Raw genomic sequence first — 144,179 nt, forward strand, 5'->3', positions numbered from 1 at the left:
GACTTACAAAAGCCTTAAATCTGTGGTAGGAAGTATTTCCTTCACCTCTGGAATAGGTGGATTGATTTAGTGGAATTAACTATAAATATATTTGAGCCTCAAGGCTCTCAGTAATTTCCCGGAAAACGTTACGGTGGGTGCCAGGCAGGTGAACGCTTCCCAAAAGCCCCTGACCATATCCTCGGTTGAACCAGCAGCGACTCTTCCTCCGTATGGGCGCATCTTAAATTTTACTGACCTGACCGGCAGCGTATAAAGCAACCAACACAACCAGCCATTTTCCCGAGTGCTCTCCCTGCTAGAGGTAAAACGGCGTAAGTTGACTGCCACTCTACCGGCTTGACTGCCCCCGGGTGAGGGGGTTTCCTCGCCGTGCTTTCCCAAACCCGGCCGCCCCCCTCGGCCGCCGGCGCCCGGGGCTGGGCCGCACCCTTGGCCGGCAGGCCGCCACGGGGCAGCGGCCGCCCAGCAGGTGGCGCCGCAGTGCCGCGGCGCGGGCCGTGCGCGCGGCGGGGGTGGGCGGGGCAGGGCTTGCGCGCGGTGCCTGACGGGGCCGGCGAGGCGCGGCGGGGCCGCCCGTGGGGCCGCTCCGCCGCCCTCCCCCCCCCCACCCCCCTTTCCCCAGTCCCCCCCGTGGGGCCGCCGTGGCCGCGGGGAGGGCTGCGGTGCTGCGGCGGCAGCCCCCTCTCGCGGGTGGGTGCGGGGGTGCCGCCGCTGGCCGCGGGGCGGGGCTGGGCCGGGCCGGGCTGGGCCGGGCCGGGCCTGTTGTCCGTTCGGAACCGCGCGTGGGAAGGGAAACCGGGCAGGTCGTGGTGTGAGCCTGGCGGGGAGTTGCTGCGTGGGAAGCGAAGGGCAGCCTGGCCTGCCGCCCCTGCGCGGCCGTGGCTGCGAGGGAGCCGAGCGCGGCAGTGGAGCGTGCGTTCCAAATGGGCTATAATTACAAAAAAAAAAAAAATATTAAAGCTAGGTATAATTAAGAACGCCTATTCTACAGCCCTCAGCGTGACCCTGTAGGAGACCGTGTGGATTTCTGAAGGCTGCGGAGAGCTCAACAGGAGTTGGCAGGGAAGAAACTGCAAGTTGTCTTTTCAGAAATCTTCCCAGTCCCAGCAACAAAAACAGATAAACAGGAACAGAATAAAACAAAATCCAAACCCAACAACAAAATAAATCCACAGCACCCCTCCCTCCACGGACCCCCAAAATTTAGCTGGTTTGTGGTTACTGCGAAGCCCAAAGTTTCACCCAAACGAGACTGGAGGTGAACCTGGACGGAACCCGGTCCGAGGTGGGGACGTGGCCTGGACAGCGTCCACGGTCTCAGGGAAGGAAATCAAATGCTTGGTGAGGGCGGTGGGACCTGGAGCGGCCCATGCTTTGCCTCCTGTCAGATAAACACCGCCGGGGTAAGGCATCCCTCCGGCTGGGCACCGCTGCAGCCAGGCCTGGGAGAAAGCGGAGTTGCCAGGGTTAGCTCATTTGTATCACTGTGGGAAGGCTGGGGTCAGGGACGCTTTTATTCCCTGCAGAAAGAGAAGCAGGCTTTTGACCTGCTGGTGAAGGAATTTGAATGAAAACTTGACCGTAAGAAATTACAAGGAAAATGGACCTTCTGGCATCAGGGTGGTCAACAGAGATGACAGAGCACCGTTCCGGCCAGACTATAATCTTTTGGATATCTAAGCTATAGGAAGAAAAGTCACAAAAATGTAGATGGAGATTGTTGTTCCGGGTTAAGCTTTAATCGGATGGTTATTGACCTATAATTACCCTTTTTTTTTTTTTTAATTATTCAGAAGATTGAAGATGTCAGATTTGTGAGGCAGTAGTCTGGTAACACCGTATACTCTTACGCTATGATGCCATTAGAATACTGCCTCGGGGAGATACAAATGTAGAAAGCTAGCTTGTGTAAATTCTTCACCTTAGTGTATTTAGCTGGATTAGTTCCTTTAAACAAATCTCCTCAGGCTCAAGTTTTAAATTAAGATACTGAGCAGTTCTGCTGAAGTGGGGGAAATTGAAAATTTGGTATGGAAGTTAACTCTGTTGAATCAGGACCAGTGCACATGTTCAACCTCTCTGGAGCATTTGCTCTTTTGAGTGTGGGTGGAAAACACCTCTACCTATTTTACCTTCTTTGGGTTTTCCCAGTGTGCCCATAACTGCAGGGTGACTGGTCAGCCTGCCAAAATGCATGAAGAAAATAGTAAAACTGCTACCGTGAGATGCAGTTCTCCTTCAGCTTGAACTTAGACATCTGTTGGCTTTAGCAAAGTTTTGCTCTAGAGGCCTGAAAGGGTCAGAAATATTAATAATTTATTATTAATCTGTTATTGATTGCAAGGAAAGAAAGCTCTCTAAAAATGAAGGGAAGCCATAGTGCTTGTCTCAAGGATTTTACTACTCAAGCTGAGATAGCAACAAAGCACTTTGAAGGTTAATTATGGACCATATGATGACAGCAACAGGTGAAATGTGGTAATCATGCAATCACCATAGATCCTTTATAGACTTACATTTTCTAAGGTATATATTTAAAAGATGAAGGGAGATACTGCAAAACTTATAAAGTGGCGAGAGAGAAAGCATGAAGAAAAGCTCACCTAATGAGCAGTTAAAGTGACTCTTGAGTCAAGTCAGTGAAATACTGTTCTGCTTGGTCTAGCATGGGACACTTCGTTTTAGCATCCAAAGGAATTCAGGTGTCAGAACCAATTTATGAAATACTGATTAAACAACTAAACCAAAGCATTCACATTTTCTGTTGTTAAGGAGAATATATGCTGATTTTTAGTGACAATTAAAAATTATCATATGATTTTGATGGCTTATATATGATTCTAGCCCCTTATTGCTGACCACAAATGTGAATTCAGAAGATAATTTTAAAGTCGGTTTTCCTATGATGAGGGAAGTCTTGTCAGATGTTAGATGGAGCCTGACTAATTAAGGAAGTGCTTTCAGGCTCTGCTAGAAGATCAGAGACTATTTTTGATTTGCATCTTAATAAGAAATCATTGATGGTGCAAAGAGTTCCTTTGATTGTTAAAATATGACATGAATATTGAAACCTTTTACAGGTAAGGACATGTTGATATGAAAGTGGCACAGAGAGGAAAAAGTCATTACACTTTTCTTAGTGTTTCCATTTCGTACCGTCTCAGCAAATCAAATTAAGGGACTCCAGCATTCTTATTAAATTCACTGGTCAGGAGCTGAGAAACATGATTAAGTGCTTGCATTTGCTGCTTAAAATATGGCAAGAAGCAAAGATGTGTAAGACACCAGTGAAGAGCCATTTTAGGCCTGGTACTTTCAAGCTCACCTTTTAATATACTGTTACATGTAATTCCTAGTCCCTCTTCATGTTCTTAGTGTCACCTGCAGAAGAGAAGGAGACACATACAGCACAGGCAGAGTGGAATAAATAATAAAAGGAATGAAACTCAAATGTAGGGGGAGGCAGAGTAATAATGAGATTTTATAGAATGTTCTTTATCTTGAGTACTTCTTAAAGCTGAAGTTAATGGTAACTGTAAACTAGCTGCTATTTCCTTCACTAGCTTAGAAATCACTAAACTGTAGCACTATTAGTTGTCAGCCATAGTATGGCATTAAAAAAAAAAAAATCTGTCACTGAGGCCCTATGCATGTATTATGTACTACGGGTAATGTTAGTAAGAGGTTAGTCATACCATACTCTCACATGATGTAATTAATACAGAGTAAATGACTCTGAAATTTAACACCAGCCAGAGTGTAGTAATTGTGGAATTGTCCCAAATCTCAAAGAATGTGTGAGTGGATGGTGTTAATAGCCTGATTATGTAGCAGCAAGGGTTTAAATATAGATTTTGAGGCATATAATTTGATTACTCAAGGGGCAACTAATTTGACAGCAACCACCTTTTAGTGGAAGCTGACTTTTTGGACGAGCTGTGGAGCTGGCCAGGTTTTATTTCGGGTAGCATGAGACCTGTTGGATACTGCAAGTATTCCCGTCTGATCTGCAGTACTCCAAGAGCATTTCCAGGCATCCTGATTCACCAGAATGTCTCTACTCCTGCTCTTGCTTTATTTTAGGGTTTTGTGTTTTAGGAACAAGTTCTAATTTGTTTATACCACTACCGTGTCTACAGCCTGTAGCAAGATTTGTATCAGATGTCACAGACTCACTCTTTTGAAATCTCACATATCAGAAGTTTATGTTTCTGAGGAATGGCAGGTGCTCAGCACTTGCAAAAATCATATCCAGAAACTTCATTGACCTTGTGTGACGTATGTTAAATGACCTGTATTAGAATAGTAAGCAGTAGTGTGCTCAGTTTTAACTGCACAAGAAAAACTGCAATCATACTGGTACACAGAAGGAATCTCAGAAGATGATTCTAAAAAGTTTTATGTTTCTTAAAATTTTCTTTTCCAGTTATTGATAATGTCTGATTTGGAAGGCTGTCATTTTTTATAATATAATTTGTGTTCAATAGCACTGTCTCAATTCTTGCCAGAGATTCTTAGAGCGCAGTTGTGCTTAATGCTATAGAAACACAACAATGTGACAATTATTCTTTCAGAGAAAGCTCAGATTTAGTTGGGCTGGACAGCTGGAAAAAAATTTTAGCTAACCCATGACTTGCAAATGATTCTGAGTTCTCTTAGATTTTTAAAAAAAGTATCATCTGATAGCTATACAATAAACTGAATTGTTCTAACACCAGGAATCAATCAGAAATAATTAAAAAAATATAAGGAGGCTGTATATATGCAAATATCACACAAGAAATTTCATAACAATCTCTTCAAAAAATGTAATTCACAACTTGAAAGACTGAATAATCTGATTTTCTTAGAAGTGTATTTCAAATGCTTCTTGATTTGCAGCAATTGATACCTCCTAATTTGAGGGACCTTTTCAAGTCTGGACTAATCCCCATTTTCTTTTTAAAATGAGAGAGAACATGTAGGAGTTTTTGCTGTGAAAATGCATTACCATCTCAAAACCTGTTGTTAAAAAATTATTTAGAAATAATAAATGGGAGTTATCAGTACTTGAAGTAGCTTTAATTTAGCCATTGAGGTATCAGAAGTGGCAATACAAGAGTTTGATATGGAGTAGTTGACTCTCAGCAGGTAAACTGGTTAACACTCAGTTCCTTGCTGCCATGGACAGCCTTCTAATATAAACTTCTAATACTTGACCAGCCAGCTTAAAATTAATTTGGCTATCTCTTTACAGTGCTGCACTAGCTATGTTGTATTTGTGTGACAGCTTCTGTGACTTGCTGGCCTAAAATGGTTTCTGAATCCTCTTTTTTTCTTGCTCCCTCATTCAAAATAATAGTAATACACATTCATATAGCAAGACATATTTTTCTTTTAGGAGGGTAGAATTTAATTTCTGTAGTCCAAGTCCGTCTTGTATAAAAGTTCAATTCCCGTAAGTTAAACCCCTGCCTTCCTTTCAGCTGACTGGAAGAGAGATTCAGATAGCTCATCCTTGACATCACCACCCTGAGCCTCAACATTGAAGATATCTAAAAGAAGAAGATGGATTTCTTACTGTACCAGATGAAGTAAAGTGAGTTAAATGTGGTGCCAAGGTAGATAACCTGTTTTAAGACATTCCTCTGATGTCAAATGACCCTTAACATTATACTCAAGTAGTAGTCATTCCTCAGTTATCACTGTTGAGAGTGTTACCATACTGTAGTATGTAGTTGTTCGTATTCCATATGCTTAGAAAATAGTTCCAAAGACAGACATTCACATGAAAAATGTCCAGACTTTTATTGCTGTGCTGTCTGTGCTGAATAGTTCTGTAGTTTCTGGCTTACACTGACAACATCGTGAAAACTGATGATGAGGAGGGGGGAAATAATAACAGTTTCACTCAGAAATTATTCCTGCAATAGCTGAAATCTATAGATTTATCAGGTAATATGTATTTAAACATTTGGCTTAAGGAAAGTTAACATTTTGATCAATGGTATGTATGGGAGGGCAGGCTACAGATCTGTCCGAGAAGTGAATGGACCAATCTTAACTGTACTATTCAGGTAGTATGATACCTATCATATTCTCTCAGTGCTTGTCCCTGCTGGTTTTAAGTTCTTCATACATCATTTTCCTTTTCTTTTCTGTAGGAGTGAGGAAAAAACTGCATGTACGTACATTGCGTGTGTGTCTAGAACAGCTTAGTAGAAATCTTTATCAAAGAACAGAGATTCTAATGAGAGATTTCTACTGTCTTTTGAATGTGATGAGATTTATAGTCATCTGATCTTGCAGAAGAAGCTTCCAAAGTATGAATCCAGTTCTTGAAAAAGTTCTGTTTCCTGTCATGATCCTTCCTCTAGGAAGGATGCCATAATATCTTTGTAGCTTTCTCTGAATTCAGAAAACCATTTACAGGTACAGAATTGCAGTTATTTATAAAGACCTAAAATAATTTTGTATGGGTTTGGGAAGGGAAGACTAGATCTTAAATAGTTTTGTATATACAATGATTACTTTTAGTTTCAGCAACATGGAGATAAGGAGTTGCGTAATCCTTAATTATACCTATTAATTATTTTTCTCAAAATAAGTAACAAAATTTAATTGCTGTTTGAGAAATTCTTGTGGCAATTTGAAATGTCTGCTGTACTCTCTGCAGTATTTTTTCTATAGGTGCGTTACAGTAGTGGAGAAATTACCTTTAAAAAATCAAATTTACTGGGAAATTCATATTTTATTCCTTCAATGTGTTTATTGAAGTACATAGGTCTGTATTCTGTTTGTTGAAGATGTTGGTTTAGGTCTCTGACCTGCTCCCCAGTCTTTGACCTGGTCCTGCAGGTGCTCCCTGTGCTAACTATAACCCCACAGTCGTGATCCTGGCAAGCGGCACCCATCAGCACAAGTCCTTGGAAATTGCTGCTCAGTGTCTTCCTAGAGCTGCGTGCCAGGTGGGCTCTAACAGGAGCCACCTGGGTGTCACCTGCAAGTACAGGATGTGTAGATGCTTATGGGATCAGTGCTGTGTAACTGAGGGTAGTATGTAGCCCAGCGCACGGAGAAGAGATTCTCACAGAGAGGCTACCTTTTGTTGTTTAACAACCTGGATAGTAATCTTGGTTGTGGGTCTTCTGCATTCAGAAGTAGGAATTTGGATTTCTAGGTTGTTACTGGTAATGCTAGTTATACAAGAAGATACTTAGCAGTTAGAATGCTAGGTTTCAGTTATTTTGATTTTTTTTCCCCCCATAAATACTGAATGGCTATGACGTTACGTTGCTGAAAAAACTCAAGAGCATTTGGGCCATAAATTACTAGTCTATTCACTGCATTAAAGATGAACCTGAACTGTCTGGGGATGAATTGCCCAGACTGAATTGTGTGAAGCCAGAACCTGGAATATCTCTTTTTATCCTCAAGGCAGGTACTAACTCCAGACAGTTCCAGGCACCTGCTTTCAGTGCTGCAAACTAGACAGCTAATCTCATCAGTTCCTAATAAAGAGCTTGGTGCTCTGGACTAAAAAGACTAGTGCTCCTGCGGAAGTCTCTCTCTTGTGACTCCGTAGCAATCTCTAGCTGGCTAGATACCATTTCTGGAGCACAAGTGATGTACACCCTTCTTGAGAAACCTTGACATAACTCCACAATTTAAAAACCAAAGGGAATGCATTTATAAAAAATTTGAAAACTCTTGCATTTGCTGTATTATTCTCCACTAAGCTGTATCTTTAAACAAAAAGATTACAAAGGTAAATACCATCTTTCTCAATTTTAACGCCATGGTTACAGAGGAACCTGTCAACTGATGTTCTCTGCCTTCTCTCCCTTTCTAATTTTGCAAATGCATTCATTCTGGGAGAGGGAGGGGACAGAAGAGAAAATGACAATAGAGAAATGTATCTGCAGTGTTTGACTGCTGGGTAACAAATATATTCCATTCATTTCTCTGTATGCCATATTTCAGCAAGAAAGTCATGTTTTTCAGGTGACTACTTTTTTGCTGTGTAAAGTGTTAATTAAAAAAGTTGTTGTTTATATAGGCAGTGAAGGGCCTTGCCATTGCCCTTCGCTCATGGGGGAGTTTATACAGATGGCAGGATTAGACGTGGCTGATCTCAAATCTTGCCCTGTGGTGGCTCTGAGTCATAACATCACCACCGACCTAGAGAACAACCTGTAGGACTACTGAGTGTCAATGGCTGACTTTGCCCATGAGAAAGCTGAGGACATGCAGATATTATCAGCGACCAGTTCCGTTCTTCCTTGTTTCATTTGTGTGGGCTTTCTCCACAGTCTTCTGTTATAACCTTGAATCTTGCCATAGCATTTCAGAAAGCTGTAACATATACTCTATGTTTCACATGAAAATTTTCTAGCTTCTCATTACAATAGCCCCTTGTTCTGCTGCCAGGAAAATAGCATCATCAGCTACTTGGATTATACAGAATATTACAGAATAAAGACAACAACAGAAATACACTGTTATTTTTCCTTCCTTATATTCTGCCTTATGACAGGAATCCCTCCCCCTGCTATGGTCATTGGTTAACAATAAACAAAGCGGCTTTCAGCAACAGTCTCACTATAGCCTCTGTGGAGTGTAATACAGTAGAGCCATGATCGTATTAAAAAACTGGCTTACCAGGGTAGTTTTGATTTTTTAGTAAACTTTATTTGACTCATAACCTCTCCTAAACCAGAGATGATACTCTTTTCTTGTATCCGCATAGACTGGGGCATCCAAAATCCCAATAATAAAGAATAGCATAAATAATTTTCTTTAAGTAAGTGTTTTATTAACATCGGCAGAGAAAAATGTTTACTACAAGAGATACAGTGTCACCACAAAGAATCCAGAAGTGACCAGAAGTTGTAGTTTACTCAGCCCGGGGATTCTGGGTTGCTTCTATCTTTCATTCCTATTAACAGAAGTTTTTGTCGCTCAGCATTTTTGGAAATTATGTAAAGGTATTTGGCTGAATCTCAAACACTGATTGATCAGAAAACATTTTTTAAAACCTTAAAAATTTGTCTATTTTGCCCAAGGGAAATGCCTTGAGGAAAGGATAAGGACTTCACATTCCCTAGCTTTAGGTGACTAATTTTGGTCAATAAAACTAAGACTTTAATTTCCAAGGACTCCCTCTGTAGTCAACCGAGAGAAAGAGGATCTTCCAGGGGATTCCTGACCAGAAGTCTGACTTGCATATTCTGTACTACCCTTCAGAGGAGGCTTCTGAGAGAGATGAGAAAACTGTCTTAGATACCCTTGGCAGTATGTGAGGGGTTGACTTGCATTGGTGGTCCCAATGTTACAGTGCTGGAGGCTGGCTGCCAAGTCTGGGGCTCTCCTGACAGGGTGCCATGCACAGATGCAGAGGGAGGTACCAGTTTTCACCCACCATCATGCCCTGTCTCCTCCAGAACTCCTGCTGAAAAGGTGGTGAGTTAGGACCATCTTGTGTGCCCAGTACCTGACCTGAGGGCCACCAGATCAGCCACCTATTCTTAGGAATATCAGTCTGTCCTTTCTCTTCCCTTACAGGTTCTCTGTCATACCTGGCTTTTGTTTTTCAAGAATATTGTAGATGATGTATCTGACATTCTGGGGCAAGGTCTTCTTGCTCGTGCTTATGCCAGGCAAATTATATGACATCAAGTTCTGACTAATGCTTTGTTCTACTTGTGGTTGTCAGCTGTGGGTGATAACACCCGTATTCAGGAAGCACTGACCATGCCTTTGCACTTGAAGAGTGGTCTCAGGAACAGGCGCAAGTACCGCAGGCCCTCTGACCCGCCTCATGTTGTCCCCACAGCTGTCTCACAGGCTGACCTTGAGGAGCCTGTTCTCTTGTATCTATGAGACTGGAGTTGCTCAGGCATTTGAAATTGTGGGTGCACCTTCACCCGTATCTGGGATTGTCTTTCCAACTTCAGTTTTGGATCTACCCAAAACTGGACTTCAGAGAGGTCGCCAACAGACTTCAAAGATAATGTATGCACTGACTGATTTACTTTAGACAAATCTCTAGGTGGCCATGGACCTCCTGCATCTTTGTGCTGGACAGTCTCTGTGAAGAAGTCCTGTAACTTGTTGTCCTCTTGTGCACTGCGCTGCTATATCATCTTACCTAGTTAGTGTTAAACTTTTACTCAAACAGAATTCTTTAAGTACCTGGATCTTGAGATTTGTTGCCAGATTCTTTCATATTCATCCTTCTCATCCGATAAAATTGCTCAGCTCTCCTACAGTGATTAAGACATAAAAAACTTCCCTGACTCTGAAACTTTGGTGGGTACAAAAGTCTGAAGGCTACTGGCTCTTCTGAGTATAATGGCTATGCTATTTTGTTTGCTGTTACCAGTGTTTCTTTTTATTAACAGATACTATGTTTTTTTCTCATTTAGCCTGGCAGCCTAACTTTTAAAGTAGGTGAGAATCTGATTTTACTTACAGAACATTTAATTTATTTAAGGCTTTTTGAAATTACTTGTTTAATGAATGTATCGCAACTTAGTCAATGACCTCATCCTCTTTCTGTGCAATTACAGTTCTGCATAACAAAGAGAAGGCCATATGTATCCAGGGGAAACTGAATCACTTAAGCAGAAAATAAAGTCTGTCAAAACGCTACATAAATGCTGTACATGCAGCTTTTTTAACTGAGCCTGGTAAATTGAGAGATTTCCAGTGTATTCTAAAAGTTTAGTCCCTGGACCAAGTCAAAAAATGATCCGCCACTCCTCAATGTAAAATACAAGTCACAAGTCAAACAACTAGTCCTTTTAAGGGACAGTGAATATGTGTAAATTGGTGAGCATTTTAGAGCTCCTTGATTCAACTCATCTCATGAATTTCGTTTATCAATGAAGAAATTTGCTGCATCAAGAACTTCACTGCCACCCTCCTCACAGAGGTGGAACCTAATGCGCTGAAGTACAGGCTGACATAAAAAGGGTTTGGAGTTTACAGTGCTAATCAGAGGTGTGCCTGTATCCAAGAGTAGTTCTTACAGTACATTTGGCTTAGCACATGCAAAAGACCTTCAATATTTCTATTTTGTAATGAGAGCTTTAAAAGCCTCCTCTCATAGGGAAAAGACTTGAAGGGAGGGGAAGAGGCTTCTTCACTTAGTGATTCCTTTCAGTGGTTCACTGCTCTGCAGTGACTCTCTAAACTGCTATGGTTTTTAACATTTACCCGAGCACAGCTGGGCATTTTTTTTCCTGGCATTTTTCATTCAGATATAAATAAGTACTAGAGCACTATTACCAAGAATATTTTTAAAGAAATAACCACTGAAGCCATAAAAAACGTCTTGAACTAAGGGCTTCCAGAATGACTGCCATCATTTTTATGCTCTTCTTCTGGGTGAACATGAGGCTGTCCAGGAACTGTAAACTTAGGGAAAGAAATAGAACGGTGTATGCCAAATACAGTAGATGGGATCTTTAGTGTAGCTTGTTCAGAGATTCTTTTTGTTAATGCAAATTATTTCTGTCAAAAAATGAAATGCTTTAAAAAATATGCTAACTTGATGTAGATCAGAGGAAAAGGAAAACTGATAAAGTGCTAAAAGAAAAAAAGTCCAGGAAAGAACACTCTGACCATTTTTAGAAAATTTTAAAGTGTAAATTGTTTTATTTGAATCAATTAAAAGAAATTTGAACTTTGTATGAAATGTATTGCAACTACAGAAAAATAGAATTTTTTAGGTTGAAATGGGAAAAAAATTGGCAGCATGAAGTTTCCTGTGAAACTGAAAATCTAGTTCCTGGCTAGGTCTGGTTAGTGGCAGTTTCCTAAATCTGGAAATACTTTTGATTGATGGTTTTAAAGAGAGTGAAAATTCTTCAATGTCAACTCACAAATGCAAGTGGATTAAAATCTCGCAAGCCACCTGCTTACTGTAGTGGGGATGGCTTGAACATAATGTGGAAACCCTGTTCCACATGTTCCTCAGAAAGGTGCCTCAGTACTGAAGCTAGTCGTGCCTTTCTGTGGAAGCTGGCTGAAGATATTTTCCCAAGCTGTAGATATTAGTGGTCTCAGACTAATTATACTTTTGCAAGGCCTAAGACTCTCAATTACCTGAAGCGTGGGTTGCTGTTCATTTGCTGGCTGCTGACAACTTGTGAGTTCATGTTGACCTCTGTATATTTTAAATTGGGTATTACCTTTGAAACAAAAAGAACATGTCAGATGAGCTGTTACCACATCTCTCAGGTCACCACAGAGTGCCATGCCATAGGTCTCACTGGGATCTGGACAGTGACGGCGGAAGAAAGCTGGGAAATTGTATTATTTTAAAGAACATCTTTGTAAGTGGAAAAAGTGTTGGTAGTGACAAAGTGCCAAGGAAGCACAGCCCATTCGTTAGCTCTTCTTTCTATGTGGGAAATTGAAACATGAAATAAAAAAGGACTAGTTGCACTGTGCAACTAGTTGCTGTGCAATGAGCATTGCACCGCACTTTGAATGTAACAACCACCGAATATAACAACCATCTAGTGGCCAGATTTCTTTTTTCTCCAGGGATTTTGATCTATTTCCTGTAGAAGCAAATTTTTTGTGTCACATCCATGCATTTGCCATCACTTTGTAAGCTGAAGAAGAAATCCAGTCTGCCAAATTAATTAGCTAGAATTCTCCTACGCAGGAGACCACGTAGGAGTGTGTAGATCTTAGAGGAGTGTTTGTCACCAAATGAACGTGGCTGTGCTAGTTCAAAATGCCCTTCAAGCTATGTCTGAAATATTTCTCTGTTCAAATGGGTTACTCCTTCTCGTGGGTGGAATGAAGAATCTTGTCCTTCATCTTAATTTGTATACACTAGATTCATGACAGCGTAACTTAGTCATATAAAAGAATGCAGATATCACCTCCCTTCTACACTATGCAAAGCTGTTGTGAGCCAAGGAGTTGTACAGCTAACAGACTAGTAAAACCAGGCCTGTGATGTCTACCAAAACAATCAGGTTGCAAACTCTGCATAGTCAAGTTAAAAATCTAATTTGGCTATTTGTATGGGTTCTTAATCATACATGTGCAAGTTCACATTAAAGTTGGACTTAATTACATCTCTCAGCTCATTCATCTAAATGAACAATGCTTTGCTGAATGTAGCTTTGTTTTTTATAAATATCCTCCCATTATATAGCAACTGAATATTCCTATTTTACCTTGGCTTTTGTGTGTGGGAGAGGCACTCTGAAAACTAAATATATCCATTATTAATTAAACTATATATCTAGGAAGGACAGCAGGACAATTCTACTTTATAGTTTTATAATGAGATTTGTCTGTACATGCAAAAAAAGCCATTCAACACTTTTACTTCAATTTTAGATCTATCTTTACATCTGTGAGAGTGACCAACTATTTGCTCCTATATTTTACAACCTGATACGTGTGAAAAATGAGCTTCTGTGAAATTGAGTTTTAGAAATACTCAGAAAATGGGAAGAAACAATGCACAGGGGAAAAGGAAATGGGGAACAAAACATGGAGAGAATTAGAAAGATTTTTGGCATCTAACGAAAAGGGAGAGAGAAATGCCTACAAAATATAAATCTGAACATGAAAGTCTTGCTGAATGCTAAAAATGACGTGCAGTATGTTAGATCGTAATTTTCTGTCTCCCTTATGTCTCTTGCCCTATTAATCTCCCTACATCTACCACATTTGATGTGTTCTCTTTGTGCTTATCTTCCTTCCTAATATTCCATATGAGCTAGCAAACTTACCATGGCTTCCCTTGAAGCCCATGAGGCTAGCCGTGAGGTATCTATGTTTCGTGCCATGAGCAATTCGCAGAGAGTTATCATCGGTCTAGCTAGCATAGTGTGGAATGGCCCTCTCTTGGCATGCACAGTAGCCAGCGCACGTATCGGCACCGTGCAGTCCTGAGGCCGTGGTGCTGCCTGCAGTTCCCGGGCCTCTCTGCAGTGCGTAGACATGCCCACCATCTTTAATGATCTCGGCTGGTGGCTCTGATGCAGAACCACAAAACTCAGAGGCCTTCTTTTGCTCTCGGCTGTCTGCAGTACCCATGGAAAGGGCTTACCTCTACCTTGGATTCAGCAGAAGGCCACCAAACCTGAAGGTGTTGTGAACTAAATGCTCTGAACTCAATGAACCAGAATTTTCCCACTGACGTCTTCTGCTTGGAAATGGCAGAATTCACAGGTTTACTTCATCCATCATGCAGGTACCCTGTTATGCGTAACACTTGCGTTTATTCCTTGAACAAAGCAGTTTACCAACCCTTTCAGTCCAGGGATGAGGACAGAGACTGCCTGGCAAATTGCACTGAGGTTGTTCAAGGCACGACCCCTCCAGCTGTCTGTCCTGTCCCTGCCACAACTGGCCTGGCAGGCTGGAGCACATGCACGTGTCTCGGCGCAAAGTCTGCTGTCTTAGCACAAACCAGCTTTTGTCAGCACTTTAAAGAAAATTGCTGGACTTTGCATCTGAGGCATGTACGCACAGCCCCAGCCAGCTGCTTTTCTGTGGGGATGTTTTCCCCTGGCAAACAAGCAGTAACGAATTGTGGAGGGCCTAGAAGCAGAAGAAGGAAATAGTGTCTTAAACCACCAGTCATTTCTGTCATGAGTATCCAAAGACTTTTTTCCAGGTATTGCAGAAATCAATCCTTAGCCCCATTTAAATAACTACAACAGAATGCTATTACAAACATTCTAAACTGAAAGAAAAAATATGTGGTATGCAAGCACTGAAGATTGCAAATAAATATTTTGCAAAACTCCCTGTAATTATGCAAAGTAAATTTTATGCAAGGAGTGGCGCCATCTAAATGGCAACATTCAGAAAAGAGTCTTTTCAAACAAACTGTTGCCACCATCCTGGAATAGCTTGAGTCTTCAGTTACAAGTTAATCTATCCCAGTAAAAAGAACTCTTTGATGTTGGGAGTAGTTATCTCATTTTTTACTAGTAACTGTATTCTTTCTACTATTCAGGGTCGAAACAATAAAGTGGTATTATAGGAGAAGGTAGAGTTACTGCCAGTACGAACACCATATGTGGCAACATGACAGCAGTTCTGCTGCAGCTTTCCTCGTGGCAAGGTAAGAAATCCAAAGTTAGATGGCTCAGATGTTACCAAAGCTGTTTTATAGCTAGAGTTTGTTACTTTCTCACTTGAAACTCAGACCTGAGCAGTAAGTTTTTTACTAGCAGCAATTCCGATACTTATAGTTTTCTCCCAATTACCCTGTTTTTCTATGTTTCCTGATTTGTAGAGCTGGTCTTGTGGCACTTTGCTGCAGACCCAGAGGAAATGGGGCACTTCCAGCCACAGCGGTTTGTATCTGCTGTCTGCTACTGGGCCGTGACGCATGTTCTTCACGCAGCCTCTCTGGGGAGCTCGATTGAAGTTACAACACTGTGGTTGAGAGTGCAGCTGCCTTGTAGAAGGGGAAGAGGATACGAGTTTACAGGTTGCAAACTCAAAGGTCCCTTACCTAGTTGGTGCAGTGAGACAGCTTCCAACTGCCTGCATTTTGAAAGTTTCCAGAAAGTCCATGAAAGGGGTATCTGATGTGTTGATGCTGCTGCAGTAATAGCTGTGCCAGAACCAGAAGGAGCTGCAACTTCCTAAGCAGTAATAATAGATGGGTTGATACCATCTACTTCCTTAGTTTGTGTTTTCCTGCTTTGTCATAAGGGTGTCTGTCTGGTAGGGCTAGGAAAGGGAAGACACTTAAGTTTTGAAAGATTTGCAATTGTAAGCAGCTGGGAAGGAAATGAGTACTAACCCTTGTGAGAGGCAGACTACTACCCTGCAGGCTCTGCTGTGCCATGGAGCAGGCTGAGTGACGAGCTGTGGGTCCAAGCTCCACTACAGAGAAGGGGGAGTAGCGAGTTAGTAAGCTAAGGGTCCCAGTTGGCTTTTAGTAATTCTCCTGGTCATCTGTGAAAGTCTTAGGCATGTGCCTGTCAATAGACTCATATCATTCATGAATCTAAGTTCAGATCACTCTAAAAAGCATAGCAGGCTTTAAGAAGAAAATCTGAATGGATCAGAAGCAACATTGATTCTGAGGAAATAGATGCCTTCATCTAGAACCTTTCCAGACGAGTCCTCAAATCCATGGCCACTTGTGCCAAAAATGTCCAGACAACCTGGTCTTTAAGTATGAAGCCTAGAGCCAAAGTTTTCGTTCCACTGAATTCCCCTAGTGAAGATCCAAACTCTTGTCATTGCGTGATTAATAGGTACACCCTTTGAATCACAGAACCTTACACAAAGATGTTTAATTTGTGTATTGCATTGATCCACATGTCTTCTCTGTGGAGACTGGAGTCCCCTAGAATAGAAAACAGTTTGAATTCTCTTTTATCATATATAGGAAAGAAAGCAAGCAAGCAAACAAAAAAATGCACACTGTATAAGATGTTTACCTAATTTCTCATCTTACTACAGATGTACATTTGGAATTCTGTGTCTCTTACCCTGTTTGTCTTGCTCTGTCACCACATGCATGGAACTCATATTGCCAGTACAGCACTGTGACTTCTCTTTGACATACCATGAATGTGTGTGTTTGCAAAGGCTCAGAGAGCAGTGGAGACACCGTGACGTGGCCACCTCCCAGACTGCATGCTGCAGAACTTCCATGCCAGTCACCTAGCCTGGTGCAGAGGGCTGATTGCCCCATACTGTGGGTTTTTTTTCCCCAGAGTCCCTCCTTGCTATTGAGTTATTATTCTACAGTTAACGTTTTGCCATCCCTTAATGCTGTTTAGCTGTACCATCTCCCAGCCTTGGTTAACAAAAACAGCAAGCCCTCAGAATAAACAACTCTGCCCCCATTTTCTAATGGACCTCTAAACTAAATGTGTGAGACTTCACCTACCTGTAATGCTGACAAGTTACTGTTAAAAACCCTTCTTTTCTGTCTGTGCCTTCATGCTTAAATAATCAGTCCCCATCCTGTTCATGTGATGAATTATTTTATTGTCTTCATTTTGTCTGTTTTTGTAATAAATACTTCCCTTAGGTTTTTGCCTTTGGAGTTTTTCTTGCTTCATTGATTCTCTGGAATATTCTGTTGAGCTTGTTTTAAATTGCAAAGCATAACGTGTGTAGTGTGCCTCAATAAAGCGTACATGAACTGCTGTTCAGAGTGGCTCTCGTTGTCAATTGGTACACGATGGTTCTGATGAGATGGCTGCGCCCAGGTTCCCCAAAAGCATTGTCTAAAGTCACCACCTCAGTCCTGTCTCCATTTTAAGTCATGGACTCTCCCTCCACTCCCCCAAGTTAACCACTGCTTTAACTGTGCAGTAGGGAGCCCTAGCTACTGCGCAGTTTCCCCTTTCTGCACAGATGTTGAGTTTCATGCCAGCAAAGCTTGCCCCGAGAATGGTTTTCCTTGGTAACGTGTACCAAATGTGCAATAGTGTAACAAGTTGAATAAAGTCTTACCAATGCAACACTAAATATCATCAACAAAAGTCCCCATGAGAAGCAAGTGCCACTGGAGATCATTTGTCAAACAGTGTGACTAACGCAATTTATGACCCCATCTCGTCTCATCTCATCAGCCTCCCGTTTATCTAATGTGTCACCCTTTAAGTCTTATGTTTCACCCCAGCTGTCCATGTTTTAACATTTAAAGGCTTTGCGTCCGCTGTGCCTGATACTGTAGCAGTGAAGGTCACTAAGCTGACTTTACTATTAGGTGGGTTTCATTTTTATGTACCAAACGTGATGAGGAAGAGTCATAGTGAAGTCTGTTGACAAGATCAGCTTTAAATGGTGCACGTATTAAATGACTTTGCTTTCAATTGGTCGTCTCAGCACAAGTGGGACTGGAAATCTCATTAGAATATATAAAGTGACAGATTTTGCGGTGCCAGCTGTACTCTTGGAGGCCAATGTTGTCGTCCTTCATGTGACTACACAGAGAATATAGTCACATATTTATTTGGAGGTTGTCCTACAGCTGTGTCTGGAGCGCCCACTGGCAACAGCCACACACTACCTGCAACACTTCTCTGAGTGGGTTAATAGCAATAAGGAGATTTTTAAAGTGACATTTTATATTGATTGAAAACTTTATTTTTCTTTCTTTCTGGTAGGTAACCTCCCCAGTATTAATTATTAAAATGTTAGCTTTTTAATCACCCAGGTGAACACTGGGCTTAGATAAAAGAAGTCAGATATGGCAGAGGTGTGAAATGGTCTGCAACTGTTGGCGTTCTTCTGTAAAAGTTAAAGTGAAGCAGGCTTGTTGGTTAAAACCATTACAAGAAAAGAAAACAAATACTTTTTTGTTTTCTCAGATGCCTTCTGACTTACTGCTATTGTTGCAGTCAGTAAATGTGGTCAAATGCCATTTGTCATTGAAATAACATGGAGAACACATTATTTTCTGCAAAAAATATGTTAGAAGGAATTATTTTCTACATATGGGTAAAAAACTACAAGATGGCATGAGTCTGACCATGCACATATGTCAGTGGTGTTTCACATCTACTTGAATTTTTACATATAATTTCTTATGGTCAGTAATAAGATACAAACCAAACTGACACTTATTCAAGAAAATGAAGGACACGTGGTCCCATAACTGGGTATAAGAGAGAGCAAACCTCTCAGACAATATAAAATAAGGAAGCATGCAGTTCATTCTGAAGAAATGATTACACCTGCTACTCAAGAGTTTTGTGTGGTCCAGACTGAGAAGTATTAATTTAAAAAAACCTCTGGGCTGAGGTCATGAAAACTTTATGCTATAAAAATCCTACAAGATCCTATTAAAATCTGAAAGGTCTGTTTTGTGGTCTTTTTTTTTTTTTTTTCTTCTTCGGGAAAAAAAACTGCAACCAGGTCCTGCCATGGAGGCCACGGTCATTTGTGAGAGACTGTCCGATCTTTCCTTAGTGTTTCTAAGGGCTGAATACAATGAACCTTGTGCTAATGCCCACCATGTTCTATAGCAAGCTACCTGTCTACAGCTGGGTTGACTGGAAATACAGATCTAAAAGAAAAAAAAAAAAACCAAAAACGAAAACACAAAGTCCCACCTAAATTTTTAGGCAAACAAATTCTCGCCAGTAAAGTTTCTGAAGTGCTGGGGAAGCTGTCTTTCTGTATGTGCGCTTCCACCCTGCCAGGGCAGAGTGCCTAGAAATGTTCCCTAAAAGGGAAGCAGTGGTATTCCCCAGTTCATCTTCCCTGAGACCACTTGATAGCTATGCTTTGAGCACGCTGACGGGAATGAATCAACATGACACACAGCAGCCTTTGGTGCTTACATTTAAAAATACAGCCAGCGAGGGAGGTGGTAATGATGTTTGTTCCTTATTTAATCTCCTTGTGTTTAGAGTACTCTCCCAGGAGGTGGAAGATTTGGGTGCTGTGTCCTCCTACACCGTCAGGGGTTTGGTGTCAACATTCCCCTCATTCCAGAGGAGCGGCCAGACAATGAGGCTGTAGACCATGCTGCGATAAGGAAGTGGCGTGGTTGGACATGAGCAAGAATCATTAAGCTTCAGCTGGGAAACACGAATCCTTATCTAAAGCAGCTTCCCACCTGTTCAAAGGTAGTCCATAGTAGGTGTAAGATATTAAGCATGTGCCTCTTTCAGCAGTTTAGCAAGTTGGAGGTTGCTGGATGTTGTAGATCCCAGCTTGCAGCATCCAAGTCCCTTCCATACCTAGGGCAGGGAGCTTAAACTAGCTGAGGTGTTTTGATATTACCCTAAGAATTGAATACCTGAAACCTACGTGAAATAAGGCACTTCAGTGGTCCGGGTCCTTTCATTTCTCTCCGAGTAGCAGGTTATGGGTGACTAGACAGGCATCAAAAAATGACAGAAGTAAAAGATGTGAATTTTGTACTAGTCCCATCAGCTTTGCCTTCTAGTTTTATCTGTGGATTACAGGATCCTGATGGAGAGCAACCTTGTTTTTCCACATAGACCGTCAGATGTAAGGTCATTGGCTAACGAAGCAATTGTCTGTCATTATTTAATTAAGCAAGAGTGCACGTGTGTACATGACTGCATGTATGGGAAACTTATCCAGGAGGTATGATAGGCTGTCATCATGGTCAATGACCATTAGCTTGAACAGAAAGCAAGAAATGACTGAGATGAGGGGAAGACAAGAACATGACTTTTTACTTTGTAGGAAGCTCTGCCATTTGAAAAAATATATTCAAAGTAAAAATGAAAAAAAAAAAATTGAATTTTCTGCAGAACATGCTTAATTACTTTGTAATCCAAAATAAGATGTTTCGACCTTGAATATCTGAGTGTTACACACTTGTGATGCTAAAATTTTTAAATATTTCAAAATAAGCATTGGAAAGAATCATTAGGTGAAGTTTAAAATGTGTGCGTGTGTGTGTGTGTTAATTATTATTTTCCCTAAAAGGAAATTCACTGGAGATAGTAAGTTGTTGTGAAACACGGTTCTTTAAATGAGTTACTTTTTCAATGACAGGTATTTTGGGGAAAAGTTCTGAAACTTTCCACTGCTTGATAAATGGTGGATAATGCCTATTGGAAGGACTAGTATTCATTGCTGAGCTCTAAATTACCTTCAGCCACGTAGGAAAAAACCTTATTGCCTCTCAGGAAAGCCATGTGAAATATATGATCAATGCGCAAGTGTGGTCAAGAAAGTAAATAAAATGTGAAGATGGCTAAGGTTAAATGTAAGGCACTTGAACCAGGTTCTTGAAGAATCCATAATTTCTGTGGAATTCAGCTGCAGTTACATGGACTCAGTACTTTAAATCTCAGATTTTTTATTTTGAATGTGGCATCTGACTTTTAGAAGGTATATGAACAGGCATCTACTGTCAGGACGCAACTGGAAGGTGAGGGACCTTTAATTGAAGATATATAAACCATGGGATATGTAGCTGTGTTTTGTGCAGTAACAAAAACTAAATTCACATCATTTCAGTTTTACTTTTAGATTTTCAAAGGGCTTTCAGATAATGATCGCCCTCTTTGCTGAGTTACAACTTTGGTTAGTTTTTGGTTTGGTTCCCTTGGGGAATAACCAACATCAGATTTTGCAAGCACAGGAGCACTGTTTGAGTGGTTACCAGTGACGCAGAGAGCAATTGTCAAATTATGATTTAAAAGGTGTCGTGCTTAAAAAGCTTCTTGAGTGGCGGCGTTTTTGTTTCAGGTGGCTGAACTATTTACTGCAAAGCAGAAAGGCCCAAGTGGAAGTGCTCCAAAATGGGTTTTATAAATGTGAATCCAGAGAAACGCTTCTCTAGTGTTAATTACAGAAGCTGTGCGTTTGTAAGGTTTACAGCACTTTTTAAAGCAGTGCTTTCTCATGGCCGATATAGCAGGTTACGCATTTGGGAAAAGAAAACCAAGAAGTCCTGACTTGTACTTCCCCAGCTGTAACCAATGCAGCCACAATATAATTAAAGCCCTAAATAAGCGATGCACTTAATTAAAGACAAAAACAAGCCTATTGAAAATGGAGGGAAATAATGAGCTATTTCTTGTTGTACATGATCTTTGTATACAATGAAACATGTGCTAAAGTGTTTTGTGGTTGGCTGGCGTTTTGTTTGCTCTTTACAAAAATGGGAAGACGAGGAGCCTAGTGAGCAGGAACATGGTTTGCATCCCGGAGGCGGTCTGCAAATCAGAAAGGCGTGATCACTTACCGATTTAAGAAATAGGTGAAACGAAGCCCAACGGGTATCATCGCTGAGCTTGTGTCACCCTCTGTTTTGGGCCAGCACAGCTGTTCATACAGCCAGTCAGTGAACCATTTTGGGGAACTGATCTAGCAGAAAAAAACAGCTGGTTTAGGGGGGAGGGGAGGCTGTGGTTGTATTTCAGGTGGATCTCTTCTCCAGCACTGCTGGCGGGGAGGGCATGCAAACAGGGGTAGCCTTGCGGAGGGGACCAAGCAGCTGGAGGCAGAGGTTGTGCAACACGCTGCCAAATGTTTAACAATGCAACCCTGTAATATTGTTAAGAGGTGAGGAGCGACTAAGTGGAAGTATGATAAACTTCCGGGAAAATACTTATAGCCACGCCTTCTACTATTTAAGATATTAAAGGTACATTAAGGTACATTGCCCAACTTGTAACCAACGATATAAGCAACAGGAAGGGATAAAAAAAGAGAAATAAATTTCAGCTCTTGAGACCCATAAGCAAATGTGATCACCTCTCTTTCTGTGCACTAGCATCATCAATAATAGGAGCAAGAAAATGCTTGCAGCTCTGGGAGTGTGACAGCTAAATGATCACCGCAGACTAGCAACAGGAGCTCAGAAATTTAAGACTGTGGGCTCTTTGTTCAGGTAGCATGTCTCAGAAACAATACTTTACAGGCAGGAGATTAGATGATATTATGTAAGTGAAAAAAGCAACTCTCCTATATGGTTCTTTTTTGTGCGGTACCAGCGCAGCTTTTGGACCTGGAGTTATCATGCCGAATTCTCTGCTAGAGTCACACAAAATTCATCTGGGCTCCAGTCAATGGGTTTTGAAGGCCGAAAAGGAAGGAGGAATGAAACCAAGCAATCTGGTTTTTTATTTTCTTCTGAAACGATAGTTCCTTAACATATTATAGACACGAAGGAATACTAATATCATCAAGTCAAGAGCTCTTTCTAAACTGGGCCCCTGACAAAATCGTTAGTGTTTTCGGATGAGGTATGAATTCCAGTCTTGTGCTCAGTGTAGTTCATATAGAGCTTGTGCTACAGATGGAACACGAAACCCCGTTCTGTCTGGTTTCCAGCAACACCATATGTATGACAGAATCCTAATTTGCATGGCTACGGCTCAGATTATGTCAGTATTTCAATGATAAATCCCTGTCTTGAGAGTGGATTGCTCAGCCTTTTTTTTTATTTTAAAGAAAGTGAGGCAGGGGAGGAGCCCTTAAAAGTGATAGTTTTGTTGGGAAGAGGGGGGGAAGAAGGGAAGGAATTTAATGGAGGATGATACTTTGTCATCCTATCCAGATTTGAGGCGAATTGGACAAAAAGTAAAACTTCTTTCCAACACTGTATTTTTTGATGCATTCTATCTGTCAGGGAAGCTCTTCCGTTGAGTTAAATGAAACAGAGAAAATATTTGAAAAAATTATTGCGAGACAAATGTATTTTTTAAAAAAATGCTGCACCAAAGCAAATATTTTCCAATATAAGCAATGAACAGCTTTGATGAAAATTATCTGAACACAAATAGTGCAGCTTTTGTCAAAAACACGGGGTGTAGAAGAAGCTGTAGAACTGCATGAAAAGAAGCATGACTATGTATTGGAAGAGAAGGACAGAGAAATTGGTCTAGCACTCCGGCACAGCAGTGCAACAGGCAACCTTTCTTAAAAAAAAAAAAAAAAAAAAATTATACTATTTTATTTCTTACGTGTAGCCATCAGTCTAAGCAGAGATTATTTCTGCTCTTATCCCCGGAAAAGTAATTTGCAAGCCGTTTCTGATCTCATGATATTATCTGCATAGTTTCTTGTCTTTTGCACAACAAATTCTTTGGGAACATTAATTTTAAAAATCGCCTTGTATATTGCAGCATAAAAGGCAAAACCATTAAAACTTGTATAATCCATGAGCAACAAACCTTAGAAGAGCAAATATTGATCAAATTGCAACATCTCCTGCACAGAAGCTACAATGAAGTAAGGCAGCGTTTGCAGGTTGTCACGACCTGTGCAAAAATTTATGTTTTACTTGAAGTCCAAAATCGTGCAGTGATGTTATTACCTGATAATCTCAGCTTTAAACAGATTGGTACTCTGCTCTGGGGAGAGGGGGGAACTGTATCAGAGAGTCGTAAATGCTAGGGCTCTTGTGTGACAGGCGAGCAGTAGCCACAAGTCATTTCGCTGCGTTCGGCTCCCGGCTCATGATTTTTAGGTACTTGGGGCTATCAGAACCGCGCTGCTCTCCCTCGGCTTTTCCTACAGACCAAGCTTCACCAGCTTGAGAAACCTAACCAGGATGCCGCTACCATTTACCGTGCAGGCATCCAAAATGCGGGGTGGGGTCCTCTGCTGCCCTTCACCAGCTTCCGTTCCAATGCGTTTTGGACGGCCCCGTGCCCCCCCGGGCCTTTCCAAGGCTGGCTTCGCCCCGCTTGTGCTGATGCCCCAGAGCCGCGTCCTTTCCCTCCCTTTCCTTGACCCCACAGAGCGGAGCGACAGAGGGACACTCTCTGTCCTAACACCGTCTATCTGCGGTGCCAAAATTCACCGTGGGTTGCCGGGACCTGACACCCTGCCCGTGCTTTAATCAGCAGTGAAATAGTTAAAGACGCTCCCGTTCAATTTCAATGCTGAATACGATCACCTCACAGCTCACCCTAAGTACGGGGTGGGGGGGGGGGGGGAATCGCAACTTTAAGCGCCGTTTGGCGCTCAGCTTTGGTGTCGATACGAGCGGCCAGCGCTGGAATCGGCCAGAAATTTCCTGCAAAACCCCGGGAAAGCGCCGCGTTCTTGAGGCCGGAGCCGGCTGCTGGCTGCCGGGCCGGCCCTGGCTCCCCGGCCCCGGGAGAGGCCCGCAGCCACCCCGCGCAACCGGGCCGGGCAGAGCCGCTCCCCGGCGGCACCCGGGCGCTCTAGGTTTCGCCGCCGCCAGACCGCGGCTCCCCCCCCGCCCCGGGCGGCCGCTGCGGAGCGGGGGGAGCTCGGCTTTCCCTCGGGAGGCAGCGCGGCGGGGCTGCCCCTGCGAGGGGCGGAGGGAAGCCCGCAGCCGGCGGCGGCCGCGGGGTCCCTCCCGGCAGAGCGGCCCAGGGGCTCGGCGGGGCCGGGCGGCTCCCCTGGGGCCCCCCCCGGGCGGGGGCGCCGCCGCCAAGATGGAGGCGGGCGGTGCGAATACCGCGGGGAAGGGGCAGGGCGGCGGCGAGCGAGGGGCCGGGGGCAGCCGCGGCGGGGGGCTGCGCCCGGGGCAGGTGCGCGGGGCGGCGCCGCCGAGGAGCCGCTGCCGGGCCGGGCCGGGCCGGGCCGGGCCGAGGGCGGGGCCGGCGGCGCGCTCGGCGCTCCGGGCAGGCTGGGCGGCGGCGGGGGTGGCCGCGCTGGGAGTGACAGCGGGGCCTGAGCGGATCCGCGCTGCCCCATGGCGGCCGCCCGCCTCGGCGGCCCGCCCGCCTGGCGGTGACTCGGGCTCCCCCTCCCGCCCCTCCTCCGCCGCCGCCGCCGCCGCCTCCTGCTCCGCTCGCCCAGCCCGGGCCCGGCCCAGCCGTTGCCGCACGGCGCCGCCGCCGCCCGCCGAGCCCGGGGCGCAGCCGGGAGCCGTGCGGGGGCCATGACGGTGGAGCAGAACGTGCTGCAGCCCGGCGGCGCCGCCAAGGTGAGACACGGGCACGGCACGGCCCGGCACGGCGCCCCGCGGGGGCCGCCCGCTGCGCCAGGGCCCGGCCTCCGAGCCGGCTGCGCGCTCCTCGCCGCCTCCTGCCCGCCGGCCTCCTCCGGGCCTGGCCCCCACCCCCTCCCGCCGCCGCTCCTTCCCAGCGGCTGCCTCCGCGCCCGGCCCCCGCCCCGCCGGCAACTTTTCCCCCCGCAACGGGGGGCGCAGCCTCCCCGGCCCCCGCCGCCTCCGGGGCCCGCGGGAAGCTTCCCCCGGCCGGGGGCGGCGGCTTTCCCCGGGCCGCGGCCTCTCGCTGCCCGCGCCGCCGCTTCAGCCCCGGGCTGGGGCCGGGGCGGCCGCGAAGCCGCCGGCGGGGCCGGGCGCTGGGCTTGGGGCGCGGCCGGGCAGCCCCCCGCACACCCCGTCCCCTCCGGGCCGGGTCCTCCCCGCGGCTCGGGGCAGAGCCGGCGGGCAGCCCGGGGCTGGGAGGGCGCCGGGGCCGCGGGCGGGCCTGTTGCATTTGGGGAGCCGCAGGACGGGGAGCGGCGCGGCGGGGTCCTGCCCCAGCCCCCGCTGCGAGCCGTGGGCCCGGAGGGGGATGCGGCACACGGGCGGCCTGACCCCGCCGCGCCGGCAGCCGTGCCTGCGAAAGGTGAACGCTATTTCCAGCCGGTGACACACGGCTCGCCGTGACGCGCTCTTGCTGGAGTGAAAAAGTGCCGGGTTTAGAGACTCGCGTTAACCCGCATCCTGAAATGGGCTTGGGCGGCTGGCAGCGCTTGTGAATCTTTTGCTGCGCACCAGGAGTTGCCTGAAAATGTCTCTGTGTCAAAAAAAAAAAAAAAAATTGCACACCTTCTGAAGCTCTTCTTTGCTTGAAGTGAACTGAACTGGAACCTAAAATTAAATCGCTGTGCTTTTTTTTTTTAATTTTTTTTTAAATTTTTTTAAAGGTAACTTGCTGGTTAATGCAGCTGTTGTGGTTAGTGGTGTGACTGCCTCGTCTTCCCCGCTTTTTTTTTTTTTTTTTAATGGCACATGATGCTTCTATAAGAGGCTAAAGGTATATTTGCTTCAGTATAGGCAGTGTGGAAGTGTAATGGCTCCGGTCGTAAGAGTGGACAGTGAGAATGAGGTGAGTAAGGTATAATTGGTTAAAGTGGTACAACTTAACGTCCAAGAAGCTCGTTTGGAGGGAGAGGCATGCCTCGCCAAAGACTGCTATCATAGTTGGAAGCAGTTAGCAGTGATTTTGGCTGCTTCAGCAGGAAGGCAAGGCCTGAACGGACTAATTTTGTCTCTTCGTTCCTCAGTCGGCAGCGTTTTAAACTGAGGTGTGCTAGCAGGCTAATATAGCAGAGTTTTGCTGCCAGGTCCCATGCTGTGTGTGTGTCTCGTCTTTGTGTAACAACTTCATTTGTTAATGCTGTGCACCTGACAACTTTCGTGAGCGAGATTACCTTTTACAGAACCCGTTGTTGATGGTTTACTTATACATCCCTTAACTGTTGTATCGGATACTCTGTTACATAATACCTGGTAGACACTGGTCAGAGCTGCCGGTTTGCGCTTTCCACCAGTAATGCTGAAGAAGAAGAGTTACAGTTTTCAGCTGAACTACTGCTTGCAGGACAGTAGTTCAGGATTACTTCAGTTTCAGATCGAGGATAAGCTTAAAGGGTGGTTAGAGATTGATAGTGGTGGATCACCGTGGTAATCCATACTGCAGTAAAAATGAAATTAGCAATAATTCTAAAGTTCTGATAAGCATCTATGGATGATGATTATTACTGGTCTAAGTGTCTAGAGAAACTGTGTGAAAGAACAGGCTCTTTTTGTGGCAGGGTTTTTCTTTTTTATTTCTGTCGAATCATCTGATTATTGTATTAACTGAAACTCTTTGTTACCTGCTTTATCCCTAATTGCATGCTGGGGCAGGAGGAAGGCCAAACTTGAGAATATTTTGCGAAAAATACTGTTTGACTCCCAAGTGAGTATCCCATTGCTTAGTGAGACTAATGAATAGCTAGTTGGATGACAAACTTTAACATTGTTTAGCTTATTTACATGTAAGAAGAAAAATTGTGAAGGTACAGTGGGCGGATGCATGGTTGAAAGGTGCAGAGGTTACCATACCACTAACTCATCGTCTTCCCTCAAAGGAAGAAAATCCCATGCTCCATGGATAACGAGAGTTTGTTCTGGAGACCTCAGAGTTTGTCATGATTGTTTTCTGTTAGTGTGAAGAAACCACATACAAGCAGAAATCTATTGGATTTCCAAGAGATGCCTGAGTCATCAGCATACCTTATTCAGAACTGTGGTTCCCAACATTGTTCATCAGATGTTTTCTTACTGTCATACAGGAAGTATGTGTCAAACTTCAGCAGTACTTGGAGATGTAGGTTTGTATTAATAAATGCTCTAACTACAAACAGCCCATTTCCCACTGAAGCTATCTTTAGTTTATTGTGTAGTTAAAGCATCTGGATCGCATCAAAAGAAATTTTTTTCTTTCATGTTTACTGGTCATCTCGACGCCTAGTTAAAACTTGTAACTTATCTCCTGAAGCAAATAATTAATCGTGTTACTCTTGTTGCTCGCAGCTCTTGTGTGCTTCTCTAACATCGTTAGGTGTCTGTTGGTCATCTGTAATGCTCGCGTTAAGACTAAAGCACGTGAATAAAGGTAAATGGCCTGGGAAGTTTAAAAAAAAGTAGCTTCTGGTTTTGTCCTGTCGGTATCTCTGTCCAGTAAAATACTTTTTGTCAGGCATTTTGCTGCTGAAGAGCTAAGGCGTGTGTATTGCAGGATTGCCCGTACTCCAGGCAGTCCTGCACCGCTGCCGTGGGGACCGCTTACGCTGGTGCATGTGTACGTTGATTTCCACCCCCCCATGGAGGAAGACCATCCCAGGCTGCCCCTCGTGCTGCTCAGACCCTTCCCTCGGCCAGCGTCCTTTACACAGGAGGTTCAGCGATGGGGGCGGGCGAATGGTGATTTTTCTAGTAATTGGAGAAAATGATGTGGAGAGGTCATAGATGTTTCACCAGTGCGTCAGCTGTAACTAATAATTATTGTGATGGTCATCTCAGAACAACAGATTGAAGAAACTGGGTATTAAAGGGTGATATTTAGCTGGCCTCTCAGCAATGTGTATTATCAAGTTCTACTGCTTCTGGAGAGAGACCGAGTGTTGGTTTTAAACATGGATTTAAAGTCTGTTTTACCTGTCCTTTGGCTTCCCACACCCACTGTTATTTCAGACCTGTGATTCAGCAGCATATTGGCAGTGTAATCACAGGAATAGCAGAAGAAAGTTAGGCGTGTCAGCCCAGCCCGTTTTTCTTAAAAGAAGCACAAACCTCTAAGGATATTTACCACTTGAAATAATGCATGATGTTAAGCGAGGTGTAATACTACTTACTCCTTCTCCTCTGCTCTTTTTTGAGGTAGCAAGGAGAAAATTGTCCTAGTGTGTGTGTGCTTCTGCTCTGCTCATCCCATGCATCTGATGTACATATTATTGGAAGATTTTAGCTAATAATATGGTACTGACTGCTTTTCTTTCTGGAAAGCAATAGCCGCTAACTTCTTAAAACTACAGTGGTTCATACAGAAGATGATAGTCGTATGTCTCCAGCAATCGATGCAGTCCTGCATGGCAGGAGGTGATTGCATGGAATATCCACGCAGGGCTTGGTACCCAAGGGAAGTATTTTCCGAGTTGTGCTCACTTTTTTTTCACCTCGATAGGTGGCAACCTTCCAAGGATACAACCTTTAGAGTCTTTGTGTCTGCATCAGTTGAGTCAAGGGTTATCTGACCCACCATTTGCCCGGTGGATCCGAGAGGCTGCAGGCTCCTGTTCTCATCACACGGCCAGAGCCACTCTTGCCTGCGGCCAGCACGCAGGTGTCCTCCCTCATCTCAGACATGCACCCTGGGTCACGTAATGGGGATGGGTTACATATCTCCTTACAAATGGGCTGCATGTATTTGGACTGTGTGGCAGGTGGGCTGCTCATGTGATGGGCTTGAATATGGGGGGTTATACCTGATGCTGCTGGTATTTAGAGCTTTATTACCTCTTTTGGAGAGGAAGAACAGAATAACCGGACTGTTTTACTGAAAGCGTTCGCACCAACTCCTAAGTAATTGGCAACAATTATTTGAAGTGCGATAGAGTCATGCTTTTAGATACACACATCTTGTTTTTTTTAAGAAAAAAAAAGTTTATTAAAAATGTTCATATTACATGCAGTTACACCTTCTGCGTAGACTCCCATTTGTATTTTCTGAAAGCTGGAGCAAGGTGCAAAGGTCAGCTATTCAAAGTAATATTGAAAGCTCTTGTCAAACTGATGTGCTGAATGCCTTCTGGTTTTGTGAATGTTCTGATGGGCTTTGGTGGGAGGAGGGGGTGTGTGTGGTTAGGTGTGGCGTTTTTTTGGTAGCTATGCAGTCCTGCTGAATCTTGGAATTTTTTTATTGGTATAATATGCTATGAATCTGCACCTTTCTGAAACCTTTAATAGCAGTTAAAAGCCTGTTGCATTCTAGAAAACCTTTCACAAAGGTTCAGTAATGATTTTCATTGCAGTAGCAGGAGTTTACAACCATAGTACTGTCATTAGCATCTGTCCTAAATAATGTCTTTAAATATCTTTTGGTCCGCACACACCTTGAAAGAAAAATACTGCTTCAGAATATGAAAATGTAAGGTTTATACATTTTTGTGTTAACCTTTTGTAATATTATTTTAAAATATCTTTAGTACTTCCTAAAAATATATATCTATTTTTAGGATAACCCTTTATCTACAACTACTAGGAGCAGCAGCTTCAAAAGATGACAAAACCCATCAGCTTCTATGAAAAGGTCAAAAAGCAAATTACCCATGTCTCGAAAAATATTTCACATTTTTAAAAGTGCTTTGTAAAGATAAGTGGGAGGGTAATTGAACAGTTGCTTTTCTTGTACTCTTAAGCCTGAAAAGTTATGTTAGGGCAGGAAGTAGCATCTCTTTAATCCTGTGAATTCCGCTGGTGTTCATGGACTTCTCTAACTAAAGATGAATGAAAGATATAATTTCCGTTCTGGTTTTGGCTAAATCTTTGTTTATTCGTGGCTGAAGAACCCACCCACGTGTCAACAGTCATTCAGCCCTCAAGAAGCTGGCTCCATAACTTCTCTGATGTGAACGGTTGGGTTGAGGGACACCCTAGATGCTGGGGACCAGTGCAGTGGCCGAGTTGTTACGTCGACCTGCTCCCCCAGCTGACCTGGAGGCTGCCTTTTTAGGCTCGGCCCAAATCTTTGCAGAACGAGCTGGGAGGTGTTTGCCCCTGAGACGTCACCCGTGCCAGGAATTGTTTGGGGTGCGGCATCAGTCACCCCCTTACAGCTGTTGCTGGCAGTGCCAGTGATAGGGGGATTATCCGGGCAACCTTTATGTTTTATTGATCTTTGCTTTCTGTAGTGAAGATGCTGATTTGCAATTCCTAGCTGGTCATCTGGCAAAAGCGAAGAGCCAAACGTGACATTCCTGATATTCCTTAGCATAAAAAGTAAACAAAAAGCTTAAGAGTAGCGTCTTCACTTACGTGTTTTCATGTAGGAGTGAATTCTTTTAAAAGCCTGACTTTTTGGTTTCATTTGTTTGGGTGTGTTGTTTTGTGGTTGGGTTCTTTGTGGTGTGGGTTTTTCTTTTTTTTTTTTGTTATTGACTTCTTGTACTTATGGAACAGAGCTCTTAAATTTTGGGGTGGGGTGTTGCCAGGAGCTGGACTGAGACAGGAAAGTCTTTTCTACTTTCACTGAGTAGGAAAGGTGCACGGGTGGAAGCAGCTTCTCTGGGAAACGAAAGTGTCCTGAGCGCTTTCACTTTCTAGTTCTCTGTGATAATCAGTGTGCTTACGTAAGGGCAGGGAAGGTTGCCTTGAGTCACAGCGAAGGGGGATGTGTGTGTGTATTGGGGTTTTTGTGTGTTTGGTTTTGTTTTGGGTAGGTTTTTTTTTTTTTTTTAGGTGGAAGTGTTAAACTTTCCCATCAAAACCCAGTGACTGAGTTACCAATGTGATGGTCTTTAATCAGCAGATGGACACCTATAATTTGAGAGGATTCAGCTTCTCACCAGGGGGCTGTTGACTCGTGCCTGGGGTAGCAGCGTAGCATCACAATGCAAAGAGCAAGCCAGAGTATTAGGTGAGCAAGGTAGGAGAGGCTGTTGTGACAACATATTTCAAAATGATTTTATGAATTCACGGTAGGCTTCAGTCTTTTTTCCCCCATTAGGAAATAAAGACCGCTTCTCTTAGCTGATGATTACACTTCATCAGTTGGGGTGCTGTTGAAGAAGTCAGCATCTGCCGAGAGTAGAAAATACTTGGCTGGAGTGAATATTAGTTTAATCAAGTTCAGTGAAACTAATATAACTTGCGTGTGACTTCTGCCAGAGAGCTAAGTGTGTGGTAGATGGGGTGGTAATGCCTTCCATTCACTTTGGCACTGTGATATGTGCAAAGTTCTGGTTAATGGGTGGTCAAGTATAATTAATTGGGAAAAGATAGTACTGTGAATCACAATAGTTAGTTGCATGTAAAACTATGTAAAGTTGAAACTTTTCTGACATTCTTCATCTTTTTTATTATTTAAATAAAAAGAATATTTTAAAATTTTTATCTAATTTTTTTATTGTTTAAAAACAGAGAAAATGTGGTGACAAAGTAATCTAAAGCTGTGAGGCTGAAGTAGAGATGAGGTGGTGAGGTGCTTTACTGCTGAACAGGGTAGCGGGGGCATGCCTTGCGTAATGGTACAAACTAGGGCTTTATGCCAAGTAAAAGGAAATACGTTTTCCCCTTTCTTGTGTCAGGTTGGCAAATGGCAACTCTTGCTGTTTTTTGTGAGCGCTTACAACTTTTAATTTGGCAACAATGCATTCTGAACAGCGCATGTCAAATTTTTAATGTTACCTGACGTTAATGCTGTGCTGAATATGAACGTTTTCATAGGCTGTATTGTGCCAACACACCTCAGCCAAACTTGCACGTAGAAGGGAGAGCAGCTGTAGTGTGTGCCATGGTTGAGTACAATCACCGTCTGAAATGTTGCTTTCACCGTCTGAAATGATGTTTTTCATTAAAATTCCCCCTCTCTTGTTGTGTTGCAGGCTTTAGATCTCTTTATCGCTAGATTTCTTTAGCACTTCAAAACTTGCAATACACTAACTAAGGCTTCTGCAGACCATTAATGGAAAATTTTCATGAGACTTCTCTTTGAGTAATCCTGTCCGTACCACCCTTCTCTCTGTGTTACCATCCCAGTTTTCAGAAGTGAATAAAGGGAATATAAGTCTGTCTCTTTGCTGCAGCGGGTTACACCTCCCTGCCTGGATACTGGGTGTGAGTACACTGGTCTGTGATCTGGAGTGGCAGAGGTGTTGCCCTGCCTTTTGCTGATAGCTGCAGGGCTACAACTGGTAGAGGGGTGGTTTTTACGTACAGAACTATGTAGTAGTTTTCCTGGTGAATGTGATGCAGAATCTGTGGTTTTAGGCTTTGACGGGAATGAGATGTTAAGCAACATTTTGAGTCGATACTGAGATTCCTGTGAAGTGCTATGAAGGAAGAATTGGGTCCTAAGATGTTGTAAAGGACAGATTGACACAAAACTTTGCGAGTAGGACACTGATAAACAGTCGTTTGCGGCAGGCTTTGAGTTCTTGACTGTTTAACTATGGACTGGTTTTCTATGTATTTTTCATCATTAATTCCAAGCATTTGAAAATCACAGTGAAAATACTTAATCTATTCAGACATAGATTCTTGCAATTTAAGCAGGCACTGATGATTTTTTTTCAGTTAGGTTTCGTAGTTTTCATTCTTTTGAAAAGGTCATTAGCTACATACTTCTGCTTTTCTTTGCCGTAATGTATGAAATTCTGGAGCATGTTGAAAGCTTATCAGCATAAGAGTTTTCCTGAAACCTAGTGTTCCCTGATGATGGGACTTTAACAGCAACAGCACTGTGTCCACAGTTTTAATGTAGCTCTCCAAAGTCAGGATGTTGGGGAGGTGGAATCCAAAGAACGTGCAATGTGGAATAGCTTGAAGGCTGCAGTGCAACTAGGTTAACTTTAGAAACGTCGCCTGACACAGATTTGTTTATGTAAACCACTTTTTTTTTGGCAGCAGAAATATCGGTATGCAAATTCTAATAGTTTTTATTCTGAGATGGACACCTTTGACTTGATGCTTTTGTTTATAGTAGGTTCCTGAATTATTTTAACTGGTGGATTCTTGCTGAAAAAATTATACCCTCCACAACATTTCTTTTAAAATGTTTCTGTTATCAGCTAATTGGCAGCAGTCAAGCTTATCAAAGTTCAGGTATCAAGCAAATGCAGATTGTGCTTATATTGTCCTTGACTTGTCCTTTTTTTAGCCATCAGGTGAAAGCATTTTTAAGCTTTGCAGTAAGCACATGTAGACATAATAATGTATTTAATAAAAGCTTTTCAGAGAGCCATTAGTGTTTTCAAGGCATAGCTATTTAAATTTATTTGACCCTTGTATCTTCCCTTGGTCCAGACAGAATTCATGGAAATTAATGCACGTGGTAAAATGGCATTATATGCCTCGGTGGCTCCTTCCTACCAATTGGCATACCATCATTTCACTCGTGTTGTATCCCATAATCCAGAGGGCTCCCTTTAATAAAAACAGGATGTTCCTTTGATGTTAGGGTCTGAAACTGACATGTAAAAGTTTTGGATTGTGAATTGTGTAGCTATATTTAATGCCATCCATTACTTTTGGTGAACAGTAAATGCTAGGCTTGAGTTTGTGCATGGTTTCTGTGATAACTGTTCTTCTCACAGCTATATGACTTCAAGAAAAGTCAGATACCTGTGCTGAAAGTTTCTATTCTTATTCTCAAACCAAAAATAACTCCTTCTGAATTTCAATAAAATTTCAATTGAAAAAAAATCATTTTGAGAAGTTGAATTTAGCGGTGTTTTTACTGGGATTAAGCCAGGAAAAGAAAAGTGCTATGTGGAAGTTGAAAATAGTATTCGTTTACATTCAGGTGTGTGCTTTAAGCAGCTGGAAAAGGCTGGGTATGCACAGGCACGTGGCATTCTTCATCCTTTTCAGAAGAGGAGGAGATAGCATAACAGACTCCTACTCCACTTTCTGTTTGTGTTCAGTTTCATTTTATTCCTCTGAAAGTTAGCTGCTTTGAAAAAGAAGTTTCTCCTGGGACCATAGGTGTTGGCTATGTACTCTTTTTAACACTTTCCAAAGTGCATAGTTATAAATGGCCTGGTTAGAGGACTGAATACTGTGTGTTTCATCGTATCCTAGAAATCTGATGTTATGACTGAGAAAGCATTTTTATATTTTGCGGAGTTTAACTGTTGCTTTGTTTTGGTACAGAATTATGGGAAAATATATAAGAGAAAGTTTTTAAGCTTGTAAATGTTTTTGTGGTTTTTGTTTTTTTAAAGAAAAAAGCTAAATAGCTTTTGGACAGCTTGTTGCAGAGTTGCATTTCCCGTCTTGGTATTGCCTACTGTTGCATTTGTCAGCTTCTTTTCTTCAAATTCTGCTTGTGTCTCATGTAATTTCTCACCTGTTTGAGGACCGTGCTCTTTTCATTTAGACTTTCCCACTACCGTTTTCTTTTCTTACATTACAACCTTTTAATTATTTGGTGGTAGTAATTGGCAAGCTTTTTTGATTCAGGTACCTAAGTTTATAACTTTTTTTTTTTAATCAAGTCTTCTCTTTCTCTATGTATTCCTTTACTTGTTTGGAAATTAAGAAATAACCAACACCTTACTGGCAACTTTTAAGTTCCCTCTAGTTTTGCATGTGTTTTATGGGAATTGGTGCTGAAAGCCACAGAACATCTCTTGTGACAGCCCTGGCTGGAGCATAGTTGTCCCCTCGCCTGAAGCTGACTGGGCTGCTTTTTTGGGTACGGTCTGCTGGGCTACCGGGTAACCTCTGGATTTATTGGTGGTAAAGGTGGACAGATTTCCCCATCATCACCAGTTCCAGCTCTTGCTAACTTGGCATGTTGCCCTGAAGCTTTTTCCGGGGCTGATTTGAAGACGACTGGTAAATGTGCCACCTACTTGCTGGTGCTGAGCGCGGGGGTGTGTGCGGTGTACAGGCTCTGCTGCCTTGTTACAGACCAGGGAAGGAGTTCGCAGCTGCCTGCTGTCCCCAGCAAAGATGCCCAGGACTCTGTTGCTTTGGGACCTGACTGAGAAGAAAAGGCTTGAAGATTTTGCTGCTGCAGTTTATTATCTCTCGTTTGATGGGGAACGTGTTGGCGTAATGCTGCTGCTAGGAAGGCAGCACAGAATTGAAATTTTTTTATGTTCCAAATTATTTTTTCAAAAGTGTGAACTCTTTAGAGGCGCCTTTCGTACTCCTTTTACTCAAGTCATCCTGTGAAGTTTCAGCTAGGTATGCAGTGATGAAGGATGGCAGAAAGTCCCTCTTGATGGTGTTGCCACAGCACCCACTGAGCAGGGGAGACTGATAGGGCTAAATTATAACAAATACCAGTTATAAGCCAAAGTCGTCATAAGTTTCTTGAGACCATGTCCTCACATATTGGGATATAACACATTCAGCTTTCTCTGGGAGCTGAGGCAGATGTGCATTTCAAAATCAGGTAATTCAAAATCCATTTAAAAAAAAAAAAACAAAAAACCACCAAAACCAACAAACAAAACAGAAAAAACCCACCCCAAACCCCAAAGATTCTCAAGATTACCTTTTTTCTTTCTCCTTGAAAGAAAATGGCCTAGAAAATTTCGGTTGCCCTCTGTGGCGTGCACTGCTGAATTTACTGTCTCTTTAATTGCGAGGTAGTAAATTCATATGCTGATCCTCGGTACAAATCTCAACATATCTTTAAACACTGTAGTGTCTCCGTTTGTGTTTTAGGCTCATTTTAATTCTAATGTCATCTGCATCCGCTGAGGCTGTTACCTAACGAAAAACGAAAGCTGCTCGCTGACCTTGACGGGCTGACAGCGCGTGGTGTCGCAGCGGCCTTTCCGCAGGGACGCAGCACGTGCCTGCGGCTTCCTGGTGCTTGACCTGGGAAAGCCTGTCTCGCTGGGAAGGCTGGAACTGCTGTCAGAAACCCGTCACCTTGCAGGCAACCTGTTAAATACTGCCCGGATTTTAGGTGACTTAGTGTTACCTGTAGTCTTGTTCTTCTGCAGAGTTTGTTTATTTTCCCCTCAAGCCAACAATGTGTGCGTCTTCTCTTTTTAAATGATTAGCAGGGGGCAGGATAAGCTATTAAATCATTTTACTGAGTGCTGCAAGTAACGGCGCCTGACTTTTCTGATGGAATTTCAACTTGCAATGCACCTTGGATTAAAAGTCGGGGTGGGGATCGGCTGAGGCTGCAGGATGAATTCACCTCTGGAAGACCTCACTGCCGCGAGGTGGAGGTGCTTCCCTCCGCTCTTCTTTCCCAGCCCCCCGTGTCATCTCACCCAATTTCTTGTGGCCCGGGAGCTGCGTGCTGGCTGGCCGAGCTGCCGGGTGCGGCTCTGGGGCTCCCCGGGGCCAGGGGTGCTGCCGCGGGTGCCGGGGAGCCCCGGGCTCGGGCCGAGCTGCTGGAGGTGGCCTCGGGCTGCTGGGGCTGTTGCTCTCGAGAGACAGGAGGGCAGGCATGCCTGGCTACGTGCAGACTCTCTGATCACAAGGCCTGTTTCTTCAGGAAATCAGGTTAGTAATTTTTTTTAATCAGACTAAATGGAAAAGCTTTTACTGAAAGGCTTTCTGTTAAGCTTTTTTCTTTCTGTTCAAACCAGGCAGCTGAGCTCCTTTGCCCAAATGTGTCCCTGCTGTTGAATACTGTGGACTCTTTGCAATAGAGAGCTGTCTTAAAAAGTGCAGTTTAACTTCTGTTTAGGATTTCCATGCTGTACTGTTCTGAATTTTGTGTGGAAGAATTGTTTGTGAAATCTGCCCTGGTGTCGCTTACCTACGGCCCACAGCGGAGTTGTTTGAGGTGAGGTGGGATCTTTGATACTTGTGCCGTTACCAGTTGCAGTAAATGAGAGCTTCCTGGGTGTGAACGCCTAAACCAGGGAGCGGAGAGCAGCGTACACGGTTTCAGCCTATGCAGGGGTGGACCTGCATGTGTGCATTCACTCGTGTGGCGTGCAGCTTTGACCACCAAGGCTCACCAGGAGCATCAGATTCCTGCAAGTGCGCTGTTGGTCTATGAATTCTATATTCACCTGTTGTTGGAGTAAATTTTCTGCAATAGTGCCTAAGTAGGGCGAGGACTGCAGGAGGCTTCCCCCCCCTCCTCAGTTTCTCTCACTGGATAAAAATAGGATTAAAAAAAAGGCAGAGAAACAGTTCGTTCTCATAAGGCTGCTGCTCCACAACAGTTTAATCCAGTGGAAATAGGCGCAGCCTTGGACTTGTCCTCTCCCTTGTCCCACCCATGGCTCTCGCTAAGTCAGCAGGGAATTAATTAAAAGCAAGGAGCAGCTTTCTGATGGTTTATTGAGAGCCCGGGCTGGCTTGCCGGAGGTTCAGGCAAGTGGCAGTGCTGGCGCAAAGGGAGGAGTGGCTCATGGCTGAAGCGGGTGGCATCTGGCAACACCAGCCTAGGCTGGCTGATGTGGGCAGAAGCTAAAACCAGGGAAGGACAGCTGACTCCTCAGAAGCAGCTTGTGCTCTGACAGGCCCTTTAAACTTTATTCTTTGCAAGTGTTGCAGAGACTGGGATCCCACCGATGTGAGGACGCTTGCAGCTTCCAGATTTGTTTGTTCCTAGAGTTGTTGTTCTTGTTATCGTAACAGCAGAGCGAGGAGAACAAAGGGGCGAGCTTGACATTCTTTTCTTGGGAGCTCTTCTGTATTGTGCAGAGCAGGGTGAGGTTATCATGATGGCTACTCGGAAAAAAACATAAAAAAGCTAAACACTTGAATGGGCTAGCGGGACTGCCCTCTCGAGTTAAGAGGTAGGTCTTGGCCTTTCAGTGACAGATAATAAATGGGTGATGAAAGGACTGTGAAGAGCCTCAAACGTGAGCCAGAACAGCTTGTGTTTGGCGTGATGGGTTAAACTGTGATTGGGATGCAAAGGAAAATATCTCAAAGCGGGAAGTTAAAATGTGGATCTTTGCAGCATGGTTTTAGACCTCAGAAAGACAAGACTTCTTGAATTTTTTAAAAGATATTCAAAAGGACATTTTTAATAGCTGCTACAGTAAAGTTATGATACCCTGGGCAACAGTCTTTCCTGTGAGGAGAAAACCTATGTCTTGGTGATACTACCTGGGCAGATGCTGTAAAATTTAATGTTTAGGCATTATGGTAAATGTCTATGAACAGAAGAAAAAAATTTAAGGAGGAAACTTTTACAACAGAAAGTCGCCAGGAGTGATTGGAAAATATGTGTGTGTGTGTGTGGTTATTTTTACGTACACACGCAGTTAGCTGTCTTACTGTCATCTTCTAGCCTCCTCCTTTCTATCTGTATAATGTCACCTATCACTGAGCCCACTGGCTTTAATTTGCTGTGGCTTGTGCATGCTTTTGGCAGCTCTCTTGATGCTGGGGTCTGAACGCGTTGAGGTGAGACTGGGACGTGAACTGAGGCTGAGCGTGCCACTGGGACGTGGCACTGCCCAGCTGTTGTCCACGGGCGGGCTCTCGGAGGAATCCTTCTGAATTTTATACATAGTTTACAGATAACATGTGCTGGTGCTTTGAAAGACACCCTGCTGCCACCAGTAACTCTTACCACCCATCAGATTTGGATCAGAGTAGAGATATTTTTGCCGATTGCTGTCACAGTTAGTGGAGTGGGTAAGAAACAAAAGTGATTTTTTGTGAAGCAAACTTTCCTGTGGCCATTCCAGTAAATACAACCTGAAGTTTAACTTGCATCTAGTTAAAGGAGACTAAAGATCTCACTGGTTTTTACATTACATTAATTAATTTTTAGAGCTGTTGTCATTATGATGACAACAGCAGAGTAACAAGAGGTAAAGACCTGGCTTGACATTGGTTTATTGGGAAGCTCTCTCTGTTGTGCTGAGCAGGGTGTGAGAAATCGTGATGGTAGTTTAAAACACACAGACCTCAAAACTCTCAGTAATTCTACATTTCTGATACCTTTTATGTTTTTACTAAGTACTAAGGCTGCTATCCTTTCTTGATTGTAAGTCTGTCACTGAAGCTCATTCAGGAATTCTTACCAATAGGGCCTAGAAATGTGGAACTAAGCAGTTCTTCACATGCTGCTTTGTTCAAGCAACAACATTCATAAATCAGTTCATAGACTCATTTTAAGACAGAACTTCAGTTACATTTCGGTTGTTTGTTCCTCATTTGGGTTGGAGGATTAGTTTTAAACCATGTTGCTTTGATGGAAGTGACAAGATTTTTGAGCCAGTTCACACTTCTGTTGTGAGATCACATGATTTATTATCGTGTTCTTGTAAGTTAGTTCAAATGGCTTTGCTTCCTTCCTAGTGTTTACTCTGCTTTGTCTTCATAATGACTACGCATATTGCCTTCAGCTACTGTTTTCTTTATTGTTGTTGGTTTTGTTTTGTTTCTTTTTCACTGAGGAAAACTGAATCTCATGATAGTGTAAACTGAGTATGATTAGTTGTAATCCAGGCAATAGACCTGCAGGATATCAAGTTGGAGTCCAGGGCTGAGTTTCAGTACTTCTGTGCCCTGAGGGGAAAATGAGACAAAATCCACTAAACATGTTCAAGGCAGTGTGTTTCTGTTGCTTTCTGAATGCTCTTCATGTTACTGTATGCATGTGCTCAGAGGTGCCTCTTCCAGATGCATTATTACTCCAATTCTTTAACACCCCAAAATTTGCCTAGGAAGACACATACAGTAATAAGGCAATGCTTCACCCTTGCTTTTCACTTCTACCCCCTGAGCTGTGTAAGAAATCTGGCTTTAGGGTCTCATTCCTTCCCTGTGCTGTCCTTGTGAATGTGGAAGAACGGGTGTGAAGCCACTTCTCCTGCCTATGGGTGGAATAGTTTGGATAGGACGAGAGGAAATGGGCTTAAGCTGTGCCAGGGCAGGTTTAGGTTGGAAATTAGGAAAAATTTCTTTACAGAAAGGGTGGTCAAGAATTGGAACAGGCTGCCCAGAGAGGTGGTGGAGTCCCCATCCCTGGAAGTGTTCAAAAAACGGGTAGATGTGGCACTTTGGGACATGGTTTAGTCTAGTCTACCCTTGATTGGCTTAGAGTAGACTTGGTAGTGGAGGTTAATGGTTGGACTGGATGATCTTAAAGGTCTTTTCCAACCTAAGCGATTCTATGATTTTTCCCTTGTGAACTCACAGGGTTTCCTGCTCATTGCAAGAGTATTCCCCACGTAGGTGATGATTTGGCTCACATTTAACTTCAGTTTTTTTGTAAATGTGTTATAACCATCTGAGGTGGGTTTGCCTTACATTTAGTGTCAGTAAATACAAACCAAACTCCTGAAGCACCTCTTTAAAATTCCATTTCAAAAAGTTTAAATATTAGCTTGATTTAAAATAAATTTAAGTGTTATGTTGAGAGTAAATGAGACTTTTTTGGGGGGACACATATATGAGGCTCAGAATAGTGAATGTTTACATGAATGTATGCTGTCGTGTTGTGCAGAATCCTTAGTATCAAACCTTCATTGAAAAGTTACTTGTTAAAGCATTTTCAGTTGGAAGTAGTACAGCTTTTTTTATTGTTCATAGAAACCACAGAAATCTGGTGAGAGTGTTCTGACTGTTGTCTTATGATGAATATAGGTTATACAACACTATGATTAAGTAGGATCCTTCCTTTAATTTTTCAGGGAGGACTGTATGCACATGAGTAATGCAGTCAAGCCTCTTCCCCATTAAACTTTTATTTGGTCCATGCTGTGGCTGGCTGAAATGAATGCCATAGAGTGTGTCCTTTTGCTTCCTTGAAGTAAGTTTGCTCTCAGTCCAGTTGCAAGTGGGTAGTTATCCACTTTGCACAAACTGCTGCTGTGATTGCCAGGTTTTGCCAGTCTGCACAGAGCAGTCCTGGACTGAAAATCTGCAGTCCCTGTGCATGTCCTTTCCTCTCCACGGGTGATTTTGTCTAACCCAAAGCTGAGATGCATTTTACGTTTGTGTGTATACTAATATATCTTTACCAACATTCTTAGAGGATACGATGTCATGTAAGGTTTCTCTCTTCATGACTGAACAAAAGGAAGCCCAGTGAGCAGATACCTGGCAAGGGAACTGTCGTGGTTTAACCCCAGCTGGCAACCCAGCACCACCCAGCCGCTTGCTCACTCCCCCCTGGTGGGATGGGGGAGAGAATCAGAAGAGTGAAAATGAGAAAACTTGTGGGTTGAGATAAAGGCAGTTTAATAGGCAAAGCAAAAGCACCACATGCAAGCAAGGCAAAACAAGGAATTCACACGCTCCTTCCCATGGGCAGGCAGGTGTTCAGGCATCTCCAGGAAAGCAGGGCTCCATCACGCGTAATGGTTACTTGGGAAGACAGGCACCATCACTCTGAACGTCCCCCGATTCCTTCTTCTTCTTCCCCCAGCTTTATATGCTGAGCACGACATCATATGGTATGGTATGTGCCTTTGGTCAGCTGGGGTCAGCTGTCCCAGCTGTGTCCCCTCCCAGCTTCTTGTGCGCCCCCAGCCTGCTCACTGGTGGGGTGGTGTGAGGAGCAGAAGAGGCCTTGATGCTATGTAAGCACTGCTCAGCAATAACGAAAACACCCCTGTGTTATCAACACTGTTTCCAGCACAAATCCAAAACATAGCCCCATGCTACCCACTATGAAGAAAATTAACTCCACCCCAGCCAAAGCCAGCACAGGAACCTAATTCCGCCGTGCTTTAGGAGGTACTGTAAGAATGAACACCTTAAAGCCAGTGCAGTGATTTAACTTGGTCTTTGCACTAGCAAAATATTGCTTATAAAAATATATGTATACATATCCCCACTTTTTAATCTACATATTTAGATATGTATGTTTATTCTGCACACACATGCAGAAAAATCTTGAAGACAGAGGTGGTAAGAACAGACATGCAACAAAGCATTCTGGAGTTGACTCAGTTTTCGCTGTGTTTCAACTTAGTATCTTTGTGGAAGGAATTAGTTTTTATTTGCCTGTTTGGAACTTGACCAACAGCTTATTTAGAAGATGGTCAATGTATCTATGTTGCTGGAAGCCATAATGCTCAGTGGTGTATGTGGGCCTTTTAACTGTTCCTGGGAGATATGATTAATGTGGCAGAAAATGACATTGATGGTAGCAATTGAGGGTCTTTAGTACGCTCGTCCTTTGTACGTTAACTATTTTTTGCTTATTTGTTTGTAGCAGAAACTTAGAGCCTTTTTATTGACTATTACATTCCTCTAATCTCTCAGTGTTCTCATTACAGCAACATCATATGAGGAAACTAGCTTGTTAGCTACTTGTCTGCAAACGTACTATTAGCTGGTCCACTGCAGCTCATGTTACATTAGAATTGTCTTAAATATTAAATACTTTGTGCAATGTCATTCGGGTTTTCCACCAACAAATAGCTCTTATAAATTGGTGTTGCACTGGAAAGTAAAGTACACAGGTTTTGTGTGGAGGGACTGAGTCAAGATGCTGTTCCTGGCATTTGCATTTTCTCCCCTCTTTCATTTTGTCTTTAGCCTTGAAGGAGGGGATTCCAATAGCTCATTTTCATTATGTAGTATTTAAATGAACTGCATAGTGTATTTAAATGAACCGTGTAGTGAGGCAGTAGGCCCTGTTTTCTGCTGGTAATGATTGGACCGTCTCATTTATTACTACACATACAACTTTTTCTGTGCTTGGAAACTGAAGAGGGTTGTTTTATCTTCTAAGTTTGAAAGTGCTTGTGTTGCAAATACAAATATTTGGATGTTGCCATGAATAAAGCCAAAGCTTACATGTACTTCTTCAGAAGCTACGGAGATGAGAAAATAAACAGATCAAAAGGTGGCTCATTTTTTCCCCCTAAATTTATGTGCAGTGTAATTCACAATTTGTCAATTTATAAGATTTACCTTGTCCAAAAAAGCATTTTTGTCATTTAGCTTTTTGCTCTGATTTTGGTAAGTTATCAGAGTTTACAGTACTGTCGTGGAACTAATTTGGGCACAGTATCTCCCTAAGAGGATAATAGTGTAGATCCTTTTCTGCTTCACTAGCGCTGGCACAGCTACTGAATATGCTATTGTGTGAGGTTATAAACCAGATAATCTTAATTGGGCATTTCCTGAGAGGAAGGGAGGGATGGCTGAAAAAGGAAAGAATTGAAAACAAGGGCATGCATTCCTAATCTACAAATTTGGCTTCCATCCAGGAAAATGGGGGAATTTCCTGTTAGCTAAAATCTTCCAAAAGCTGAAAGCCTGGAGATACATACCGCATACCTCGGGGAGCCAGAGGAAGGGGGAAGGCTGGGAATAGCTCATGCATGAAAGCCCTGGGGAACCGACTGTGGTATGATGTGGTGGGACTGAGGGGCGTGAGCAGCTGGATCTTAGGGCAGCTATAGCATCAGTGAACCATCCCCGTCGCCTCACCAGGGATTTGGGTTGCCCTGCAGCACTTGTGTCAGCAGAGCCTGGTGTTGTAGACCAAGTCCTGGAGCCTTTTTAGAGTTGAGTCAAATGCAATTCAAGCCACATGGATTATGTGTGTGTATGTATTATATATATGCGTGCATGTATAACGTAACACGTTTGGTGGTGCATGTGCACGGCAGACATACGTGGAGTATTGACTCACTAAACTGGAGGGTCTGTGCTATAGGTAAACTATGGAATCTGTCATGTAAATTTGAGGAAAGGATGGTAAACAGAGGTGGGTACAGGCAAATAAGCTCTAAAGGAACTGAAGTGGGTTTCTTTGCACCACTGGTTGCACCTGGTTCTGTTGGAATAATCTGTTTGGATCTACATTTGAAGAGAGAGGTTGTTTATTAAATAGAATTAAAGTGCAGTGAGTTACAATTCAGAATCTGAACCTCTGCTAACGCAAAGTTGGAAAAAATAGGGAATCGGGGAAGAGCTGTGTTGAAAAAGGAAACATTTTGTTTGTGTTAGGACTGCTAGTTGTGTTCTGAATCTCCCTTGCTGACCTGATTTAATTAGCATGTATTAGTGTAGATGCTTCAGACATATGTAAATGCTTGTAGGCCACCTTCTTCATATTTTAGCTTTGCTTTAGCGTAGTGTGAGCGGTTTTGAGTATTTTTTGTAAGCCTTTGAGTGAATTTATCATAATTGTTTAGAATAGCTACATTAGTGTTCGTGGACATTTGAGGGTCTGTGCTGCCGTCACTTCAACTCAAGATAGCCCAAGCTGCAGGAAGAGTAAAGCTTCTAGGGTAGATGTAATTGGGCGGAGCATTAATAGGAGTAAGAAGGGTGGCTCGCTTTGTGTGTAGAAGTCTGTCCTGAGTATTCTATTAAATATCAGTTGCAGTACAGAAGAGACTTAATTATTTAGCAGTTGCATTAGAAATTTATCTCCAAACTTCAATCATGGGTAATAGTAAAATAAAATCTTTTTATAAAATCATCCTGTATGCTACAATAACACGTACTAAAGGAAGATAATTCAAAACAAATAAGCTTCACCCGTTTTGACTTTGGCAGTCTAGTGCAGATGCACAAAATGAAAGTTACATCAAGAATGAAGTAATCTCAGCTCTCTGAATATGAGTCCAATTGTGTGTCTTAAATTTCTTAAGTGAGAAGAAAAAACAAAAAGAAAATTTGGTCTCGCCTTCTGATAAATGAATGAGGAAAGGGTTTGGTAGTAGCTGCCTGCACTGTCATTTGTAATGAAAAGAAATAGAACTACCTGTATTCATACAGTTTCATGGGTGATAACATATTGTCAATTTAATAATAGAATAACGGCAAAGTTAAACGTGCAGTCGCAAGAAAGTTTTATACACAGTAAAGATTGTGCGGTTCAGTCAGATATGAGAGGACGAGGGGAGAACGGTGAATGCATGGAAGAGGTGGCCACCAGTGTAATGCTGCATTGAGTTTTTAGCTGTTGTAATGCAGTTTCAGAATTGTTTCTGAAGAACTGTTAGTCTATTAGTAGGTATTAAGAGAACATGTTGATCAGGTGGAAACAACTTAAATTATACTTCTTTTTTGTTGCTTTGTTTTTACCATTTTCCTCCTCCTTCTAGGAAGGGAAGTGTATCGTCATTCTTTAACTTCTGTGTGATTTGAAATAACTCAGTTGGAGATTAATGGCAGCTCGTCCACACTTACCTAATTGGGTGTTTGTGGCCCCAAAGCAGTTTAGCTCCATTTGAGGTGTTCAGGATAACTGTTAATTTTCCTCTTAATTTCTGTCACTTGTAACTAGGATTCTTACGGATTGTCTGTGTTGTTCACTTAATTACTAGTTGCAACCTTTGGACCTGAGTGCCTTAAACTCTTGGCCTTAAAAAAATAAAAAGTATATGTAGGTACTTAAATATCTTGATGAGAAAGGAGGATCTCTGGGTCTGGTTCTGATCTGTTAAATGCGTATGCCCTTGGGAAGGGGGCCTTGAACCACAGCTTTACACTGGAATACTGAAATCTGGATATAAACTACAGATGTCTAGGTTTATAAGTCGCAGCTGTGCTCATAAATTAACAGCCAATATTTTGAACTGCTGAGAGATTGTTTATTGGTAAACTATGTCTTTTCTGTCTCTTCCCAATCTCTGTGAAGAATGAATATCCTCCAGTCAGCCTTTCCAAGTGTTGTATGTATTGTGGAAGATACAGACATCTGTTATAACTTGTTATAATAATTTATAGTGAAATTATTTTCCATTTTATTAACCATCACGTTGGTAGCAAATAGAAAAAGAAATCCTTTTTGCTGCCACGCATTGCCCTTGAATTGCTCCTGCCATTTTAATGCTCTTGTAATTACTTTTCCCAAATACTCGATTTCTTTTCTTTGCTTCTTGCCAGACCCAGGGGCAGGAAAACAACTTTACAGGAGAAACAAGTCCAGCTTTTGTACAGTGCTATGAAGTGCACAGAGTAAACAAATGAGGGGGTGAGGGATGAGGATAGAGTGGGAGTTTGTTTTCCTGCATCACTTCACTTTTCTTGTGCCAATAGCAGGGTTTTTAAAAAGAAAACGGCAAAAAAAAAAGGGGGGGTGGGGGAGGCAAATTGGCTTGTTAGCAGTGTCCCTTAGGTTCATAAATGAAGGGAAGATTGTGTATGTAATTCATAAACATCGTGAACTATATGCCTTCCATTTCAACTTATCAGGGCATGAAGTAGTGCCTGCCAGGTTAATCTCACACTGGTGAATTCAGCATTCATGCAGCTCTTAATTTTCTTTTCTATACAAAGCTGTGATAAGGAGAGAATAAGGGTATACGAATATTTGATTCCAAATAATTAGCTTTGAAGAAAAGTATTTTAGAAGTAACTGCAAGACAATTATAGGGTTTTTTTTCTTTTTTAATTGAATTTGGAGAGGAAAATGAGAAAGTTTATTTGTCACTGATAGGAAATACACTTTTTCTCTAGCAAACAAAACCCTGTACTTCACAAAATCTTGTCTTTTATAGACAAAATTATTGTTTTGAGTTCAGGATGTGGTAGGCAAACAATAAAAAAAGAAAAACCACTTGCAAATACCCCCAAGCTTTTCTCTTTTTCCCATCTGCCAAAGGAAGAATGGAATTTTTTAGTACAGAACAGTGCTCAGTCCTCTGTGTTTTCATGGTTTTAATGGTTAAGATAGTTTTAATGGTTAACTGTAGTTCAAGGATTGTTCCAGCCTAGCGCCTGCTTTTTGCTTCTGTGATGTGATATCTGAGCATGAGTGGAGGGAGTCATCTGTTGGCTCTAAACAGGAGTGAGACCAGATTTTTTTTGGGGGGGGGGGGAGGGGGAAAGGAGGAAAAAAAAAAAAAAGCTTGAAAATTTGTATGAATTGAATATTTGAGACCTGGAACCTCTTATTCTTTTCTAACTCAAAGTGTTACTTGAAACTCAGTCATAGATGCTGACTGATGTTGTGATTTGGGAGAGTTGGATTCAACTGGTCTAGGAAGGCAGTTAAGATGGATTTCTAAGATTTTGCTTTAGTCTTGAGAAACTCTGTTTTGTGTGGATAATTTTATAGTGCTTCTCTTGAAACACCTAAATGATCAGTAAGGATTAATTTCTTAGTTTTGAGGTTGGAATGGCTGGGAATTGTGTATATTAAGGAAATTGTGGGATTGAGAATAATTGGGAGTTGAAGAAACTGGTTTTGGTGGGAGTTCAGTCAACTGTTTCCCTTGCTGCCTTTGAAGACCTGAAGCTATGGAGTTTTATTTGTTTAGGAAAGCCAATTGTGGCTTTATATAGGCTTCTTAAACCCATGTTGTATAAGCTCATGCATCTTTTTTCTAAAAAAACCCCACCAAAACCAACTAGAAAAAAACATTAAATTTGGGAATCCACCAAAACCAACTAAAAAAACTCATTAAATTTGGGAATGAAAAGTGCCCAAGTTGCAGAACCCAAGACAAACTTGAATAACAAAGACTCTCTACCCCTTTGTGGTGCATAAAGCCTATATGGAGATACTTTTAATGTTTGTAGAGAAGCATAGTCTTGCAAGTAATTGGTTTTGCTGTTATTTGGCTATTACCTAATTTTGATGATCTGTTTTTGTTTTTAGCACCAGCAAACATTTTTAAATCAGCTGAGGGAGATCACTGGTATCAATGACATCCAGGTACTACAACAGGCACTGAAGGTAAGATGGATGTGTCTGACTTGTAGCTGAACGTGTACATCTTAACTGCCTGTGAAAGCCACAAACCCCACCCTTTCTTACTCTCGTCTTCCCTTACTTCCCTTCCATTCCCAGCTTGAATACTTTTTAGATTTATTTCAAGGGAAGAAAGCTAATAATGATGGCTTGTTCACTTTAGAAGGAATGTTGATCTGTTTTGATATTGACATAAAAATTAATCTGGTGTTCAAAAATGAAAAGACAGGAATGGTATGTTTTGCCTTTAACCTTTGGCTAAAGTGTTTTGAGGCACCTTGGTGCTACTACAGCTGGTCAACTCCTGATGAGCTAAGTGTTGTTTTCTTGTCAAGATGTAGTCAAGTTTTCTATCATGGACAAGTCCTGCTCGGTATGTAGAATGAAGAACTCTCCTTGAACTTGCCACCTGTTGCTAATTTGCTGTTGTTTTACTGTTTTTTCAGCCATTGTAAATTCTTTAGCACAGAAGAGCTCTTTGTTGCAAGTAAAGAATGGCAGGTCTCTCCATGTTCCGTTTCCCAAATATATATATGTATACAAAAAAAAAAAAAAAAGCCTTGTCTCCCTCAAGCAGAGCTTTTTAGCCATTCATACATGGTAAATGAGGATTTAGTGAATTGAAGTTATATCTAGATACATATAGTTGTTGCTTCAGATTCAGCATAAATCGTGTACACAGCTAGCCCCCTCAAAAGCCAGTATTTCTGACTTGAAAAATGAAATGGTAATTTTTCAGAAGAACTCAGCTGACTGCTGTTGAAATCTGTGAGAGTGTGATGATTATGCTTGTTTAGGGGTTGACCTACACTACAAGATCTTTAATTTTTTTCTGAAATAAGTGGAATTCTACCAAAGTAAATTTTTATAAGATATTTTATCTTTATTATGGATAAAAATAGTGAAGTATGCAGAATATGTCAAGTTTGGAAACTTTATTTTCTAGTCAGTATTTCACCTGAATATACAATATGTCATTGATCTTGTAAGTTGCTTGTAATTTTGTCCTTTGCTGTTAAGAAAACAAAAAAGGATGAAGGGACTCTCACTTCTTGTTTTGTTGATGCTTAAAGGACAGCAATGGTAATCTGGAGTTGGCTGTGGCTTTCCTCACTGCGAAGAATGCCAAGGTTCCTCAGCTAGAGGAGGCAACTTACTATCAAACAGCCCTTCCTGGAAATGACAGATATATCAGCGTGGGCAGCCAGGCAGACACCAGTAGGTATTTTTTCTTTTCGTAAGTTTTAGTTTAAAGACAAGGAAACTAAAAACTTGCCTGTGAGATGACTGTTAATCTGCTGATAATTTTAACTTAAAAAAATTTAGATTATTACATACTCTTTCTTTCCTTATTTCAGTGGGTTTTTTTTATTTGAACTATCCTTAAGCATTACCTTTACATGTATGTATAGTACTGATCAGAGGATTAATAACTGGGTTTTCAATCCCCCACCCCTTATTATAGGATTTATTTTGGGGTCATATGGTAAATAATTAAAGGCAAAAGCTGGGTACTCTTCCATCAAAACAAAACAAAATTGGAGAAGAGTCTGTGAATGTCTGTCTTAAGCATATGAAGCTTTAGCATATTAAGAGTAGCTTTTCCCTGACGTGGATGAATTTCCTGAAGGGAGAAGCCAGAGGGTTAGGTGTGCATTTTGTAGTAAAAGAGTAGGTATTTTTATATGTGAAATTAACATTAAATATACTTAATTTTAAACAATTTTATTTAGTTGATGCAGGAGGTCCCACCCACAACCTGTATTTCTCTGAGCCTTGCAGGCTCTATTCCTTTGCTCAAGTGCATAGTTATTTTTATGGGGGGGGGATGTGTTAAATGTGTTCTGCAAATAAATATGGGAAATAATGTGAAAGAAAAAGTTAAAGGAAGTCTTGTGGTGGGATTAATGTCTGTAAAATCTGAGTTTCTTGATAGTGTATTTACATTCCAACATTCTAAACACAGATGTACAATATTTTAATTAAATATTGATCCTTTGACCATATATGTAGTACATCGATGTAGTTTTTATTAAATGAGTAGAATTATATAGCTGCACCCATAGCAGGCTTTTTTACTCTTCGTTTCACTAATACTGGGGTGGCTGTGGTGGCACCATTGTAAAGAAGTTTAGTTAGATCTCCTTGTCAGTTGTACAATTGTCTTTTTGTCTCTGCCACCTTGACATAAACATCTTTTTTTTTAAATTAGAAATGAGTTTATTCTCAACACCTCAGATCTGAAAACTGCATTTTAATCCTCGGTATTACTAGCAATGCTGTATAAAATGCCCTGAGTGCATTATAGTAGTTGTATTATCTCCCCACTAAGTTGTGAGGGGTGGTTTGGCTTTTTTGTGTTGGGTGTCTGTTCCACCCGCCCCCGGAAAGAAAACACACATAAAACTCCACATGTATTCAATTTTTAATATCAGAAAATTGACATTGAGGAAATGGAGACTATTTTCAACAAACTTATCACTGTTGTCATGGTCTCCAGTACTGAAGATGTACTATGGCAGTGGAATAGTAAGCTGGATTCTCTTGCAGTCTGTATTTAATTAGATTTATTAGCAATCCCATTAATAGACGTGTTTAGTTTTGCTGTTACTTACTGTGCTATGCAACCTTATTGAAGATATGAGGTGACAAGGGATATGAGAGGGAAGAGTCAAGCCTGCAGAGTCTACATTACCCATGACTGATGGTCAATCTGAAAAGAGTAAGTCTTGAGGCACACACTCCAAGCTTAATTTCAGGATTCTCTTCTCTTTTCTGGGGCGCTGAAGGCAGACCCAGATTCCTTACAGTTAAATAGCACTACAAGTCAGTAATCAAGAAGCACCAACTGCTGTGGAAAAAGCAGGCAGACCTTTTTTTCTTCTTACATCTTTAGTGTCTGGTCTGGTCCTCACTGGCAGCAAAAATGAGACCCCTTTGCCAGCCTTTGTTGTTTTACTTAAACTGAAAGCATGTTATGAAATAAAGGCATCTTGGCCAACTTTTCTTCATGTTGGAGTGCTCATGGGGCAAGTACTAAACCCACACAGCAGAACAAAAGTCTAAACCAGTCTCTGATCATAGAGCACCCCCCCAACTGTAGAGGTCTAGTGAAAGCTTCTTGCAGAACCCTACAGTTCTTTTTGTTGGGATCTACTTGTCTGTAATTATTTTGATTATGAATTTTTAAAATGCACTGCACTTAAAATGGACAAGGTTCAGGGCCCTGCATTGGTAAGTACTGTCATGTAAGGGAGTATGGTGAAAGACATCGGATGACCTGGAAGAAGAGAATGTAAGGGTGGGCATAGATGGAAAACATATTCAGCAATGATAGCTCCAACCATCAACATTCCCTTCTGCAAAGAATGCTATTAGCACTTCTCAGTAACTATGCTGAGTTGCTGACAGTATCTTGCCTTTCAAATTTGACTCCCTTTTAGTATCCCACGTAGGTATAATTACATGAAGATAATTATAACTCACCCTTACTGTTCCTTACTGCTTAACTACCTCTGCGCATTTGGAACATAGGATGTTATGAGTCACTGAGCTTTGCGGTCCCACCAAGTTAAGTCATCCAAACTGGGGATGAGAGAGAGTTACAGATAAATATCAGAACTGTCTTTTATGCTGCAGAAAACCTCCAGTGACTTACAAAGGCTTTTGAATGTATGCCTTGCATAAAGATACATCAAATGTATTCTGCGAGCTTGACTGACTACATTTCTTTGAAATGGTTACTTAGTTAAGGGTAAAATAAAAATATATGTAATAGGAAGTCATACCTTAACAATCAGTGGTTAGCCTGGATTGTGCACTGGCTCTTTGAAAAGTGACAGTGGTCCTTTAGCTGTTTGAGAGTTGGATCCTGTATGTTAGGAGGTATAAGGAAACCTCATTTCTCTTACTAGCAAGTGCAACATTTCATCAGCTGCAAAAATATTAATGAGTTTGCATAAAATTTACTCCGTCTTTAAAAGCAAAGGCTGACTTGCACAGAGTTATTCATGATTCTTGCCTTTTTGCCTGTTCAAAATGGTATGTGCAAGCACCTGCAAGTGTAGCTTCTTCCTGTCAAGAGCGATGCATGCTTTCTCTGATCCCTTTGCAAAGGTGGTTTTTTTTCCTTTCCTTCCTGCAATCTGTTAGTGAGCAGAAAGTGCTTAAGTATTAGGGTTGCAATGTACAAGTGAACTCCTTTTAATCTAAGATCACTTTCATGTTCTTCTTAGTAGCATAAATCCTAGGCATTGCACTTAAAAGAAGTTGTTTAGTAGTACCTTCCAGTATTTTCACTTTGTTGATTTCTCTAGAAACCTTTTTTTCCATTTGCAGTAATTCAGTGTATTTTAATCTGTGGCTCCACAATAGAATTATTGCATTACTAAGCATTTATCCATTTCCTTCTCATTATTTGAGAAACTTGCAGAACCCAGGGTTAAAGGAAGCAGCAGAATGAAGAGAAGACATATTTTAGGAGATGTATTGTTTTCAAATTAAATAGCTGTCAAGACAAATTCTCTCCCTCCCTTCTTTTGAAAACTCAAAATTCTTTTTCACAAAAACTGAATTACTAGTCTTTGCGATTGCACATTCCACAGCCAAGACAAAAGATTTCAAGCCCTTTAATAAGGACGTAGTACAGTGTGACTATAAAATACCATGCACACGAACTTGAGGATTGTAGACTTCATTGCTTCCGGGGACGTGACTTTTACATCTTACTGTTCCTAGAGTTTGAGCCTTTGCATAGGTTTCCAAAGTCATTCAGTTAACCCTTTTAATGACGTAGACTTAACTACACCTAAAACCTCCCTAAGTGAAGTTTATATAACATTTTTGTTAAAAACCCTTCCATTCTAGAGACTCTGAAAAGTTTATAGAGTAATTTGTTTTGGAGCTTCACTGTCCTTACTTTTAGACTCCTAATGTCTTGCCTAAATCCCTCTTGCTTCAGGTTAAGTCTTACTCTTTGTAGTCTCCCCTCTGGGGATTATAGTATACTTCATTCCTTTTGTCTTAGATGAAATGTTGCATGCTCAAAGACAGTGTATCATAACATCCCCTCAGAGTTTTCTCAGATCTAAACTAAACAGCCCAAATTCTTTCCAAGTCTTTGGATGCATTTCCTATACCTGTTGTCAATTTTTTTTCTCTCTTTTGTGCCTTCTCCAATTGTTCTGCCTTTTTTGTGAACTGTGGCACTCAAAATAATAACCAAGACTTCAGCTGAGTTATTAAGAAAATGGGTGAATCTCCATAAATGTCCATGTAGTACTCTGACAACATACCTCAGTGTAACACTTCATATTTTCTTCAACACTGTGATGATGAACCAGCTGTAGCTCCTAGATCCTCTTTGGCCCAAGGCTTAGTCAATTCTCATTCTACAGCTGTGCATTTTATTGTTTCTATGAGCAGAATTTGACACTAGTTTCTTCTTTCGCTTTACCTAACTCAGATATTGCTATGTGTCTTGATGACACTTTCTTCTATTTCAGGGATTATTTGTGTCAGCTTCATCCAGGTTCCTGGGAGTGTCTCCAGCTCGGTGTGGCAGGGTTCCTGCTTCAAAATGTCAGGAGTCTTGTACCTTGAGGTCATCCTTTCATCTTAGATTCACTTGTGCTTTGTACCATACCTCTCTCCTTCCCCTCCCTGTCAGTGTGAGAATCGTCAGTGTTATCCTAGGACAGTGTAAATGTGGCTGAGATGAGGAAGTTCCTGTAAGATAGTGGTGGCTAACATTTGCTAGCTCTTTCAACAGAGCTGTTTGGGTTGGCTAAGCAGCTGCTGGGATGCTGTGTATTCTTTCCCCATCCAGTTTTAACCAAAATTGGCATACGCAGCCAGTTAAATTCCTTTGTCTTCGTGTAGGAACCCAAGACTGTCATGACATTTAACATCACAGAATAGACTGTAGAATATAGGATCTTGCTTAGCTCTGCTTGTAATAAACAAAACTGATGTAGTCTCAACTTCATTTTTTCTTTTTTTTTTTTTTTTCTTTTCATATTGTTGGTGTGTTGAAATTGGAGTCTTGCTGCTGGATCTGCATACTTGGCACCTGTTCATTGGACCCATCAGGCCTGCCCCTTCATTTTCCTCTCTCCCTGTGCCAGCAGTTGCATCACTGTGGCTGTTTATTGCCTGTCCCTGGGTTCAGCTGCAACTTCAGATCTGTCCCTCATGCTGAGTTTCCCAGCCTACTTAAGTCTGAAGTTCCTACTCTATGCCTCCTCCTGGTATAAGTAACAAGTCAATAACACAGTAATTATTTTAATGACCTAGGCAATTACCAAGTAAGAACCATGTATTTAAATGATGATAGACACTTGCTAAGTAAACAAATTGGTAAGAAGGGGTTTTTTTTTAGAAAAGAAAGAAGATATATGGGGGTTAGATAGATATAGGGTGTGCATTTACTACATATACACTACTATATTTGTCACAAATTTCAATATACAACTTAAAATTGCTTTGTAGAGTTACAAACAGTGTCAGACTGTCTGGATCTTATGTATCAGAAGCATACATTATTATATAATAATGTTGTAAACCAAAAATACGCTTCGTAGTAAAACAGTTGAATAATTCTGCATGTTAATTTTAGTTGAATAAACATCATGAATGCACTAAGCCAGACTGTTTTGATGAGCATTTTCTTCATTCATAAAGAATTTTTTCCAGAAGCAAACTTTTCTGTTTATGTAGTAGCCATGGCTTAGTTAAGAACATTTGCATTTTCTAAGGCTATGTGATATACAATAAGAAGTAACTTTGTGAGGATGAGCCATTGAGAACTAAAGCATTCTGTGGCCTAAATGAGAGGAGTATTACAAAATTGGCATATGTAAATTGAAGTCAGGTAACTATAAATTTGGAGAAGTGGCATTATTCTTAATACCTTTATGAAATGCATCCTTCAGCCTATCACAGGAAACTCACGTATGTCTGATAAATACTTTGGGTGAAATTCAGCTTTTTTTTTTCCCCTTCAAATTCAGACCCTGAACACAGAAATCAGTTGGTCAGGTAAGAAACTTCAGGAGATCAGTTTCATGAATGAATTCCACTGCTAATTGCTATAAAATAAACAGTCATAGATTTAACACGGCGTTAACATAGCGTTGCCCCTATAAAATCAAAGTGAAATAAGTATTTTAAAACTAGGTTAATGTTGAATTTGTTAATGATTGTAAGAGAAGGTGAAGTGATCATACTTGTAGAATAACTGCTTGAAAATTGGACATCTTTTCACTAAAAAAAAAAAAAAAAAAAAACCCATGTAAGAATTCACAAACCATGAAGATATTTTAAAACAAAACCAAAAAAAAACCTGCATGAATTTAATGTAGTATATGTACATTTGTATAATCTATAACCAACTGACAGGAATGCAAACTGTGCAGACAAGCTGATTTATTTATTTTAAAAAGCAGAGTTTAGTCTCAGACTGTTTCCCTTCTGTTATGACTTCTATTGAGATCTCCTCTTTATAATCCTGCGATTTAGGATTCAAGTCGTATGTGAGCTGTTGCAGCTTAATGAGTTAGTGTGTCAGCTGAGATGCTGAAAAAGACCTTGGACCTGCTCCAAGTACAGCAAACATACGTGAGCTTAAGTCTCCGAAACGTTTTTATTCTACGTTTGCTACAGACTAAAAGCTCACATGGAGTAGGTTACCGTGGATCAGCTGACATTTAGAAATTTATTTTTCTGACATAAATTAAGCTAGGTAAACCCTCCATGACATAAATCAATTGCACCACTTGCATGTGGTGGTAGAATCTGGCAGCAGGTCTTCACTGTATTGTCTTTTTTCATGCAGATCAGGAGCAATGTATATGTGAAGACAACATTTCTAAAGAGAATCCTGTATTGTCTGTTCCAAAAACGCTTGCATGCCAAAGGAAACTGTTGTGTTGATCTGTTTTCTGAAAGCAAGTGGAAGTCAAGGATTTGGGGTTTTAATATTAAAGTGGTGTAATCACTGGTAATGTGAATGGTAATAAACTTCTGAACACATAGAGTGGTGGTATAGATTTATAAAGATGAAGGAGCTAGGGAGGTGCAAAGAAGTTGAACAATTTAATGAGTGTGAGGTGGAGTTGACCTTGATAGATGATTTTTTTTCTTTCTTTCTTTAAATATATATAACAGTGGGAGGTTTTGTTAACCACATAACTTTCAGCTAGGTTCTGAGTTCTTTTCTTGGATAATACTCTCCATTTAAAGGAGCTTACTTCTTAATCTGACTTTCTTCTTCATTGTTGTATAAGAATTTCATCACTCTTACCTGACTAGAGACTAGCTAAAGGAATATTCCCCTCTGAATGAGTGATTGGAATAATCCCATACTTCTCCATCAGCATGTGTGGCTGCTGGATTGAGGCTTACTCCATCTTCAGTTGTGGCCACCATTACTACTTTCAGAAAAACAGCTCGTCTTCAGTAAAGATGAGGTGCTTGCGTGTGACTACCTGCAAATGGGTAGAAAATACAACATAAGCGCCACATTTTAGAGCGTAATAGGTAGTGTGTGTGGTCACGGGATCCTCTCATTGCTGTCAACCTTTCTAGCCCTTCTCCTGCTCTCAGGCTGTAGAACAGAGCCATGCCTGTGTGTGACTCAGACTGAGGTATTAGTTTAGCCCAGATTACATTGTTCTCGACATGGCAGCTCATACATCAAAACTCCTCTGGGTGAGACTTCTGCTGCTGGCTTTTGTAATTGCTTTAGTACTTCTGAAGGAGAATGTCAGGCATCTGAGTTGAAGTATCCTTCTGATATGCTGGAAGATCTGAGCTGACTATAAAAGACATAAGAATAAAATTATGAAGTGCTGCTTTGGTGGTCATAGTGTTTTTCCCATACTTCCAGATCATGCCAAATTGCCCAGTTTACTTTGCAGGTAAGAGTGCTTCCTTTAAAGGCTCACTAAATAAAACCAAAATTCAGCCATCTTTATTTGGGGGAAACAGGGCTAAGTTGAAAACTAGTTTTTGAAGATGCTGATGTTAACAGAAAAGTTTCTTTCACAGCTTCTCTTCAGTTTCAGCTTTCCGTAAGGACAAGTTATCCCATTTTCTGTTCATACACAGCTATGGCAATGATTTTTGTATCGTAAGCTCATTGGATTGAAATAAAACACTGAAAAATGTCACAGAGAAGTAAGCTCAGGGAAACAGGGAAAGCTGTCTTTACAGCGAGTCAGCCCATCCAGGAGAAAAGTCAGAAGCTAGACAGAGAAGCTCTTTGGGTTTGAGTAATTCAGCTGGCCTATGGAAGGAGAAATGCAGAAAAGCTGTTCATCTCTCTTTGTAAGCAGTCATCAGTTTCGAATCTGTATCTCTTTCTCCCAGAGTCTTATAGCTCCTAATGTCCAAACTCCAGGATAGAGAGTAGTACCTTTCACAGCTCTTTAGGTAAACTTTGGCCTTGGAGGAGGGAGACTGAAACCAGCCGATGCTCCCGTGTGCCTGTCTGTCTAATATTGCTCATAAAAGTCTCTTTTGCACTTTTCCCTCGCTTTCTGTCTGGCTGACTTGCAAAATGAGACTTTTGGCCTTTGAAATCATGATAACCAATGACCTTGGCTTTTCTGAAGGTCTTGTGTAGTTGATGGACATTCCTGTTGGCACAGCCATGCTTTCAGAGCAGCCAGGGTCCCTTGGGGGGATGATTGGTGTTGCGGTGTGATGTGGGTAGTGAAATCCCTCCTTACTCACGAGGGGGAGTGCTGTTGCTACCCTCAGGAAACAGGGATGTTTACTGGGGATGTTAGTATCTGATTCTTTAGATGATGGGAGCTGGAGAAGAAGGCAGAAGTAGGGTTGTTTTCATCTTCATTACCCAGTCAGTAGCCCATCCAGCATTCCCTACGTGTCCAAGTATGGATCCTCATTTTGACTTGTGTATTTGTTTTCTTAATTCTCCTGTTGAGATGGGATACTTCCAGTAGACAGAAATTGGATTTAAATACATTCAGAAAAGGAATGCACAGACATGATAGAAAAGAATTAGGTTAAGTAAGGAACTCTTCCACATGTTATGAAACTGTGAGAAAGTATTTGGCTTACCAGTGCACAGAAGTCCTTTTAGAATTTGGGGCTGTACTGGGAAAACTCGGCACGTGTTCCTTCATGAGGAGGGAAAATCAACTATGCTCAGTTAAGGTATCCTTTTTAAGAGAAGGTTGTCTTCATCATGTGTTCCCTGGAAGCAACTGATTATGGTAGCTGATGTAATACATTTAAGTGTATTGCTTTAAGAGGGCTTTCAGAAACCATGGATTCCTAAATTTGTCCCATAGCTTTGGGAAACTTAAGATCATTAGGGGGAAGGAAGACTATTGCCCATCATACCTTAGCAAGAGCAAGCTGCTGAGGTTTTTATCTGGCTTGGAGGTGGAAGGGAGCTGTTAGCAGGGTTAGTGGTGGAAGAGCGCAGGGCATAGGAGGGATGGACTGGAATGGTGCTCAGCAATCCACATGGGCTCTCTCTCCTCTACAGTAAGACTTGCCTTTCATTCTGTTTCACTTTTAATTTTGAGAAAGATAGTTTTGCTTTTCAGATGTGATTGATCTCACTGGAGATGATAAAGATGATCTTCAGAGGGCAATTGCCTTGAGTTTGGAGGAGTCAAACAGGGCATTCAGGGAGACTGGAATAACAGATGAGGAACAAGCCATTAGCAGGTAAACAAACAACTTATATAAAGCAGAAATTAAATTAAAGAGTTGGAGATTGGCCTGTATTGCTTTTTTTAACCTTTGAATTTAACAAAGAATAACTTGTTTACTTTCACTTGTGCTACTGATATGCCTGGCTTCAGGATGTTGCTTTAATGTATTGTATGTTCTACACTGGAAAATAGTCTGTTATGTGTGGGCTAGGATTTAATAGTATGTTTCATGTTGATGTATTTGTTTAAATATTGAGGAAGTGGATGGAGATAGAGGATATGTGGTCATATTTGAATAGGATCTGAAACTAAAAGTTTCTCTTGTGTATCAGGTAAAAAGCAACGAAACCAAAACACGATTAAGAAGCTAAAAAATTCTTTGTCCTGTTTTTTTGCAGTGTTCATTTTAAAATAACATTTTCCTATCTCTGTGCTAAGGCTGAGATTGAGGGAGGGGGTAGTAATGCTATGACTTGAGTATGCTAAAAGCAGCTGCTGTATTTTAGCTGATAAAGTATGTTGTTAACCTGTTTAACAAATAGGATTTATAAGCTTTGAGTGAAGTTAACTTCTTGGTTTAAAGTTTTATGAACTTAACTTTCTCAATGTGGGTATAAGAGTCTGTAAGTTAACTTTTGATCAGATTTTACAATAACTTTTTCTATAGTGTGTGTTTATATGTAAATATAGATATAATTATGAAATATTTGGGCCTTGAACTAAGCCTGGGTGTAGGGTTGTGTGGGAGGGGTGTTGGTTGTTTTCATCCGTGGCTGGCCTTGTTCTAGGGGAAAAGGGCAATGATTTGATCCTTATGTTAGAAGGTAAAGTACTGCCTCCTTGTAAAAGACTAATTTTATAAAAGATTGGTTTAGATGGGGGAGATTCGCCATGATAATTCTTTTCCTCAGTTCACTGTATTTGACAGACTAAATGGCTTGTCAGAAAAGTCCAACTCTGAGAATATGGAGAATGTTACTTTAGTAATTTTCTTTTTCCTTTTGACAAATGAATGTACTAGTTGTGAGAATAAACATACCCCTCCTTCCAATTTGTGATAAAAGCCATCTTGTTATGTGAGTTTAAGATAACATATTTTAGGAGAGAAAGGTGGGATGAGAGGAATTTATATTCTCATTAATAATTAGAAGAAGATTTTAAGTTGGTTTTTTTTTTTTCTAAGACCTCAGTATGTGCATGTATACAAGATTATGGTGGAAATTCTGTCCAGTTCTGATTCAGAAGCTCAGCTCTTGCACATTCCTTTTTGAAGGACAGAATTGTCGTAATTACAGAGTTGTGATTTAGGCAGACGCTCAGAAAGATGGACCTATTTCTAGATATGGAAATCTCTCCCCAACCCCCCCCCCCCCCCTTTTTTTTTTTTTCCTTCCCCAAGCTCAAAGCTTTGACTGTTTCTGCAGTGCCCACTTCTTGGGAGCCTCGAAGCTTTACGTTTTTTCCTGTAGACTTTCGTTTTTCACTTCTCAGACTACAAAGCCCTTTTTGGCCTTACCTGCTTAGCCCATAACTAAGTATTCAAAATATATTCTACTTAAATTATGGTGTATTTTTTTCTGGTTGCAGAAAATAACGAAATACACCATTTTTTTTCTGCATGTACGTAGGTATGTAGACAATCTGTTCAGTTGCACACAGAGAAAAATGTTGGTCTTCTGATGAAACAGAGATGGCAAAATTACACACAATAGCATGTGCCACATTAAGAGCTTGTTGCTACCAAGGGGCATATGGCCTGCACACTGTACCACATCTTCTATACTTGCTGTAGTATTCTTTGGAGCATTTGTTGCATTAATTCATCTCCCAAAGCCATACAAAAATAATCACTAAAAGATCCAGAGTGTATTATGGCTCAAGAAAGGGAAATGGGACTTTGCTTCCACATAGAGGCAGAAAAGAGTGAGAGTCTTGGGGGTTTTGGCAGCATTGGGGTATTAGATCAACTCAGTTACATACCAAGATATACCCTGACTTGATGGCAAATTATGTCAGAGTTGTACAAATACAGGAAGTTCAGAATTCTTGAATTCTTGATCTGAACTGTTTAATCAGTTTCCTTAAGGATGGGAGTTCAGACTGTTGTGGTTTTTTGTTTTTTCTTTTTTTAAAATCACTTTGTAGTTAACACCCCACAGAAGAATGTTGGCATTCCAATAGAAAGCACAGTATCTGTGCAGGACTTCTCAAAACAAAAAGTAGAACACTGTGGTTGTAAACAAGTCATGCTGCAGGCATTTACTTCTGTTTTTCTAAGTTAAATAAGAAGCAGAAATCAAATAGGAAGTCAATAATAAGCAAATTAAGCTATGGAAGTATTTCACTTTTACTAATGTAGGGTGTGTGCATATTTAAATAGTCTTTGGCGTGGAGGTTTTTTTTCTTTTTTTTTTTCCAAAGGTATTCATAGTGGTTGGAACCTAATTTGCACTGATTTTGTTAGGGTTTCTGAGGGAGCATTAATGGAATTTCTTGACTTGTGTAATTAACATTGTAATGCACATAGAATTTGTCTTCCTGAATGTAATTGCCGTGTATTACTGAATGAGGACAGATCTGATTACTATGTAGGTGTTGAGAGGAGTGCAGCTGAAATGTCCAAGTGTCCAAGCTGAACATCTTGTACATGGCACGTTTAAAGTTTTCTTTTACTATTCCCTCTTTAAATCTCCCAGGGAAATGTGCACAATCAGTGCATTTCCTAATATGAAAAATTCTCTCCTGTTTTATATTACTTTTCATGGATTGGAGGAGAATGAGGCTAGCCAGATAGGGCTTCACTGGGGAAGCTAGGAAGATATGACTGGAAGGAGGAATTAGCTGGCCTGTGTTGTGCCTGGGGTAGTAGCCATATTAAAATGAGAACCCATGCTATAAGTGCATAAGGATGTGCACAACCCCTAGGCGTTATTTTTTTAAATTTTTTTTTTTTTTGGTAACATGGTCATTGAAACTGCTGGGGACTCTGAACTGTGGTTAAGCACTGTGTGTATAGATCAAAGATGAAACTGGGGAGGGATGTAGGGCTGGGGGTATTCCTGGATGTCCAGCTGTAAGGCAGTCACAGTATAAAGACCTTTCCTTGTTCTTTTATCTGAGTAGTCTGCCGGAGTGGACTTTTCTGCAGTGTGTTTAGTGGGCTTCCTTGGAATGGTTTGGTTGAACTTTTGTGCTATGGACTCTCTTTGCCCGAGGCTTTTTGCATTGTCTGGCTAGCCCCATGCAAGCAGCTCTACAGAGCTGCTTGGCTGTGCCCAGCTTGTTACGGAGAGAAATAAAATACTGCTTTCAAGTCCCATGCCAAGCCTGGCATTGACTAACTCTCACTCCAGAGTTTTCCTCCAAACAAGATTCCAACACTTGGAGGTGGGGAAGCCTTTGGTCCCGTGAGGCTAGAGACATGCCATACCCTGCACGTAGCTTATGGCTCCGCTGCTAGCGACTGCTGCTGTGGTCTCCGAGGGTCACAAAGAGGGTGTTTCAGCTGCATAATTGCTAAATCCTTGTACTAACTTTCTGGAAAGATGCTCATTTTATTGAGAGTAATGTGTGAGTAAGATGCTTTGAAAGGTAGTCTCCCCAGTCAGGTCTGTATGAATATAATGTAGTGAACATTATAGTATAAGGGGTATACTCACTATGCTGGTAAATACATTTATTTATGTAGCTTTTGAGCTGATCATTAAGTTCCTGTGTACTGTGCTCATGTTTATTTCAGTTTGCATCACAGCTATCGCAGCTATCATTATGGCTGAAAATGAATTTGGCACATAGGGCGTGCAGCTATTGCATATGCTGTCTGTGGACAGATAATGTTATGAGTAGAAATAAGGAAAAATATCATGAAGGTTGGAGAACCAAATACTTTGATGGAAACAGATTTGAGGTGGAGCCAGAGATGAGGAGATCCCTCACCTGCTAAAGAAATACAAAAACAAATACAAGGAAGACATTTTAGTAGGTAATTAAGTTTATAAATGGTAATATCCTTGGTGTCAGGGAACTGTTTCGGTTCGAGAATATATATTTTTCTGGACTTGAATCTTGAAATATCTTGAAATATTCTTGAGCGTGTGGGGGGGTGGAGTTTGATTGTTTCCTTGAAACAAAAGCGGTATGGAATAGGTATTGTAGTCCTGTTACAACATCATTCTAAATTTATTCCTGTCTGTCAGAGTCTTCCCATCAGTTTTAAAGGTCCCTTCAATTTAGTTTAAAGAAGAGTTTAGGTAATTCTACCTGAATGAGAAGCTATTTGAAATATGTATGTCATTTGTTTTGAACTAATTTTTAATGTCCCTATCAAATAACTTTTACTCTCAAAGCAGAGATATGCTGGCCATCTAACACTTTTGAAGGCTTGTATCAGTGAGAAGGGAAATGAATTTGACTGTTTCTTTACATTTTGGGGTTTGCTTGGGAGATAACATTATCATTGCTAGTGTAAGTGTCTTACCACTGAAGAATCAGGTTCCACCCCTGTGCATTGTTTGAAGAGATGTCAGAGCAGAAAGTCTTAGAGGATTATACAACTGTCCTCTCAGTGTCTTTTGAACAAAGATGTGCTGTTTATAAGGTTACACGTTCAAAAACTAAAGGTCAGAAATTGATTAATCCTTAGGAAATTACAAGTTTTAGGTTCTTCCCGAGATGTATTGATACAAAAGTGGTATTTACACCAAATGGGCTCTCAAGTTCTGAACGCTTCTATTCTTTTCAAAATAACTAGCAATAACAAATTAGTATGTCCCCCAAAGTGGTTATCTGCAGTAAATTCATATAATGTCTCATAGTTCTTGTAAGATACCTTTCCTTACTTCGACAAGAGCATAGCTTGAAACAAAAATTTACAGTTAGGAAACTGAGGGGTTAAGTCATGTGGTTCCCCACCCCGTTTCTTTGTTTCTTCTAAGGTGTTCAAAGTTCGTCCTTTAGTAACTCCCTTTACAGACCAGCCTAGACCTGCCTTTCTTTGATGTGTAGTGAGTCTAGAACCAAAGGGGGCAACCCTTCAGGCTGCACAGACTTCTTTGATGCTTGTCATGCAGTCCCTGAAATCTTGTGCTTGCCAAACGTAGTAGTTCAATAGCAGCTCAGCCTTTTATATGATAGTCAGACTAGATGGTTGGGGTTCTATTTAGAATATGTGGCTACCACAAATTAACTTTAAGGTGTTCTTTGTCACCAGGCAAAGGATATATGCTGGTATAGAAATACTGTGTTGAGTGAAGCTTGAGTATGGGAACATAACACACATCAGATCTTCCTTGTCATGTGAAATATGGACATTCAGCATAAATCACATAGGAACAGTTTCCTGCAAAGAGTGTGGTCATTGAAACGTACAATTAACTTGTTGGCTAGCGTTTGAAAAATTGTGGGGAGATGTCTTTCTATGGCTTATAAAGTAATTACTTGCTATGTAAAGCAATAAATACAGTTGCATAAGTTGCAAAAATGGAAACTAAAAAAGCATCTTCCATTTCTGAAAGTTGCCTAGCTAGCTTTGGTTTCCTGTCAGTAAAATAAATATTGGTCACTTTGTGCTTTGCATACCAATAAAAGCATTTGTAGATGAAAGCACTACACTAATAGTGCTGCCTAAAATTTCTTGTCTATCCTTTTTGAATCTGGTTCTCAAATAATTTATGACTTAGACATGGCTTCTGTATCTAGAGCACTCACAGGAGAGTCACTCACTCACTGATACCGTTTTCCAAAAGGTAATAGAATTACTGTATCATATCTAAAAGTAAAATAGCATCTTACTTTTGAAGACATATTATTGCATATAAATTTAAAACCACGTTCAGCAACAGTGTTAGTGAATGATGTAATTAAGATGTCTGTATTAGTAACTGAAGGTGGTTTACTATGGTGGTGTGGGTTTTTTTTGTTTTTTTTTCCTTTGCTTTTCTCACATTTTCCCTCCCTTCTGTTCCCAAAGAGTTCTAGAAGCCAGTATTGCAGAAAATAAAGCAAGTTTGAAGAGGACACATCCAGAGGTATGGAGTGACTCTCCAAACCCTTATGATCGAAAGCGGCAAGACAACTGTCCAGTAGGATTAAAGAATGTTGGCAACACATGCTGGTTTAGTGCTGTCATTCAGGTAAGCACCCTCTTCAATTAGCTGTGTATACTCTTCATTGTATTTAATGTGAGGTGAGTTATCATAAGTGGATAACTTAAGATTATCTCTTTTCCTGGGAAGCTTAGCCCACTGCACGAGATGTTTTTGAGCATTACTTATTTATTGCATCTCTTAACATGCTCATCTATAAGTCTGGTTGAAGTGTAGAAAGTACTGTGGCATAACTAAGTGAAGCTTCAAAATGTTTCTTATTAAAAAGTTGTTGAAGACAAGGAGTTGAGTCTCTGAAGATCTTGGGTGTCTGCAGCTCATGCTGACATCAATGACAACTGTGGATGCCTTAAAAACATGTGAAAACTGGATTACAGATGAGGGACAGACTTTTCATATTAAAAGGAGGGCATGCAAATGACTGAAAGGGGGTGGCTGACAATGGAGGCAGGTAGAGGAAATGAGACACCCTCAATCAAGGAGTGCTTACTAGAATAACTACAAGGAAATAGATAGCTGATTAGGGTAAAAGAAGGAATAACTGATAGAGAAGGAAACTTGAGAAGGAGGAAAGTGAAGGTCTGATATGGATGCATTTGTGTCTGTTTTGGGTGGTTTTACCTAATACAGCCAATATGTGTGCTCTTAGTCTGTTTTTGTGTATATGTAGCTGAATTAAAAGCTACCTTTTTTTTTTTTTTTTTGAAAGATAAGGTCAATAGGGAAATTACAGATACTGCAACTCATCTAGTGAAATCTAATGTTCTAATATCAATAATTCATTGTACATAAACTTTATGAATCAATCTTTTAAGAGAGTTTTTTTAGAAGTGGTTGCTAAATCTGTGTATGTTTCTGTAAGTAATCTGTAGATATATTCATAAGCATCCAAACCCACAGAATACTGTGGGTGAAACTGGAATACAATAGGGGGAAATTTATTTTTAGTCTATAAGAAGCAAATTCAGCATATTGTAACGTTTCCTAGTCTGACATTTTGAGAGGAAGCAAATAAAATATTTAATACCCATTTTCAACAAATTACTATCAGGCTGAAGCACTTCAGATGAACTAATATTGTTACTTTCATAGTGATGGCTGTTGTACTTCAGGCTGAGTCCATTTAGATCAATGTTCTGCCTAGTAATTTCGGCAAATGGATGTATACAGAGGAGTACAAACAGTACGCATGATACTGCTCTGTTAAAACACTCCCAAGCCTCCAGTTGCTTTCATCTCGGGAGAGTTTCTTGATCCTTTGCATTTTGTTTAGTCGGTAATCCCCAGTGGACCTCTCTTGTATGTACTTGTCTCCCTTGAGCCTTGCAAACTTCTTGCACCCATAGGATCCTTTGGGTAGGGATTCCATAGTTGTGCTCCCTACTGCATGAAGAACAGCCTCGGGTTTTTTTGTTTTTTGAACCTGCCTCCCACTAGCTTTGTCTGGTGGCCTCCATGTCTCCTGTTGGACAAGACAGTTAAAAGCTGATTGCCATTACAGTTCTGTGGACTGCCGTCATACTCTCTTTCAACAGAACGGTGGTCTCTCTTTTTCCAAGCTGACTGCTGAGTTGTTGCCTACACAGAATCTGTTCTAACCTCTACTCCACCTTGTTGTTGTTCTCCAGATCTTTTCTAGCTCTACTAGCATTTTAGTTGGGGGACCAGGAAAGTTCTCAAGGTCTGAGTGGGTGGTGCGATGGACACATACAGACTCTTCAGGAAAGACTAGTAGGGATGACAAGGAAGGGTGTTGCCTGCCTTGTGAAGGAGCAGCTCAAGTGTATATGGTACTTGTGTGGGACAAGATGACAGTTTAAGATGAGAGTGTGGGTCAGGATCAGAGGAGAAGGTGGTAAAGGTGCCACCCTGGTTAGTCTGTTACAGACCACCCTCCTCAGAATGTGGACAAAGCTTTCTTTAAAGGCAAGGAGGTCTCTGGATTACGGTCTATGGTTCCCATGGGGAACTTTAATAAACATCCTGACACCTGCTGGACACAGCAGGACACAAGCAAACTAGATTTCTGGAGAGTATCAGGGACAACTTCTTGATACAAGTACTGGTGGGCCGGCTACGGGTGATGCACAGCTGGATCTGCTGTTCCCTAAAATGGAAGAACTGGTTGGAGATGTAGTAATGTGGGTACTCTTGACTGCAGTGACCATGAAATAGTGGATTTCAAGATCCTGATGGGAGTGAGGAAGGAGTAACAGGGTACAGACCCTAGAGTTCAGGAGAGCAGACTTCGGCTTCTTTAGGAAGCTGGTATCTGGGATCCCATAGGAGGCATCTCTGAAGGGCAGAGGAACTCGGGAAAGCTGGCAGCATCCTCTAGTTGCAAGAAGGGTCCATTCTGCTGCTTAGGGAACTTAGGGCCCTCGTTGCAAGCAGGCAGTGTGCAGGATCTGCAAACAGAGATGGGCTACTAAGGAGGAGTTTGGAAATGTTGTCCAGGCACGAAGGGATGGTGTTAGGAAAGTGAAAGCTAACCTGGAGTTGATGCCTCAAGGTATGTCTAGGGTAACAAGAAGAGGTTTTGATGCTACACGAGTCATCAAAAGCTGAGAAAGGAGAATGCGGTTCTGTTGCTGAATAGAGCAGGTGATTTAGTGACAGCAGGCTTAAATAAGGCTGAGGTACTCAGTGCCTTGCTTTGCCTCAGTCCTCACTGATGAGGTCCCCCAGACCACTGTGCTTAGCTGGGGGAGAGGAACTCTGAGCAGTGGTTAAGGACTGAGTTACAGATTACTCGAGGAAACTTCACCTATATAAGTCCACAGGAGCCACTGAGCTGCATCCAGTGGTGCTGAGAGAATAGGGGAAAGTCTTAGCGAGGCCACTCCCTATCATCTTTGAAAGGTCATGGAGAAAGAGGTTTCTGGGTAACTGTAGACAGGCCAAAAAGTCAACCTGGGAAGCTATGGGTGGTCTGCATTAGCTGACCTTTGAGAAGAGGGAGGCAGGCTTTTCACAGCAATGCATATTGGGAGGATGAGAGGCAATGGGGGTAAGTTGAGATAAGAGAGATCCAGTCTGGAAATAAGAAGCATTTTTCCCCATGAGGACAGGCAGGCAGTGGAGGTTGCCCAGAGAGGCTGTGCAGGCTCTGTCAAACCTTGAAGGCTTTTAAGACGTGCCTGGAAAAAGCCATGAGCAGCCTGGTCTGATCTCACAGGTGGCCTCCAGTTTTGAGCAGGAGATTCGACGAGAGACTTCCATCAGTCCCTTCTGAGCTGAATTACCCTATGATTCTACAGGAATGTTTTCTGTTTCGTTCTGTCTTCCTGTTTTTAATTATTTTATTCTGCTTTTAACCACTTCATGCATTGAACTGATACTTTCATGGAACTATCTATCATAAATTAAAAATTTTGAATAATACTAGTTAGCTTGGTGCCCATCATTTTCTATAAACTTTAGGGTTGCTTTTCCACCGTGTACCTCACTGTACACTTATCGGTGTTGAATTTAGCTTTCTTACTACATAGTCACTCAGTCCCATATGTTCCAAAGTTTATCTTTGCCAGCTCTTGCTTTTACTACATCGCATATATCTGTACTGAGCAAACTTGGTCATCTTGCCACTTGCGCTCTTTTCTAGATCACTTCTGAATTTTGCTTACCAGCACAGACTCCAGCACAGACTTTGTGACTTTGCAGTAACCTCCCTTCAGGCTGGAACAGATGGTTTGCTCCTGCCCTCTTTCTTCTTGATGGCCTACTTGTCTGTGCCTGGATCTTCCGTCTTACCTCAGCGCTGCTTAGTTAAAAGCTGTTGTTGAATGATTGCTTCAGAAATTACTCTGAAATCCCAGTAGACTACATAAATTGGATTGCTGTTATCCTTGTTCTTTTTGACTTCTTGGCGTTGGGTGGGTTTTTTTTTTTTATTTGTGGTGGGGTTTGGTTGGTTGGTTGGTTTTGGTTTTGGGTTTTTTTTCTGGGCAGGATTTACTTACCTTCAGGTAATACTTAGGTAACACTGTAGATAATGAAATGGAAAGACTTCTTTCTTTGTTCTGCTGCCTCCCTTCCCACCGAAGTTTTTCTGTTCTTAGGACTCTTTCCTTTCAGCATCTAGTAATCTATCAGGTGTTTGAATTTTCTGTTTTCCTGAGATCTTTAGATGTTTCTGTTGTTCATCTCTCCTCCTTTCCTTATTCATTCACATGCATAGCTCTTTTTCCAACAGCAGAAATGTTGTCTTGGTGTTAATGTAGAGAAACATTTTATTTCCATAAAGCTCTTTGTAGAGCTGCTGTGACGTGGCGTTTTATCTTCTCTGTTGTGTAATCAGATTTTACATTCCATAGTAGTCCCGAATCTCAAGACGACTGATTTTATGTGTAAGTGCATTTCTGTGAAAGAAATACTTATACATAGGAAACTGCAAATGTTTAAATAAATGTTTTCAAGGAAACTTGAATTTTAGTTCATTAACCACAGAGATAAGAACTGAGGCTAGGGAACGTAAAAACCTATGCTAGACCTATGATCTCATGTTATTTATACCCAATGTGCAACTTTATACTTTGAAAACGGATTATAAAGAAGGCTAGCTAGTTCTTATGGTCACCACCCATACTATGTGAAAAGCTGTGGCATTTGGAATTATAAGGGTTTGATCCTAAAAGATAGTTAAAATTCTGTATTTAGGTCTATAGAATGTAATTCAAGTAAACCATTGAAAGATTTATAACTTCAGTTGGCTGAAAATTTAGGTTATTAATATTGTCTGCCAGCCAGGAAGACTTATGTTTCAAACAACCATCCCAGGAAATTTAATGCATGTTAATTTAGAGCATTAGCTAATACCATATTTATTTATCCACAGGGCAGATTTGACTCCTTGGGCTGCATTGACTATGTAGAAGTATTTTCAAGCTTTCTTTAGGAGTCTCTTGAAACCTGACACATCACACAGGTCAACAATATCTAAATGTTAACTACTGTCAGTCACAATGATATATTGTGTAATATAATCTAAAACTAAATCGCAAAGAAAGAAAAAGTCTTTTTCCTTCTGTGGGTGCTTGTTAAGGGGGAAAAAAAAAAGTTTTTGACATTTTGACAGTTTTCTTGTGCAATGTATGTTGGTTTTTATAGCCACCAAATAGCTGACTTAGTCAAATGCAGTCATCAATCATTTGCTGTATTTGTATTAAGGTCATGAAATTCCTTAAGATACGTTTGCAGTGAGTGACAGCAATCCCTAACAAGATGCAAACATTGCTACAAATACTGCCTTTTAATCTGTATTTATTTGTGTGTTGGAGAAATATGCATGTGAAGTCATCCTCTTCTGTAGGGGAAGAGGGGAGTCTCTCTTCAGATAGTTCCAAAACAAAGTTTTGCTTTCAGCAGTTACATTCAGCATCATTAGAATGAACAGTAATATTTTTTCCACAGTGTAACTTCTAAAAATCTGTCCTGCTGTTGAAGACTTTTGACTTGAAAATAACTTGACATATTTTCTTTGGGACTCAGTTTTAAGTTCAAAACAAAACCATATTAAAGCATGTTCACTTCTTCCTTACCTGCCAAGAAACAAATCAAGTCCCTCAGTGATTTTCCCACCTCCTCTTGAACTTGTAATAAACCTACATTGTTGACAGGAGTTCACCCATACATGCTTTTGCCACTGTTTAGTTAGATTAACTTTTATAGAGGCTTCCCTAAATCTTGAGGGTTTAGAGTATTTATAGAAGGTTGTTTGTGTGGGTTTGTGGGGTTTTTTAATTCTCATTAATGTAACTGCATATATCTGCTCTTGAAATAGAACTTCAGATATCAAGTTCTTTAAAGAAACAAAACAATATACTACTGCATGTTTTTACTTCGTTTTTTGCACTAGATTTCAGTGGCTCCCTTGTAAAAAGGTAACATCACAATTTTCCTTGGTTTTAAGAGCTTATAGTCTGAAAATGGCTTATAAATAATACATTTACTGAACCTGGGAAGCGGCTCCTTTGTGTCATGCTGAGCACAAGTTAAGTGTTTGCAGGACGTAGGATGCAGAAGGCAGGTAACTTGCAGGACACGGATGCACTATTGGAATTGCATGTGCCAGCTTGCTGCCGCTGCAAGTTGTCTCCCAGGTGTTTTGCTTTAAGACATTGCACAAGACTGACTTGATCTTTTGGGGTTCCAGGTAGGGTTTCAGTCATGCACGAGAAGTAATGCCCTGAAGTACTTGCCCCTTGGAAAAAGTGTCATGGGAGATACCGAGTAATTGGTGGTTCAGTGAGTATCATCCACTCAGTGCACTAAGACAAATTTCTGATGGAAGGAAGAAAGTGTGTAGGGAATCACATGATGATTGTGCTGTAAATGCTACTCTATTTCCCCTTCCCCCTAAGTCCCATACCTGAAGTGCGAGATGCAGCATTTTCTTCAGTCTCATGATTTCCCAAGGGCCTGTCCAGACTGTAGCTCCTCCATTGACCAAATGAGTTATCCCAACAGGACAGCTGGGTTTGGCATACCCACACTCTTTTCTCTGGGAGTCTGTCAGAGTCTGGTTAGTCATTCAAAAATGAGACCTCTGCGCCTTCCCCTACCCACCCCCCCCGCCAGTCCATAGCTTTCAGAACAAAGAATTAACACACTACCATCTTACAAGCATAAATCTCCATGGCTGCTCTTTAACTTTTATTTTCAGGGTCCCTAACACAACTTCTGGCATTTTACTCTTGCATTGTGTTGAGCAGCAGCCTTCTTGCTTTCCTGATGTCAATATATTTGGGGTTAGGATCTCATTTGATCTGAAGCTTTTAGTTCTGGGAAGAAGCAAGCCAGCTTGATGGGTGAGAATCAAGCAAGTATTTTCTTCTCAGTTGGTGGCTCGGCTATTGTTCTTAACATCTTTGAAGAAGCCTACCAGAAGTATCCAACTTTTGCATTGTTTTGTTTGTCCTATTTGTCACGTTGAATGGAAAGGATTCTGATGGTTGATGTGGTAGTGCATTAATACCAAAAAGCCTAGTATTATATAATAAGAGTTGCATTGTACATTGTACACGTACATTGTACACGACTCCCTTGCTTCCCTGGCATGCAATGGACAGCGGCCTGCTGAAGAACATTCTGTGCACAATCCCTGTTTTGAGTTAAAGTGGTCATTGATAGAATATTTTCTTTCCACTGTTTTCTCTGTGGAACAGCTGGAGGGGGGGGCAGGGCACGCAGAATGTGATATAAACTTCTGTAGAGTTTCATGGGTAGAGGAATAATGATGTTGGAAATGTAGTTTCTTGCTTTCCTTCCCTCCATCGCTCCCTCTGTTCCCCTGTTGAGTAAAGATCAACCTGTCACTTCCAAGTTCAGTCATCCTATGGTATTTGCTGACAGGATATTCCTTTCCCTGTTCTTCTTTATGGTCTCCAGTTCCCTCAGGTTGTTTGTGTGATTTTTATTCAAACTCTTACCTTATATTTAGTGGTATATAACATTGCAAAATTTTTGTCGTGAAGGGTTGGAAGGCTTTAAGGGATGACGGCTTTAGCTTTGTCTCATAAATAGTTGTTCATTTAATTAAAGTAAAGGATACAGAGTATGTGTTAGGTTGTGATCCTATGTGCAGTTCCTAGGTTTAGAAGGGCATAAAGTCACTGCATTATTTAGGTGCGTTGTTTAAAGTTACACCACAAACATTTCATGTTGTTGTGCATTTAGGCAAGAAGTTGAAAACTGTAACCATGTAAGGAAATGTTGGCTATTATTTTATGTCCGAACAGATTTTTTTTTTTTTTTTTCCCCCCGTTGCTTTGAACGTGTAATAGAGGGGTGGTTGAATGGCATTTTTTAGTATGTGCCAAGACACAAGTATTAAGTGAATTCTTCTGGACACATCTCATATCATACTTATCTGTCTTCTGAATTGCAGTAATGTTCTGAGTTTGTTGCTATAAACAAGTAAATGTTCTCTAAATGCAGGCTGGTAATACCATGGTGAGCTGTTTGTTTAAAATGTTGACTTAACCCAAGTCTGCTAGAGGTCTTAAGTTGGTTTGACTTTCTAGATAAAACAATGTGAAAACGGTTTTCCATATTCTTCCATGTTACACTTCAGCCTTTTGGAAAAGCAAAACATGACAGCTTAAAATTGTATTTTATACCTTGCGTTTTATACCTTGGTTTTCAGCAGTTGGAATGCTGATTATAAATAAAATGCTGTTTATAAGTAAAAATCTCCTTTTTGAGATGCTTTCCGAAGCTTTTAAGATCTGGGATTAAATCTCTCTGTACCTTTGAAAATGCTAAGTTTTCCTGACAGTTTCCACTGTACACGTGGGGTTGTTCTGCTAAGTTCAGCCATGAGATAGTGTCATATCTGCCTGTAGCAGTTCTGTTTCAGAGAGGGAGAGAGGAAAAAAACCTCCTCTTCCTATACTTTCACAACTAAGTTTGAACAGGAACCTGCTCAAGTCCCAGCTTTGAAGCCGTTTTCCTCTATTCCCTTCCCTCTTCCTTACAGGCAGTTTTCTAAAGAATGTGAGGATTTTCAGGAAGGCTTTTGACTGTGCCAAATTTTCAGTGAATGGAAAGAAGCAATATCAGGAATATGTTTTGGGTGACTTCCTCATTTTCTTAAGTGTGTATTTTTGTTCCCCCCCCCACCAAAGGGTAGAAGACAATACACAGGGCTGCTATGTACTTAAGAGAAAATATATTTAAAATTCTCTATAGTCTTGTTACAAGAATTATTTTCTACATTTTAAGTAAAATGTGTAAATTAATTTGCATATATGTATAGCAGTCAGTTTTCTTTTAGTTTAAGCATTATAGGAAGAATTCTTGTATTTATGCTTGCTGACTTTCACTGCTATGCAATGCATAGGCTCAAATATAGCCCTGATGACCACATTTAATGCCCATCATTAGTCCCTATTCTGAAAACAGGATTTACCACTTACATGGATAAGACGTGCACAAGTGGATAGGGGGCAGCCCCAGTGTGAGTTATAAGGAGATGTTGGGTGGAAAGGAGCGTAGCACAGGAGCAGAGCAGCCAGTGCAGTGGCAACAAACAGCCACTTCGTGGACTTTGTGAGGAAAAGTAGGTTCAAGAATATGAACCAAAAGGTAAAACAGTAAAATAGATCAATAAATACAAAAAGTGGGGAAGGCCTTAAAGAGAAGGGAGAAGTGATTCTCCCAAACTGGTGGTATAGAGTCCAAAAGACTTGGAAGTTGGAGAGAAGTGAACTTAGGTGACAGTGAAGTTGCTTACATTTTTGCAATATGGAGCTTTGCTGGATGCTAATATTCAATCCAAGGCGTGCAGGAGTGTTGAGTCACTAAGAAGTCTGAGTGCTGTATTTAGGAGTACTTTTATTTTGAACGCTTAGCGCTTCAGATATCGATAACTAGTAAGTTTAAAGTTCTTAATGTTATCGGAAGGAACATATGGTAATGCATGCAGCTGGGACCATACATTCCATAGCGTTCTGCATTTTCTCCGTTTTAGATTATTGGCTTGAATAAAAAGCTAACCCTAATAATGGCTGATCTACACAGCCAAAACTAGCTCTGTATACAGTAAACCACCAAAATTGTTTATAAAGTGAAGCAAGAACATAAGTCTAATTTGTCATGTTGGCAGACGCAAAGTATTCCAAATAATGTACTTAATGACATAGGCAGAGCTCTATTTTTGCTTTTCAATTTTAGAGCAATAATAATGTATTCATTCTTTAAGATTGTTCTCTGCTTGCTATGCAAAATGAAGGTAGATATGGTCTCTGCTTTGTGGCTTTAGAATCTGAATAAATGTAAAATTGGAAATGTATAAAAGGCCCCAGATGACTAAATGTGGCAAATAGGTGTTGCAATGCGTTAATGCATATATTAGCTTTCAACTTACACAAGATCATGTTTTAGCTAAACGCCAGTACCTGAAGCGATTCATTTAGGAGCTCTGTAGGAATGCATACTTTTCTTTCTCCCTGCTGAAGAGTTGCTTTTCAAGCTGTACTGATGAGATATATTTAGTTTTTGGTTACTAGCCAAATTAAGTCCTTCCTAAATTTTCTTTGCCAAAATTCATGTTAGTCTTTGTATTTTTCTCCTGCTAGATCTCAAGCCTTGGCCCTAATTTGGGCAAATTCGTAGCCACTATTTGCTGCTGACACACTTGTGTTGTTATGCACACCTACACTAGTTGTGGCATCCTTGCCTGTTGTTAATCCCCTTCACTTTGGTAAAAGGGAGCCTACAAACTGGCCTGCCACAAGAATAGAAATTGCACAACTTTTCTTGGGCTGCTCTAAGAGAAACCTGAATGATAACTGCATTTCACAATATGCCGGTGGTCTGTGTTTCAGTTTCACACATACTTCACAATATGACAGGTCCAGCTGTCTGCCAGTAGGTAGGCCCTGTTTTGTTCTATTTTATTTTCTAAGCTGCCCCCGCCCCTTAGTTATCACCTTATCACCTTAGGAGAAGTTTAGGTTTTCTGCAGTCATTACAGCACTGGTCAAATGTATTCATTGTACTTAAGCATGCTAGATGGTTTTCTGCCAAATGAGAATGGTTTTGGCATCTTGCCGACGGGTTTAGAATTAGTAGCCTGAATTGCTTTAATATGTGTTTCACAGATCAGTTTGAAAGTCACTCCTTCCTTCCAAGCTTAATCTTTACAAATTGAATGGAAAGATGGCTATGTTCATAGTATTATGAAATAATGGTTTTCGTGTAAACTTGTAGAAAGGTGCTTAATATTAAAAACTCCCCAGTGCTTGCACAAAATTTTTTGCTTTTTTGTTCTCAACAGTGGAAACAAATACAAAATTGCTAGTCAAAGAAAACAAAAGGTTTTCATACATTGCTACTGAAACAGCTGGTTTTAGTGCCCTGTGCTTACAGAACTTGCAAGAATCCATCAGAGGGAGCCTGTCTAAAGCTCTGTGCAGCTGCTTGATAGGTCATCTTTTATCTAGACGCAGAAGGACTGTTCTACCCTCCAAGTATTGTTGATGTCAGTACCTTTACTATTTTGGGACTCTGCTGGCAGCTCTTAATGATCTGTGTTGCATGCCAAGCTTTTATGGATTTAATATGCTGACTAATTTATATTCTTGCAGTATTAATGTAGCATCACAGTTCTTAAGGATTAATTCTTAACATTCTACTCGGGCAACCTAAATTCTTCTGAGGTCCTTATATTTGATAATCCTAGATGTTAAGGGGGGGAAAAGGGGTAGGCAGGGGGTTTAGGTGAAACAAAACCAGTTTATATTCTGAAACTGTGTGTTTGGACTCTATATAATGAGGGTAGACATTACTTAGAGAAGTGAATGTTTTTAATATAGCCTTGAAGCTACAACTCTACCTAGCTCTTTCTGGCATGACAGAAAATACATCTGCATCATCACCACCTATAGCAGGGGAAAGCCACAGTATGTCTGTTGTCATTCAGCGTTGTTAGTTTGAAAACCCTAAACTAACGCTGGATTTTTGTTGTTGTTCATTCTAATTTTCATTTACTCTCTTGTTCAGTCCCCAAACTGACATAATAGGAGGCAAGTATTCTGAAAATCTGTTGATTTTAATGATAATTTGGATTTTTATAACTTAGCCTTAGCCTTAACTTGGTCAAGTTTCCAGATGACAGCTTTGTAAATAGGTTTAAATATACTGGGGAAAAAAAACAAAAAACCAAACCCCACCTTTTGGAGAATTTTTCTTGCATGCATAAGTTTTGCACACTTGGGTAAATTGTAAGCATGTTTGATCAAGGCCAGTAGATAGGAAGTGCCCACCTTTTAGCTCCGGCCTGTTTTGTTGCACTGGGACTCCTGACACCTTTCTGTAGCTGCAGCCAAATGGGTGAGAGATGAAGTGCTGCCCCATGCAGCGTGTTTGGAAGGCCGGTGCTTTGGCCTGGGGCCAGCGGGTGGCACTTGGGCCAGGGACAGTCTCTGCTGTGTCTCTCTCTCGGTGGCTGCAGAAGAACAGCTTCTGCCGGATGGTGTCGCCTACCCCGGGTGTCGGAAGCCTAGTCAACAGGTGGCTCAGCAAACTGGGAACTGTTTTGCCTAGCCCCTTTCTGGAGCACTGGGGTGCTTGGCCATGGGAGGTCTCTGCTGCAGTGAGGGCTTAGGTGAGCTCATTTATACCTCCTTACCTCAGGAAGAACCGTAGGTTCATCCTTGAGGTACTTTGGGCAAAAATTTGGTTGGTCTCAGGCACGCTTATTCTATACTTGTTTACACGTACGCTGGGAAATTACTTTTTTTTTTTTTTTTTTTTAATGAAGATAGAAGTTTCCTGAAGCTGATTTAGCTCAATATAGAAGAGCTACAACATGATACTGTCCTGTTAGCGTTAGTGGTGTTCGCAGTAGATTAACTGTAAGCATTCTGCTGCATCTTAGTACAACCACTCACAATGTAAGCTGTTTGGCAGAAAAGTTTAATAATTAAATATCTTGCGTAAGGTATTTTGAGTAGAACAAAGCTGAAGAAGAAAAGAGCATATCAGGCAATGCTCTTAATTATTCTCAGCAGCTTGCAAAAATAGGCTCATTCAGCTTAGTAAAGCATGGAGTTACATGTTCACAGTTTAGTGTTCTGGATTAAAGAAATACAGTTTTTGTGAAAAACCTGTGGATTGAATGCCAGGCAAAAATTCTAAACTTTAGTACAGTTTTCTGTACTTAACTTGTGTGCGTGTATTATGAAATTGGCCAGCTCAGCTGCTTGGCACTTTGATGGCACTTGGATTAGTCATGGAGAGAAGTCAGTCTTTGGACATTGTATTTCAGCAGCTGGTTTATTTTGTATGTAAGACATTGCTATGTTTTGCTTGATGAAGAGCACACCAGTGGAATGCTGTTACATCATGAGACATAACTTCAATTAGTATCAACTTCTAGAATGACATTTGAATTAAATATTAACATTTTCTATGCTTTGAGTAAGTAAACAATGGGCTCTGTGTTTTAATCTCCCTTCTCTGCAAGGATGGATAAAAGGGGAACCTGTATTTTGAACAGCAAAATGGCGGGGGCGAAGCTTGACTACTCAATTGTCTGTGTTGATTTAGCAAAGTCAGAAAGGTCTTTTTTAATTAGTGTTTTTGATTTTTTTTTTTAAATTATTTTATTTTTAAACCTAAAAATGTTAGGAAAGACAACTTTAGCCTTTTCATTTTGCTGGAGGGGTATGGGAATAGGTTAGACTTGGTACAGGCTTTCCTGAGGAGAGTTGGAAGTGTTGCAACTTTTCACAAACATCTTTTTTCCTTCCAACACGTTCTAAATTATTAGAATAAATGCAGTGCCTCTTCACGAATTGAGTTTCGTTTTCTTGGCACTGTGGAGTTGAAATCCTATTAAACCTGCTGTGGTCTGTGACTTAAGTCTTTACCTGTGTAGGACAAGTTGTGGGATCGAAGTCTATTGCTGGGGTAGGCAAGCTCTGCCTTTCCAAAATAAATAGCAGTATGTGATTGGGAGGGGGGAAGGGAAGTTAATTATAGTTTGTAAAACCAAAGGGGATGAATAGGAGGGCAAATATTTCCTATGCTTCTCTGATAAGCATGTTTAAAATACTTTAGACCTTTTCTGCTACCCTTTCTTCATTGAAATACTAATCTGCGGTAATGAAATGAACTTTAGTTAAAGTGCTTTCTGCCTGTACAGAAAAGCAACGATGCAGTTACACAAGTGCTGAGGATTTCAGTTCTCAGCCACTGCTTTGGACTTTTATTTTAACCCAGAATCATCTTGTTCTTGTACTCTCTTGGCTCCAGGTTCTGTGTTACACTGTGGGGTTCTTTGTGGGTGTGCCTGTAGACACTTGTTTTCACATCTTACTGTCCATAAAATGAGAATGTTATCAGTTCCTTACCCACAAAGATGTGTAATCCAGTTTCCTTACTCTAATGTTCAGTATTCAAATCCTATAATAATGGGAGGAGTGGACAGAACACAAAACAGATAATTGCGAGTGGATTTAAGTTGCATATACGAAGATGAACTCTCTCTGCACTGAGGAGGTAGATGATAGAAGGGCTACAAGATGAATTTTACATGGCTAACAGGCTTTAAGTTTGACTTGAAAACTGACAGTTATGCAATTAATAAAATTCTTGCTGTAAAAAGTAATTTACTGATAATCTAAAATTACTTTTTCATTTAAGTGATTAACTGTAAAGAAAATTTTCCTTTATTATGCTGTTTTCTCAGCAAATACAATTGTCTTCTGTTGAAAATAAGTTTAGCAAAGTTAAGTGAAATAATACAGCTTCCGAAGTGAAACTTTGGCATTTCATATGTTTGGCATTTCATTTAGTTCACTGAAGCACATTTGGAAGAATTTTGTATTGTTTACAGAAATGCTTAAAGGTTTTTTAATTTTTTTTTTTTTTTTTCCTTTTCAGTCATTATTTAACCTACTGGAGTTTCGAAGACTAGTTTTGAATTTCAATCCTCCTGCAAATGCTCAAGACTTGCCCCGAAACCAAAAGGTAAAATTAGAAGCTAACTTCCCGTAGTGGCTGCGAAGGGCATTTCTCTCTTGTAATTGAATTTTGTCCTGTTCTTTAGCTCAAATTAGCACGGTTTTTATAGGTGCCAATTAACATTTCTCTGAGCTTCCTATTATGGATCTTACGTAAAATACGTTAGCTTCAGAGTAGAGTACAGGGCAGGGTGTTGACAGAGGCAGAGTTTGCTCGGTGTACTGCTGCTTAGACCAAGTTCAGTGTTTGCTGTTACAGCTGTAGCAGCACCACCGCTAGTGGGTGAGCATTTCTAATGTGAATGGAGCTTGCGTTAACAAACATTTTCCTCTAGACCCCTCGCACTGTGTAGCTAGGGGCATGCTTTTTGGTTACCCGCATGTTTTGATCTGTGTAGCTTTGCCAGCAGCAATGTTAGTGTTAGCCTAGCCACTTCATTGGTTTTTTGGGGATGTTAATTTCCTGTAACTCATGATCAGAGATGATGCTTTTGGTTATTAGCTTGTCTCTTCTGGCCTTTTCATGAGGTGATTGTAAGCATAAATTTTCCCATGTTTATTCTGGTACTCATATGGGATTGGGGAGGGGGGGGTCTTGGCTCAGGTTTCTTGTGACCTCAGACTAGCGAGGGGGAATGGTCATGGACTGAGGGACAAAACAGACCAATTTTTGTCCCTTCATGGATGCTCTCTGAGGAGAGATACATGGGGGCACCTTGGTTTCTATGTTATGAAATAGAAAGGAAGAAATGTGAAGAAGGAATGGCTGTATGAAGCATGAAGGCACTCAATGCCCTGACTTTTAGCAAGGGTTTACAGGGCAAGGAATTTCTGCACATCCAGAAATTAGACTATTGCCTTTTACCCCTTTCTTTTGGATTTTAAAAAGGGAATGTGTTGTTGGCCTGTTCTTAGTTGTTTTGGCTCTTCAGGCTTGACTGGAATGTTCACTAGCAAAAGTAGGAGCTGCATTTAAAAAAGCAAAAGAAAATGTACTTAGAGAAGATAGTGTCCATTTTCTAAACCTCTAGGTATGTACCATAAAAAGGGAAGTTGCATGTTCAGTCAGAGCTGTGTAATTCCTTCCCTGCCCGCCCCCCCCAGTTCAAAGAGCAAGTTGTGACTTGGGGTTTTTTTTGTTTTGGTTTTTTGGGGCGGAAAAAAAAATGTTTGCATTAGGTCATGAGATGGTGTGCAAATACAACCTGGGTAGTATTGGGAACATGTCACAAGAGGGTGTCAGGACAGTGTATCTTAATAAGAAAGACAGGATAAAGTCATGCTTTACCAAAGCATTGTACTGAAATATTTATTTTTTGATTTTTAGATTGACTTTCTGCCTGGTATTTCATTATTCATCATATAATTTGTTTTAATAATATCCTCCAGTACTCAGAGTTCTTTACGTTCGTTTTTCAGGGCATAAAAAGCAGTTGGCATCTAGGAGGTGGTATGAAATAGATAATAACAAGCTGTTGTCTTTGAAAAACGTCTAGCCCAAGCATTGACACTAGCGGCTGAATGCCTTTAGCAATTTCAAAGTGCTATTTCTTAGAAATACTGACCATGACAGACAATATTAAGGCTGTGTGAAATGGTGTGACGCCAGGCAAGTATATGGATTTGTGCTGGAACCTTGCTTTCTGCAAGCCTGCAGAATCCTGGCAGTAGTGTGTATTGTCTCATTTGTTAATTTAAATTCCAGAATGAAATAACATTAAATAAATAACATAAATAACAATTGATATACTCATCTGTCTTATCTACAGCTGAAAAAGGATTGTCTTAGTGTTGAAATACGTTTTGGGGAGAGTTGAGGAAAAGAGATAGCTTCACTAGTTGGAACTTAAATAGAAGAAATAAGCATGGATGCCCCCAAATACGGTGCTTTTATTTCTTTATAAGGTGAAGACAAGTAGAGGTAAATTAATTTAAAGTTGTAATATGAGCTACCAGTTGACAAAAAAAAAAAGCCCTGGAATTTAATTCCATCTGCTTCTTTTAAAACTATCTCGACTTAGTTTTGCTTTGATTTTTATTTTTAACCTAGTATTAAGTACTGTATGTGACTGACATTCCCTAGGATCAAATTTCTTTGCTAATAAAGACCAAGTTTTAATAATCCCATATTTTCAAGACTTTGGTTTACATCCTGTTGTCCTTCCAGTTGGTGGAAAGTAGAGTTTAATGCTAGGGTCATGACAATCTCTTGATTTATAATTAAAGCATGTGGTTGTACTTCAGGGAATCTTGCATAGTGGGGTGTTTCTGGTTTTTTCTATCAACATATTGAATCCAAATGCTATTAATAATTTGGCATGTAAAGTTTTAAATCTAGAAATCATTGGTAGAAATTTTGATTTAAATAAAACAAACAAACAAACCCAAACCAACCAAACTAACAAGCAGCCCACCCTGTTTGCCTCAGCTAATTGGACTTTGTTTTTCTGGATTGTAAACTTGGGCATACACTTAAAATCTCCAACCTGTTGTTGTTCTTTTTCATTTGAAATTCGTTTTTCTTCCTTGGTGCGTTCCTCACCTTCCTTCTGTAGAACAAATACGGTTCTCTGTAGTTACTGTAGCCTCTTTGCTCTCCCAGTTCTCTTACCTCTTGCTGTCATATGAGCAGATCTTACTTGCTGTATGCAGTGAGGCCAGCTACATATTTGGCCTCAATGATACCTTCCGGAAATGTTTTATTATCAGAGGAAGTGGGTTACTGTGCTACAGGTTAGCACATCCTTCCCCCTGTTTCAACATTATCATTATGCCAGTGTCCTGGCATACTGATTGACAATAATGAATGGTTGCTATGTATTAAACATGTAGATTGCTTTAGAAGCATTTCTTAATCATAAATGGTTCCAACATCAGTGTATTAAGAAATGATTTATGCAGGCAGGATAGGTGACAAAATAGAGAATGTTTTATATTATGAACTTTCCATAGTTTTTATTTTAAAATTGATTTTAATCTTTTTTTTGTGTTGTTGCACCTACAGTATGCTTTACAATTGAAAGCAGTGTGCTGTGCTGTGATTACTTTATTAGTTCTTGTGTTTTAATGTGCAAGTCCTTTGTGGAACTGTATACCTTGTCTTGGGGACTGGCTCATGTCCTTTTGAAGATTTTAGGCTTTGTTTAGTCAAAATCACTGTTTGTTGTGGTAATGCCCACACGATCTGGTCAAGGATCATCCCTAATGCATTAAATCGAGCTTTCTCAAAAACCCAACAGATTTTTCTAGTTTTAGAGAACTTTATAGGCTTTACAGAGATAATTTGTTCTGAGTAATCCTACTGACATCAGTAGCCAGTTTCAAACCTAAAGCTACAAGTATGCTTAAAACTCAACCAAATTAATAGTGTAAATTTGGGTAAATAATGCAATAATACTGACTGCCTATGTACTTCAGATTTAACAAAAGGAAGGTGAGATTTAGAGTATTGTGTGGTCAATAATCTATATTACGCATATGAATTACTACTGGTATTGAAGCATCTTGATAAAATACATCTGTACCTAAATTTGAAATTCTGTTCATTTTTAATACATTGCTTTATGAAAGTAATAAGGAAAAAAAATCACTTTTACAGTTTGTTTCCCTGTTCTGTTGTGCTTTAAATATGTAAATGGAAGACTGATTTTATTCTTTAAATTATGATGATTTAAAGCTGAATTAGGGTGGCATTTGATGAAGTCTTCAGCCTTTTCTGTGAACGTTGTTTGTAATTGGTAGGTGTTTTGCAAGGTGGACTAGAAAAACAAGTAAAACTTGGGAATTTACATGGCTAGAAGTATTTTTTTAAGGTATTATGCAGAACATATTCCAATTCAACATGCACAGTTTTTAAAGCTGAAGTAAAACAGACTTTATGTACAAAAAGCTTTATGCATGCTGGATTGATATAGGAGTGCCTAAACAAGTCTGCTCTTTGATGAGCATGTGAAATAGTTTGTCATCAAGTAATTCCAGTTTGGCCAGCATCTGACATCTGTGCTGCCTTTGAATGATACTTTGTTCTAAACACGAGTGGATATTACATGGGTTTTAATTTCACAAGTATTTGTCAACTATCTACTCAGGAGTATGAGTGATATCCAGTCTCCACAGCACTTGTAACCCGTGGTTTAATCTATGGTATGATGGATTTGTGTTGCAGTTTAATTGCTTTTCATTACACAGGCAGAAGATATTTCTTCTGCTTCTCTCCTGGAAACCAGAAAAAGAACTCCATATTCCCCATGAACTATACTTAAAAAAATAGGTAGAAAGGAGAGCAGGCTATTTCTCTTATTTCTGTCAAGAGAAATAGTAATGATTTTTGTACGCCTTATAAATTCAGTCTTCAGTAAAAACTAAGTTTAAGAAGGTACTAGGCAGTGTGTAGGCTCACAAGAAATTCTGCTCCAGGTACAGAGGAGTACTAATTTCAATAAAATCAGTGCATATTGTTGCAGTGCATTACTTAAGGCTTTGTAAGTCTCGGGAACAACAGTTCTGTCTTAAATGCAACTCAGCTTGTCCACTTGTCCATTCAGCCCCATTTCATGTCAAACAGGCTATCTAGATGTGGTTTCAGGGAGCTTTCAGTTTCTGAAATGTAAGTTTCTTCCCAGAGAACTACATTATTTTGTAAAACTGACACGTAAAAGTCATGCAACACCACCTTGGTACTACTACAAGTAAGCTTATATATTATTATGATGATTGGCTGGATATACACTTAGTTCATTGGGTAACACTTCTGTAAAGTAGATTTTTGTTACCACTTTGTTAAATATTTTTAACTCTTCTTCAAATACAGGAACATAGGAATCTGCCTTTCATGCGTGAATTGAGGTACCTGTTTGCACTTCTAGTTGGTTCGAAGAGAAAATATGTTGACCCATCAAGAGCGGTTGAAATCCTTAAAGATGCTTTTAAATCAAATGATTCCCAACAGGTGATTTATATGTATTTTAATTCAAGCTGATGCATGTTTTCATACGGTCATCTGCCAATATGGAATACTTAAAACAGAGAACAAAAATTCCAAGTGTCCACAGAAAAGAAACTTCTAATTATCACATTCTTTGAACTTTTTCTCTAATATTATGTGACCTCTAGTCACTTTAATTAAAAAAAAAAAAAAAAAAAATCCAGACAGCATGACTGTTTTATTCAGTATACTTTCTTCCTGTTATTTTAAAAACGAGTAGTTCCACATTCTTGCTTTTAGGGTTCAGTGTAGCTTCTAAGTCTGTGTTTTTTAGAAAGAGCTTTTATTCTTCTGATCTAACAGTACATCCAGGGCTGCTACAGTCCTAGTATACTGTTTGTCTGTGTAGATACTGGTTTGGAGGGTTGTAATATTCATATTCAGGATACTTGCCTAAATCATAGTGGGTATATTTTGCTTTTCTGAGAAATACTTTGTTTCTTCAGGTGCTTTATTTTTCCCACATGAGGTTGTGTGGCTAAGGTGTTTAATTACAACAGCATGCTGAATTTAGTGCTCAATGAAAGTAATATCAGTCACCACTTGTTAGATATCAAAAGGTTTGAACAATGGGATTCGTAAGATGCCTTTGGACTAGCGTGGTATGAAAGCTGAGCCCAAGTAATAAGGATCACAGGACAGTGTAATGGCTGAGGAACACCAGAGGGCATGGGTGGCTCTTAGAGCCACCCATAAAAAAACCAATCATGGCATAGTCTTAAACAGTGTGATTTTGGAGCTCTTGTGGGGGGGAATACTGCTATACTGATCTCGTAAGGTGACACTTGGTTGTGTTCTGTTACATATATGAATGTATACTGATGACTTTTTATTTTTCAACAGCAAGATGTTAGTGAATTTACACACAAATTATTAGATTGGCTAGAAGATGCCTTCCAAATTAAAGCTGAAGAAGAGAGGTAAGGTTTCTTTTTTTTTTTCTAGCTGTGTGTCCAACTTGGTTGGATCTTTTTCAGCCATACAGTGAGAAGTGGTTTTGGTTGTTTGGTTTGCTTTTTCTCATAAAAATATTCAATGTATTTCTGAGAAGTAAATACTCATTGTTTGTATAAGTGAGCATCTGTAAACTGTCTTTTGAATACATAATTGTTTCTAGAGTGTTGCAGGAAATAGTTTTTACAAGGGTTTTGTACAATTTAACCACTCATGAATAGAATCTGATTATGTAAATTTTCCTAGAATGAAGCACTTCTGAAACTTAATTTTCAGAATATACTTATCATTGCAAATATGTGAATCATTGTTATTGTCATTAGAGGAAAGTACAAAACCTAATGAACAGTAACTGAGTAAAATAGGCAGCATTTCCATAATGAATTCAGAATATTCTGCTCATAGTTTTATAAAAGTTCATAGCTTTGTGGTTTATTCTTGCACTAACATGCTTTCTGTTTTCAGGGATGGAGAGAAGCCAAAGAACCCAATGGTGGAGTTGTTTTATGGACGATTTCTAGCAGTAGGTGTACTTGAAGGTGTGCATCTGAATTTACTTGGACTTCTGTGCTCGTGTCTGTTCAGTGCTTGTCTAAGTACACAGGTGAAGGATGCAGTTGTAGCATTTTAGCTACTTCTGCAGAAGTACACTTGGAGAATATGCATTTGGTCTGTGACAAAAGGTTTTTCCTGAGAATATGAGACTGAAGGTAAATGTAGTGAGCTGCAGTGGTCCAGAAAGACTGTTTTGATAACTTTCAGGAGCTGAGCATATGTACTTAAGTGCAGTAGAAGTTAGGGTGAGATGCTGAGCAAAAATGCTTGCAAGAAATTATTATCAAGGCACTTTTGCCACTTACTAATGGTATACAGAAGACAAATTACTGTATTTCATTGAGCTAGTCTCTTGCACTCTCTCTGCTTCATTTAATGCAATTTAAAACTTCAATTATTGCAGTTTCTTTTGCACAATTTCTGGTATGGATAACTCATCCGCTTAAAAGTACAGCTGGTTGAAAACAAGTCAGTGGAAACCTGCTCAAAGGGCAGTGTCAGAGTACTGAGGAGGAAGAGACTGTACAACTAGCTTCCCTTTATCTTATCTGCATATAGTAGTCGATCTGCAGAACTGCAGTGTTCTCTATTTCTAGGAGGCCAGCAGCTGTGAAAGTGTTTTTCATGTTGGTGATTCTGTCCCCCATCCCAAGAGTGAATGACTCCTGAGATGCATTTGAATGAAGCAGCTCTAATCTTTAAAGTGGCTTCCTCCATCTGGAACAGTGTATCTAATGATTTGTTGTCAGATTTCAAAACCATTCTGCAGATTCCTTGCTACTAGCTAGCATTCTTGCACTATTTGCATTCAGGTACTTTCATCCCTCACATTCTCATCTTAACTGAGGAGATGTAAAAAACAAACTAATGAAAAGAAACTGGCAGATGTAAGAAGACTTGTTGTTGACTTTAGGATGAAATAAATTGAAATTGTAGATTGAAATCACTTGTCACCCATATTTCTCCTCATGTTAGAGCTTACATTTTTATACACTGTTACCAAATGATGATCTTGTTTTCTGGACAGAAATCATGAATGTTCTCTTTTGTGGTTTATTTTTGCAAAACGTACTTATACAAAAGGCTATTTCATACCAGCAGTTCCACTGACTTTGCTGATACAATGTAGGATTGTATTACTGAGCTGCTGTTTGCAGGAGGACTTTAATTTATATGTATAAAAGTTCCTATACATCTGTGGTGCCAAGCCATTTTGAGTTTTGCTTATTACCAGTAGTTACAAAAACAGTATAAAAAATGGGCTGAAGAGGGAAATACTGTAATTTTCAATGTAATGTTCAAGTGACTTTTTCAAGTAACTTGTTCTCATACATACAATTGAGTTGTTCAGTAAGAAAATGTGGGTATTGTTCAGTAGACTAGGTCAGGTGACCTAGGATTGTTAGGGGTTTTTTTTTAAAGGTAAATATTTGTTCCTAAAACTTAACTGTTTAATTTCTTATGTGAAGGTAAAAAATTTGAGAACACAGAAATGTTTGGCCAGTATCCACTCCAGGTTAATGGCTTTAAAGATCTGCATGAGTGCCTAGAAGCTGCGATGATTGAAGGGGAAATTGAATCTCTCCATTCAGAAAACTCTGCAAAGTCTGGTCAGGAGGTGAGTAAAGTGCCCCTGTGGGCTTCTCTCAGGGTGTTGTTGTAGTGCTCTTTATTTTTCATTGGGGTTCATGGTTGTTTTTTGTGTGACCGGCTGCTGTGCAGCTTCTGATGTATGGCGTAATTGGATTGCTAATTTGGGGTTTGTATCTCTCTTGGAGTATCCAGAGTATCATCTTTTTTTATTTTGCATAAGATACGAAGTTCACGCTTATTAAAAGGTGGCACAGTTAAGTGCTTACAGTGATTTGGCACAGGCTGGTTGCCACCTGTTGCTGATATTTGATCTCCAGGGAGTTCATGGGTGGCACGTCCTGTGGTAGCTGACTACTGCTCTGACTGACTTGCTGCCCTGTGCCGTGCTGTAAACAGCATGAGCAAGCTGTGCATTTGACCATTGCTTTAGAGCATTGTTGTTATTCCTCAGTGCCTCTGGCTTGTAATTCCTTAGCATCCTAGCCTTCTTCCCCTCTCCCTTTTTTACTGACATTTCCCAACATCCTCTTTGCCCCCTACGGTAGGCAGTTCTTCTCCTCTTTGCTCACGGTGGTGGACAGACAATACTTGCTCCATGGGCTGCTGTTCCTCCCAGGAGAGCTCTTGCTAGAGCAGGAGGCTGGCAAATGTCAGAGCATCCTGGAGGCATGGGTGGAGGGATTCAGATGGAGCCCCACTAAGAAGTGGGGTATGCAGTGTATGGTGTTGGGATGAGGTGACGAATGAGATTTCTTGTGCAAAAGTTAGGGAAAAGAGGTAGTTGGACTGATGGTGGTTGTAGAACCAAGAGGGTATGCTCTGAAATGTCCCCTCGTATTGCTGGCATGCATGTATATGCCCAGCATTTTTCTCTGGCAGAGCTCTCTCTAGTAACCTGTGGGTTGTTGATGTGGAAATAGCCATGCAATGGAATCCCCGTTGCCTGTAAAGGCTGAGCTACTTTCTCTTTACACAGTTGTTCATGTTTCATCACAGTTATTTTAAACATGTGAAATCTTAAGAGGTTTATTCTACTTAAGTAAAATGTTGAGGTACAGTTTCTTCATTGATGTCGTCCATCTTTTGCAGTAATGAAATTTTGCTTCTTTTAATCATATCAGCATCCACACAGCATTTAATTATGAAGCCTAGTGATGCACACTGAAATCATCCTCCAGTCTGAAGCTGTATTTCCAATTTTGTGTTATCAACAGAAGTTTTATAGCATCCCTTTTGCAGTCCCTTTTTCTGGTCAGCTGTTGTTGATCAAATACCGGTCAACCAAATCAGATGCTAACAAGTATTTTCAAATGTATTTACATATCTTACTGGATGTGTACTTCTTTCACAGGATGTTTCAGGGTTTTTTTTTATTCCAACACTTGTAGAAATGACTTCTTACAATGAGCATGTTTCCTGAAATATAACTGGAAGAAAAAAAAATCTCAGAAATATCTTGGTGCAACCCAAAGTTCAGGGTTTTCTTTATGCAAGGTGCAATCTTGTATGTACCTGCTACAAAAGCACGATTGTTCATCTTACGGACTGAAGGTTGTCTTGCAGTTAAAGCCTGTGTGCATCCATGCATAAAATGTCTGTTCAGTTATAAACGCTTGACTTGTCAGATGTGGGGTTTGGGGTTTTTTTTTTGAGGTTTTTTTTGACCTGTAATGTCAGGAAACTGTGGGGAGCGGAAGGATAGTCATGTACAGGTCTAGAGTGTTAATCTTTGAGTTCTGTGAAACTGTCAGATTTTAGTTAGCTTGGCTTCTTAGCATGTGGAAATGGAAGTGAGAGAGTCCTATGAGAGATTGACGGAAGTGGCAAAACAAGAAAGGTAATGTGTTAAGTCCTAATCTAGAAAAACATTATTGCCTTACTACTGTGGCCAAGTAAATTGGTTATATTTCCCTGAACTGAAGTAATTTATTTATAGTGGTTGCCACTGTTAGTAGTTATGGTTAAACATAATGCCTCAAAGATGTTACAGTACATTAGAAGGTTTGGAAATACTGAAGGAAGCTGAATTTATTGTATTTTTAATGAAGTCTGTCTCCACTGGACAAAGACTTCAAGCGGCATTTCTCTGAGCTGGTAGATATGAAAGCTTAAAGAGAATAATATTAATGTGGTAGTCGCTTGTGTTGGAAGATACATTTTATCCTGAAAGTAACATTCTGGTTTTTTTTCCTTGTTCCCACCCTTGCCTCTAACGGGGTATTTAGCTTGTTTATTATTATGCCTAAAAGCGTCAGCCATGGAGTAGGGTGTCAGCAAGTGAGCTAATGTATGAACAGAAAAAAAGAGACATTCCCTGTCCCAAGAAACTTAAATCCAAATTCAAGAGAAGATGGAGGTCAATGCACATACTTGGAGTTAGAAATGTGGAGAAAATGAGATAACGTTTGTCAGCATCATGGTTGATGAACTTCAGCACATCAGCAGCTTAGTCATCGTTAAGTGGTTTGGAGGCCTGGCAATAAAAGGTTTTTAGGGGGAGGGGTTGTGGTGTGTCTTTGACTTTAGCATTGACATTTACTGCTGTGTGAAGTTGCTGCAAGACAGAAGTCACGATTGTCTCCTTTAAAATTGAAAACATGTTTAGTGGAGGCTGACATAGACAAGAAAAGGAAAGGCAGCTCATTTTGCATTTAAACAGGTGTGACGAGTGATGCTGAAGGCAATGAACTAGGAAAATTCAGCAACATCCTAGAAATCTGTTAGTGTGTTAAAGCTACGTGCGCTAAGGCTGGGCAGGAGGAGAAGAGAGGAAATGTTGCACTGAGATGTGGAGTGATGAGAACCTAGACCTGAATTTTCAGCCATGAGCACAGGAAGAAAAGGCTGTCTTGGAGGTATTGTATGAAAAGTCTGTTCAAGACATTTGGCTGGATAGGAGAACTTGAGGCAAGCCCTGAGTCAAATGCGATGTCCTGGCTGTTGGCATTGACTTTGGAAATGTGTGGCAACGGTGTCCACAGCAATCGGGGAAGCTTGAGTTGATTGTTAGACATCCAAAACATATTAAATGGATAGACTGTGGTTTTTATGTTGCAGAGTGGGAAGAAAAAAGGGACTGTAATGCTGGAATTGGAACTGAATTTGTCTTGTAGTTGCGAAGTGAAGTATGTAAGGAAAGAAATGAGGACTAAGGATAGACCTCTGCTGCATACTCAGAGAAAGCTGGGATAAGGTGATGATAACATGGGTTGGTCCATGGATGGATTAGCAGTGATTAGAGACATGAGTAGAAACTTCAGGGGAGGTTGTTAGTACGGAGGAAATTTCAAGAAAGAATATCAGTTTTACAGCCCTGTCTAATCCAGCCCAAAGTACTCGCTGATCCTGCTTCAGAGGAGGTCATTAGAAACTTTGAGTGATACCAGATGAATGAAAGGGTCAGAAACTTGAGTCTGAGGCAACTAGCAGGAAAGGCGCTTGCTACAGTATAAACAACTCTTTCAGTGGCCTCCAGGAATTAAAGGAGAACCGGACAGTCGGCAAGGCAGGTAGGTTCAAGCATAGGCCACTTTTAGTACAAGTGAGACAAACGTGAAAGGAAGAAGCCTTCCTGCCTGCTCTGCTTTAATGCAGATGGCAATGGATGAGTTGAAAAGCTGTGATGCAGCATGGGTGACAAATGGTCTGTGTTTACAGTGAAGGTGAAAGATGGGAACTTTGGAAAGCTTATGCCGATCCACCCTTTAAAACTGGTTTCTCCCATAGCTATGTCAGCCTGCAGGTATTGTAACATACTAGAGTTCTGTCAGAAGACATTAATTGTGGGGTTTTCTGTTTTTCTTTTGTTCAGCACTGGTTCACTGAGCTTCCTCCTGTCTTAACTTTTGAGCTATCAAGATTTGAGTTTAATCAGGCTTTGGGGAGACCAGAGAAGATACACAACAAATTAGAATTTCCTCCAATTTTGTATCTGGACAGGTACAGTATAATATTATCAACAAAGTCCTAGTATGAATATGAATTAAATCTCACGAGTTTGGCAAGGTTTCTGGTGCATCTTATACTCGCTTAAATCACAGTAAACTTCTGTTCTAGCTGGACAAGTTATAATTTTCATGGGTTTCATCTGTTTCAGAAAGTATACATAGATAACAATTTAAGACCTACTGCTGCTTTGTGCCATACCCTGCTTACACTTCAGTCCTTAATTTATTGCTAGGTAGCTGTGTACACAGGCAAAATACTCTGAAAAATCACACTGTTTATGAGTCTGTTTGGGAAAGAGGGTGAGTAGTCAGATATTTCATGGTGTTCCAGATGGATTGCATGGATTGAAGAGGATTCTGAACATCAGTGCATCCTCTTTATACTTAGAGGTGAAATACTTGGCTTTCAGTTAGATGCTGAATGTTATTTGTGAGCCTAAACAATGAAATAGGAGTATTGCTACATGGCTGCTACTTAAACAACTTAATTTAGCAGCTTTCTAGTATGTGTGTGCATACGTTTATAAGACAAATCCATGGTATGAACAGAGCTTTTGACACTGGGGATAAAGCATCTTCTGAAATTTTTGGAAGGGGAGGCTTAATGGGGCTACTGTATTCTTCTCAGTTCTGTTTTACTGCTTAACATGTTGTAGGTAAAAGAAGGCTCTAGAGAGGCTTAGTTTTTCTTGGCATTAAGCAGCATCGCTGATGGGTACAGACCTCAGTTCCAGTGTTGGAATAATATGGGCTGACATCTCTTTTTAACTTTCATGTTTTACAGGTATATGCACAAAAACAGAGAAATAACAAGAATTAAACGGGATGAAATCAAGAGACTCAAAGAATACCTCACAGTTTTACAGCAGAGATTAGAACGGTACTATAGATAACTGTTCCCAGTGTAAATGCAAGTAATATTATGGGCTATATAGAATAACTCCTTTCAATTCTGCACTTTGTGTGTAGTTATTTGCTCTAAATTTCCCTAATGCATCTCTTTTCTTTTACCGTTTTCCTTGGAAACTGTGTATAAGCGTGGTAGTTCTGGTGCATGAAACGTGCTAGCAAAGGCTTGCTTTATTTAATTGCAGTCAACCAGAAAAAAATCCTTTTTTTTTTTTTTTTTTTTTTTTTTTGGTATATGTGAGTCATGGCATTAATACGTTTTATGGTTAACAGATATTTAAGCTATGGTTCTGGTCCTAAACGATTCCCCTTGGTAGATGTCCTGCAGTATGCCTTGGAGTTTGCCTCCAGCAAGCCGGTGTGCACGTCTCCTGTCGATGACCTGAGTGCTAGTGCCCCTGCCAGCGGCACGTTGCCTGCCCAGACATCACCCAGGTAAGGGCTGCCTTCTGCTCTCCCAAGGTGAGGCCCGTCATCCCCTCAGGGCCAACTCGCCCGCTGAGAGGCGGGGAGGAAGTGTAACTGCTTCGTTCACTGGATTTATACAACTGGGCATCTCCTAAGGGGTATAGCGTAAAGTTTCTGCTCTGTTCCTAGAAGTATTTTGCAGCACAACAGACTTAAATGAATAAACCAAAATGTTAATAATTTGTGTTTGTTTCATGCGCTTCTAAAAATGTCTTTAGGTGGAGAATTACCATTTTCAAACAAAGCACAATTCCACCTACAGTTGCAAATAGATACAATATCTGGTGAGGTCGCTGCTTCCCAAGTGTGTTGTTTAAGAATCTGAATCTGGGCGGCATTATGTTCTGTGGAGCTTCAAGGTTTCTGGTGTACAATTTATCTGTTAATTTTTGCCTGGGAGTTAAGCTCCTTTTCTGCTTTGTTGCTTACGTTTCTGACTGAGATTGTCAGAAGCCTAACAGTCTGACTTTTTAAATACAGACTAGCTAAAGTAATGACATTATTGGACCTTTCTCTCCCTGATGTTCTTGTTATTGAAGCTAGCAGTAATTGTTAGTAACAGTTAATAAAGCAGAGTATTCAACTTAGGGTAGGGTTTGGCAAGGTGGACACTAACAGTTTATAACAGAGCTTTTTATATTGCAGTTGGAAAGTAGGGTTCTAGGTTCTGGTCCAGTCAAGACGGTTAACTTTTTACTTCAGAGGAGTTAAGTCTTAAGTAAGAAGTTAATTCTTTTCAGACATCTTGCTGATGTATTGCTAATAGAAATAATGATGATTGATAAGAGAAGACAGACTTTTAAGATGCCATTGTTTGCATGAAATGCAATATCAGAAGTATACTTTGAACAAAGTCCTATATAGGAAGTTGATTCTCTAAAAATGTAAGTATTATGACTTTTCGTCAGTCTGTAAAAACACAACAGCATGTTATGTGGAGTGACATTGTCAGCTCTTAATGTTCTCAGAACTTTTTAAACTACTGAAGAATCCAAATTCCTCAGGTTGTACCATGATGCTGCACAAAGTGAAAAAATAGTGGCTTGCTAGAACTTCAGATCCTTTTATGTATGTGATTGTGTATAGGTGGTCTTGATGGGAGGAGAAAAATCTGTAACAGATTTTCATTTTTAATACTCTGTTGCTCTTGTAGAATTCTCCTAAGTTAGCCACTTTGTGTTACAAGACTTATTTGGAACAAGTTTAGATGGCTTGGTGCTCGATTTGCAATGTGCCATAAATATCAGAGGTCCTTTCACTGTTGCTGCTAAGTTGTAGGTAGGCGATTGGAAAAAGAAAGTCTGCTAAACCATAAGACATGAAGAAGTTATTAAACACAGAACTCGTATTTATTGGATTTTATGGTCAATGGGCCGTAAGACAAGCTGCTGCAACTTTTCTCTCTGCAGTTTGGCAGTAAACGCTTGAAATCACAGTGATTACTTGTATGATGTTATTTGAATGTGTTGAATAGCATTTCAAGTAAAGCAAACTGGCTTGACCGATCCAATTCCTTTATCCGTCGGTAATGGCAACCAGAATTGTTCTTGTGCTAACATGTAATACACCACAAAGTTTTCAGAAGTTATGCAGTAATTCCATACTGATACTGTAGGTACCTTTCCTGGATTGCACTGTAGGAAATGATTACCTTTAAGATTTCTGTTTTCAGATTAAAAGCTTATTTTTATGGTGCAGCTTTTAGTTTGTGTACATGATGATTCAATTTTTGTATTTCATGTTTTTGAATGAATGCAGCACAGTAGAGCAACAGGGGCCTTCATCTTCAGATGTTCCAAGCACATCTCCTGTACAAAGATCAGTAATACATAAACCATTCACACAATCACGAATTCCTCCTGATCTGCCAATGCATCCAGCACCAAGGCACATCACTGAGGAAGAGCTGTCTGTCCTAGAAGGCTGTTTACATCGCTGGAGGACTGAAGTAGAGAATGACACTAGAGGTAATGCCACAAGCTGGAGAATGCATTTGCAGTTGGAAGGGATTTGTGGAAGTGGGGGAAATCACCTTAATGTTCATGTTTGTGCCGAGTTGCTTGTTTCATACTTCCAAACTCACCTGTAGCACATAGGAAGGGAAGTCAGTTAGAGATTGTAGTAGACTGGAGGTATGTAAACTGAAGGTGCAAACTGGGCCTTGAGTGAAGCATACATGTGTGTTTCAACGCAGGTTTCTGTGTGCGTGGTGTTGAGGGGAGTGGAGTGAAACAGAGGTGGGATCCACGCCGAAGAAGGTCTCTGCAGATGTGTCTGAGCTGTCAGTGTGATAGTCGCTGGGACCATGCTATGATCTGGTGCTGTGCGTGGGAGTTTAGGGTAGAGTGACACCTTCCATAAGGGAAAATTCAGCAAATTACTGAGCAAAGGCTTTTTGGAGTGGGTAGAGCTTACGGTCTGTTCTGTTGCTCTGAGGGAAACAAGGGAAGTAGTCGTTCCAGCAGGGGTGGGCTTGGTTGAGCTCTAGGAAACAAGCAGCAATGTATAAGGGATCACTCTCTCTGCTTTATCATCCAACAAGGCTTAGTGTTTGGCATGTTAGGTAGATAAACAGATGCACCAAATGTGAAACGTACCCTTGTTTGGCTTTTAATGAGATAAAAGAAAGATGTAGCCATGTGCAATTATGCAGCCTCATGGAAGAGAGCTTCTTTTTTATTTTTCCTTTAGATTTACAAGAAAGTATATCTAGAATACATCGGACAATTGAATTGATGTACTCTGACAAAACAATGGTCCAAGTAAGTACAACTTCTGCATGAGATAAGTCGAAATAGATCCTTTTTGTCACTTTTATTAAAGTTCTTAGATGCTTGAAAATAGAGCAAGTATACAACAATTATATATCATGGTTTGAGAAGTTTCATTGGAAAGTCATAAGGGGTTTTGCAAGACTGTTATTTATGCACAGTCAGATGAAAGACAGTGTTACAATATTTTTACAGGTGACATACTTAAGTTTAAGCAACTTTGTGATGAAAAGCCCAAATATGTTCTATCCCTGATCTACTTTTTTGACTTGAATGCAGAACTTCAGTTTTTGTATAACATCATAAAATTTTCTGACACTGATTTGACAATATTGCTAGGTAATCTTATAGCTTTAAGATGGCAAAGCATTAGACACAAAAACCTGGTATTTTTATACTTCTATGCTTATTGCCATTGTGTATTACAGCTTCCATACTAATACTTCAGAATTCAAGGCTCCTGATTTTAATTTGCAATTAATAATGCCGGTGGTTTTTGTTGTTGTTTTGGATTTTTGTTGGTTTTTTTGTCTAAGATTTAGTATCAGTCACAACCTTGACTATTAGTCTAAGCTGCCTTTTAGGGAGATTCTCATACTGTGCAATCTGAACAGCATTTTTAGAATGCTTTACTACAGAGTCGTGGCTCCTCTGGTATTTTTTATGTTCACATACTCAAGTTCGCTCACTTTGACAGGTTTTAAGTTTAAGGATTACTTCCTCTGTTACTTTCTGTTAGTAAAAAGAACTATTTTCCTTCCAAGTAAGATCTGTTCAGCTTACAGTTTTTCTTGAGGTACATTATCATTTTGTATATGGCTTCTAAGAGTTCCTGGCAACTGAACTCTGATTTAACATCAGAGTTCAGGCGGACTTGCCTAGATAGCTTTCTTTAAGCTTGCTACTGGCAGGCATTTTTTTTCTTTAACACTTGTGTTATAACAGGAAGACTACAGGCTACGTGTCACCTAACAGTAAAATGAAGTAATTTGGTGATACCGCATCCAAATAGCCTGCCTGTGTTGGCTTAGGTGTTATAGGAGGAAATACCTCTGGATAATGAAGATATTAGTCAGCAATCATTACAATGGAAAAAGGAGATTACTTGGTAAAACACTTTGTCCTAGTGCAGATTTGTATAATGTAGACTAGGGGTTTTTTGTTGGTTTTTGTTTTGAAACAGAATTCCAGAAAGGGAGGAGGATGAACATGGAATATAGATTTGTAGAGGGGGGTTCCTGTGCCATGCCTGAAAATAGTGGTGTGTGTTAAATGATTGTTAGGGAACAAGTAGGTACTGAACCCATCTGAAATCACAGGCTGGAAGCGAAGGCTGCCCTTCTGCAGCTCAGCTGGTTTTGTCCCTGTGGGTGTTTTGGCACAATAGGAAGGAGGCAGGTACTCCTGCTGTCTACTTTCTCACTGCCTGCCTCTGCATCTGGGCAATTGGCTAGTTTGGTATTGCCCCATTCTGTAGGAGCAGTTTCACAGTATTGATCTTTTCCTCTGAATGATACAATTGTAGAACTGAAAGCTTTTCTCTTGTGAGTTGACAAGGTCTGGGCACACAAAACTAGACTTTTTAAGGAAAACATATTATACTTGCAGGATACTTCCTAGTGTTTGTATGAACTATTTAAGAAGCTCTTAATCTTCTCCTTATGTCCCCTTTGATTCTAAGGAAACTACAGTTGTCTGTAAAACCGTTATCAAATTGTCATATGAAGTATGTTCCTGAAATTCTTATTTTGTCTTGTACTCTTGAATGAATAGATTTCATCAGCTGCTTATTTGAGTATTTCCCTCCTGTGAACTTGCTGTGAGGAAGACACACACCTGTTTTTCCTGTGGGAATTCATCTTTGATATATCAGCTTTGATAAATCTGTTCTGTAGTTACAAGTGATAGGGGTGGTGAAGCTCCATTTCTGTTTCATGAGTACTAAGTGTTAAGCTAAGAAGCTTAGTGCCAACTATTTACTTACCGTGTTGCCCTGTACCATTAATTGCAGTTGATATAATGGCTTATTGCAAGAGACGCCTGTCAGCGCTGAATTTGCCTGTCCCCCAGTCACAGACCTCTGTGGGGAACTTTCCTGGAAGTTCAGCATGGACAACTGACATATGTTTATGTGCATGCACGTGGGCTTGCAATCATTTTCAGAAGGCTTTCACGCTGGTTTGATAACAGATGTTAAAAATCTCAGAGCATTCAGATTTAAGGACTTGCTAGGATTTCTTCTGTGTATACTTCTTGTGCTTGGGAGATTTACAGTGCGGTTTGGTCTCTGGGATGACAGTCTGATTCCAGCTGCTGTGCAGTCAGACGGCTTTACAGTTCAGGGGGGGTTGCAAAATCTCCAGCGCTTGGATATAGCCTGGAAGAGAATGATCAGGTTAAAAATAACTTCAAGGACTTTCTCAAGTCAAAGTTTCATATGTATTTATGGTTACTAACTATTGTGGTGCTCAAATTATATTTGCAACAAATATTTAGTATACCTTATGTTAAATAGACCATTTAACTACAGTCCAGACTGTGACACCAGTAAAAGATGGTTTCGTTTTTTTCATCTTGGCTAAGCTGCTGTCATTCAGGCATACTGTGCATAGCAGGGAAGATCAGTTTTCCCTTTTATGTTGTATGTGCTATTTCAGCAGGTTAAAATGAGGCGATCACTGAGATGCTTTTAAAAGACTTGTAACTAAGTGCTCATTCATTCCTCCTCTTTCTCCTTCAGATTTCCACCTACTTATGTAGAAACTGTTTCCCATTCTTTTTACTTGTTGGTGAACAAGTGTAACCTGGGATACTTTTTACATTGATCCTAGAAACTGGTATCTTCCCTCTCTGCTTGATGAGGAGGAGAGTACTTCTTCATGTGTTCCACCCTTCTCTTATCAGTGCTTTTCCGGATACATTTAAAATACTGGAAAACAGTTGTATTCCTATTCTACTGTAAGAATTTTACCTTTGGGTAATGGAAGTATTCGACTCCTAGATAATCATTTAAATAAACTCTGTTACTGGCACATAGAAAGCCCAGAGTTTATTGCCTCTGAATTTCCAGACTTTGGGACAAGTTTACCAGGGCAGAACTGGAGCAAATCATAGATGCTCAAGGCTGACATATTTGAGAGTTTTTTGTAGATACAAGGAAAATAGGAATATTAAGGAATTAAGAAAAGAGGATGCCTGTCAGTAAAGACAGCAGAGTAGACATTTATGCTATAGACTCACTAATGTTTTTAACATCTCCTGTAACTAGTAGTGGTAAGTAAAATACTTCAAAGTCCTTTTGCTTAGTGGGTTGCTAGTTTTACCTTTTTGGTTTTTCTGTGTGTCGTGTTTTGATCCTGTGTAACTTTTTTTGTTACTTTTATTTAATGTAGCTATTATCGCTGGCAGGTAGTAGGAACTAAATGCTGGCAAGGAGAGTTTGACATTTTGGGTTTTTTGTTCTTTTTTTTTTTTTTTTTTCTTTTTTTTTAAGGTTCCTTATAGGTTGCATGCTGTGCTAGTTCATGAAGGTCAAGCTAATGCAGGACACTACTGGGCATATATTTATGACCACCACCAGAACAGATGGATGAAATACAATGATATTTCTGTGACAAAGTCAACTTGGGAAGAGTTGGAACGGGACTCTTTTGGTGGTTACAGGAATGCCAGTGCATATTGTTTAATGTATATCAATGATAAGGAACAATACTTGATACAAGGTAATATTATGGATATGTTTTTTGCATGGTATAGGATAGCTGAATATATTGATAAAGTGAGCTTCTTTCAGATGGATTGCCGGATTTTTTAAATGCTGTTAATAATTATTGAAAGCTTTATTTATGCTCATAACTTAGATTGGTTTTGTGGGTGGAACAGTTGCTCTTCAACTTTTAGATTAATAAAGATAATACCAGTGTTTCAGCATTATTAAGAGAGCAAAATAAACTATGTTTGCTAATTTGTAAACATTTTAGCCAGGTGATCACATGTTCAGAATTTTGGAGATGTTATCTTGCTGAAGATTAGAACAGGAATACAGAAAGACAGAAATTACCCTCTTGACATTAAAATGCTAGTGTAGCTTTTTTTCATAAGCTTCAGAACTCTGAATTTTACTGGACCATGGAAATCTGGAACCTTTATGCAGTGTATTGAAATATGAATAACTTAGCCCTACCAACCACACATTAAACCAAATGTACAGATTGGGAAATTTTTTTTCACATCATGTAGTAGTGTGTAACTGTAAGGCCTGTACAGAAGTATTTGGAGAGAGGACAATGATCCCTTAGCATGAGTTTTGTGGGGCCTGATAATGGCGGCTAGGGAGCTGACTGTGAAAATGGCCAAAGATTCAGTAACTGGTGGTGGAAAATTTTCATGTTCCTGTCTTTTCATAGGGCAGAAAGCTAGAGTGGGCATTTGTTCAGTTTTTAAATGAGAATCGATATTAACCTTGGCATTTCTAGATTGCCAGATTAGTAGTGGACTTGCAGCCATAGGGTTTAAGGGCCCTGTAGGGTGACTGTGCCACTCTAATTAAGTCTGAGGCCTGCTTGCTGGGGGGGCAATTACAGCTGATGGATCCCCCAGGATCTGGGATACTCTTGCAGAGACCATTCTAGAAGCAAAAAGGAAGGTTACTTTAAGTAGCTGGTGTTCTTACCAGTTGACTTTCCAAATCCCTGTAGGCCCACTCTCCTTCCCCTTTTCTGCTGGGAAGTTGAGTTGTGTCCAGCTCCATGTGGCAGTAATGCAATCAAGCTATGGTGGGGTTTTTTTGTGACTTTTGTTTTGAATGTTCCCAATCGCAGGGTGCTCATGGCCCAAAAGGCTCATCTTTCAAAATAGCAGTGCTCTGATGATGCTCAAGAATGTATAACCCAGAGATAGCAAGAGCAGTAGCCATGTATCTCAGTAGCAGAGGAGTGCCCGGCAGATAATAAAACCAGTTGAAAGTAATATACTTTTGGGGTTTTGGTGCTGTACCGTATGTTTCCATTAATTCAATTGAGAAAATTTATTGAACATACTTTCTTTTCCCCTATTCTTTCTGAAATTTATATTTCATGTTACCGCAGAGGAGTTTAACAAAGAAACGGGGCAGATCCTTGTTGGAATGGACACGCTACCTTCTGATCTAAGGGATTATGTCAAGGAAGACAATAAACGTTTTGAAAAAGAACTTGAAGAATGGGATGCAGAGCTTGCTCAGAAAGCACAGCAGGAGAAATTGTTATCTCAGATACCCAGGGCACCAGCACCCTCACCTGCTCCAGGTTAGCTGCTTCTATCAGTTTGTAAAAAGGAGTAGAAGCAAAAATCACTGGGTTTGGTATATATATTTTGCAGCTTAAGAAAGGAAGACAAAGTTAACTTGTGTGATCTTGAATTATAACTATTTATTTGGCCAAGGTAACTGCACTTGAAGCTTAGTATGTTGGGGGTTTTTGCATTTTATTTTTTATTTAAAGAAAAAAATTACTTGTCCTTGTGCCTTTTCCCTCTCAGTTGTGCTTAGCTTTTACTGAATGATTTTTTTTTTCCCATAGAAACTTTGGCCTTTTAAGATACGTAGTTATTAACACATCTCACAGGTCTGTTTTGAGAATTTATTAGTCCGTAAGTGATGTAAATTCTTCTAGTCAGAGTGATTGAGTAGAAGACCTACCTCCTCATTTTAAATTAGGACAGAATTTAGATCTGAAGAGAAGAATAATTTATTTGGTGTGATGTACTGAATAGAGTTAGCAATAGTAGGGCCCACTTAAGAAATTATTACGTAAAAGTGAGGGTGTTAAAACTGTGGAAAAGGCTCAGAACAGCAACAGTGAGGCCAGTGCTGTTAGGAACCTAGCTAATAAAGACCTGACTGCTTTGACACAGGGAAAACCTGTCAGGTTTTAGGTTACATCCACCTTTTGCTCCATTGCAGAAGGCTGTATGTACATTATGTGAAAGATGACATGATGCATTTGTGTAGTGAGACTGCTGTCCAGATGTTCTCATTGTTGTATTTGAGTCATTAAGACTGAGTATATATTCTCATAACGACCTATGACTACAAACTGAATGTAAAAAGTGCAGTGATTTAATGACATTTCTCTTTTTCCAAACTATGGAGAGTGACTTCATCTTCAGTATGTTTTGACTTCGCAAACACTTTGAGGCTGATTTTGGTTCTTTTGTTAGTAATGGAAAGTACTAAATGAATGTTTTATTTGTCTCCCAAAATTTGCTTTCATCATGTAAAGAATATAAGACACTACTTACGTTAATCAATTTCATTGCCCTGAAGTCGGGGAGACATTGAGATTTCCCTTAAGTTAGTAGAATATAATGTGTTGATTATTTTGTGAAGTAAAAATACATCTGGCACTCAAGTGGCTGTAGGTCATTCCATGTATTGGGTTTGCATGCCACAGAAAGTCCAAGTAGAATCTCATCTTTGTTCTCAGTCATCCCCCGTATGATTGATGAACACCCCTCACTCCAAGAGCCTTAAAGGGTCTATGGACAGGACAGGTCTGTTGTTCCTTATATAAAATCATGGGTCTGTTTATATGAAAGTGTTCAAAATGACCTGAGACACAGACTGGTGTAAAGTTGTATTTGTGAATGGTGTGACATACCCTACATCTTCTGTGTGGGTTACCTTATCTGTTAGACAGTGATCCAAATGAAACTAATCAATTCAGAATTCATGCTTATGTTAACACATAAAATTGTTATTTTATTTCTGTCACTAAGTTCAAGCAGGAGAACCAGAATATTTAGAGCAGCCATCAAGAACTGATCTTTCAAAGCACTTAAAAGAAGATTCTGTACAAGCAATCAATAAAGCTTTAGCTGAACAAGAAGATAGAGGTCCAGAAGCTATAATGGATACGGTGAGGATATTTTGAAGCTTGAAACACTTCTTTTGCTTTTATTTTGCAAGTGGAAATGATATAATAACTGATAAAAGGAGGTGTGTGTGGAAACTTTGAACCAAAAATTGTTACTTCTTCAGGGACTGTCCAACACTAAAGTCCATCCAGAAAGTATGTACTACAGTAATGGGTGTAGTAGAAGAAAAATACTAAGATAGATGTCCTCCATGTGATTAAAGTACTTGTCAAGAGTACAGCATATTGTTCAAATGACAGTCGTGTTTGTGCCCACCATCTTCTCGGAACATTAGACAGTTCTTTTTATTTCTGGAGCATAAACATTGACATTCTATGTAAAAGACTTGAAAAATACGGATTGAAACATTCAGGTTTTTATCTGAGAACTATAAGATTATGGTTGAGTTCCTTTGAAACACCTATGGAAGTTAAAGTAGCTTTCAAAAATAAGCAGTTTTTCAACAGTATTCTGTAGCTTTAATGCAAATTCACAACTTGGTGAAAATTATTTTTTGTGACTCATCAGATGCATATATTAACTTAAAATGGTTATAAGAATTAGTGTTGGGTGATTCTGTTTTCACTTCATACAACAAATACTAAGAGGCATTGGAAAATAATTACCTCATGAGTTACTAATGAAACTAATATTTAACAGTTTTTTCTTTCAGCAAATATTTTTTTTGCTTCCCTATAAGTATATAGATAAATGACCAGTGTATTTGCCACAAAAGCAAGTGCCTTTAAAGCAATACCTGCATGCGTCTTAGAAGCATATCCGTAAGGATAAAACGTATGAAATGTACAGTTAGGCACCCCTGGTTCGTATCTCTAGTGGTTACAATTTAGATACGTGCAAAATTTCAAGTATGCTTCCTAAGTTCAGGTATGAATCCTCATTAAACAAAAGCAGTCTAGCCCCAGATGTCTTTGGGGCCAACAGGAAAGTCCTCCTAAAACCTTTGAAAATGACATGACAAATTGTTGATTCCTGCACCTGATGTGTTTTCCATCCTCTCTCCTGTGGTGTCAGGAGAGCAGAGAAGCATGTGTTCTCTGCTAAACTGAAATCAAAGCCAACAGGGAAGCTAATCTAACTTTGGATGAAAAGGTGCTCTACCACTAATGCTTTAGGCTACTGCATATCTGACTTTTTTGAGTTCTCAGAACACAGAACAGCTTAGGGGAAGCCTGTTCAGTATGACGTGCCTCCAGCTGAAGGGGTAGCTATGAAGTTACCAAACCCATGATAAAATGTCTTGCATGATGCTGTCCTCTTTCTAGGGTCTGTGGGATTCCATCCCGGTGGGATGTGGAAGAATCTTACAGACTTGATTCCATGGATCAAGTGTTTTAGTTTAGGCTGATGATGCTTTGCACAGTGATCAGCCTTAGGACTCTACAAGACTGTGGTTGAGGAACCACATGGGGAACATCATGATAGGCTTAATGAGGCAGATGCAGGTCGTCTTGTTCCAATATTTTCACTGCATTGATTTGCAACACGGTGGGTGGCTCTTCAAAAATAAAACCAAAACACCCCAAACCATGTGAACTCTTTTATTTAGAAACGTATTTTAGCTGTGAGAATCTAAAGCCCATTTCTAGTTAATCTGAAGGTACTCTGTTAATGTTTAAAAGCTGCTCTCTGTATACCCAAATTTAACTTAGGCAGAATTGTGCTTCCTTATCAGGGTATCAGCATGCTTTTTAATTATTCTACTTCCATATGCATTCTGACATGCCAGCATATATTCCTTTCCTACACTTTTTGTTTGTCCATTTTAGAAGTAGGAAAGCCAGCATCAGAACATACAACAAACAAGACTGTAGGTTAGTCACCACATGATCATTTGTGTCCATCTTCTGCCCTTTTGTCCTTTTTTCTACCCTCTACACGGTCTTCCTTTATATTTATACAGTGCTGGGTGTAGATAGATACTATGTGTGTTAAATCTTTGTTAAAAAATGAAGCTATTATAGTAGTTGCAGAACAGGTAGCATGGCACTCTGTGATTGCTTAGATTAGAGTCAAGGTTTAAGTTCTGCAAATGTTGTAAACTGGCTATTATACAATGATAGACCATAGGAGCTGACATTTGTCTCCATTGTTGTTTAAAACTTACTTCAACATAGCAAGCATTTCAGTGACTAACATAATCCTCCCCGGATTTTCTGTCTAATTACTTTTCTAAAAAAATAAACCTGTTGAAGGTAATGCACCTTTAAATATTCTTTCAAATATCTTAATTGCTAGAGGCTTTTTTGTATTTTTTTTTTTTTTTTTCCCTAGAGCATCAGGAAATATTAGCCTTTGGCTTGTTGCCATCCCTTAGTATGAATTCATCAGATACTTCAGTTATATTTAGTAATTAGTATGAATGTATGAAAAGAAGTGGTGGTTCACAGACTCATCCTTTTACTGCCTTAAATTTGTAGTGGATGTTAGAGTTGCAATACTGCCATACTAATCTGTAAAGATGTAATTAATGAATAAAGGACAAATGAAATCTTTATAATAATGATAGCTTAATTTTAAAATGTATTGCTTAAAAACATTAAGAAACTGTAAGTAGATTATAAGTGATAAATACGATTTTTTTTCAGAACTTCAGCAGTGCACATAATTTTACTTGATCAGCCTGTCAGTTTGTGTGTCTCTGTAATTTTATCTTTTTTTTATTCTGATTATTATTTCCCCCCACACATACTGATAATGATTTTCTTCTGCAGAGCTCTGATAATGCCCCAGCTCAACCAGCTCCTAACCAGCGAGTTGTAGAGGTGGCGATTCCTGATGTAGGGACTTTTGTGATTGAGTCAGAGGAGGGGGGTTATGACGATGAGGTACATTTGATTGCAATTGTGTGCACCGCTCCTCCTCGGTGCTTTCTTGTGCTGCCTGATGAGAATTTTTGGCATGTTTGCACATCGTGACACCTAACAGATTTCTGCAAAACTAAACGCTTAGCGATTTGTAACCTTAACAATGTCTTAATTTGTGATGAAATATGAGAGGAAAGCACTAGCTACTCTAATTGGGCACGCTTTGCATGGTACCATTTACACTGGAGGAGGTATATTTGTCTTTTTAGCTGTGGAAGTTGAATGTTTGTGTTAGGCTAGATAGCCTTTGAAATGCTGGTGATAAGCTGTGGACTATGACATTATTTAGAAAGTGACAAGATAGTGAATGATGTTCTTAATTTTTGTGCTTCCTTGTCAGCCCAATAAAGCTAACGTTCAAGTCTGATCTCTTATTTGCCAAGGTTAAGCTTTTCGGACTTCAAGCGTTAAATTATCCATGGAAATAACCTGAAACTGATATGGCTGGTGGAGCTGACTCTTCCAAAGCTTAAGCAGGAAAAAAAAAAAAAAGAAAAAAAAAATCTTTTTTCCTAATTCAGACCCAGGGTGGTCTGAGTACCTGGTACTACTTGAGGAACAGATGAGAGGCCCATGTTATGCTGAGAGACAGTGTTTTCTGCTGCCCTATTTTAGCAGCAGAAAGCAACACTGCCAGGTCATCAAACTGTCCTGCCTTGGCACTGCTTACTCCATGTTTGCTTTGGTTGGGGATGGCGTTGGTGCAGCCCATGTTCTCAGGTGTCTGAGCATGTGTTCTTTGTGGGCTGTGGGGAGCTTTCGCTTCCTGAACAAATGGATATTTCAGATCATTCTGCCCTGTAATTGTGATCAGTTGTAACTGGGAGCGTGGGATGGGGAATAAAATTATTTAATTGACATTGTCACACTGAGTTTGACTTCTCACAGATGTGTAGTCTCCACCTCTAAAGACACGAGGATTTAGCCTCACCTAATGACCTATTTTGGGGGTTTTTTTTCCTCGTTTTTTGCTGTTGTCCCCATGCCATTGTCTCTCTAGAGGACGATAACTTTCTTCCCGATTTCCCTGTTCCTTTTGTTAAGTGTATTCAGGGTTGGGGTTTTTTTTCATGATGTTTTTATGTGTGGGAAACTCTTCCGGAGAGTTTAGGGTTCTTCATCTTTTGTTGCAGTGCCAGTTGCTGTGCCAGCTATACATTGGGCAGGGAGAGAGGGAGTGTTTTTCTTTGTTCACTGATAACAAAGGGGAAAGGCCTTTCTGAGTAACCTAGATGTATTAAATTGTTTGTATAATAACAGATGTGAATAGCTGTGAGATATGTGTTGTGTTTGGCTTTGTGTTTGTTAAATGTTTTGGGTTTGATTTTTAAGAACTTGTCTGCAAATGCTTCAGGGACCAATTGCATTTGCAGCAATGGGTCCCTTATTTTGATGTTGAAATACACATAAAATACAGGCAGTGTAGTTTACCATGTTTTTAGTATAATATATATAAAGTGTGATTGGGTGATTTTTCTACTTGAAATTTCTTTTTTTTATATCCTTTGGTGGCCATGGGTAGCACTCATTCAGTATGCAGTTTCTGATGGATACTAATGCTGAACGATGCATGTTCCTTTCCTGGGAATTTTTGACCATGTAACTTGTAAATTGTATTTGACACAGTTTTTCAATTTTTGTGTAAGCTTCCTTTAATCATATGTTACAGTAAAAATATATACACATGCCATAACTGATTTGCAGAATATGCACACCAGATCTGTATTGAAATGTGCCATTTCAATGTATGCATGCATTAAGTTGCTTTTTATCTTGCATGAGACTAAAAGCATAATGAATTTGGTCATTAAAATATTAATCATTCAAAACTTTTACCTTAAATCCCTTGTGGCAGGTCATGCTGACCCCGAACATGCAAGGTATTATCATGGCTATAGGTAAAGCCAGGAATGTTTATGACAGGTGTGGGCCAGAAGCAGGGTTCTTTAAGGTACAACTAACATTTTCAACTTTTTTCTCCTCTGACTTTTCTTATTAGATATGCCTTCTCCCTCCACCCTGTGCATATTAAGACTGTTCCAGTTATACGTACTCTTCTATGACATCAGTCCTCCATTTAGATATTTCTCCCTTGAAAAATAGACAGCTATTTCCCTATTGATTCAGCAGTATACTACCTTGATACCAGTAGCTTATACCTTCCTGCATTTTACCTTTCTAATAATAGTAGCAAGTAACATGAAACCTAGATGTGTAATCAGTAAGAATATGTATTGTTTTCCCCCTGTTAGTAACAAAAACCATGTCTTCTCTAGACTGTTTGGGACATCAGGTTTTTTTCACCCAGGGGCATTAGTAATTAGTAATTTGTTGTTTATTTCAAAGAGATGTTCTTATTTTGTATTCCTTAAAAGATTTTAGTAAATCTAAATTACTTTCTTTTGTGTAACTGCATGGATGTCAATACTATTTATTTATGCAGTGTTTTATTACTGAGAATTAGACATTAGGTTTTTTGTGGTTATTACTCTTCACAATGATACCAGATTTAAAAATGTGTTAGTCTTCTTAAATACACAAACTTCTGAGAATTTTTTAGCTCATGATCTTTTTTGTTTTCAGGGTATTAGGGAATTACTTTGACATGATGTAAAATCCTCTCAAATGTAATTTGGAAGGGGGAAGAAGTTTCTTGCTGTTGAGTAGAAGCCTGTTTTCTTCTTAATTGTTACGGTGTAGTTGCACTAGAAGAAATTGTAAAAAAAAAAACAAAAACCAAACCAAAAACCAACCAAACAAAAAAGAAACAAAAAAATGCCAAACAAACAACAACCAAGCAAACAAAACCCAAACACCCCCACCCCACACACACCACCACCAAAATGCTCTCTAACCCCTTGGAAAGGAAATTGAAATCTCATGGGTTGGTTTGTTTGTCTGTTTGTGTGGGGTTTTGTAATGGATACTTGGAGAAGTGTTATGACCATAACACTTGTTTGCAGGGCTGTCTCTGTTGACAGTGCCCTCCCTCAGGGAATGGAGAGACACCTGCCATAGCCTCTGTTTAGTGAAATAGGTTTTGTTTGGGATTCAGTGCTGGGGTGTTTTTTCAAAATTATTACTTAATGGAAAGGTGTCAACCTCTTTTATTTTTTTTAAGTTTAAAAAAAAAAATCCTCATTTGATCAAATCAAACTCTTTACCAGAAAGTTTAATTACACTGAATTATTTTTTTGAATATGAAGGGTGTTTTGATAATTTTAAAACAGAAATGCAGTTCAAAATAAAATTGTATTTAGTGCTTCAGAGTTATCAAAACAATTCTCAGTTGAAATGTTTTTCGGTCTTTAATTTTGAATGCTTAAACATTTTCACTTCACGGGGGACAGAATCTGTCTTTGAGTGAGGAAAATGTTCTGTCACTAAACTGTTGGAGAGTAGAAAAGTTTCCTCACTCATTTTCTGCTAAATCATGTTTGCAGTAACTTAGAGGTGGAATATGCTTCACTTTTGAGGAACATGTTAGTATGAACGTATGCAGATGAAGGTCCTACTTAGTAACAAAATTTGTATTTTGAAACGTATTCAGATGAAATCTCATGTTACTCCGTAAACTTACTGTAAAAGCTTCTATGATATTTTTTAATGCTGTTATACTCTGGGTTTCTTCATGTGTTTGTTTTTTATAAAATGAGTGTTTACAGAAAATTGTGGGGTTTTCCTACGATGTCTTTGTTTTAGTGTAACCCAGGTAAAACCCATTTGACGTGGGTCACTGTTACTGCCAAGGTTTCACTCCCCCTTTAGATCTCAGGCCTGAGATGTGACTAGTACTAACCTAAGATACTTCTTGATCAGTCATCCTTCTTTAAGCTTCACAGACAGTTCCTTGCAGAATGCTTGCCTTAAGGTCTTTATATGTAACATTCTCAGTGAGAAAATGAAAGCATATAATACTTTTTTCTACCATCCCTTTTTCTTGTACTCTGCCTAAAGAAATAGTGTTATTTTTTCATTGTACATAGGATTTCTGAATCTGTAGTATACCATTCTATTTTGTTTAAATATGTATATAAAAATACAGGCTTTGTGTTGCATTTTTTCCTACTTCTAAGTAACTCTCTGAAAAACTAAATGTCTAATAGCAATTGCTTTTTGTTTCTGGCCTACCCCAATAAACAGGGCTTAATTGCGTAGTCATCCATGTTGGTTTTCTAATGGTAGAACTTATTCTGATGTAAGGTAATAGCAACTCTGTCTGTGGCTTTTGATATTTATAATCACTTCTCCCAAACTTCCTTTTTAATGATAATGCATATGATTAGTACTTTAAAATACTGATGCAGGACGTTCCCTTTTTTAAGTTTTAAACTTTTTCAAGCTTTAAAGTTCTCCACACCCTCTGTGTTTAAGCCTGTGTGAATACTATCCTACCCACGTGTTTAGTCCTGAAACAAAATGTGTATTAGTAGAGGATGGGAGCCCAAATTTCTGATAGTGAAATGTGAAGAAGTTACCTGCTACTGCCAGGTATTTCAACGTAAAGGAATTTGAAATATTGAACAGGGTATTTTTCTGCCTGCTTTGGAGCTTTGTTTTGTGCATATGTTGTATTGAAACTTCGCTAATGTGTGAAGCTACTGTGTCAAGTCATTTGTTTCAAGTTGACATTTAGTGTTAGCAAACAATCTGATCACCTCCCTATTTTGAGAGATAAATTATGGAACATATTAACATTTGTCACCATTTTTCTAATTATTTTTCTTGTTGTTGCTCTTGTTCATGCTGTAGAGTTTCAGTGAATAAAATCTAATGAACATAACAGATGATGTTCATTAAAATCTAATGTGCCGGCAAAGCTGGAAAAGTAAACGCTTCTGATGACCTCTAAAATATTCAGTGAGGACTCTGTCCTGCCCTATAGGAGACTAATAGTATTCATATTAAAGTATTATTTTCTTTAGAAATCCTACAATTTGATTTTTGTTGAAAGACATTTTCCATTCTCACATAGTATTTCCAAAATCATACATGTTTATTAAATTTTCTGTAGAATTTGTTTTATTCGTGTGTTTGCGTTTTAACCATGTATTAAGAGTACCATTTTTACTTTACGAGATTTTAGAAGATTTCTTTAAGTAAAGTGTCTGAAATCTTACACTGCCTTTGGACTGTAAATGCTTAGTGGCCTCTCTAGGGATTGGAGAAACCTTCACTCACGGAGACGTAGCACAGCATTGGGACTGCTTTTGATGTAAAGTTCCACCTGCGATTTTGGCAGGCTTAGTTGAGGAGAGACAGGAACAACTTTATGATTTGTCTGGGGGTTTTTTGGTTGTTTTGGGTTTGTTTTGTTTTGTTTTGTTTTTAAATGTAGTTTAGACTTGTTAGAAGGGTGGAGTATGGAATTGTTAAAAAATTATTTTGTAGGCAAAAGGCCATGGGACATGATAATCCTGTTAATATCTGTGATGTTTAAGAGTTAAAAGCCAGAAAGAATAATGTATATTTTAAAATTATTTAGGCAATTAAATTGGAATACACGCGTCTGCTAAAATTAGCCCAGGAAGATCCACCACCTGAATGTGATTACCGTTTGCGTCATGCAATTGTTTACTTCATCCAAAACCAGGCACCAAAGAAGATAATTGAGAGAACATTACTGGAACAGTTTGGAGATCACAATCTTAGCTTTGATGAAAGGTAATAAGACCTGCATGTCTCATTTCCTGTGCTCATGAACGTTCTCTGATGGGTGGAGACGCCCCTTCGTATTCAGATAGTGCACGTAAAGAGGGAAGGCTAGTGTGTTTGTTTGGCTTTATCTTCTGGATAATGGCTTGCAAGTATATTTTGTAAAATATCTTTATAAAAATCTCTATAAAGATAGTAAACAAGAAGTTGGGTTTCTATCACTATGAAATAAGGAGAAATACTCAGTGTTGCTCATAATTTTGTGCATAGATTTCTGTGCCTTTTTTCAAAACACTGTGTAAGGCTGTGTAGTTTGCATTCTTCGCTGCCCTGAAAGCCAGCAGAAGACAGCAAAGAAGACTTGCAAGCTATATGGGTAACTTACTTGAATGCAAGACAATGTCTCTTTTACACTCGAAATTCCATATATTTACTTAATTAAAGAAATAAACAAATTGAGAGATAGAGAACGTTAGTCTGATTTCTGCATAGTGAATAATCCTCTAATACTACTTTTGCGAAGTAAATATTGAGCAGTTTCAAGCCATCTGAACTCTAAATTAAAAAGAAAGACTGAGCAATGTGGCAATTTAGCAAAATAAAACGAAGGAATTCTTAAATAGCACAGGCCTGCATCACATATATTTCTCAAGTATGCCCTCTCCTGCTGATTATACCATGCATAATAAAAAGCACATTTTCCACAGTGTTTTCATAGTTTTGCATAAGGCTGTAGCTTATACTGTTTGAGGCTTCTGTCTTTGTATGGATAATAGCCTTTTTGAATTTCCAGTAAGCTTCCATGATTTCTTGTTGCTTTTTATAAGGTGCCGTAACATAATGAAGGTTGCTCAAGCTAAACTTGAAATGATAAAGCCAGATGAAGTAAACATGGAGGAATATGAGGTCAGTATTTTTTATGCTTTAAATGGAACTGTAACATGAAATAGTTACCAGTAAGCTGAATTTTGTCTTCACAATTTTCTTCTTGTCTTATACTATGAAGTTAAAACTGGTTATTGAAGGACATTTAATTGTTGGAATGCTGCTCTGACCAGGTGATCTAAAGGTGCTTTTTCCACATCTGTAATTCCAATGACTTGAGCCATAAATAAATATCAAGTTTAAGTCTGTCCTTACTCCTTAATGTGTCTCGATGTCGCTAACAGTATTTCATAATTTATCACCATATGAGCCAACTGGCTTTCTCTAGTCAGAAGCAGCTAGCAGTGAAGGAGTGAGAGTGGTCTAAGCCCAGCCTTACACATCTTAAGAACTGGGTTGCAGGCACAGTCACGTTTGTGCTTTTCCTCCAGCTGTCTCTACAGCCATTCCTGTTTTCTTATGAGCACTAGATTCTTCTGTCTGCCGAGACCATACATAGCCAGTTTATGCCTTTAATTTTTCCTCCTGCACTATTTAGAAAAACTTGGAAAGGAAAGGAGAGCAAATCTCAGACATTAAATAATCATGATTAATATTTGCCAAAATAATTCACCTCATATTTAAAACTAAGTCTGTAGCTGGCTTTACAACATCAGTTTCAACTCTGCGTGATACTGTTCATTAATGCCTCTTAACAGGGGATACTTATGTCCTAGGCAGATTCCAGTGCACCATTTAAACCTCATTGTTATGCTCGTAGGTCCAGAAAGCTTGTTCAGGAGGGCTATGGGAGTAATCTTCCCCTCAACAAACCAAATGAAAAATATTTACTTGTCATTTCTCATTACCATGTTTAGGACCTACAGCAGATGCCTGCTGCATTACAGTATGCCGTCCCTGGCCTGTGAGGGGAAAAAACTCTCATAGTGGGATTTCTGTTGGATTTTTTTAGGCTGTGCAAGGCTCCAATGTCTTACCATTTTCTGACTGGTATTGCACAGGTAGAATAAACAATTACGGACTTAGCTTTAAGAGTGAGGGAGTGGAGTATCTTCTATTCCCCTGCAGATATGTGCCACTTCTTTAGCTCCTGAGGCAGATAGTTGGTGGTTTCTCCAAAGATTGTATCAGTATTTGTCTCTTATAGTGATTTGGCATTTCATGGACCCTTTTTCATGCTCTTTGTGTTGAATCTGTAAGTGGCTATGTATTATACACTATCCCCTATTTTATCTTTATTAAGCAATTGAAAGTTGGCTACTAACCAACTGCAGTAAAAGCACCTTTTTCACTTAGAGCGTTTACTTGTAAAGTATACCAGTAGTCACCTTGTATAAATGGTGATGCAGTAAGATAAATGTTTTGCTCCAGTATATATTATCTCCACAGTCTAAATTCAATTTGTTTTGGGGTTTTTTTTGTCACTTCCCACATAATGTGTTCAGGCTTTTTTCTCTGTCATTCTTATACTGAAAGTTAAACTTAATATTTAGTGTATGAAGAAGCTTTCTAACATGTTCTGAGTAAGTAACTAAGTGTAATGTAGGGAAGGAAAAAAAGGCTATTAGCTTCGAGAAGAAAAAGGGGATCTCATGTAATTCTGACTGTGGTTCTCCAAAGATGCTTTGTGTTCCTTTCAAATGGTAATGCATTCTGTAAAAATAATCTCATTTAGAAATATTCTAGGTATTTTAGAATTTTCTTTCTATTGAGGGTGGGGGGAGAAGGCGGACTTTTCCAACATGCAAGCTTACTATGAGTCCTTAGCACTTACTATGAGTATTCAACACTAAGTGTGTGTGTGTGTGTGTGGGGGGAAATTGTATTTCATGTTTGTGGATGAAATTCTATATGCCCTTTCTTATATGCAGAGATGGCATCAAGACTATAGAAATTTCAGGGAAACAACCATGTTTCTCATGGTAGGATTGGAGTTTTTCCAAAAAAAGAGGTAAGTGTTAGTATAGAACTCAAATGTGGTAGAGCAATTGGAAGGCAAAATGTAATGTTGATAAGTAAAGCTGGTTTTAAAATTAAGAATTGTTTAATGTGTTCTTCATTTTATTTAAGCGTTTATTTGGTCTGTTAATGTCTTCAGTCTTGCATCTACCTCAAAGTTTCCCACAGCTTCCTATAATCTCCATTTCTTCTTTCCTTATCAAGCCATGTACTCGTTTTCAAAGCACCCTCCACGTGCACCTGTATTCCTCCTTCTCTCCTAATCGAAGTGGTCTGGGTATCCCTCAGACATAAAAATCTTTCCTCTCTAGCACTCATATGCACATACGTTTATCTGCTTTCATCAGCAATGACAATTAGTCAAGTCCCCGTCTTCTCCAACTTTTTACTGGGTCTTCCCACAGAAGCGATTTTGTCTTCTGCATTTGTCTGAGCCAAAATTCCAGCTGTGATGGGCTTTAAAGGTCAGGAATAAAGAACATATTTGAGGAAAACTATAATGCATAGCTATCATAGTTGTAGCCGATTCTTCTTAGCTCTGTGAGGCAATGGTGATTCATTCCCTTCTCTTTTCCAACCAAGTCAGGAATTGTGGCTGTATAAAATTGGTGACATTTTTGTACTTAATGCACTACAGCTAAAACTTACACTCTGATCTTCTACATGCAACAAGGATGGTGATTACAGTATAAATGCCTCAAAGTGTTCTGCAGAAGAGAGTCTTTGAAACAGAGTTGTTCAAAACTGTCTCTTCCTCCCATGCCCAGCCAAAGGAACAAAATGATTAGCTGTAAAATATCCAGTGGCTGACATCTGTTGTGTGAAAATTGATCTATCACATAATAGAAATTTTTGACTGTGAAAACAATTCTGCAGTCAATCACTGATTTTTTTTTTTCCTGTATAGCACAGTAGGTAGGGGAATTACAGTGGGAATCAAACTTAATTTCTGTGCGTATGTTGTGTCATAAATTGCTTCATATTTCTCTTTCTTGTCTTGTATGCTCCCAAACAAGAAAGGCCCCAAAGAAAACAGGAAAATTGATTGGAAAAGACACTGCCTTGTCTTTGTGACAAGCGACATCTTTGCCTAGTGGCTAAAACAATGAGCCTGTAGTCCTGTTTTGTCTTCTGGTTGCTAGTGTGTAATAAATAGTACATTCATTAATAATCTAAATTGCAATATGCTACTCTGTCAGTCTTGAACATCTTATGGACAAAGTTTGGTCAGAAGATTGCCTGGCTGCTGCTTCTTCTTCTTCTTCTTCTTATTATTATTATTGTTATTATTATTATTGAAAAATAAGCACTCTGGTATTGCTTGATCCCTTAAGGAGGCAAAAATGTCACTGGCATTGATGTGGTATATAGGAACCCTCCTTGTTACCCCCGGACTTCATGCATGCTCTAAGCATGCAGGCAGGATTGGAAGATCTTCAGGTTCCTTGGTACTGGGGCTCCAGGATGGCATCTTCAACTGCAAAATACCAGTGTTTTCACTAATCCACTTCTTACTATAATATATTCTGATTATGGCAGGGGGAGGGAGGGAAGCACAGGTTTCTGCTCTTCTGAACAGTAGTTTTGGTATAGTTTTCCATTATTTACATTAATTTGCAAAATTAGGGTGAGGCATTTGTTAACAAACATCTTTGTAATTTACAAGATTACTGGCCTATAATGACCAGTCTTAGACTCTGATATTGGTCAGAAATGAAAAATACGATATTATCAGACTCACCTAACATCCAAACAAGTGTAGCATTCATTCCCTTTGGCAAGAAATGCAATTTCATAAATGCTTCAAGAGGTATTCAAAATAAAGACAGTAAGGCTAGTTTTAAGCATGCTTAGAGAATGGGCGAGGATATGTGTGTCCATTGACCTACTCTAAAGGCATCTATTTCAATTACGCACCCATGTTTCAGCTGCAGGTTCCCAAAGGACTGAGATATTTACTGAGGATCACATCTTGTACACTCTAGAGGGCACTGCTACCATCCTTATTCTGAAAACAATACTAAACTGACTAATTCTTCCAATTCCCTTATTAACATTGAAATTATAAAAAAGGAGCTTATATCCACTTCAGGTGTGAAAAGGCAGAATCTGTTTGCTAATTTACACTGTAGTCTTATTCCTCAAGATATATAAGGACTCTGAGCTCGGATGTACAGTAATGATGATTTAAAATAGCTTACCTTGCTGTTAGATATCACTACGGTTGTTTCAGGGAAAGGTCACAAAACTTGGGGACGGAGCAGGAGGAGAGGGACTGGGAATAAGGCCACTGCCAGCAGTAGTTGACACTGAATTTCAACCTGCAGTTTCACAAATAACTGAACTAAGAATGGAAAGGGAGAGAAGGTCCTGCTCCTCTGGCTTTATATCCAGCAATTCCAGTTCCTTGCAATCATCTTTCTCCCTTTTCCTCCTACATTAAGTTTTCTGCTGTCTGGTCAGTTGTGTTGGTGATCAGTGGTGTGAAGAGGTTTCACGGGCAGCAGAAATGCACTTGAGGAGAGGGTAATAGGACTACTTCTTTTAGTGAAAGCATAGCTTTGTATTTTGAGGACAAAAAGGTGGAGAACAGTGACTGTACTTGTAATATATTAATTATTGAAGCAATAAATATGTAGGATTGCAAGGGACTATGAGCAGATCTCATTGTGGAAGAAATAACTTCACAGTAGATTCTAAAATTATGGTGTTGGGCTTCATTTTGTTCTTCTAAACAGGGGTATTAGAAGGTAAAGCTTTAAGGAACCATTGCTATTTCAAGTAGCCTTTTCCCTTCTTTTTATGTTGTCTCATTGGGAGGCATTACTGTAAGTCTTGAGTTTGTCTACTAATTTTTAGCCATTTTTAGTAGTTTGGTGGTTTGGTTTTGGTAGTTCAGACCTTAACCATGACCTTCTGTTCTCACTAGGAGTGAGTGAGTGCACAATGTACTGTTCCTCTAACCACTCCGTTAGGAAACTTCTCTTCCTAGATTTTTTTAGTGTGGGTAAAAATGAGATTTCTAACTGCTTGTTTTTAGGGTAGCTGCCTGAACTGCTTTCAGTGGCTGGCTGTCATAACTGGGTTTCTGTAAGTCAGAGAATTAACAATTTAAGGTGTTTGCTAGAAATGGTGTGCAGCAGTTGGAGGGAAGATTCTTAATCTGTGCGTGAAGGGATCTCTGTTGATTAACTGTTAGGTTCTTACGTCCTCTGTTACTCGTCCTTTACCAATTAGGCTTGTATTTATCTTCTGCATTTAGATTAAAGACAGAAATACCAACAGTCTAGTGGCACTTCGCTTTTGAAATGCTGTTGTGGCTTCTTCCACAACTTTAGACTTCAGTGGTTTGGAAGAACTTACAGATAGTGAGGCTAAAAATTCGCAGTTTATTTTTTAGAAATAGGGTGACAGCTTTAAATCTTACTTGCTAAGGTGTAGAATGCTATCAAGATATATATGGCAACAGAAGATCAAACCTAATGTAACATAACAATTTTTCCTGTGTGCATTTTTCATATATACTCAAGGCTAATCCAAAGGTATTTTTGAAGTGAGTGAAATGATATCCATTGGTTTCAGTGAGCTTTGGATCAGACTTCATGTGCAAGTGATCTAACCTGATAATAAAATAAATTGTTCTAACGTGCATAAAAGATGAAATTGTGTTGTAGAAAAAACATTAGGAAGAGATTGGGGGGAGAGGTGGACTTAGAGTCAAACAAGCAAGTGAAGTTACATATCCTTTGAAGAGCACAGTAGTTAGCTTGAAAGAGGTGGTATCTGGATGTTGCATCTAATGTTTTTGTTTCTTTACTTTACTTCAGCTATATGGAAGCCTTGCTCTACCTTATCTATGCTTACCAGAATAACAAAGAACTCTTGTCCAAAGGCCCGTACAGAGGGCATGATGAAGAGCTGATATCTCACTACAGACGAGAATGTTTGCTAGTAAGTGAAGGGTGAAGTATGTTTCAAAAAGTGGAACTTGCTGCATAGCTTTAACAAAATTAATTAGTAGAAACGTGTTGCCATCATGTAAAAAAACCAACCAAAACCCCCTTTCATTAACAAGTTAATACTTAGACTTGTGTAGGGAAGAAAAGAAAAAGTAAGAAGGAAAACCTTATTCCCTTTTTTTTTTTTTTGAATAATCATCATCTTTATGATTGTAAATTGTGTGCTCACTGCCATCGTGTCTGGGCTACGTAGGAACAACAGTTGACAGTGTTGGTGAGCAGACTCACCCTGTTGCCACAGTTTGACGGGGAGACAAATAATGGAAAAGGCACCAGCAGGAAACAAGTTTTTTTTTCCTTGATTGTGTCACTTCCAGCAATAGTGAGAAAACAAAAACAGGTGATGGGACCTCAGTCTTAAAAAGAACAGCTGCAAAGGTTGAGTTGGCAGGTATCAGAATGAAGTGGCTTGAGGAATAGCACAAGATCAAGTGGCTTAATAGAGTATCTGCATCATTGCTGTAAACATGAAAGTGCAACTGTGGTTAATGCAAATTACCAGGTAGCTTTGTAGGAAGACTGTGCTTTTAAAACAAGCAGAAACTGATGTGTGGTAGAATGTGAAATGCTGTATACTTAAAGGCTTTCCTTTTTTGTGGTGGTTTATGAAGAAACTAAATGAACATGCTGCAGCACTGTTTGAATCAGGAGATGATCAGGAAGTAAATAATGGCCTGATCATTATGAATGAGCTTATTGTCCCGTGTTTGCCATTACTACTGGTGGATGAAATGGAAGAAAAAGATATTGTTGCTGTGGAAGATATGAGAAACCGTTGGTGTTCCTATCTTGGACAAGAAATGGAACGTAAGTCATTTATTCATTAAGGTAAAAGGCCCTTGCACACCTTTTTTATAAATGTGATGTTTTCAGTGTCTTGAATTGAGCCTATATCTATTGTGCCTTGGTAATGTATTTTGAGCTACCCTGACTTTTGAATAATCCTGTACACATTTAAATAAACAGTTTTCCATATATTGCACTGGGGTATTAGGCCTTAAAGGAAACATGCTTTTTGAATGGAAAAACATTTGTGGTATTAGACCATCTGAAGGGGCATTTATATTAACATCTTACTAGGAATTGCTGTGTCCTAGTTACTGCTGGCAGACCTGAAGAAAGTGGATTGATTATTCCAAGTGAAACTCCTTCTAGTTGAACCCACCAATTAAAAAAAAAAAGTCAGTGTTGGGCAGAAAAAGGAGAGTTCCACATGCAGATGTAAATGCTTACATTTGTTTTTCTTGTTCTGTTTGCAGCTAACTTGCAAGAAAAGCTGACAGATTTCCTGCCAAAACTCCTAGATTGTTCTACAGAGATTAAAGGTTTCAATGACCCGCCAAAGTTACCCTCCTACTCCACACACGAACTGTGTGAAAGATATGCCCGAATCATGTTGTCACTCAGTCGAACTCCAGCCGATGGAAGATAAATTCTGCAACCTTCCTAAGCACATTGTATAAACTTTTTTAGTTCTTAAACCTTGCCTTCCTGTCACAGGGTTTGCTTGTTGCTGCTATAGTTTTTAACTTTTTTATTTTAATAACTGCAAAAGAGAAATGACTGTACAAACTTTAGCCAGACTGCAAACAATTAAAGCTGAGAATTGCATGGGGCTCAGTCGTTTCAACCAGAATTGATGCAACATGCAAGTCTGATCATTACGGCAAAACTGCTTTTTTGCCACTTACCTGTTACAGTATTACTTTGCTTTTACCTTAAGATCCTTTACTTTATCAATAGCTGTCTGGATCATTTTGTGACTGCAACTACTTTAAGTGTCCAGTGCTGTGTAAATACATGGTACTTGGTAGCTTGTAAATGAAATGAAAGAATAAAGTTTTATTTATGGCTACTTCTGTGTTTGCAAGCAGATACGTTGTATATTAGTGTAAAATACGGGTATTTTTAGAAGAGATACAGTATATTGATGGGTTACTCAGTTTTATAGACAAGGTTCTTCAGGATTTATGGCCAGTTTAGTTACAGGTAGTCGGAGATTACTGTATGTGAATATATTGAAAAACTGTCACAGTATTATACACTATGGTTTTTTGTATATTCTTTACTGATCTGTATGATACTGCACCTGAACACTTTCATGTGTGTGGCCATGCAAAGTCTTTTCTGATAGTAGGGACTGGCTTCTGAAGCAAAACAATAATGGCACCTTCCTTCTGTTCTAAGAAAAAAATTAGAGAAAAAAAAAAAAAAGAGAAGTTGTGCAAAATTTCTAGAAATTGATTTAAGTAGAGGAAATAAAGATTTTTAAAAAAGTGGAATTTGTGAAGCTTAAGAATTAATCAATTTTTTTAATTGGTATTGTAGTCACATAAGTGACCAGAAATGAAACCTTATATTACTTCCTTACTTGAAATGGGTTGCTATTGTTGCAACAAAGTATCTTGGAAGTCTTTTATCTGTCCGAATTAAATTTCTATTGGAAGTGAAAGAAAAGATCTATAGGGCTTGGTTTGTAGAACTGAAATACTGTCCGGTTTTAATGAAGAAACTTAATTATTTTGTGGAAAAAGAAATTTGATGCATCCTTAGGTAATCCTGTTACCTGACACTATTTTGATTCCTACTCTTTATAGAGAACTTTTTGTGTTAGAACAGTAAAATATGTGAATATTTGTTTGTATGTTTTTATTGGAGCGGCATGCAACTTTTCATTACAGGCTTTCAAGTGGTGTTTATTCAAATATCTACTAATAAAAGAATACAGAGGGAGGGAAGGAGTGATTAAGTTCAGACCACCTAGAAATGTAGTGGGCATAAATGTAGGCATCTCATATGCAAGAGGGAGACTTCAATCTTAGTACATATGAGTCTTGAAAGTTGTTCACTCTTGAGAGATAGTGGATCACGATATACACAGTTGAAGAGTGTGGCCTTCAATTCAAAATCTTTTTAGTGATATTTTCCTCTTCTGTTTTCAATATTGGAGTGCTTCATACTTTGTCAAGCTATCCATTTATTTTATGAATTTTTTTTTTTAAAAGAATATTGAACTCTTACAAGTGCAGTACTACTCAGGAGCCCTTTTTAGGTCTGAAACTATTGATGTGTGAAATACCACCTTTCAAGGCAAAAGATACACATATTATGAAAAGGGTGAAGATGCATTTTAAAAGATTTCACATTTTGCATCTGTTGCACTTTGATTTGAAACTCAAGAATATGCTTACTTAGCTCTGTATTTTTAAACAAGGTTTTGAACAGATTAGACTTCTCATTTGCCTTTTTCAATAATGGTAAAAACAACTAAAAGTGAAAGAGCAATTTTATTTCTTTGCTAACAGGTTTTGAATTCCAATGTTTGTGAAAACTTTTAAGGAAAGCTCCCCTCTAATCCTGCAGGAGCCAGTTACCCTCATCATCTGTGTAATCTTCCATGACAAACACAGGGGAAAAGGCACTGTTTCTAAGGTAAAAGAGGAAGAAAGTATTTCACTTGGGAAGAATATCTAAGATACTTAAATTAAAAGGAAGCAAGCAAGGACAAGATTATTTGTTCTTTGTTTCAGTTTTTTTCAGTTTCTTAAAGTATGAAAATAATCCATTGTAGTTCGTAGTACTGAAGATAAATATTTTTGCATTTGCAATTACTTGAATTTTTGAGTTGAATTGAGCAGGTCTGTCTAATAGGGCAGAAATAAATATATATGAATTCTACTATTTTATTAATACTTTAAACTTTTGTACGAATTTAAACCTTCAGTTAAATCATTAAGGTACTATTTTGTCTTAAAAACCTTGCTTTTTTTCACTGCAGTAAGATAGCTGATAGCTTGGATTCATGATGCCTAGCACAAAACCTATAGAAGTAACTTGTGTAAGGTAGTAAAGCATACAGTTCATTTGACTACCTAATAATCTGTGACTGAATTGCCTAAGTAGATATTTCTTTTCCATATGGGAATTGTGAGATTTTTATCAGGCTTTTTTCCAGTTTATAGAACACAAAAAGATTAAGGAAATTTAACCCAAATTCATTTACTAAATCACCTGCACCATCAATTAAATACAAAGGGGTTTTTTTCCAGGTGTTGCTTCATACTGTGGAGGACCCTGAAGGCTCTGCAGTCTTTCAGTTATGTACCCGACATAAATAGTAGCACACAGGAAAGTCTGATACTGTCCAACAAATGTAGAGGTCCATAAAGACAGGCAATGGTTGTTGTTTGTATTCTTCATTTTGTGCTGTTTCCTTTTCTCAAAATCCAGTGAGTCCAAATATCTGTGGGAGGCCTTTTAAATAAACTCAAGTTAAGAATGTTGATGAAAAAATGCACCACTCTAAGTGTATAATAAATCACATCATCTATGCAGCATTTTCCAACGTAAATACGTACCTTAATTTTTTAAAAAATATATTCTGGCTTTGTGTCTAGAAGGATGCAAGAAAAATGGGTATCGGTCATGGCAGTGAGAAGAAAGTGGTTGCATCGTTCCATTACTTGCTTCTGGAGAGGATATTAATACACATACAAAAAGCTCTTATCCGAAGAGGTCTTTTAGCAAAATGCAGTAGGTAGAATTCAGAAGGGGAGTGATTCTTCTAAGGAAAACAGAATTATTTTTCATGTGATTGATACCCAGTTTTCCTTTACATATTGTGTCCTTGAAGATCTGAAATCCTGGGCTTAGTGGATAAGCTATTAACTGAAAACACTCTTAATTCCTAAGGAGCAGCTTTCTTCATAGGCAAACTAACTAATGGTATTGGTATTCCCCTAGTTGAGTTTCCATCAGCAGAACATTCCTGCTTGGTTCAGCTCTTCTATTTCAGTTTTGATCCTTACAGGAGTGAAGCCACAAAACTTTTGCAGACACCTGTCTGCTATATATGTCGTATAGCTCTGGCCATCGCTACTGTGCACACATGTGCTCCAACTTTATTGCCATGCCCTTAAAAACTTGGACTTTGGCTGCAAACCGTGCATTTTGGATCCTCACTGTAAGTGGCAGGAAGACTCACACTTCTCAGAAACAGTTTCTTGAGACAGCACTTCGAAAGAACAGCTTGGCTTCCTTTCTGGTGGTTAGGATTAACCCAAATCCCCTTCTCACAGGCTGGGAAATGTATAGTGAGAAAGGCTTATTTTCGCAATGGTGTTCACTGAATGGATTCGTCATGCGTGTTAAGGATATGGTTATCCTTCGTCTCTCCCTTCATATCTTAGTTGAAGTACCTCTCAAAAAATAAAGGTTTGGGCTCCACAGTTCTCATTCACACTTTATTTCCCCCCTGCCCTGTTGTTCCTCATTTAAGTCACTCAAGTATCTGCTTTCCAGGCTTTCTAGTTTGTTTAGTTTTTTCTTCCCCATCAGCTGGTCTAACCACTATGCCTTGGTTACTGGGTAGAGCTAGTGATATGGAACCGGGATTCTTCTGCTTCCATCTGATTAGTATGGGCTTCAGTTTTCACCTCTACAGGCTCCTGAGTGCATTTCTTGGAACCACTCTGCTGTGTATGCCTGTGCAGGATCTGTGGGTCAAATAACACCATCTACACACATGCTGTCTGGCAACTCAGCATTTGAGAGCCTGAAATAGGAAAGGTATGGACAGTTAGTTCAAGCTGCAGATTTTTTTCTGTGTGGTCTCTTGGCACATTAAAAAAAAAAAAGTGAATGGTTTGTTGGAGACTGACTTAACCAAGCACTTTCTGAACTGAGCATTTTGGAAGCGTGAGGGGTGTCTCATGCACTGTATCTGGGCACTGTCTCTCCAGGTTTATGAAGGCTGTAGAGGCTGTTCCTGATGTTGAATAATCTTCACTTCAGTTTACCCTGATCCTCATGACTTGTCTTGAATTATGAAAACTGCAGTCAAGCAAATTTTGGCAAAAAGCAGCTACGTCTTGCTGTGCTGGTTTAAGTTGGTATCTGTGCAGTCCCTACCCATATCCGTGTTCTGTGTCTAGGTATTTCCTATCACTTTGTGGGTCTGTATCTTCATTATCTGTGTTAAAGTTCTCTGAACCCTTTTGTATTTCACAGACATGAAGGCAACAGGGAGAGCGCAATAATTCCTGTGGATTTCCTTCAAGAAACAAAACTTGTACTTTGTCTGTGACCTTAATCTGTTACAGTGAAACTTTTAATTGAACTGTGGACTAAGGGCTTGGAAAACTTGTGCGAGTTTGGAGAGGGGCTGCTTTTTTTTTTATTATAGGAATACAGAATCATAAGGTGGAGGGATTACTACATAAACATAGTAAATGTTTATATGGATTAGGAAAAAACCTGCTTTTTCAAGTAAGAAGTTCTAAGCAAAAAAAAAAGTGTTATGTAATGCAGTTTGGAAAACAAAAAAACAAAACCCCCCCCCAAACCCCCCCAAAACTTTGTGCTTTCTTAAGGAAGAGGTTGGAGAGTTAGGCTTTTCAGAGAAAGCTTGATCTATGGAACTGAAAATCTTGTAACTTTTAATAGCTCAAGGTAGTACATTCTTGTAATCTGCTTAGGAAGCTCTTTTGTTTGGAAAGATTCTTTAAGTTTTGCATCTCATGAAGCAGATTCTTTAAAAACAAAACCACCCAAAACAAGGAAGATACCCCTTCTCGCACAATCAAATAACAAAACCCCCCATTCCATGAGGGAGATAATACTGTTCTGAGAAGTCCAAGTTGAGTTTGGATGCTCAAAAGACTTCTTATTTCCTCCCTTCCATGCTCATAGTCTATTTTGGACAAGTACATTCTCTTGGAATACATAAAATTTCCCTTTGAATTTCTGAAGGAAAACTTGGTACCTCCAATGCCTTTGAATATGAGATTAAGACCTGTCATCGTATTTGGCACAGATGCTTGTTCCACTCTCAGCTGGTGGTGATATTAGTTCTGTGGTTGTCACAAGGTGCTTGAAGAGATGCTCAAGTAAAACAGTACTGATTTTGTTTGCCATCATTCTTGTCTTTTCCACTGAAGATAGTGACATCTCTGTGTTATCTGGGCTTCTTAGCAGATTTTGTAGTGCTTTGTGCTCTGTGAAATTGTTTAACCGATAGGGAAAGTGGTGGAGTTAATTAGCTGCTGGTTGTAGTTGACAAGAGCCATAATGGTGTTTTCTAATTAGTAAAAAAGTAAAATGAAATAATTTCTCCCTTGACACAGTGCCCCACAACATTAGGAAAGCTGAGTATCTTTTCGAAGAAAACAGAAGCCACTAGGTAAAATCTGGCAAATGTTAAAACTGGCCATTATCCCTTAGGGAGGGCACTCACATGCTAGTGTGTTCTCTTGTCTTTGTTCTTGGAGGAGGCAAATAGCTAAAAATACTGACTCAAAAGTATTTATGATGGATTTTTATCTGCGCTGTAGTAATTTTATGGGTATTTGGCTTTCTATGTGTTTGCTTTAAAGAGGCTTGTTTTGTAAATTCATAATGTCAATACTTGGTGCTAAGCAAGAAAGTGTGAGTTCAGATGGTTATTTTCTGTCAGAAGTTCAGTAAAGTTGTGAAACTTTGCACTTGTTCTCCGTTATCGCTATCCTATTAGCTGGCTAATTCCCCTTCGCCCACAGTCAAAACACTTGAAGCCAAGTAGTGGACTCAAGGCAGACTATAACATTCCTCTTTTTTTAGGGAGAAATCAGTTGTTTGGCAAAGAGGGTTACAAGAGGCCTGAGGTAGCTACCAAATAATGGTAAGCTCTGGCTAAAAGAGGCACATAATATAGCCAGTTTTAAACTAATCTGGTTTATGTGTTATTGCTGCCATTAGGACTGAGTAATTTGGTATTAAGTGGTGTGCTAAGAGTTACAAATGCTATTTACAAGCCCTCTATAAAAGGGTGCTGTACGAAGAATGTCTAAGGGGAAGTGCTGGACTATGATTAAATGTTGAAGGCCTCTAAATACTGTAGTCTAACACCTTTTTCTAGAGTGAAAGTATTGTGGGGTTTGATCCCGAGACATCAGTAAAGAAATGAGAGGTATTTATCAACTGCAGAAACACTTGGAGGTATGGACGGAGGCATTGCTTCAGGATTTCTGCAGAGCAGGAGAGCGAAGGCTGCTGTGTTCCCTCATCTTGCATTTGATTGACCCCTGACTTACTGTGCTGAACGAACTCAACACTTCTTGGCAATGCAGGCAAAGCTAATTTTGGCCACGAGAAGTGGAGTGCAGGCCTCCCTTCTGCTGAGAGGAAGAGCGAAAGAGAGAGAGAAAATGGGTGCGTTTTGGACAAGAGCCCTAGGGAGGCAGGCGTGCCATTTCTGGAAGCGGGAAGGATGGCAACAGTTGAGAGAAGCCCCCTCTTTTCCATGGGAGTGGCTGTCCGCACGCGGGCCGTTCCCCTCCTTCCCCCTGTCATCGACAGGACTGCGACTCCAGGCTGGTGCATGGGCGGAGCGGGCGCAGAGCTGATGTCTGTCCACCAGCAGCCTGCTTTGTTGGCCGCGTGCCTGCTTTGCTACTCTCCTGTTTAGTGCCGCACCTGCAAGCTCATTTTTACTTCTTTTTAAGTCCCTCCTGAGCCTTTCCTTTCTAGGGTACTAGCCTGGTTAGAGAACTGATGTTCTTGCTTCCTCGATAGTGAAGCAGAGGATCCTGTATTAAACCTGTGCTCGACTGAACCCAGCTCGCTGAGTAATCTCAGCTACACTGTAGCTGACTGACTGACTCGTGGCAATGTATATCCTTCCTTCAGATTCTACAGCATTTTCAGATTTCATCAGTTCCTGCTTATATTTCAGCTCACTGATGAAGAGATCTTTGCAGGACGTGACTCTTTCCCCTCCCTTCGCTAGTAATGCTTCCCCTGGAAAGGAGTTCCCAGTAACAAGAAACCTGTATGTCGTGGCTCCACAAAAGCTGTTTTGGAATAAAACATAAACTTTTGGTCTTGCAGCCATCTCGGGCAGCATTAGGAGCCGCCAGATTGTAATGGGATAGCTCCTCTGTTGGTCTCCGGTCTCTCCCCGTAGGAAACGGCGGAGCTCCCTGTACCACTTGGTGCAGTTAGACTCAGCACTGGACTTTGCCAGGAGCACAGGGTGCTCTCATGAAATAGTGCTCATGGCTCTCCAGAGTAACAGCAAACGTCCCGAGAGCGTGTGCAGAAGGGTTGTGTAGGAGATTATCAGGTTGCATATGGGAAGCTACTTCTACACGTTAAGTCCCCGAGTTCCAAATTTCAGCACCCGTAGTAGGCCGCCTACACCAGAGGAAGATAAACACACAGGTTAAAGTGACATCAGACAGACTGCAAATGAACACACATATGCTGAAACTGAAAACTTTTTCTGCAAAATCTTGCATGGTGACAGCCTAACAATGAGGAGTACAGTTAACATACTTGAAGTTTCCTATTTGTTCAATTTTGACCAAGCTCTTACTTACTGCATTATGGTATTTTAAAAGTTTCTATTTCTTATCTCAAATGGCCCATCTCCCTAAACTGGGAATCTGGAAGTTTTCGCTGGAGTGCTCAGTGACAGTCTATGCATGGTTGGTTTGGTTTTTTTTTTTTTTTTTTGGTAACTTTCCTGTTGAAATTTTCAGCTGACCTACGTAGGAAATAATTTAAAATGAATACATTAATTTGGACAGCCTTTCTTCTTTAAGTGTATAAAACATATCTATTATTGACAATGCTTCTATATTGCAGATTTTACACTGCCTGCGGGTTTTGTCTGGAGTGGGTTTGGTTTGCTTTTATGTCCGTCATACGTGTTACGTTTTCTAGAGAGCATAACAGTGTATGTGATCACTTCAGAGTCTCTGATGACGCATTGTCTCGGGGAACAGGGTTCGCTAAGGCCTGAGGTGTATCACTGCCACACTCCGCTGAAAACAGGAATGCTTTCAGCGGCGATGGAGACAACTGCTTATCTGGGAAGGCTGCGGGGTTTTCATCTCCAGGGGAAAAGGATTCTGAAATATTTTTAATTTCTTCTGTCTTTACAGATTTACCAAAAGTATCAAAGTCTGCCTTTGGGCGATGAGAAACTGCAGAGCAACAGCTGGAGGACGTTGCTTGCGCTCGGGGCATGGTTCTGTGAGGCCTCGGGGTGCTCTCTGCCCTCGGGCAAAAGATGTCCAGTCCCGGGTAGGCGGGAGACCCCATTCCCTATGCTTCGAGCAAATTTCTCCTGAGCTAAATTCCTCAGCGCCCCGACGCAGCCTTTAGGACACGATGACAGACCTTATTGCGGCCTGTCAGTACTGAAAGGGGGCCTACAGGAAGGATGGGGGCAATCTTTTTGGCAAGGCCTGTTGTGACGGGACAAGGAGTAATGGTTTTAAACTAAAGGAGGGTAGATTTAGACTGGATATAGGGAAGAAATTTTTTATAGTGAGGGTGGTGAGGCACTGGAAGGGGTTGCCCAGAGAAGGTGGTGGCGGCCCCACCCCTGACAACATTCAAGGTGAGGTTGGACGGGGCTCTGAGCAACCTGATGTGGTTAAAGCTGTCCCTGCTCGCTGCAGGGGGGTTGGGCTGGATGGCCTCTAAAGGTCCCTTCCAACCCAAAGCATTCGATGATTCTGTGAAAGGCACGGGCCGCCCTTGAGCCACGCAGCCGGGGGGCGGCTGCAGTCCCTGCCACCTGGCAAGGGAGCGACGATTCGGCTGCGGGGGTGCGGTGACGGGAGCGGTGATTGGGCGGCGGGGCCGCGGGGCGGCCCTTCGGCGGGCTGGGGAGCCCCCTGCCGGCCAGCGGCCGCGGCTGAGCGCCCGGGCTGTGCTGGGTCTGCCTGGGCAGAAAGGCACGTACATTGCAGGTTTGGTTTCTTTTTCTTTTTTTTTTTTTTTTTTTTCTTATGCGCTTCGCACCTGCATCTGCCTGCAACAGGGAAAAATAATTTTACACTTGTCTTCGATGTCTTCGTACAAAATGGAACAATTTCTTTCTTTCCTTGGACTTTAAACACGGTGCAGATTTTACCACAGAAAGCCCGAAGTGATTAGCTAGTTTGGCAGGGTAGGCAGCTTCTTTCAGTAGTTTGCCCCAATGGCTGCAGTTAGTGTGGCCATTCATAGTACAAAACTCTTTCTGATTTTTAAAATGGCCAGTGACAGCGCAACGTTTTAGCCACTGGTCTTTTGCTCTGAAATTTGTTTTTTTGATTGGTAACAATCCTATGGCTTTGGCAGGATACACCAGCTCCCAGGAAGCGTTCCCAGGAAACCCGTGGGGCTTTTGAGACCCTGGGGTGCCTACGAACAAGAGAATCAAGGATAGTTTATTAGAAGACGTTTAAAAATAATCTGACGTATTGTGCATTTAATCTTTCTACTTTGAGGCTGTGTGCTAATGACAGATTCAAGGTAGCCACGTGCTGGAAGTTTTCAGGAACTTTTGTTGGAGAGTTGTTTAGTTTTGGGGTGTTTTTAAAGTTTCTAGGAACATAGTTATTTCAATTATTTTTAATGGCTGCTATTGATGCCCAGCAGGGAGGAGAAAGAATAGTCTATGAAATGATGGGACGGTGTTTCAGTGGATGCCTAGGGCCAGTTATTTACTAACTAGTTAGTGGATTAGTAACTAACTAACAGGTTTCTTGCCTGTTTGGAAATGCGTACATGTGAAGAAGCAATAGTGAAAACAAGATGATCTGACTTGGTCTAAGTCACAAAGGAAAACGTCCACAGAAATACTTGAGTGAAGAAATAAAATTGCTGTCTGTAATTTTAGGCACCGTGTTTTAACTGCTACTGTTCCTAGCAAACCAGATAATTTTGACCCAATGTGGCACGCTAGCTGCTCCAAAAATAGCAGTTTTGTGTCTATTCTAGCATGTATGGCAGTGTCCCCTACCTGCTTTGTCAGCATCAGGATACTTCAGTCGTTGATACTGGTACGCAAGGTCTGTGGCTTGAGCTTTTCTGCTGTATTTGAACTTGCTCTGAAGAAGGCGTCATTGCAGTGCCTACCTGAAAACAGAGGTGATCGGAGGTCTCCGGCAGACTTTTTGGTGCTTAAGCAGAAATGAGGAAGAAATTAATCTTTATTGCGTTCATCTAGTTTGAGGTTTAGTAGGCAGACCAAAGATTACTTTAGCTAATTAGACTCTCTAATTGGATTTTAAAAGTTGTTAACCTTTTAAATAGGCTCTCTAGAGTGGGGTATGTCAGCATGTACTGTGAGCTAATTTTCAGCCAGCTATTGGTTCCACTCGCGGGACTGACAAGCGGAGGGCAGGCAGGGGTCCGGTCGCTCCTTGGTGAAGGGAGGGTGGGAAAATGTCTGTGGCCCTGCTCTGCCCTGGCCAGGGGTGCAGGAGAGGAAGGTGGTGCTCTGGCAGCGGGTGCACAAATGCAGGTTCCCAGCGTGTAACCTTGGGTGTGTGCCCAAATAGCTTTCTGCCTTACTTTCTGCATCACTTACCGCTAATGAAACTGGCTGGGCTTTTACCAGGAGGCTGAATGAAGAAAACTCTTCCCAGTGAGAGTTTTTCTGTCCTTTGACTCCGTCTTGCCTTTGCGTTTGCCTCTCCTGTGGCACATAATACAACATTTCTTCATCCCACAGACAGTAAGGAGTTCCTTCTACACAAAACCCTGAGATGCACATTACAGAGTACCAAAAATGACTGGCCAAACTTGTGGTGGGGACAAAAGCTACAGAGCAGCATGAAATTACTACTGTACCCTTAACTGATTTAGTGGTGGACTTGGTAGTGTTAGGTTAATGGTTGGACTGGATGATCTTAAAGGTCCTTTCCAACCTAAACGATTCTATGATTCTATGATTTGCTGGACTGGAAGGTACGATTAGTCTTTTACAATGTTTGGACCAGGACTGTTGGCGACTTTTTCATTCTTGATTAATTTAAGTGCTGTTCAATGTTTGCTCCTCTGTGCCACTCAGTCCCACGTATGCAAGGCCAAAATATCAGTATATGGAAATGTGAGAGAGAACCTGAGATGTTTAGACATGCTCATGATCTGAGTCATGAAGATGGATGGAATTTGGGTCTGCTGTAGCATATCTACAAGAGCTTTCCTGCAAGTATTTCTCCTCGCCTTTAGGTGAGGACTTCTTTAGGACTTCTGAAATTTTCTTTCTCACCTTAACAGCCTAGCAGTATATGAAGTCATATGGGCAGGAAAGAAGATACAGGTTTACTTACTTAGACTTGCCCTATTAAATAGAACCCAATTTTACAGCACAAAATCTCTCAGATATTCAGTTTTCATATATCAACAAGAAGTTTAAAAACCCCAACTTGCAAGGTCCATTGCATATTTCTTTCTTGCTGTAATAAATACTTTTCCACTGCTTGTAAGTTATAGCACTCTGCGAGAGCTGGAGAACTGAGGCCAGCACTAGGCCAGCTGCAGTGCGCATGCTAAAGAGCTGCTATTTGATGGATTTCATTAACACAGCAGCTGTTCTGTACTTGCTGCTTTCCTTCCTGTTTTCGTGACCAAAGATGATGTTCTACCTGCTATGCAGAGCTCAGCCTTACTGTCCTGGCCACGTCATGCTGCGGATCGCGCACGTCATACAGCTGTCAGCCTGGTGGCGATGGACTTCTGTCACCTTGCAAATGGAAAGCTTGAGGGCTGGCAGCAGTCCTCAGCTGCCAGCTTGCTCTATCAAAATCCTGGCACTGAACAGAAGGAAATACGTCATGCTTCTGGTGCTGAGCTTTTTCCGTAGTTCCACTTCCAAATCCTTTGCTGAAAAGTAGCAGTAACTTTATTCAGTTGCATATCACGCTCATGGCAAAATATTCAGAGAGAAGGTTTTCCAGAAGTCAAGGATGGAGTTAGTGCATGTAGTAATAACACTCAGTTCTTTTATCACATGGATCTTTGTTCTTTTTATGCAAGTTTGCTGGGTTCAGCCTGGAGTGAGCAACCTATAGCTATGGAATGCCAGACTGAGTATGGGATTTTTCTTAATGGATTACCTACAGCAGTGGGAGAAGTAAGACAAAAACAGGATTTTTTTTTTTTTAATAAACTCCAGACAAACAGTACTTCACCTGCCCTTACCTTATTACCAGCTATATGCGTGTCTTTTTGCAGAATGAAAGCGGAGTAAATTGGTTTTTTTGTCATTATCGTCTTTGTTTTTGCTGTTGTTAAGCTCTTTCTAGACTATACTGGGAGATTTCTGAACTGATTCACTGTCTGTGTGTTAAAACTAACATAGTGCAGCACATCCCCTCTTCATGTATCAAGGCTTGTAAGTCTCCTGTGTGGTTCATTCAGCAAAGTTTATGCTGTAATGGAAATGTCCTGTGGGAATATGTAGTTGTAATCTGTATGGTTTGAAATGACGCACACTTGGAAAAATCTTAATGTGATATGTTGTAATGAAGGGTTATAAAAGTATGAAAAATAGATTCCTGCCCTGTTCTTCCTCTGAAAGATTGATTGTACGCTTCTTGGAAACATGCTTTCAATTTTGGAGAACCAAGTATTGTCTGTCGTGGTTTATGAGCAGGTATCCCTGAGCAAATTCAGCCCTTCAGCAATTGGACCTGGCACTCACTTGAGGCAGAGGGAGGAACACAAAACTTGGAGATGTGTAGTCTCATCATCACCTTCTGGTTTGTGTTAGAGTATATTCTTGAAAACCTAGCTGAGAGAAAAGTTCTGCTGTTAGTGTACTAAAATCATTAATGGTCAGAGTGAATACCTATCTTGAACATCTTTTAACTTCAAAAGACAGAGTGGAGAAAGGTATGTCCTCCCCAGTGTATAGAAAGGAAGTTGAGCAGAAATAAAAGAAAAATAAGGTTAGGCCATGTGTTTGAGGACTACATTTCTGATCTGGGTATTGAATCTTACTTCTAGAACCATGAACTTCTAGAGAAGCTGGTTGAATGCTCCTTCTTTCCCACTCAAGAAAGCCTAAAATATGTTAAAAACAAGTCTTGATTTTGTACTGTCAAGCCAGTCTTCTTCTGTTCCTCCTATAGATTAGACAGAACAGTTGCTGGCTGTAGTCTGGGATTGGCACAAATGTGTGTGTGTGTGTGTGTGTATATGCGCCTCTGTGTGTATTCTGATTCTTCCTCCACAAAGGAGAAAACAGAATATACTGTATGTTTAGAAAAAGACAAAAACCTTCAGACTCACATTTTAACAAGTTCTAGATGGCTGTAGGTTGCCACGCAAGCAGATTTGTTTGCAAGGGCTCAGTGATTCCATCTTGAAAGCTGATAATCAATATTTTTGTTCAAAGCTACTCAGACCTCTGCAAGTATGCAACCCTAAAAATGATTTAAAGATTTTTTTTAATTATTATTATTTGTGAAACATTAATAATTAAAAAAAATCACTTTCAAAAGTAATGAATCATATAAAAAGTATAAAAGAAACTGTGAAAAATCTATAGAGATAATAGGTCAAATACAAGTATACAGGTTTTGGAGTGCTATGTGGAACAAACACACTTTTCAGAATGTTAGTTAGCTCTCAGTATCTGTTATATTCACACTCCAAGTCTTCTCTTGAATAACATTGTCACTTTATAGGTAATATGAAACAAAATGTTATTTACAATATAGGTGAAAGCAGAATAACGCTCATTTTGGAATCACCATGATGTCAAAGTCAATTAAAATTCAGTTTTATTCTGCTGATATTAAAACTGTTTGGAGTGTGTGCACCATAGGGAATTATTCAGCTATTAGCTATTTCTGTACTAAATGGAATTTCCACCAAGCTATTTTTGGGGGGTAAATGCTAAAGATAAAAGTGGGACTTAAACTTTCATTTTCAGCTTCTGGTTTGTACCTTTTTTCCTCTGTTAAAGCCTTTGTGTCCCGAATGAACTGTAAGATTCCAGAGATCAGAAGTGGTTTGTGCGTGGCTTTTTGCATGGCTACCATGGATCACTGTTTGCATAAACAGCAGCAGCAGCTTGGATACCAACGCAAAACAACCTTGTTGAAATGACCATTTAGTGGCAACTGGTCCTAGGATCCAACTTTTAGTCCTTATTTAGTTGTACTTCTCTCCTCCTGAAGGAGAGGGGAAAAAAAAGGTTTGCTGTCATCACTCGTGTCAGAATTAGCTGCTTTCCAGTCCTCTCAGTTGTAGTAGATTAAACCGTGGTGCAAACTCCTCTTGGGAGTAGGTGGCATAAATGCACTTAGACAACTCCTTCTCTATGATCCCTGAAAAGTTTAGAAGAAAGAGAACTGAATCTAGAGTCACTGCTACCATACTGATGGTGCCGCGGAAAGCAGACAGGTTCACAGGAGTTGTTGTCACGCAGTTGATGCTTCCTTGCAAAAATTTTTGGCACTGGGCTGCAAAATTGCTAGATAGCACCCTAAGCCTGTTGCCGTACCAGGACCCCTGTTGTGGTACTGACATATAAGGAAGATGAGGCTTAGCTGTCTTTAGAACTGTTGGTTTCTGGTGTGAAGTGCTTCTGGTACTCTGTTTAAAATAATAATGATAATAACAACAAGCTCCGTGTCAATATTTTGCTTTACAAACTTGTGCTGAATGTGCTCCTGTAATTTCCTCCTCCAATTCTCAGAGGTAAATGCCCTTCTTGATTTTGAAATGGAGGAAACGTGCAGTTTCGAATCCCAGTTTTGGAAATCCTGTTATCTATAATCACAGAAGGCAGAGAACAACATTAGACATATGTAAAACATTATTTTCTTTTCCTTTCTCTACTGCAGCCCCAGCTGCTTTTTCTAAAGTCCTATTCAACACTGTGATGAAGTCTTAAGGGCCAGCACAATTCAAGTACAAGTTAAAAAGTGTTTATAAAAGGAGTTCCAAAACCAGGAAAACATGTAATAGCAGCAATATGACACTTTGAATATATTGCTGCTGTATTTTCCATATCTGGTATTCTGATACTGGTTACATGTTGTATAAGTAATAGTATAATTTATTTTAAGAAAATAGCATTAGAAAAGAAATACTATTATTCTGACATGAGAAGTGAATGAAGCAATGGGGTCTTTAAATCTCATTGCTGCAGAAGAATCTGGGGTGCCCAGGTCATGCTGGGGGTGGGAGGGGGTGGTGTTTTAAAAGGTGATTGTCTCCCATGGAGTTCTACATGATCAGGGTGCTTTTTTTTGGCTTAGGTATTTAAGTACTGGGAAAAAAAATGGGGAAGCATGGTGCAAGAGAGAATACTAACGATTAATACATCTATGTCTATGCCTTTTACATTTTCTTTTTAATTTAGGGTGAGCTTTCAAAAGAGACATTAGTACAGTAAACACCTTAGTATCATTGACATCATCTATCAGTGGGGGACAATACTTAATTTCCTTCTTTGAAAATCCAAATACTTTCTAGGAGATGAAGACATGTTTAAGCAACAATACGTATGGAAGCTATCTACTCTTCGTTCAAAAACAAGAATGTGAACCATAAATACTTTCACAAATGTGTTCCTTTTATGTAGGTCTGCAAGTTTTGATGATACCTAAGCAATGTATATACAGTGTTTTGCAGCACTCGTGAATTTACCCATGTTTCTAGCAATAATGAAGTGAAGATGTGTATTATTAAATATTGATTCTTCAGAGCCTCAGTCTTTCAAGACGTTGAGGAATTTTATCATACAGGCTTGGGAAGCACTCTACCCTTAACATGTCCACAATACTGCGTTTTACTCTTAGTTCAAAAATCTGATAATCCTATTCCTTAAAAGAGGTTATCTTTTCATTTATTTTTGTATTTTCAGAGGATTGAAGGGACACTCTAGGAAGAATGGAGCTGTTCTAATGGAGGATAACTTGCTCTTCTGATGAAAGTATTTTCTTGCTCATCTCATGTGAAATGAGTGTTTGTTAACAGCGTAAGCAGCCAGCTTTTGTTCTCGTGTGCTTCAGGTAAGATATCTTATGGGGTTTTTTGCTAATAGGAGGTGGAACTGGGCATTCCTTTCTTGCTCCTAAGTAACGTGGTGTTTCTGTACACCTGATGCATCTGAGATTTCCTGCCTGCCTTGTTCTGTGGCATGGGCTTTGGTGGAGGGTCCACACCTCGGGATCCACCCAGAAGGGTTAGGATGGAAAGCCACCCTGCACTTCTTCTGGTCATTTTCTGCCCACTTCTGCAAGAGCAGATGCAGCTGCCTTCAATCTTTTATGCCTTATCAGCAAGTGAAAAATGTTCCCTGTGAGGTGCTTGGGTAGGGAAAGAATAGAAAGTAGTTAAACTGAGAAACTTCTTTGGCTAGCTGTGCTTTGCAGTGCCTCTCAGAAGGCATTTGTTGTCTTTCTCCTGTCTAAACCAAGGCTGAAATTTAATTTGAATGTCCTCTAGCCATGCAATACCCCTGGGAATGAATCCTGTAAACCAGCCTGTATCAGGCCTGTACAAATTGTAGACCTGTTTAGTCTGAATGAGCTTTAACTTCATTATGTTAGTACAGAATAATTAGCAGAAAACCAAAACGCAATTTTGTCTAAAGAATGGCAGTTCTGGGGCTTTACCTCACCTATAGTCTTGCAAGGCTTTTAGCGTCCTGACAAGCAATCTGTCAGAGCAGGAATGTTGAGTGCATTCATTTTTTACTTCAGTTCTTCTCTTACAGGAGCTCAAGTGACTCCACTGAAACTCTGGCATTTATCACAGATAAAATTAGGTCAGAAGAGAGCACAGAGGTACTGAACTGAAAAGAGATAAATTCATCCTTAGAAGCAGGGGGGGGGGGTGACACGGGACGGGGATGTCTCAAGCTGCAAACTTGGGTTTAATTTGTCTCCTCCACATAAGGTAAGACTTTTCCTAAGGGATTTTCCAGCCAAACTAACAGTATCTTTGATATAAATGTACTATCAAGTTCTATAAGAAGAATATTAAATATTTTTTTTTGAGCTATGTAACTTCAAATAACTAAAGAACAGTCTTTTCCCTGAATGTAAACTGTGAAAAGTTAAAACTTTCTAACTGACATTTAAGGAAACAAATATTAGCATCTTTGTTATAGAACATATTCCTTAATTGCATACGCTGTTACAGTTTAGATAAGGTTTTGAATTTTTCACTGGGCCCAATTGAATATGTACATACAGATATAGCACACTCTTAGGAAATAACCTCATTGAAGAAGATGCCTCTGGTTTTACCTAAGTATCTTTCAGAATGCATGGGTGTATTTGCCACTTGCTCTTCATCTCATGCAAATCTGATATTACTCAGATCCTTTCTACAGGGATTCTTCTTTTCTAAAAGCTTTTGTAAGCAATTAATTATCCTGATGAATTCACTACCTAAAGCCATAACACTATTGCCTCTAACAACAAACTGGGTAAGTCTGGGTAACTACTCCAGATATATCGGTTATTTTTGATACAAAGAAAAAAAAAAAAGAGAATAATTGTTGAAAACTTTTTTACAAACAACCTACAACTTTCTGCAAAAGGGGAATCACCTGGTTCACAATGAATAGCACTACATTTAACATTTTAGGCTAATGTTTGGACTGGATGATCTTAAAGGTCTTTTCCAACCTAAACGATTTTATGATTCTATGATTTAATAGTCCCAGTGACTCAAAGTCGTCTTCAGCAGAGAGGATGTGGGGGAGAATACTGGCAGGCAGGATACAGGAGATGGTTTCTGATAATAATGTGTTATATCACGTACTGTGAACTGGTCCTATTATTTACCTATATGATGGGACTGAGTTCCTTGAGGCTACTCACATGTGCAGTCTTAAGCACACGTGTGTTTGCAGGCTCAGTGCCTTAGTCCGTGGGTTGTGCGATCTACACGCAGTCTTCTAAGTAAGAACGAATGGGTACCTGGGTGCAGGCTTGTGCAAGCAGAAATATAAGGCAGAAGCTGTTCAGCTGTTTCCTGATCAGGAGAAAGAACTTGACAGAGCTCTGGCCACCAGGCTGTAACTCTGACAGTGAACAGCCAAGGTGACCGGTGACCCCTAAAATATTTAAATACAGCATGAAGCAAGTCAGCAAAACACATGTGGTTCCAGATGTTCTGTGGTTTATGTCAATCAAGGTTATGGATAGAGTCCGCATAGTCCAAGTGCAAAATGTCTCAATAGAAGCATCTCCAAAATTTGACGTCTGCACCCTAATACTGAATCCCCACAGTTGAGGCTGAGTTTAGCAGCATTTAGAATAAAACCTAGTCCTATTTTGAATGCAGAATACATGCTAGTTAAAAAAAATAAATCTAGCTGAATGAAGATCTGGTTTTCCCTCATGTCGTATCAAAACTTTGTGTGGGAGTGTACTGCAGCTATGCAAATTGTATTTGACAAAACTGGTAGGTGTTTGTTTAAGAGCATCTCTAATAGCCAAGTCATTTCTAATAATAACTTAGCTTTTGATACTTCTGATACTACAAATTATTTTTATAAGTATTCTTTAATAAATTGTCAAATATTTATATAAAGGCATTTACTGTATTTACAGCTGTATCTTGGGGTGTCAGACACTGACTTTTTAAGCAAATTTATTTTAGGAATTATTATTCTAATTTAGCACATCCCATAGTAAAATCAGATTCTGAAAGGTAAGGACAGACTTTTTGTAAGGTTGGTATATCAAAGTTATTCTGTTAAGATCCTACTGTCATTGCTAGAACATATAACTAACCAGCTTCTAAAGAATTGCCACATCTGCATATGGGAAGAATAAATCACCAAGGTAGAAAGAACAAGACCTCCTTAATGTCCTTGTAAATAATATGGAAAATCTGAAGATTTGCCTGGGAGCCGATGTAAAAGAAAAATCTAGTTTAATGTGCTGACCTGATTCTCTTCCTCTTGATAACCTTGCTATAAGATTTTAAATCAGATGGAGCATATTTGAGAACCTGCTAGAAAGCAGTATGGATAATGAAATGTTTTAAATGAAAGGGAGAAAAATATAGGTAATTCTGGGGTTGGGTTTTTTTGTTGGTTTTATTTTCTTTCAAATATCGCAAATGATTTAAGTATATATACACCAAAGTGTGTTTGTTTTGACATGCTGTCACTTAAATTTAAAAAAATAAAAACCTATGTCTGTGTACATTCATATGCATATGTATGTGTGTACACACACATTATATTTCGTTGAGATGAAAGATAATGATTGTTTTCTTAAGAATAACAGACTACATTTTAGCACAAGCTTTAAGAACTTAATGATGTTTTTCAGCTATTACTACCCCAAATGGCTGCAGCTATTACTTTCTTCAGGTTTGATGAAAAGAAATATATTGAAACACCTTTTCTGCATCTTAAGTATCCGCCATGTTCGGTACCACAACTTAAAAACAAGACTGAGAAAATTAAGCTCGTTAAGCAGTAGTACATTTGCCAAGAAGATGATAATGGGAATTGCAGTAGCTCAGACTAACTGCTTTCTCTGATACCAAATGAACATGGTTCTAGAGCATTTCTCTTTGAAATGCTCCCAAAGCTGCTGTTGCTCAAGGGCTGTAAGGGGCAATCATTTGAGACAAGGACAAGTCAAATGTCTCTTTTGAAGTGCCAAATTGTACTTTTTTTTCCGAGCAGTATTCTCAAAATGGAAGATAAAGTTCAGAGTCTTTTGCAAGAGAGCTTCAGTGCAATCTGCACTTTGGTGAAAAGTCACTGTGGTTTAAGTGTGAGTGATAAGGACTTTTGCTGTAGTAAATGAAAGTGCAGGACTTCAAAGTTCAGTGTTTGACTTGCAACAATTGTCAGCTTCTGATATCTAGACTCAGAAGTGAGGTTGATCTTTGCTCGCAAAATTGCTAATTTTGTCTCAGAGGTTGAAATGGTCAGGGAGAAACCAGACCTCCCCAAAGCTGAATTCCGGTTTTCATTTTCAACAGACTGCTTCTAGCTAGGAATTGTCAGGATACCTGCACAGCTTTTAATTTGCTCCGTGTCTGCCTTGTATGAATGGAGCTGATCAGGAATTTTCTAGGTAAAGAAATCTGATCTAATTCTGTTTCATAAGAAATCTTCCTGACCACCCTTTGGGCGGGTGGAAGAGAAGAAGAGAGAAAGAGAAAAGTTCTGCTTTCAAATAGCAAGTAACACTGTTATGAAAGCTCCTACCAGGAAGGTGAGGCTCAGGCTGAGATTGCTGTCTCTCCTGCATGACTGGATGGTGTCCCCCAGCCACCAGCTGTCCAGGCAGGGTCTGTCGCTCTGTTTGTATGCAGTGGAATAGCTCCAGCAGAGCTGGAGGTAGTTTCTCCAAAATAGCTGGTGATCAAGTTACAGCTTTGGGATCTTGGAGACCAAGGTTCAAACCCCCTTTCCGAATTGCTGAGAAGAATTAATTTTTGGAACAAGTTGAACACAAAGATTTCTCTGCCATGTAAAACTCCCACTTCAAGCAAATGAGACGCGAGTCTGTATCTTGGGTGGCTAAGAGGCGTGCTCTGACAACTAGGGTATTCTGAAGTGAACCTGGGTCCATAACTGTGAATGAACGGCAAACTTTGGAAGCCTTCGTTTTCTGTCCTGATGTGACTTTTGTTGTTGTTTAAATCTTGATCTTCCACAGGCTTTCTCTGTTAGATTGTAAGGCAGTCTGTAATAACACCGTACGGGTATTATTGCCAGGGTCAAATGGGCATATGCTGATATGTCTCTCCCTTACCTTCTACCACTTGCAGAATACTTGCTAAATGCCGTGCATTGCTCAGGTCACCTACAAGGAGTGAATTCGGGTTGTGCAGCAAGTTAGGCTGTCTGTGAGATCCCCGCTCTGCTGTGGAAGGTATGTAGATAATGAACGAGGGAGGGAACTGGAAAAGGAGGAAAGTACAAAAGGAGGCAATGAATTACAGATAAGTTACACTGTACCTGGGGTATCATTTATTTAAAATACACCCCTTTACAAAATAAGTGTAGTCTCCACTAAATGAGCTACAAATGGGTTAGCTGAGGAAGGGATGACTGTCCAATAGTGGATTTCGGTGAACTGATTCTTATTATTTCAGTGTGTTTCATTCTCTTAATGAATGGGAACCACTGTCCTGTTCTAAATCAGTTTGGAGACATCCATGTAACTTCAGCCTTGTTCTCTTGTCTTTCATCATTTCCTCCTCCTTGCTTTATTCCCTCACTGTACACCTCAGGCCTCTCATCAGACTGCTGCCACTTGCTCCTTGCCTCCCTGTCTGTCCTGCCCATGCTGCTGGCTGTGAAGCAGTGGGAGAATCAGCTAAACAAGATTTGCCTGTACTGTGCCCAGGTAAGCGTTCAGGCGTGCTTCAGAAGGGGAGCCAGTAACTGAAACAAAATTAAATAAAATAATTGCATTTTAAGTTGCAGAGAATTTATAGACCAGTCAGGCTTGCTTGCTTGCTAATGTCGGCTCATTTGGAAAGTTCCCTCTAAATACTGTTAGATGTCAAAATATACAACTAGATGAAAGCATGTCCCTTACACTTAGATGAACATATCTTCCAAAGCATATTGGAAAAATCTCATATAATAAATACAATTCTCTGACATATGAGAATAAAGGAAGCAGTATTAACTGCGTGTGTAGTGTTTGTGATACCAGGACTGTAACCAGTCCCAGTATTATCAGTGTGGCCCTGTGGGGTTGTAACACAACTCTGTGTAGCCTGGAGTTTCATCTCTGACAGTTGTCAGTAGTGGATGCTTAAGGAAGAAAGTGTAATGTATCAGCATACAGTGATACTTCCCAAGAATATTTTCCTAACCTCCAGCAATTTGTAGTTCAGGAACTTTATTAACCAAGGGTAGTGACTTTTCAGTGCAAAACTGAATAGCTACCTATTTAGTATTTGTAATGAGGGAGTGAACGCTCATTTAGCAGATGTTATATGAGCACATAAAGACTCTGTGTTCAGTCTGTATATACGAGTGAGATGGAGAATTAATTTCCCCATTTCCTGCCTTATGAATGTTTTACTTAACCAAAAAATAGTATAAATGTTCTTAAGTTCTGAAAACAAGGGGTGAGTCCCATGGTAAGGAGTGATTTGATAGGGGAAATGGAACAGTAATATTTAAAATAACATTAAGCAATGTTCTGGATGTTGTGAACAGTATTTCCTATTCCCATTGCAACTCTAGTCTTTAAAGGTAAGCAAGTTCTTTTAAATGTGTGGCCTTGTTATTCATTTTATAGGTGAATTATTTTAGCATTACTAGATTTAATCCATCATGTAAGTCTATCATATGAAAGTGAGGATGGCCAATTATTTCTCCTTTATGTAATTTTGTTGTAGGCACTGATACACATCTCTGGAGAATATTTGCAGGTAGCATGAGTAGCTGTTACATGTAAAATTTCCTCATGTTCTGTCTCTAAGAATCTTCTGGCAAATACGTATTTATTTTTGTTCATTACTGTTCAAATTTTTATGTAAAAATATTTGACATAGAACTATTTTTTTGTTGTTATTGCAGAGATGCAATAAAAAGCAATAAGCAAAGATTAAGGTTGTTTATTTTGGAGAGGAGGATTTAGAAAATACATGTAATTAAATTCCTAATGCAAATCTTTCTGTATATTACTGTACATGATCACTTTGTCATCCAGTTTTAGACCCCAGTCCTGCAAATTCAGCCATATAAGATCATGACATAGGAAGATTCTGGGAATCTGGTGCCTCCAGCTCAACAAACCCTGGAAATGCAGCCTTGGAAAGTCTGCTCAGGAAGTCTTTTCTGGAGATGTCTCTAACTTAACTTATCTAGAATCTGGATCTTATCTAGCAGGAAGGAGATTTGTTCCAGGCCTCGCCATGGTGACTATTTTTGTATTTTGTTTGTTGTCTAAAAAGTAGAAGTAATATTGGTGTTGAAATGAGGAACGATCTTATCCTTCCTTCCTGTATGGGAATGGCAAAAGGCCAGGTCCTCAAGTTCCCTCCTGCTGGCGCTCCTTCCAGATCCATCAGTTTTCATCTCCTGATTGTATACTAGTGCAGGATGGGAAGTGATCCTGGTGTGCAAGGTGTTCACCTGGATTGTGAGAGTAGCAGGTGGGCCTAGAACCCAATTTTTTCAATGCCTGAGGAAATTGGTCTAAACTTTATACCCTTTCCAGAAAAGAAAGATGCTGTCACCTTCCACTTCTCTGAGGTATCTGTGCAGATTTGTTCCTGGGTCAACCTTTTGAACTTGTGTGCCTAAATTCTAGTTCCTGAATTTTTCCCACTTTAGCTACCTAAATTTTCAGTAGATTTGGCCTCCAGTCTGCTACGGTAAATCTTGTTCATAGACATAATTATGGAGTCCCTCTTCTCTCAGACTGGTGTCATCATGTGGACTAGTGTAGATGTGACTGATTTATTTTTAATTCATATGATTAACTTCCTTATTGCCAGAACCTCTTGTGTCTATTTTATTTGTGGCTATTTAGTTTCTGCCAAGGAAAAACTTTAGACTGATATGGGAAAACTATAACACTTACAGACTAGTAAGGTGATTTGGGTCGTCTGAGGCTGTACCATTCATGTTGCCACGGTTATTTGCCAGTCAACTATCTTCTCTAATTGGAGTATAACAACCCTGGCCATTTATCATTAAGTATTGCAACATCATTCTCTGGCCTTTTCCTGAACTCTTAAGAATTGTGACTTTTCTTTGAACTCTCAGCTTTTAGTTCCACTGACCCTATTGCCCATTTATAACTGGTGCGCCATTTATCACTCTCGGGCTTAGAAATATGGTTGGGGGAAAAGACTCAAGTGCAATCATTCACACCTATGGTCTCTTTGTATTCGGACTTCACAGTTTCTGTGTAGTGTAACTGATAGGGAGAGATTAGTTACAAAACTGTAATTCCATTGAAGGATTGTGATAATACCATACCATAAACTGTATATGATGCTCAAGAGGTTTGACATCATCGGAGTTCGAGATTAAGTTACAGCATCTACTATTAGTCTCTGTCAGTACCTGTTTTAGAAGAGGGTTTTTGTGTAACCCCAGTGTAAAATATATGATATTTTGTAAGTTAGGAAACTTGCTGTTGCATTAATCCTCTCAGAGTCATGTTACTAGTTAAACTACAGCATGACATAAACCAGATTTGGTACAAAAAGACATAAATATTTATTTTTATATGCTACAGAGAAATTCTCTGTACTGACTACTGACAAGGCCTTGGCATATTGGATTGAATTTGGACTCCTTTGGCATTTTAACAGTTTTGCATTCTGAAACAAAAAAAAAAAAAGAAAGCAGCAGGTAAACCTATCAGAAAGAGTTACTGGTGAGCCTAGAGTATCATTCCAGGAAAAAAAATCAATGCATATTTTAAAAGCAAAACAAACCTACTCCTCTCTCTCTCTGGCATTCCCTTTCCCCTGTATAGTTTCTACTATTTACACACA

At 40.0% G+C, this 144,179-nt stretch overlaps 1 protein-coding gene across 4 annotated transcripts; it reads left to right on the top strand.

Moving 5' to 3' along the window:
• Nucleotides 1-26,326: 26,326 nt before the first annotated feature.
• USP25 (ubiquitin specific peptidase 25) lies at nt 26,327-119,796 on the top strand. 4 transcript variants are annotated; one of them, XM_075723417.1, is made up of 26 exons: nt 26,327-26,474; nt 48,102-48,179; nt 49,268-49,412; nt 58,775-58,898; nt 64,854-65,016; nt 79,381-79,467; nt 84,271-84,408; nt 85,288-85,364; nt 85,864-85,937; nt 87,423-87,571; nt 91,358-91,485; nt 92,278-92,373; nt 92,676-92,837; nt 94,629-94,837; nt 95,562-95,632; nt 99,135-99,363; nt 100,729-100,926; nt 102,398-102,537; nt 105,271-105,384; nt 107,279-107,374; nt 110,909-111,087; nt 111,906-111,984; nt 113,835-113,914; nt 117,750-117,873; nt 118,553-118,748; nt 119,201-119,796. In XM_075723417.1, the coding sequence occupies exons 1-26, from the start codon at nt 26,439-26,441 to the stop codon at nt 119,371-119,373; spliced, it is 3,345 nt and encodes a 1,114-aa protein (XP_075579532.1). In that variant the 5' UTR covers nt 26,327-26,438; the 3' UTR covers nt 119,374-119,796. The 4 variants fall into 4 exon arrangements, with proteins under 4 accessions (XP_075579532.1, XP_075579538.1, XP_075579545.1 ...); XM_075723423.1 differs by lacking the exon at nt 107,279-107,374 and having other exon boundaries at nt 26,328-26,474; XM_075723430.1 differs by lacking the exons at nt 105,271-105,384; nt 107,279-107,374 and having other exon boundaries at nt 26,329-26,474.
• The last annotated feature ends 24,383 nt before the right edge of the window (nt 119,797-144,179 follow it).

This window comes from Pelecanus crispus, chromosome 1 (assembly GCF_030463565.1).
Source record: "Pelecanus crispus isolate bPelCri1 chromosome 1, bPelCri1.pri, whole genome shotgun sequence".
Classification (NCBI taxonomy): domain Eukaryota; kingdom Metazoa; phylum Chordata; class Aves; order Pelecaniformes; family Pelecanidae; genus Pelecanus; species Pelecanus crispus.

Bases quoted from the DNA above. Each gene is read 5' to 3' on its own strand.
- USP25 (XM_075723417.1), top strand. From the start codon at position 26,439: ATGGCTCCGGTCGTAAGAGTGGACAGTGAGAATGAG. The intron at 94,838-95,561 runs GTAATGCCACAA...TTTTTCCTTTAG, and splicing joins AGTAGAGAATGACACTAGAG to ATTTACAAGAAAGTATATCT. The intron at 107,375-110,908 runs GTACAACTAACA...AAAATTATTTAG, and splicing joins CAGAAGCAGGGTTCTTTAAG to GCAATTAAATTGGAATACAC.